General features: G+C 35.2%; 17 protein-coding genes and 2 long non-coding RNA genes across 26 annotated transcripts; 12 read left to right on the forward strand and 7 right to left on the reverse strand.

The window, feature by feature from the left end:
* The first annotated feature begins 1820 nt into the window (after positions 1-1820).
* Positions 1821-4839, forward strand: LOC110636978 (uncharacterized). Of its 2 annotated transcripts, XM_021786887.2 has the most exons (5): positions 1821-2266; positions 2947-3115; positions 3753-3785; positions 3937-4031; positions 4186-4415. In XM_021786887.2, exons 1-5 carry the CDS (start codon positions 1880-1882, stop codon positions 4411-4413), a joined length of 912 nt encoding a protein of 303 aa, XP_021642579.2. In that variant the 5' UTR covers positions 1821-1879; the 3' UTR covers positions 4414-4415. The 2 variants fall into 2 exon arrangements, with proteins under 2 accessions (XP_021642579.2, XP_021642580.2); XM_021786888.2 differs by lacking the exon at positions 3753-3785 and having other exon boundaries at positions 4186-4839.
* A 365-nt stretch (positions 4840-5204) lies between these two features.
* On the reverse strand, positions 5205-10216 carry LOC110636930 (protein TOC75-3, chloroplastic). The gene is made up of 7 exons (XM_021786827.2): positions 8572-10216; positions 7717-7938; positions 7516-7623; positions 7209-7400; positions 6860-7108; positions 5993-6247; positions 5205-5773 (listed from the first exon to the last, which is right to left on the reverse strand). Exons 1-7 carry the CDS (start codon positions 9787-9789, stop codon positions 5534-5536), a joined length of 2484 nt encoding a protein of 827 aa, XP_021642519.2. The 5' UTR covers positions 9790-10216; the 3' UTR covers positions 5205-5533.
* Positions 10217-15928: 5712 nt separating this feature from the next.
* LOC110636990 (pentatricopeptide repeat-containing protein At1g11290, chloroplastic-like) lies at positions 15929-18777 on the forward strand. Its single transcript, XM_021786907.2, has one exon. The coding sequence runs from the start codon at positions 15979-15981 to the stop codon at positions 17860-17862; it is 1884 nt and encodes a 627-aa protein (XP_021642599.2). The 5' UTR covers positions 15929-15978; the 3' UTR covers positions 17863-18777.
* Positions 18778-19493: 716 nt separating this feature from the next.
* Positions 19494-21905, forward strand: LOC110636980 (pectinesterase inhibitor 10). Of its 2 annotated transcripts, none has more exons than XM_021786892.2 (4): positions 19494-19802; positions 19999-20241; positions 20350-21174; positions 21482-21905. In XM_021786892.2, the coding sequence occupies exons 1-4, from the start codon at positions 19742-19744 to the stop codon at positions 21523-21525; spliced, it is 1173 nt and encodes a 390-aa protein (XP_021642584.2). In that variant the 5' UTR covers positions 19494-19741; the 3' UTR covers positions 21526-21905. The 2 variants fall into 2 exon arrangements, with proteins under 2 accessions (XP_021642584.2, XP_021642582.2); XM_021786890.2 differs by having other exon boundaries at positions 19495-19802; positions 20350-21186.
* Positions 21906-24198: 2293 nt separating this feature from the next.
* On the forward strand, positions 24199-26658 carry LOC110636985 (L-type lectin-domain containing receptor kinase I.8-like). Its single transcript, XM_021786895.2, has one exon. The coding sequence runs from the start codon at positions 24224-24226 to the stop codon at positions 26240-26242; it is 2019 nt and encodes a 672-aa protein (XP_021642587.2). The 5' UTR covers positions 24199-24223; the 3' UTR covers positions 26243-26658.
* A 999-nt stretch (positions 26659-27657) lies between these two features.
* LOC131183090 (L-type lectin-domain containing receptor kinase SIT2-like) lies at positions 27658-29814 on the forward strand. The gene has a single exon (XM_058153002.1). The coding sequence runs from the start codon at positions 27703-27705 to the stop codon at positions 29722-29724; it is 2022 nt and encodes a 673-aa protein (XP_058008985.1). The 5' UTR covers positions 27658-27702; the 3' UTR covers positions 29725-29814.
* A 242-nt stretch (positions 29815-30056) lies between these two features.
* LOC131183091 (uncharacterized) lies at positions 30057-32204 on the reverse strand. Its single transcript, XR_009151249.1, has 3 exons — positions 31635-32204; positions 30836-30893; positions 30057-30258 (listed from the first exon to the last, which is right to left on the reverse strand). It is a non-coding gene; the product is annotated as an uncharacterized LOC131183091 (long non-coding RNA).
* Positions 32205-41851: 9647 nt separating this feature from the next.
* Positions 41852-58450, reverse strand: LOC110636992 (uncharacterized). Of its 2 annotated transcripts, none has more exons than XR_002491456.2 (4): positions 58239-58450; positions 57698-57782; positions 57515-57558; positions 41852-42474 (listed from the first exon to the last, which is right to left on the reverse strand). It is a non-coding gene; the product is annotated as an uncharacterized LOC110636992 (long non-coding RNA). The 2 variants fall into 2 exon arrangements; XR_002491457.2 differs by lacking the exon at positions 41852-42474 and adding an exon at positions 53210-53906.
* On the forward strand, positions 54048-56440 carry LOC110636991 (L-type lectin-domain containing receptor kinase IV.2-like). The gene has a single exon (XM_021786908.2). The coding sequence runs from the start codon at positions 54127-54129 to the stop codon at positions 56257-56259; it is 2133 nt and encodes a 710-aa protein (XP_021642600.2). The 5' UTR covers positions 54048-54126; the 3' UTR covers positions 56260-56440.
* A 1336-nt stretch (positions 58451-59786) lies between the features above and the next one.
* Positions 59787-60209, forward strand: LOC110636965 (uncharacterized). Its single transcript, XM_021786872.1, has one exon. It carries the CDS (start codon positions 59787-59789, stop codon positions 60207-60209), a length of 423 nt encoding a protein of 140 aa, XP_021642564.1.
* Positions 60210-60944: 735 nt separating this feature from the next.
* On the reverse strand, positions 60945-67016 carry LOC110636972 (transcription initiation factor IIA large subunit). The gene is made up of 11 exons (XM_021786881.2): positions 66626-67016; positions 66223-66393; positions 65699-65905; positions 65455-65506; positions 65322-65380; positions 65005-65124; positions 62544-62696; positions 61992-62055; positions 61660-61823; positions 61441-61524; positions 60945-61358 (listed from the first exon to the last, which is right to left on the reverse strand). The coding sequence occupies exons 1-11, from the start codon at positions 66749-66751 to the stop codon at positions 61335-61337; spliced, it is 1224 nt and encodes a 407-aa protein (XP_021642573.1). The 5' UTR covers positions 66752-67016; the 3' UTR covers positions 60945-61334.
* Positions 67017-68913: 1897 nt separating this feature from the next.
* LOC110636924 (uncharacterized) lies at positions 68914-75150 on the forward strand. 3 transcript variants are annotated; one of them, XM_021786818.2, is made up of 14 exons: positions 68914-69202; positions 69325-69414; positions 69568-69690; positions 70034-70201; positions 70285-70371; positions 70509-70642; positions 71857-71907; positions 71998-72051; positions 72339-73193; positions 73290-73478; positions 73585-73638; positions 73732-73884; positions 74039-74230; positions 74338-75150. In XM_021786818.2, the coding sequence occupies exons 1-14, from the start codon at positions 69182-69184 to the stop codon at positions 74984-74986; spliced, it is 2820 nt and encodes a 939-aa protein (XP_021642510.2). In that variant the 5' UTR covers positions 68914-69181; the 3' UTR covers positions 74987-75150. The 3 variants fall into 3 exon arrangements, with proteins under 3 accessions (XP_021642510.2, XP_058008986.1, XP_058008987.1); XM_058153003.1 differs by having other exon boundaries at positions 71998-72021; XM_058153004.1 differs by lacking the exons at positions 68914-69202; positions 69325-69414; positions 69568-69690 and having other exon boundaries at positions 70163-70201; positions 70458-70642.
* A 4236-nt stretch (positions 75151-79386) lies between these two features.
* Positions 79387-82022, forward strand: LOC110636989 (protein PLASTID TRANSCRIPTIONALLY ACTIVE 16, chloroplastic). Of its 2 annotated transcripts, none has more exons than XM_021786904.2 (5): positions 79387-79923; positions 80368-80820; positions 80952-81020; positions 81171-81232; positions 81329-82022. In XM_021786904.2, the coding sequence occupies exons 1-5, from the start codon at positions 79489-79491 to the stop codon at positions 81858-81860; spliced, it is 1551 nt and encodes a 516-aa protein (XP_021642596.2). In that variant the 5' UTR covers positions 79387-79488; the 3' UTR covers positions 81861-82022. The 2 variants fall into 2 exon arrangements, with proteins under 2 accessions (XP_021642596.2, XP_021642597.2); XM_021786905.2 differs by having other exon boundaries at positions 79388-79923; positions 81174-81232.
* A 5912-nt stretch (positions 82023-87934) lies between these two features.
* LOC110636964 (transcriptional regulator TAC1-like) lies at positions 87935-89127 on the reverse strand. The gene is made up of 2 exons (XM_021786871.2): positions 89106-89127; positions 87935-89006 (listed from the first exon to the last, which is right to left on the reverse strand). Exons 1-2 carry the CDS (start codon positions 89125-89127, stop codon positions 88411-88413), a joined length of 618 nt encoding a protein of 205 aa, XP_021642563.2. The 3' UTR covers positions 87935-88410.
* A 7029-nt stretch (positions 89128-96156) lies between these two features.
* LOC110636963 (transcriptional regulator SUPERMAN) lies at positions 96157-96847 on the reverse strand. The gene has a single exon (XM_021786870.2). It carries the CDS (start codon positions 96703-96705, stop codon positions 96208-96210), a length of 498 nt encoding a protein of 165 aa, XP_021642562.2. The 5' UTR covers positions 96706-96847; the 3' UTR covers positions 96157-96207.
* A 1416-nt stretch (positions 96848-98263) lies between these two features.
* Positions 98264-100825, forward strand: LOC110636945 (tropinone reductase homolog At2g29260, chloroplastic). 2 transcript variants are annotated; one of them, XM_021786845.2, is made up of 5 exons: positions 98264-98653; positions 98757-98964; positions 99663-99879; positions 99971-100077; positions 100232-100825. In XM_021786845.2, exons 1-5 carry the CDS (start codon positions 98367-98369, stop codon positions 100418-100420), a joined length of 1008 nt encoding a protein of 335 aa, XP_021642537.2. In that variant the 5' UTR covers positions 98264-98366; the 3' UTR covers positions 100421-100825. The 2 variants fall into 2 exon arrangements, with proteins under 2 accessions (XP_021642537.2, XP_058008989.1); XM_058153006.1 differs by having other exon boundaries at positions 98359-98498.
* Positions 100826-102170: 1345 nt separating this feature from the next.
* Positions 102171-103998, reverse strand: LOC110636961 (mitogen-activated protein kinase kinase kinase 20-like). Its single transcript, XM_021786868.2, has one exon. It carries the CDS (start codon positions 103936-103938, stop codon positions 102847-102849), a length of 1092 nt encoding a protein of 363 aa, XP_021642560.2. The 5' UTR covers positions 103939-103998; the 3' UTR covers positions 102171-102846.
* Positions 103999-105601: 1603 nt separating this feature from the next.
* On the forward strand, positions 105602-108050 carry LOC110636946 (tropinone reductase homolog At5g06060). The gene is made up of 5 exons (XM_021786848.2): positions 105602-105749; positions 106163-106370; positions 106501-106717; positions 106817-106923; positions 107620-108050. The coding sequence occupies exons 1-5, from the start codon at positions 105661-105663 to the stop codon at positions 107842-107844; spliced, it is 846 nt and encodes a 281-aa protein (XP_021642540.2). The 5' UTR covers positions 105602-105660; the 3' UTR covers positions 107845-108050.
* Positions 108051-111136: 3086 nt separating this feature from the next.
* On the forward strand, positions 111137-113466 carry LOC110636987 (probable protein phosphatase 2C 24). Its single transcript, XM_021786902.2, has 4 exons — positions 111137-111954; positions 112050-112385; positions 112604-112709; positions 112790-113466. Exons 1-4 carry the CDS (start codon positions 111448-111450, stop codon positions 113143-113145), a joined length of 1305 nt encoding a protein of 434 aa, XP_021642594.2. The 5' UTR covers positions 111137-111447; the 3' UTR covers positions 113146-113466.
* Positions 113467-114475: the final 1009 nt, after the last annotated feature.

Below are 114475 nucleotides of genomic sequence, written 5' to 3' on the forward strand. Positions count from 1 at the left end.
GACGACGTTGGATCCTTTTATTTTTTTTTTTTAAATAGCCCAACAATATTTGTTCGATTGAAATAGGGAAGTCTTTCATTATTCCTTCGTTTTTGGTTGATCTCTGGTACTTTATTGCCATTATCAGAGGAACTGGGGAAAGGTAGAAGCAGTGCCGAGTTGCACTCCTCTTGTCCCCAAGTTCCAAATGGATTAGATTGTTTTCACCACCTTCAAAAGCTATAGGACAGAGACAACGCTAAGTACAAAGCCAAAACATACATATTTTGTCGGCAGATAGCGGGGGTAGTAACCAATTATCTACTTCCTGCAACAGGTTGGTCGTACCTTCTCTTGCTTTTTGACCAATTATTTTATGAAAGAAGGATTTTCGACAATTTATGTATATATACGTATATATTCCCTTTGAAAATGTACTAATTTTCGATGGCAAAAGAGGTGAATGTTAGAATTGGAATCAACATAGTTTCTGTTTGGTTTGAATTTGATCAAATTTAATTGTTAGAAATCTTTTCTAATTTGTATTTTGTTCTGAGATTGAACTATGTAATTTTGATTCAATTCAAAGACAGTTTTTATTAATTTGATTTTAATGGATTTCAACTTGAATTGATTCGATTTCGATATAATTTTCAATCGGCTATAGCCCTTTTGTTAGGGAAGAAATAATGCTCACCATCAATTCCCCTCAAATTAAGGTATTCCAGTTTACTAAATTAGGCTTAATATCCACCATTTGCATTTGTTTTACCAAAACAAATCCTTCCTTAACCAAACCATGCCGAGCATAACCTAAAACCCTGGCATTTTATGCCACCAAGTCTTTCGCTTCCATCTCATCAAACACTCGCCGCCTGCATCTAGAATAAATATCAATTAATGCACTAATGACAAAAACATCAGACTCAAATGAAGGTCTCAAAATCACAAAGAGTGATATCTTCCCTGCTTGTAAATCAAAACTTGGAAAAACAAACAGACTAGGCCCTAACCCTTCATTTTGCATTTCGGAGAAGACTGTTAAAGCTTCCTGATTAAACCCACGTCGAGAGTAGGCTCCAGTGAGCACAACCCATGAACCAAGGGTGGGTGTTTGGTTTGGAAATTTCGTCGAACAGTTTACGAGCTTGGGGGCAAAACGAGTTGAAGGAGCAGAGCAAGCCGGTTATGCGAATGCAGTTTTCTTCCTTGGTCTGAGGCTTGATCACGAGCGTATGCTTCAATGAGTTCAGAATATAAATCTGGAAATGATTGAGAAAGAACGGTATGTGATTGGGACTTTAAAGTGGGGTGTACGAAATATTGTGCAACCGGAAAGAAGCTGCTTCATTTCAATACAAACCAATCAGCGTCAGCTCTCAGCAACTGAAGTACCATCCAAGACCAAGTGGTGGCATAATTTTCCCAAATCCACTCATCCCCTTTATATATATATATATATATATATATATATATATATATATATATATATATATATATTTTATGATATTTAAATATAAAAATTATTTTATAGGTTAAATTAAGGACAATTGCTAATTTAAATTGCTAATTTAAAGTAATTTAATTATTTTTTTAATTTTAAAATATAAAAAGTATATTAATCTATTTAATAATTTTTATTATTTATAAAATAACATTTGAATCATCTTAAATTATTTTCATTTCTAAAACGTTTTATTTGTATTATTAACTTAATTTAAAAATTACAAAATAAGAATACTAATAATTATCCTAAATATTGAACCTTATATATATATATATATATATATATGAATAATTAAAAAAAAATAAAAATTTGATTAAATTGTATATGTATATGGAGAATTTTTTTCCCTTCAATTTAACCGCTAGTTCAATTGAAATAACATGTCCTAGCGAGATGAGTAATCCAGATGCAATACATGGTTGTTATGTCAAGAACATGTATGGATTTACTTCCCCTCCAATCCCGCACAGCCTTCCCTGTCTTCTTTACCCTTCCTCAAGATCTCTTCTTTGCTTGCAAAACCAGGTGTGCCCATCGATGCCTAGTTGTAGATATAACTATGGAGGTGATTTTTACCATATTTTGTTTGCTCCTCAAGCATTCACTCCAATATTCGGCAATTTCTGGAATAGCAGGAGAAATAGTCTCTTTCTTTTGAGAGCGAGTCGCAGAGAGTCTCCTTATGAAGTTCTAGGTGTGTCGCCTTCTGCATCTCCTGATGAAATCAAAAGGGCTTATAGGAAACTTGCCTTGAAGTATCATCCTGATGTTAATAAGGAGGTACGTAGTCCTTAAGTGTCGACTCCTATTTCTTTTATTGGAAGTTCAGTAAAATTTTGGTGCATTAAGCTCCAATTTGTATAGAATTTAATTGGGTTTATCTAGTTTGCTTAGTTTTGTCTGGTTTATTTTGGCTTAGTTATTGATTATATTGAATCTTGAGGATATTGGATCTGATTTATGTAAAGTTTCGTTCTTTCTTTGAATTACATTCCTTGCAAGAGTGGGGAAGTTGTTGGAGGTTCTTTTGTTTAAGGGAAAATCTCTAGTGTAGTGGTTTATCGAGCATTTAATGCAAAAGCCTTGTTAACCTGGGGTAAATTTAAGGATCTTTTAAGCACTTCCTTCATGATAAGAAGGATATTAAGACGAATTTGGAGGAAATCAATTCCACAATACCAGTCCTCGTTATAAAAGGAATTTTCGAAATCCTGGCCATGTTTTGCATTCATATGTCCACAGAAACTGCATTCATGACCTTTTTAATGCAGAATCTGAAATGGGTATGTTAATTTGGACTGAATTTGATCTATTCTCATGAAGCAATAACTGATCACTCTTCAGATATAGAGGCAAGTAACCATTTTTGTCCATAGGTCACTTTTATTAAAATTCTAAACCATTTCTAACGTTTGGCCTTTGTTATTCGTTCTCTCTCTTTCAAAAATTTTGGGAGACAGAAAAATGCTCAGGATAAATTTATGAGGATTAAGCATGCATACAATACATTGCTGAACTCTGAATCTTGGAGGAAGTATGATGCTGGAAATTCATCTGGTTTTTCATACTCTGGCACCGAAAGAAGTCAAAGCTGGAATGCCCAAAATGAAGAAGAGTTCTATGGATTTGGTAAACTAATAAACCTACAAAAACCTTTTATTCAACTTGTAAAGAACTTATTTGCTTACTGAGTTAAAAGCTCTTTTCCACTTGTTATTTATTTGCATTACTTTTTTTTGCCATTATTTTCACCCTTTGATGGTGTATTCTGGGATTATGTCAAACTTGACTCTTCCCGATCATTGAACTAAAAAGAAATGCTCGGATATATGTTTGGTCACCAACCTGAACCAAATTATGATCAAGGAGAACCTGAAATGTAATACTTGGTTAAAACTCATGGCCTTTTTTTTGCTCTTCTGCATATGGTTTTTTTGGCTAATCTCTTCAGTTTAATAGACCATGTCATTAGAACCTAATCTATCACTCTGTTGTTACGTATGTTAGATTTGTAACATAAAAATACTTCCCATATGAGGGTAGGCAGACACAGCTGACATGTCATGTTCTCAAATATCTGATAGCCTTATTTACATAGGTGAAATGTCCTAGAATTAGTAGTTTCTTTGCCATGTTCTTGCATTCTCTTAAAATTTCTTTCATGCATCCTTTGTGGGTAACTTATGGAAATTATTTTGTTTTCTTCTGAAGGCTTTATTAGGAGTTAGGTTCACTTGTTCTTATGTTTAACCGCTTTATGCTGCAGGTGATTTTTTGAGAGATGTTCAGATAGCAATAGGTAGTTTGTACTGTCTATGAGATAGGACAATGATCATACTTTTTTTCCTTTTCCTGTTTCAAGAAGTTGCTGGGCATCTTTTCATTCACCTTCACATTGCCAGTACATCCTAGTTCCTTATAGTTCTCTGAGTCTGCTATTGGTGTTACAGGGGACTTATTTAGAGATCTCCAAGAAGAATTTCAGAATTGGGAAGCCAGTACTTCATCACAAGGGAAACCAAAGAGCCTATGGGAGGAATTAGCGGTATGCCTGTGGTATCTTCTGTACTTGTAATCAGTAGCTTACCCATTTACTCACACTTGAGCTACATGGATTAGTCACTAGACATTTGTGTAAATAACAAGGGACTCTCAGAGGGAATGTAGCCTCACCTTCTGTGTATTTTCACTCTTTGCAGGAAATTGGAGAAGAATTTGTGGAATTTCTAGAGAAGGAGCTTAACATAACAGATACAGAGTTTGAAGCAAATGATTATGGACCTCAAAAGGACAGTTCATTTTCTGCTTCTGAGACGGAGAGAAAAGGAGGTGTTCAAAATGAAGGTAGCAAGGGTAGCGGCATTAAAGATAATATTGATGAAATTGAAGCTACTCTTGCAAAGCTTAAGAAGGAATTGGGATTGTAGCAAGGAAATGCGGCCCAGCATTGATCTCATAATGGAATTTGGAAGTTAGAGGAAAGGGCAAAGCATTAGCATACCATCGTAAAAAACATAATCAGAAATAGTTGATTGGAGTTGATACCAAAAAAAAATCTCATCGGTTGACCATCTTGGTACAGTTCTGGAAGCAGGCAACCTCATCGCTGTGTGAGGTGCTAAAAATGTTCATGTCATCGTGTTAAGTTTTGGGAGGAGTGGTGTTCATATTTTTCCAATATTTGGTCACGTAAGTCCTGAGATTGTTGAACTGAAGATGTGATTCAAAGGTAGGGCTGCAGGTATTCCTGAATTTGATGTACGAACGTTTTACTTTCAAACAAGAGCAGTGAACACGAGTTACGCATGTTGCAAATCCTTGAGAGTCGTCATTAATTTTATTTTTCTTTTTTACGTTGTTGATAGCCTGGGAAATTAACAACCCAACTAAAAATTCCAAACCAAATTTGAGGCTGTGGTATAGTTATTGAAATTAGTTCTGGCCTGAGCAGAACTGCAAAAGATCGTCACTTGATAACATAATTTTGCCATCAAATCATGCGACGGATAGGGTATACAAGTGGAAATTATCTTTTCTCTAAACGAGTCATGTCAGTTTTGAGCCTGCTAAGACTACTTCTCAGCTCGCCCCGGGCAGCCATTAGTGACCGAAAATGCTCAGTTCAGATAAATAATTCAAACATTCAACAAAAATGAAAATGTTCTTCAGCTTTCAAAGCCAAAGCAACTAAATAAACAAAACAAAAGTTTAAAAATACTTCGGAGAAAATTAAATCACTTTATTATAAAAATTTATTCAGTTTTGCACAACCAAATATAAACCAACATGCTCAGAAAGACAATCCCAAGGAATAACACGAAACAATTTAGACATCATAAACTTCTTACCCTCTCTCATCTCTTCTAGGACCAGATCTAAAAGAAAAACTATACCAACCAAAACCTACTGGAAAGAGCCGCTTATATTAAAACATACATCTAGTTCTATGGATCTCATAAAATTTCAGTCAATCAAGAATTCCGGTAGTTTCTTCCAAAAACCTAATGGCCAAAATGCACCTAGCAAATCTATGTAACTGACTGCCTTTCAATATCTTTCCCCAAACCGAAAGAACAATGATCCAGTACCAGTATTATGATCAACAGCATACTCTGCACGCACCAAACCCAGCTTGACACCAACACCATATGATGAACCATGACCCATTCTCCTGTAGACCTCTGTTGGGTTCCCCTTGACATCCTTAGAAGTTCCCAGATCATTTCCATGCTCTGCAAATGCATACAAGTGCGTATTTCTCACAGGTATCCGTATTTCAGCTCCAAGCTGCAGCCAACATTGAAAAAAAGAAAATCAAATGTTTGTCTGCAATTGGCATAATGGAGATGAAAAGCACCATAGTTTCCATGGATAAATAAGTAGTTCTTGTCATGGTTTTAAAGATCTCTCTATCTCCATGCAAACAACCACCGCCGCACCCCACCACAAAAAAAAAAAAGGATGCAAGACTATACCAGACACTAATTTGTCTCCGGTAATTCTTACCTCAATGATGTTTCTAGCTGCTCCCAATTCACCCATATTGTAGCCTCTCACAGAATAAGGTCCCCCAAGGGTAAAAGCATCATAACTTGGAAGATCTCCTACACAACCGCCATAATGACCATGCAGGACTAGTACGGGTGGTGGTGATTTACCAGCACCTTCCTCCACTTGCTTCAACTGTACAAATCGCGTGATGGTTAGTTGGTGACGGTTAAAGAACGGAAACTTGCTGCCAATTCCAAGGCCTTGGTCCACCTGCAAATAAATAAAATATTTGGGAGCTGAGATAGGTAAATATTATTGTACAGGATTGAAAACCCACAGCAAAAAAATCTGCAAATAATCACCAAATTATTACAGCACATAATATCTACTACACTTGGAGAAAGCAACTAAGACCTAAGTGCTTCATGTTTTTTGTCCAACATCAATACTTGATAGGGAAATATCAAACATATGAAAAAACAAATGCAGTTCAAGAAGCATAGGAAATGCATACAGCAGCAGCAGCTTACATTTTAAAAACACTATTCTCTCTCAAAAATATCAATGCTTGCAACCTAGAAATTTAATTTTTTTTTTAAAAAAAAAGGACGTAATCTGGCACTTGGATCCTGATTCTGAACATTAAGGCTCATGAAAGATTGATTTTTTTAAGAGAATAATTAAGACAACAGGCAAATGCTTCCTTGCCTAAGCATGATTGAACCTTTTACTTTCCTCACCTCACTATGTCAATCAAAAAGAGAAAAACTGATGCAAGAGGGGTATTCAACTCAGAAGATTATATGATCAACCATTCAACCTCACTAATTAGCATAAAACTAGCTCCAGAACAAACTTATAATTATCAGAACATGAGCTAACCTGAAACACATTCCTCTCACCAACTATAGCTCCATTTATGAATTTGGTGTTATCACGTGTGATATTTGCTTGTAGAAATGCCATTCGGTCAATGCCGGTACCACTGAGGGTTGTTGGAGGCCCATCTGCACTAATTCCACCACTTGGCAACACTCTTTGACCATGAGCAGAGATATGACTGCTTTCATCACGTGTTGTTATCTCTTCCATCACAATTCCATAAGTGAATTTACTCTGGCGGGTGAAATTCTGTTCCACACATATTAATAAGCATGCAATAAGAAAACACTCAATAGAATTCAAAGACTTCTCAAACAACAGTGGACATAGAAGAGGCAATGACAATCACCTCTGTAATGTTAGCTTTGAAGCCAGCACGATCAACCCATATAGGAGGGACTTCATCCACTCCCGGCCCACCAGTGAAGACTGGACTTAGTTTCCTGCTGTTAAAGCAGCTTGCACGGAGAGTACGGTTGCGTGGATTATATACACCATCCAAATATGGATGAACATACTCAAGCTTAAAAGCAAGATCATCCTGGTTATAAGATTAAACATGGAAATTTTCAAATGAAAAATTATTAAGGAAAAAATAATAAATCATCCCTAAGCATTATTGAGGAACAACAACATATAAATTTAGGTGAAATTACCTGAGGCAAGAAGAAATTGCTGGTGGTTATTGAACCAAGAATGGATCGATTCAGCCCTTTGATATTCCGATGTTCAAAAGAAACAGTTCCACCCGGCTGGAATGAAGCCTAAACAGGAATGGTATAACATTTAATTATGGTATTGAAGCTCCAAATATCTATTGATTAGCAAAGTCAAAACAAATAACTTGATATACATACCAATGTGGGACGCCCTCCACGTCCAGGAACAATACTCCACTCAGTGCTAACTTCAGCTGATTTTGGCTCTAGTTCTTTAAGTTTAATCTCAACAATTATTCCTCCCTCATTCTTCTCATCAGGCCTTGGATTCACCTCAATATTCGAAAATAAGGCCAATGAGTTTATGTTCCTGAGAGCTTGTTTCCCAGCTTCAATGTTAAAAACTTGACCTTTTCGAAGCTACATATCAACAATTAAAACACAATATTAAAACAGTCCATAAAGCTTTTGGAGCTGAGGATATAAATGAACAATTAACCACCATTGAGTTGCTAGAGCAGAACTACAAACTAACAACAAATGACTCCTTCAAGTTTGCGACTAAACACAAATATTAATTATTAATATCTATCGATTACAATAACAGTGCACTTACATCACATGCTATTACTGTGAAATTGAACATTTGAAAAAACAGCCAATCATCCATCAAATATTATGTTTTATGCATGCATGCGCTTTAGACTAAATAACGTTTGCTTTCTATTGTTAAAATGTATCCGCTTAATCATTGACAAAATCTTATAGAACTGAACTAATCATCACCACTTTCCTGTGGTTGAAATGTGTCCTTAGCTTTACTCGCTTATTGTTTTGTCATCTGGTTGTATTTACATCTTTTGCTGAACATGGAAATTATGCTAATTCAACCATCGAACCAAATCAGACATAACATAAAATTGAGACCTATATTCTACCTTAAACTCATGTCAGAACACAAAAACAGACAAACAGTCATCTAATATCTCATTAATCAGGCATACACACACACACACACACACACACACACACAAAAAAGCATTTTGAACTCACCTGTTTGGGCAATTCTCTCTTGACAACAGAAAGCTGTGTGTTCCCTTCGACAACATTCCCAAGCTTATCTAGGAACTGAATGACCAACTGGGTAATATCCCCTTCCACCACCTCACAGACCACCTCCTTGGTATTCAAATTCCCAAAATTCACAACCTGAGCACACGCATAACCTTCATCATGGTACCATTTCTGCACTCTATCCCTAATCTTCTGCAACAACCTTGCGCTAACCTTCCCCTGGTCTCTCAGCATCTGAAGCACCTCCGTCCGCACCGCCATCGGTAACAAACACGGCCTCGCCTTCTCTATCCTCCTCTTGTAATCCTTCTCCTGACTCCTGTAATACTCCAGCTTCTCTTTGTCGGTCATATCTGGATCCATTTCAATGGGTTTCGATTGCGTCATTAATCCTACATTGATGCACCTAAACTTATCAGCTGATTGCCAGGTGCTTTCTGCAAATGATATAGTTATGCCTAGGGTTCCGTCTGGATTAGTTTTTCCTTCAATGTCTACTTTCTCAAACATTCCGCAAGTCGCTAGCGTTTCGAGCTCCTTCTGGAGCTGTGCTTTGGTGTAAATTCCACCAGGTCGTAGAGAGACCATCTCAAAGAAGGAGTCTTCAGTGCCCACGGTAGCCCATCGCCGCCGATCGAAGAAGAGGATTTCTGAAATTTTGTACTTCTTGAAGCCACTCAGTTTATTTAGCTGAACCACAATGTTGGCTGGAAGACCATGTGAATCCCACTCCTGTGACTCTGACTGCGACTCGTCCGCAACTGCCGGCGCCGGAGAAAACAGTCTCTTCCAGAACTCTCCTCCCTCACCAAAACCATCTCCTCGTCCACCTCCACCTTCACCGCCACCTCCGAACCAATCGCCGCCATTATTACCGCCGAAGTTGCGAGGGCCGTAGTTAATAATTGGGGTGAGTCGGAGGAGGAGAGTGGCGACGGAAGCGCCAGCGCCAGCGCCAGCAAGGGTTAGAGGCTTTGACAAGGATTTAAGGATGGAATTGTGTGAATTGGAATTACGGGGTGTAGGGTTTTGAAAGGATGAAGGTAAGGAAGAAGAGGAGGAAAGATCGCATTTGAAGGAGAAAGCACGTGAGGGGGCGGTGGCACTAGCACATGACTTGCGGCGGGGGGATAAGGACGAAGAGGAGGAGAGTGGAGCGTTGGCTATGAGGTTGGTGGGTGCTGCCAAAGAGTACATGGCTCTATGGAGGGATAAGGAGGAGGAAGGATAAATGTAGACAATGAGAAATGGGGTTTAGCAGTCGACTGGTAAGGAGAAGAGTAGTTGGGTTTGGGGCAACTGAGATTTATGGACGCACCCAGGTTGAGCCTCGGTTGAACCCGTGGGTTGGGTTTGTCTGCTCCCGCATATGAGCCTTGGACAGAGGCGAGATTTTCAATGTTGTAATTAGGTCTAGAATCAAGTTATTTACTCGATCGACCGAATTTTAATAAATGAATTTGGATAATTTATAATTAAATTTGAATTACCTGTATTCAATAAATAATACACGTGAAGAATCATATATATATATATATCTCTCTCTAATAGTTTAGAGAGAGAATTTTCTCTCGGATGGGCTTACCTTTGGGACCTCGGTCTCGTTTTCTGCCGCGATCTTCGTTATCCAGTATAATATATTGGATATTTACTATTTAAATTTATTTATATAAATAATTAATTAAATATTTACATAATCTCTTCATTAAAAAAAATAGTTCACATTTTTTTTAGCGTCTTATAATAATAGTTTTTTTTTCTTTTTCAGAAATATATATATTTTTGAGTTTATAATTATACCACCATGTAATTAGACTTTAGAATAATTAATAACTTTTATTAAAAAAATACAGTAAATAATTCATTTATTATAATTTTTTATAACAATATAAAAAAAATAAAATTTATTATTAATTTTTCACTCATTTAATTTAATACTATTTTAAGCTCTTTATGAGACTAAATTGATGTTTTAGCCAATAATAACAACAATTCTCTATATTTATCTTATATTCAATGCAGTCCGAGCAATATTAAAATTTTACATGAAAGGAATTTTAATTAAATTATAATAACTAAAATTTTTAACTTATGTGTAAAAAGTAAAGTGAACTATTTTTTTGGACAAAGAGAGTACATAATTAATATTTATATTAAATATTTATATTCATGTGTCTTGTTAAAAGGTGTCTGCGTTCTATATTTATTTATGTAGTATGCTATTAATCAATTAAAAAAATAATTAATTAAATATAAAATATATTTCTATAATAATATTTATATTATATATATATATATTATATTTTAAACAAGTAAATTTAAATATTTTATAAAATTATTAAATTTTTAAAATATAAATTATTAATTAAAAATATTTTTATATAAATTATTAATTAAACTATATAAAATTAAAATAAACTAAATATTAGGATATAATAACGTGAATATTAATTAAATTCGATAATTTTCATAAATATTTTACCAATTATCATTCCTAATCACATCACCTTAAATTTTCAACTTCAACTGATGTTATTTTTAGTTTGAATATTTTATAATTTTGCTCTGAAATTTTTCTAAAAAATTACAAATTAATTTCTTTTTTAAATTTAAAATAATATTAGAGCTTAAATTCATTATATTAATAAAATATTCTCTTCATTTAAAATTAAACTCAATTTCATATTAACCAATACTTAATATAAATTAAATTGTAAAGTATTTTTTAATTCCTATATTAATCACCCACAAATTCACATTTTCTCTCTATCCCACGACTCGTAATTTCCCCTTTTGATGTTCTCGTGAGCTACTGCCTCATTATCATATTACTTTCTTTGTCCTATTTCAAGTAATATTTTAGAAATTTTTTTTTTCTCACTTTCATTGTTATTTTAAAAAATTAAGAAAGTATATTTTTTTTAATTTTTCTTTTTTATATTACGATTTCCAATGTTTTTATCTATTATTATCACCTTTTTGTATTCAAATTACGTTAAAGGAGTATTTTAGTTAATTATTAATTTTCTTTTTATAAAAATAAAATTATTTATTTTTTTTTAATTATTTTATAAAAATCTTAAAAAAATACTTGAAAAGGGATAAAGATAGTATTTATTAATTTTTTTAATTAGTTTTTTTTTTTGAAAATTTTAATTAGTTTTAATAATTATATAGGCGTCTCTTTTTCTATTTTTTACTAAAAAAAGAGGATTTAATAAAATATTGAATAAAATTAATAATATTGAATTCATGAGAGTATATTTTATATCCGTTTTATTATTCATATAAGAACAATTCTTTTAATATTTTTGACTATCATTTTTAATAATATATTTTTCAAAGATCCTAATAATTTGGTCATAGTTGAGGAGAGAGACTTTAACAAGATATTTTTCTTCTCATCAAAGTTTAACTACTGTAGTAAAGTTATTGTGTTTTGTTAGTAGGTCATTCCTAATTTTTAAATTACTTATTTTATAGATAAATATTAATATTTTATTTTATTAAAATTTTAAAAAAATATTTGAAATTTTTTAAATTTTAGAAATAGAGTTTGATTTTTTAAAATTAATAAATTTTATTAATTTTTACAAATTAATTTAAAGATCACGTGGTAAAACTAAAAATATATTTAGACTCTAGTAGTTTTAATGAGTTTTCTATAATTTTTTTGAAATTTTTAGGTATCATTTTTTGTCTCAAGACAGAGTAAAAATTTAATTTTGGGTATTCTGAATCGGACCAGCCGAATCGAACCGGACCGAATTGATCGAATCGGATTGGTGTTCTTCTTCTCTCTCCCTTGCGCGCTCGACCTCCTCCCTTCCCTCTCATTTTTCTCTCTCCTCCCTCCTCCCCTTGTCTGTCAACCACCACCCCAACCTTCCCCGGTCAGCGGCGCATCTCCAGGACACCTCCCTGTCACCGGCTGACGCTCTAGCTGGCCAGAAAATTAGGGCAAAGCTCCCCCTGCGTTCGCGCACGCTGTTTGACTTTCAAGGCCGATTCTGGCCGATTCGGCCACCAATTGAATCTGGTCTTATTTCAAAACCCATCTACACCTCGAGAGCTTTTCATAGATACTAAAAACACAAAAATCCATTGAGCAGTTTGTTCAATTTTTGTCCGAAAAGTTTTTAACCCATTTTGATTTTTGAGCTAGATTTTTTGCAAACCGTGAACTCCACAAAAAATTCGAGAGTACCGGAGTGCTCCCCTCTATGAGAGCCTCGTGGCAATACCCATTTCAAAATTTTCTGACACCGTTTTTTGGTGAGTTACAAGAAACTTTGCAATGTTTTTCCGAGCATTAAATGAGCTTAATAAATTTCATAAAAATTATATACTAACTCCCATGTTATGGGCTTCACGTAGGTATATTCGATTCACGAAAATTCGACTATCGATCGAATCTGCATTTTCAAGCCGAACAAATAGGTGGCCGAAGCTACTTCAGAACTAGGTCAAGATTATAGGCTACCCTATAGTTTTCAAACGTCCCAAATGCGTTTCCAGTATCATAATTGGCGTAGGTAAGCCCAAACCCTAAGTTTCTTTAATTATTTAGTTTCGGATTTATATTAAAAATTCATAAAATATTCGTTGGTAGTTAGAAAATTATAATTTTTTTTGTATTAGCTTAGTAATATTGCTAAGGGCCGCGGAACAAAATTTTAGAATTTTTAGAGCTCATTGAGTAGTTTTTGTAAAAGGGTTAGTTGTAGGGATTAAATTATAATTTTTCAAAATCATGATTTATTGACTACTTGAATGGGCCTAGGAGGGGTCATGTGATGTGATTGAGATATGGTTGTGTGACTTTGTGGATATAAAAGTGTATTTTTAAGTCATTTTGCAGGTTGGGTGGGTCCTAGTTATAGGAAGAACTCTGCCAGATTTTCGGTATAACTTAGGGTGTCTTTGATTCTTTTCAAGCTTGTATTGAGTCAATTATATTAAACAATTGTAATGTAATTATCAGGTGAGCCGAGACAACCTTCCTCCTCCACCCAGCCACCACAGTGATCTCGGTTTACGTTTATGAGCAAAATATTAATTTTAATTATAATTTCAATATTATTATATGTTCAGGCATGCCTATGCATCACGTATAAATATATATTTATGTAGTTAAATACTAGACACGTTTTATATTGCATCTTTAGTTAATAAAATGCTATGGATGTTGTTTTATGGTAATTTGGAGTAGTGCGCGTGTGGTGTGTGATATTAAATATGGACAGGACGGGTAGACGCGGCTGGAGCTTGACTCGTTGAGACCCCACTTATTTTATGGATAAGTCAGGGTAGGCACAGCTCGAGATGATCTTGCTAGCCCTCGCATTTAGTCAATGAAGAGAAAGTCCGGCTTGAGATGTACTCGTTGACATAGGTTAGATTGAGAGAGCTGTATAGGGAATTAGCTCTCATATACGTATTATTTGAATATTATATGGGTGTGTGAGTGCTCCAAATTACCTTTTTGTTGTTTATAATGTGATTTGTATGAAAATTATGAAGGTGTTACATTTCACTCTTTATGATGCATTAGCTTTAGATAACTACAGAAATTGTGCTTAAAATCGGTATTTTACTCTCTGAGTCAAACACTACTCTTGTTCACCTATTTTTCCAGGATACATGAAGTCATTTATTGAATTTAACCTGCTCTCTTCTTCACAAGTCTATTATCGGCATTTAATTGTATTTTGTCATTTTATTCTATTATAGAACTCTGCATGTATTATTATTATTAGTGATGTATTTATTTGGATCTGTTATGCATGTATTAACTGAAATTGTAAGCATCATATATGAGTATACATGGATGATTATTGGGTTGGATGAGGGAGCTGAGCTCCCATTTGATTTTATGACATGATGAATATGTGGAGGGTGAGCTGAGCTCCACAAATTGATATATATTGTACTTACAAGTTAGGTGGGTCAAAAACTTTCTGTTGGGTGGTCCCTATTATGGCCGGATTATGTCCGATTGATTTTTTGAAATTAGACTCAATATGAGCCTTAAGATTGAGTTAAAAATAGTTAAGCTTACTATGGGCCTCGAGAGCTTTAGGCTAGCTTAGGCCCATAGGTTAGGTCGTGACAGTCAATAGCTAAGAAAAATATAGATGGAAGAGAAAGCGGAAAAGATACAAAGAAGGGGAGGGAGAGAATATGAGAACTTATGTATTTTTTTACTTTAATTGAGTCATTTTTAAAAATCAATTGTAAATTTAATTATTGTCTAATTTACATAACATATTAAATGGTATTCATTCTAAAAATATATATATATATAAGATATATTTAAAAATAAAATAATCATTATTCCTATACACCAATCGTCATTAAAAATTTATTAAACAATTAATTTTTTTAATATTAGCTATTAATTATCACTAAGAAATGAATCAAATAAATTTATAAAGATCTAAAAAAATTCGTCAATTTAATTTAATGATTTTATTTTTAATAGAATTTTTATTTTAATTTGCATCTTTCAAATAAAGTTTGATTGAAATCGATAAAACTAAATTATCAAATTAAATAATAAATTGATCAAAATTTTCAATTTTTTTATTATTAATAGGCTTTTTTTTTCATAAATAAATTTAAAAAATTGAGATAAAACAATAAAGGGTTGTTTTATTCACCTTTTATATGTAACTGATAGCTAATAAATATCAAACAAATAAACTAAAGTGTTTAGCAATATAAAAAAAAAAGAATTGATAATTGATATGATACTTATTAATTATAGTTTGTATCATATCTATTTTTAGAACTATTTTATATTAGTTGATATCTAATTTATTTTTATTTTTTATTTAAATTATATTATCCTGTAAGTTGAAAATTAATATTATTAATGTTTTTTGCCTTTAATTTTTTTTTCATTTATAATCTTAACCTTAATTAGAGAATTATTGTTTTGATAAGATTTTTTTTTTTATTAATAATAGAAAATATAACTTAAAATTATAAAGTTTTCATTCTTTATCAAAAATAAAAATATTTTATTATTTTATAACTATATTTTTCAAATTATTTAATTATTTTTTTAAAAAGTAATTATTTTTTATTTTAATAATATAATATATTATTATATTATATATTTATTTTAAAAATTTATAATTTAATAATAAAAATAAATTATATAATATATACCCTTATTACTTATTAATAATAATAATTAAATAAAATTTTATTAAATATTTAATATAAATTAATTATCATAAATTATTAATTATTAATCAACAGTAATAATTATTAAGTCAGCCGCACTCAAAAGTTAAACAAAAAAATGTCTTAAATAATTATGTATTTAGACCGATTTGATGTGACGCGAAATTGCAGCAAACAAGTCATTGAAATGCAATGTCATTGTGTTTCTTTCCTTCTCAACTATGGTTCATCCTGCACGGACCTTCCAAGCCCGCCAAACAGCTGTTTTACCTCGCTCTCACGGCCCACAACCACCACTTTACCGGTGACGCAGAACCAGATTACTACTCTAATGGATACCAAAGCTTCACCGACTATGAGAAGCCTCCAAACCTGGTTGGTTTGGACCTCGTGGCTCAGCTGCAGTGGCATGGGTCTTATTCCAATCCTTATTATCTCAACAAAGTCGTCTCCTTTTGCGCCAAATCCGCTTATAAGGATTTTGGTATTCAAGTCCATTGTACGATTATCAAATTGAGTTTTACTTCAAACGTATATGTATCCAGTGCTGTTGTTGATATGTATGCCAAGTGTGGCGAAATTCATTCTGCTAAAAAAATGTTCGATGAAATGCCTCAACGAAATGAAGTTACTTGGAATTCGTTGATTTCTGGGTATCTGAATGTCGGTTTCCCACAAATCGCTGTTGAATTTTTTGTCGAGATGTTAGGAGTGATGAGAGTTGTGACACCATCTAGCGTTTTAGCTTGTCTTGTGGGTTGCTCGCAATTGGAGGCAAGGGAACTTGGGGTTCAGGTTCATGGGCTGAGTGTGAAAGCTGGGTTTGGTTACAATGTTGTTGTGGGGACGGTTTTAATTGATATGTACTCAAAGTGTGGCAATGTCAACGATTCTCAGCGGGTTTTTGATCATATGGCGGATAAGAATGTTGTTACTTGGACGTCTTTGGTTACTGCATATGCACAAAATGGATACCCGGATGAAGCTATCATGTTGGTCAGAGAAATGACGCGTTTGGGACTCAAATCAAATTATGTGACTTACAACAGCCTGCTAAGTTCATTTTCTGGTCCTAAACATCTGGACTATTGCAAGCAAGTTCACTGTTGTATAATTCGACATGGTTTCGAGTCGAATGTGTATATAGCAGCAACTCTTCTCACCGTGTACTCAAAGTGTAGCAACAATGTTGAGGATTTTAAGAAGTTACGGTCAGGTGTTACATCACAAGACCACATATCATGGAATGCAATCATTTCTGGTTTATCCAATTTAGGATATGGTAAGGATGCTCTCCATAGTTTCTTTGAAATGAGGCAGGCTGGCATTATTGTGGACTTCTACACATTTACAAGTGTGCTAGGAGCAATAGGGGGTATTTCAGTCCTTGAAGAGGGAAGGAAAATGCATACTCTTATTGTAAAGATGGGGTTTGATCAAAAATTGTGTATTCAAAATGGACTTGTTTCCATGTATGCAAGATGTGGTGCCCTCAATGATTCAAAGAGGGTGTTTTGGTTGATGGAGGACCGTGATGTGATCTCTTGGAATGCACTTCTAACAGGATGTGCTCACCATGGATATGGCGAGGAGACTCTAGAATTGTTTGAACAGCTGAGAAAAACCAAGATCAAACCTGATAGCACCACCTTTCTTGCTGTGTTATCTGCTTGCAGCCATGCTGGTTTTGTTGATCAGGGACTTGAGTATTTTGATTTGATGAGAAGTCATATCTCAATTGAATCTCATAGAGTAGAGCATTATGCTAGCGTTGTTGATATTTTTGGCCGGGCTGGGTGTCTAAATGAAGCTGAAGCTGTCATTAACAGCATGCCAATAGCTCCAGGGCCCTCGGTTTATAAAGCTCTGCTTAGTGCTTGTTTAGTTCATGGAAATAGAGAAATTGCTGCACGCACTGCAAAAATGCTTCTAGAGTTGTGGCCTAATGATCCTGCGACATACATATTACTATCAAATGTGTTGAAAACAGGAGGGTGTTGGAACAATGCGGCAGATGTACGGAAACTAATGTTTGATAGAGGAGTAAGGAAGAAGCCTGGTTATAGTTGGATTTAAAATAACGGATGAATGGTTACTTTTTGCAATATTAATCACTTAACAATGCAGCCTGTCACTGACATAGGGAGATGATCAGCCTGTCATTTTCAGAGGGTGGTTGAGATAATGTAGACCGACTTCCTTTGTTGCATATGGGTGGTTTTAGTGATTCAGGTGGCAAAGAACTGAGGAAATATTTTCTATAGGACTGGCTTTACATACTACTTGAGATCATCTCTTCACTAGATCATAGTTATGGACACTTGGATAGAGCAATGGATAATACCAATCTCTATATCAACTGTATATAACACCTAGTCATAATTGCTACCATCAGGTGGGATGTGGATAACTTTTTGTGGTTTCTTGTCCTTGTGGCAGATCTGTACTTCAGAGAGAGAGCACTCGATCAATCTGCTTGTTTATGTGTTGAAATATCATAGTGCCTGCATGTTGTCCTGTTAGTTTGCAGGTGTGTTGCGGCAGTTTGTAGAGAGCCTCTGTGCTTCCACCGTCGCTAAGGGAGAGGGAGAGGCGTCTGGTTGAAGCTTCTTGCTGGGACCCAAAATCGAAGGGGCTATCCGTAAGGCACGAACAGGATGCTAAAGAGAGCCACCGCTGCCACCTTCAACCACTTTCTGGGTTGATCTATGACGCCAAGCTGAGGTTCCTCGCATTGTTTTGATTTGAGTTCCTGTTGCGGGTTGGAGGTGTTGTTGGGTCGAGTCCTCTTACCCGGATCCTTCTGCTGCCCTAGGCTTCTCTGGGCTGGGCTTTCATTCAAGACTCTAGTGTTCTCTGTTTGTGTTAAGGGCTAAAGCCTTTTTGAGTTGAGGGCTTGGATCTTTTTTTTTTTTTTCAGCTGTTTTGTCTCGGCCTGGGGATTGTTGCTTGTAACTTGGAGCCTTATATATGCCTTAACTTTTGGTCTTAGGGCCTGTTAATGAATTCCAATTAGGCCTGTTAATGAATTCCAATTTGATCTTCGGCAAAATAATAATAATAATAATGATAATAATAATTGCTATGTCCAGTTTGTATTTGCTGGTGCAGGACTTGACTTTTGGTTGTCAAATGTCAGAATGGATCAAGTCGAGTCAAAAGTTCCAAGTCGTTATTGATTAAATCCTTGTGTAGGTTCTCGTATGCATGATAAATCAATGGGGTCAAGAAAATTAATATCATATTTGATATAGTGCTGTTGTAATGCTTTTGGTACATCTTATTCTGAGATCTAGCATCAGAATAGAATAGAAGAGTAACCATGATTTTCCAGGCTCCCTCGAAATATTTTGGGAAGTTCAAATTGTAGATTATGAGGTGTGCAATGATTGTTGGGAAGTAATGAGTTATACTGATCATCAAAGCAGTTCCCGCTGTCATTGACGTCATCTTGTGGTGGGCTGCCAAACCCTTAATTTAATTAGCCATATGACAAATTTTGCCATTTCTAGGATAGAATGAAGCCTAATTGAAAACGTGGTGGAGATTTTGATTGAACAAATTAAAAGTTAAGGGATTGCATAAGAGTCACAAGGCTAAGGACTAGGAATCCCTGTCCCAATGAGAGGGGAAATTACTTTCCCATGGCATGACGCTAAGGAAAAGGGAAACTGTTATACAAGCCTAGTCATTTGCTATTTCAGGAGGCAACATTTTGTGACTATGAATTAGCAATCAAATAACACTACATAGGTTTTATTGCCATGTGTGAAAATGGAACCCACAAGCCTTCTCATACGTTTATCAGAGACATGTGGCTCCTTTTCTCTGCCTGTACAAGAGCCCCCGGAAACTGATGCTTGAACATTACTGCTTCTTTTGAATTTCCCTCTCCATAGGCAGACAATTTGAGAGACATTAAGAAAGACATTTTCTTAGGGCTTAAGCAGAAGTTATGGCACATCCTCAACCAAGAATCGGAGCAATGTATCCACTTGATGGCATGGACAGGCCAGGTGAAGCTCCTAGAACTCTATTCTCTCCTACTGTTGAACTTCTTCTGCGAGATGATATATCTCATGACTAAAAAAATTTAAGCATGCTACATGAATGGCCTGTTGCAGTTTTTAAATTCAATTATTCTCAGGCAACAAATTTGAACCTAAATCCAAGAAGTATGGATTTTAAGTCTTGTGAGGTTTATACCTGCAGGAGGGGATCTAAGGTGGTCACCACGCGCTACGCAACCATTAGGGAAGGAACATAACATGGAGGATGATCATACACCACATAGAAAGTCTGTTCTTGCCAAAGTGAAGGAGAAGGCCCGGAAATGGCGACAAACTCTCAGTAAGAAGAAGCACAATGAGGATGCTAATGCTACACCATCGTGGGGTGTTAGCTTGGAGGATGAAGATGATGAAGATGAAGATCCTGAATATCTTGGAGCCCCAAGTAACAGGAGTTTAAAGATTTGCTCTTTGAATAAGCAGTTGTGCTAGAATAATAACAAAATGTGCTAGTATTTTGCTAATTTGCTTACTAGTTTCATTTCATTTTTAGTGTATGAATCAGAGATGGCACCTGTGGGGTACAAGGAGACAGCTAGACAGCATCCAAGAGTGATTCATGTGACACCTGAGAAGCATGTTTTAACAAGCAGTGTTAACAATAGCAATAACTCTGATCTAAAGTCTCCGAGTCCTGCTAAGGTTCCCAATACAACAACTGAAACTGTGGCAGAGAAGCTGGCACCCGCGTATGCCACAGTAACAGATACAACACATGCCATTGCTTCGAAGATTCAAAGTCTCACTCTTTCAAAGTCAGAAGCACCAGCACCAGCACCAGAACCAAACCCATCCTCAGAAGCCTCATTAGCACCAAACCTTACAGTGAGGACATTAAGCCCACCACCAGCAAGTCCTAAAGCAAAGGCATTAATCCCACAAGCCCCATTAGCACCAAACCTTACAGTGAGGACGTCAAGCCCACCACCAGCAAGTGCACCAGCACCAGCCGCAATTGCAACAAAACTAGCAAACCAAGTCCCAACAGAAATGGAAAAGGCTGCACCGACCTCAGCCCCTGCAGCAGTAGCAGCTCATAATCATCCTTTTACTAGCAAGCAAATATGGGATAAAAGAGAGCTAGTAAAAGAGTATATAATGCAGAAACTGGAGCCAGGGGAGGATGAGAGGGCTCTTTCTCAAGTGATATCTGAGGCAATTAGTCCAAGAAAAACTCCTGGTGATGCAAGTGTGGTGGAGAAGGTGAAAGAAGCAGTAACATCTTTGCTTCGGAAAGACGGGTCTCCCCAACGTGCAGTTTATCATTCAGCTCAGAACTCATCATCACATATTCCTATCTCAAACAATGCTCATGAAGGTAATTCCAGAAGTAAGTACAAGAAATAGCTATTTCGTTTCGTGAGCCAAACTCAGCATTATTATTATTATTATTATTATTATTATTATTATTATTATTATTATTATTATTATTATGTGAATGCTGAAGCAAAATAAGGGTAAGAATTGGCCTGATCCTTTCATACTCAGCATTAATTCTGTTTACGTTTTGATTGTTAATGTTGACATCGTAACATAATTAATTCTCCTACCAATTGAAATGTTTGTCCTGACCGGCTAAAGGGTCTTATATACTCTTTTCTCTAATGAGATGTGTTGCTTTGCAGTTGTTGAGGAAGAAAATCATGGAAGAATACTTCAGGCCAACTGAAAGAGGAAGTCATTGGCTAATAGAGAAGTTGTATGTACTGATAAAGAGTTTACCATGAGTACTTTCCATGTTCCAATAATAATCTGTTTCTTTCTGCAGCCCTACTAGCACTAGATTAAAAGATGTGCAAAAACAATCTGATGAATGTTACATTTTGTTTTGTTTTTGGTAAGTGCTTCAATCTCCCATTTTACAATTTGGATATGCACTTGTTCTGAACTCTGCATAATTATTATCTATTTCCAATAACGAAAAACTCTAAATTAACAATTTTTGCTCGGAAGTATCTGGCAAGTCCTGTAGAAGCTCTGGGTTGCTTCGGGTCATGTAATTGTTGATTGGGAACCTAGCAAAGATTTGCAGCCATACAACTCATAGGTGCGGGAGATCATCTTTTTAATTATGAATTTTCTTATTGACTTGGCCTGTAAAGCCCATAAGATATAATTTGTAATAAAAAATTATATAATCGCATTATAATATTGTAAAATCACTAGAGTTTAGGATTGTAATAATATGAAAGGTTGTACTTTTTGCTGATTAGTTATACTTTTCATCTGATTTGTTTACTGTTGATAATCCTCCTGCATAGGAAATGACCAGAGATGAGAGATGCAACACTGTTATCCAATGCTAAAAGCTTAAATCAAGTGTATACTATATAATACAACAGAGATAAAAGAATGCTGCAGAACTTTTAGTATACTGTTAAATTGAGTTTTTATTTGATTACAATCCACTTCTCAATTTATGAAATAAAGTTCCATTATCACTTTTTCATTCAACGATCAGTATGCAGTCTACTTCCTAAAAACAAAAGCAAAGTTAGAGGTTGGATCAAAGATCAAATTGGATCCTACAAATTCAGGGAATGTGAAGATTTAACTTGTACAGTGGTCTTGCTTTTACACAGCAGGTTATGAAGGTTGGAATGCTGAGATCCCATCTGCAAAGTATGTGACAGAGCCTGCAGCTATGGCAAATTGTGAGATCACTGTTGTAGTTGTTGATGAAATAGCTTAAATATATATGCATAATCCAATTGAAAGAGGAGTTCAATTCTGGAAAAGAAGTAATTTCTTTATCAACAATTAAGCAACTTGAGTTCTAATATGTTGTGCACCGCAGAAGCATGTAAACAGTAAAGAAATAAAGTAAATACACAAAATACAAATATTTACGTGGTTCGCCCTCTCAACATAGGGCTATATCTACGGGCATGCTATCTTCTACTATCATTAACAATAAATCATACTACCCAAGAGAAACCATACTACGTAACTGCTCATATAATTAGTCCCTCTCAGTTTCTTCTAGACATAACTCAATATATTTACTATTACAACACTACAATGGGCAAGAGCCCTCTCACCAATGGACAAGAATTCATTCCTCTTAAATTTATGTCTTTGCAATGGGCAAAAGCTTCTTATCAATGGGAAGAGCTAAATCCGCAGCAATTAGCAAGCCCCCTCTCTACAATGGGCGATAGCCTCACCCCATGAGTTGAAAGCCAAATAACCTTTTCCATCATTTTTCTATTTATTTATAGTGCTAATTCACTTAATTCTAATATGATTAAGAGACCCACTTAATTTAGGAATAATACTAAAATAAGAGTTTACTTTATATAGGAAATATTCCTCTATTCTATTCTATTGAGAAATATTTCTCCCATTCAAATTAGGAAAAGGTTTCTTCAAATCCTTTTGAGTCATAATTCTAACATAATACTTAGCTTCCATTGCCCTATCTTGGTTGCCACATTTTTAATCATTATCTGTTTTTGCAGCTTAACCTTTGGAAATACTCAAGTCAGGCATAATTTAAAAAAAAAAACACACGCACATCAGTGAAAACATTTCTTGATGATTACAGGTTTTAATGTAATTACTCGTCGAAATTGCTTGCCAAATTAGTGAGGCAGAGGAATTAGAGCAGCAGCATAACATGTTGAATCATTCTAACAGGTTCATTCAAAGAAGTTGACCAACTCGCTATTATTATATGTTATCAGTAATTGTTTTCTAAATTTAGTCAAGTCAACCAATTCCTAAAAGTCTCTCTTTTATTTATTTTTTGTTATTATTCTTAAACAATTGTTACCTCTTCTGTTATCTATATATATATTGGAAAAAATATATAACTATAGCATAAAAAAGTAATAGCTATGTTAAATTGAAAGCAATTGAACTGCAGAAGCGTACATTTCTGGAAATTGGATAAAAGAGAAAGCAAAAGAAAAAGTAATCAAACATAGAAGATCCAAAAATTACATTTTCATTCATCTATCGAGGTTCACCATTTTGTCATTAATTATCTAGAATGACATCTTCTTGTAATGCAGTCAACTTGCTGCCTAACAAATGTAATTGGTGTTCAAGTGGTCATATGCTATCCTTTTATAGTTTATGACCCCAGTTAGGGTTGATCAGGAGTGTTTGTCAACTTGATTAGATAAATTGAATATTAGTTGTAGTCCATTTGCTTAAACGGCAAGATTTAAGGAAAAAATTGATAAATATTACTTTTCAAAGTACTCTTTCCCATGACTTTCATCAACTTTGAAAAGTATTTAGTAGACCATGATAATTGGAAGAGAAATGTTGATATTTCAACTATTTAAGGATCTAAGAAGGAAAAACTCAGAGCACAGAGTTTTTGATTATTTGATCAGACTAACAGCTTGTGTCTCTCCATGTTGTCAGTGTCTAAATTGCTGCATATTCTGTTCTTTATTTCTGTTTTCTTGAAGCACTTGACCTCAGCAGACCAAGAAGTAAACAAATTCATGTACCAGGGCTTCAATGGAGCCAATCTGCATCTCAATGGGATTGCCAAAATCCACCGCAGTGGTCTGCTGGAGTTAACAAACATTTCATTCCATCAAATTGGCCGTGCTTTCTTTCCATTCCCTCTCAAGTTCAGTAAATCTTCATCTACCAATTCTCAGCCTTTCTCATTTTCTACCAATTTCGTTTTCGCCATTGTTCCTCAGTTGCCTAATCTTGGTGGTCATGGCTTTGCCTTCACCATCTCTCCATCTGTAGAGTTCACAGGGGCGTGGGCAACACAATATTTAGGACTTTTTAATTCTACAGGCAATGGCTTGCCTTCAAACCATGTTTTTGCTGTTGAGCTTGATACTATAATGACTCCTGAATTTAGTGACATCAATAACAACCATATTGGAATTGATGTAAATGGCTTGGTATCCAATGTGTCAGCTCCACTAGCCTACTTTTCAGACAAGAAAAGGGAAAATAAGAACTTAGAGCTCATAAGTGGAAATCCAATGCAGGTGTGGATTGATTATGATGATGTGGAGAAGCTTCTCAATGTAACAATAGCTCCTGTAACAAGCATGAAACCAGAAAGGCCTCTATTGTCAGTAACTATTGATCTTTCTCTAGTCCTCTTGGATTCTATGTATGTTGGTTTTTCTTCATCCACTGGATCAATGGCAAGCTACCATTATGTTCTTGGGTGGAGCTTCAACAGAAGTGGGCCATCTCAAAGTCTTGATGTATCAAAGCTTCCTCCACTTCCACATAAAAGAGAATCAAGTAAGAAACTACATTTAAGAATTATGATCCCATCAATAACAGCAAGTGTTGTGCTGATAGTAATCTCTGGAGCTGTTTATAGGAGGAAGAGACATGAAGAATTGCGCGAAGATTGGGAACAGGAATATGGTCCTCAAAGATTCTCTTACAAAGATCTCCATAGAGCAACCAAAGGATTCAAAGACAAAGAACTGCTGGGGTTTGGGGGTTTTGGAAGGGTTTATAGAGGAGTATTGCCTTCTTCCAATGCACAAGTTGCAATCAAGAAAGTCTCACATGATTCTCAACAAGGAATTAAGGAATTTGTTGCTGAGATTGTTAGCATGGGGAGGCTAAGGCATAGGAACCTGGTACAGCTCCTAGGCTATTGCCGGCGAAAGGGAGAGCTGCTTTTGGTATATGATTATCTGCCTAATGGAAGCCTAGACAAATTCCTATTTCACAATGACACACCAAACTTGAATTGGGTTCGTCGATATCAAATCCTGAGAGGTGTTGCATCTGCCCTTCTTTATCTTCATGAAGAGTGGGAACAAGTTGTTCTGCACAGAGATGTGAAAGCTAGTAACGTTATGTTAGATGCTGATCTTAATGGACGGTTAGGAGATTTTGGACTAGCTAAGTTCTATGATCATGGATCAATTCCTCAAACAACCTGGGTGGTTGGAACAGTGGGATACCTTGCACCAGAGGTTTCAAGAACAGGAAGGGTCACTACCAGCAGTGATGTTTTTGCCTTTGGGACATTAATGTTTGAAGTGGCTTGTGGAAGGAGGCCTATAGAGCCAGAAAGACCACCTCATGAGGTGATATTGTTAGACTGGATTCTAGAAAGCTGGAAAAGAGGGGCCATTCTTCAGACAAGCGATCCTAAATTGGAAGGTAAATATATGGCGGAGGAAATGGAATTGGTTTTGAAGTTAGGCCTGCTTTGTACTCACCCGATACCAGCAGCCAGGCCTGTCATGAGGCAAGTCATGCAGTATCTGGATCGAAATGCTAACTTGCCAGATATAGCACTTGATGGTCCTGGGATTGGTTCGTTCAAAATAAGCCATGAAGCAGCTAGAGATTGCAATTTGTCCTTCCCTGCATCTAATGATTATTCTGTGTTGTCTATCACTGACTCCATCCTCAGCTGCGGTCGTTGAATCTGAAAACTTCATGATACATGAGGTAAACTTTCCTTAAGCCAGAGACTGATCATGTTTGACCTATAGGTGCAAGCTTAAAATTGGTGCCACAAATTAGATGCAGTAAGGTTGAAGCAGAATCCTAAGGGTCATTTTGTATGCATTTATGCTGCTGGTTATGAGCTTCTACAAACTGTAACTGATACTGTTCTGTTCCGTAATTTTAGTCTTGGCAATTTCTATGGATTTAAATAGCCATAGAAGAACAAATAAAACCAAATGAACATTTTAATTCCTTTAAATTCTATTAATTAAACATCGATAAAACAACAACATTCCAAGCAGACTTCTGATTATCCTCCTGTATAGTAACTAACCAAAGATGGCTTTCACAATGGAGCATATACTACAAGAAAGATATTTAAGGTACACAATCGCACAATATAGAAAAAAGAGAAAAAAATTAACAAAAAAATTTATCGTCCACTGGCAAGATGGGAGAAAGTTGCACTAGGATGAAGAAGAGAAGAATTCTTAAACCCTAATCCTAGTGGCTTAGGGCCTGGCCGATACCACCTCTATTACCACTCTGACCTCACTTTTTGTACTGGGTCGCAAAATTTTCAGGTCAGGTCAGGTCACAACAACAAAACATAATGGAATGAATTTTTAGTTGCAATCCACTACGTTCACTAACGTTCTACCAACCGTGCTCTTATTTTATGAAATTAAGATGCAATACCACTGCATCATCCAACAATAAGTATACAATCTTCTCCCTCAGAACAACTCTAGAACGGCTGTATTAACCTTTGGTTTAGTACTAGTTTATCTATTACTCATCCTACAGGTTGGATCATATTGTGGAATCATTGTTGCAAATTGGGTGAACTCAAATGATTCCCAAAAGTCTCCTCATTGCTTCTTCTATTATCAAAAAATTATAGCTTGTAGAACGAGTAAAAGCTAATCTAAATTAAAAGCAATTAGACTTCAAAAGCATGCAAATCTTGAAAATGGATGATAATGAAAGCAACATCTGTTGATTATTTTGTAATCAAACACAGAACATCCAAAATTACCTTTATTATTCTGTCATTTATTTTAAAGAGGGTATCTTTCTTCTTGTAATAAAGTCAACTTCTGCTACCTATAGGACATAAATAGCGTCAAAATTTAATATTTATTTAAGTTTGGGACCCCAATTAGGATCATGCATGAACTTTGTAATTGACAATATAAATTGATTAGTTATAATCTATTTTTTTAAACAGCAAGATTAATTGACTATTATAATTTTTGTTTTCTAGATCATTCTTCCTTTTACCTTGCACGAGCTTTGAAAAGAATTTTGTTTCCCCTGACAATGGGAAGAGACAAGTAGATATTTTGGCCACAGGATTTTAACACCACAATAGAAGAAGATATCATAGTACAAAACTTTTATTAATTGAGCAAGCCAATAACTTCTCATCTCCATGTTTTCAATGTTTAACTTGCAGCATATTCTGCTCTATCTCTCTGTTTGCTCGGTATGCTTGACCTTTGCTCAAGTGGAAAACCAGTTCATCTACCATGGCTTCAGTGGAGCTAACCTGTATCTCAGTGGGGCTTCAAAAGTCCATCCCAATGGTCTGCTGGAGCTTACAAACATTTCAGACCACCAAATTGGCCGTACTTTCTTCCCATTCCCATTCAAATTCAATAAATCTTTGTCCAAAAATTTTCAGTCTCTCTCATTTTCTACCAACTTTGCGTTTGCCATTGTTCCTAAGTTGCCGGCTCTTGGTGGTCATGGCATTGCCTTCACTATCTCTTCATCTGTGGAGTTCCCAGGGGCATTGGCTACGCAATACTTTGGACTCTTCAATTCTACAAGCGGTAACTTGTCTTCAAACCATGTTTTTGCTGTTGAGCTTGATACTGTAAAGAATATTGATGTTAATGATATCGATAGCAACCATGTTGGAATTGATGTAAATGGTTTGATATCCAAAGAATCAATTCCAGTGGCCTACTATTCGGACAAGGAAAGGGAAAATAAGAGTTTAGAGCTCATAAGTGGAAATCCAATGCAGATGTGGATAGATTATGATGAAGAGGATAAGCTACTAAATGTAACAGTTGCTCCAATAACAAGCTTGAAACCAGAAAAGCCTCTATTGTCAACAACCATTGATCTTACTCTAGTACTCTTGGATTCTATGTATGTTGGGTTTTCTTCATCTACAGGAGTCACCACGAGCTACCATTACATTCTTGGGTGGAGCTTCAACAAAAGTGGTCCAGCTCAAAGTCTTGATATATCAAAGCTTCCTTCACTTCCACCTAGAAGAGAATCGAGTAAGAGAACAGATTTAAGAATTATCATCCCATCAATAACAGTAAGTGTTGTGCTGATAATAATATCTGGAATTGTTTATGTATTAAGGAGGAAGAAATTTGAAGAACTGCGTGAAGATTGGGAACAGGAATATTGTCCTCAAAGATTCTCTTACAGAGATCTCTATACAGCAACTAAAGGATTCAGGGAAAAAGAGCTGCTGGGGTTTGGAGGTTTTGGAGGGGTTTACAGAGGAATATTACCTTCTTCCAATACAGAAGTTGCAGTCAAGAAAGTCTCACATGATTCCAAGCAGGGCATGAAAGAATTTGTTGCTGAGATTGTTAGCATGGGGAGGCTAAGGCATAGGAACCTGGTACAGCTCCTAGGCTATTGCCGTCGGAAAGGAGAGCTGCTCTTGGTATATGATTATATGCCTAATGGAAGCCTTGACAAATTCCTATTTCGCAGTGACACACCAAACCTGAACTGGGTTCAGCGATATCAGATCCTGAGGGGAGTTGCATCGGCCCTTCTTTACCTCCATGAGGAGTGGGAGCAAGTGGTTTTGCACAGAGATGTGAAAGCTAGTAATGTTCTGTTAGATGCCGATCTCAACGGACGGTTAGGAGATTTTGGACTAGCCAGGTTTTATGATCATGGATCAATTCCTCAGACAACTTCTGTGGCTGGAACTGTGGGATACCTTGCACCAGAGGTTACAAGAACAGGAATGACCACAACTAGCAGTGATGTTTTTGCTTTTGGCACGCTTATGCTTGAAATGGCTTGTGGAAGGAAGCCTATAGCACCAGAAAGACCTCCTGAGGAGATGATTTTGGTAGACTGGGTTCTTGAATGCTGGAAAAGAGGGGTAATTCTTGAGACAAGTGATCCTAGACTGGAAGGTAAGTTTGAAGTAGAGAAAATGGAATTGGTTTTGAAGCTAGGCCTTCTTTGTGCTCACCCAACACCTGCAGCCAGGCCTACCTTGAGGCAAGTGATGCAGTATCTGGATAGAAATGCGACATTACCAGATATACCACTGGATGGTCCTGGTATTGGTCTGGTCACAGTTGGCCAGGAAGTAGCTGGAGACTGCAAACTGTCATTCCCTACATCTAATGAATATTCTGGTTTGTCTAGCACAGACTCAATCCTCAGCTACGGTCGTTGAATATGCCCTAATGAGGTAAACATTCCTTAAGCCAGAGACTGAATAAGTTAATTTGATCTGTCGCTGCAAGCTTGTAATTGGTGCTACCAATTTAATTGTCACGACCCAACCTATGGGCCGGACCGGCACTAGGACCTGAGCCGGCATAAAGCCCCCGAGGCCCGTAGTAAGCCTTACTATTCTCAAATCCATAACCAAGGCCCAAAAACTTAGGTCCAACATGTAAATACAATTAAATAAAATATTTTTATTCGGGTCAACCCAACCCGATAGCCATCGAAAACTGAAATAAGGGGAGCCTCGCTTAACCCTGTTACCTCATTTACAAACTGTTTAAATCTCATAAAATTTTTTTCTTTTCATTTATTAATATGAAAACTTGAATTCATACAGTCCCTGACAGGCTTAATGCTACTACTAGCACATGCGGAGTCCTAAATTACAAATTTAGAGAATAATAATACAATTAAATAATCGACGTTAAACCTGCGAGAAAGAAAACAGGTTGCTCTGTAAAATAACTCCTCCTGTGGCCTGGAAAAATATTGAACAGGAGTGAGCGTTCGACTCAGAGAGTAAAATATCAATTTTAACCATAATCTCTATAACTATCTAAAATTAATGCACCCTGTAGAGTGAAATGCAACATCAACAACATTTTCACATCATAACATCAAAAAGGTAATTTGGAGCACTCACACACCCTGTAGTATCAATCATAACATATGGGAGCTGATCCCCTATACAGCTCTCTTAAATCCAACCTGGTGCCAGCGAATTACTCAAGCTCGGACTTCCACTTAATAACCAAATCGAGGGTCCCAGCGAATTACTCAAGCCGTGACTACCCCTCGAAGGATCGGGTCCCAGCGAATTACTCAAGCCGTGACTACCCCGTCCTATCCATAGTCCACACCACGTCACACGCACGCCAACGCACGCTGCTTGCTCCAAATTACCACAACAACATCCATGGCACATCAACGCTATGAATGCAACATAAATCGTGCCTAGAGTTTAACTAAATAAATATATGCATATAAGTGATGCATGGGCATGCTTGAACATATAATAATATCGAAATTACAATTAAAATTAATATTCTACTCACAGACTTGACGACAATCACTGTGGCGGCTGGGCGGAGGAAGAAGGCTGTCCCGGCTCACCTGACAATTTTATTACAATCATTTAATAAATCTGACTCAATACAAACAAAGAAAAAGACCAATACGTCCTAAGTCGTGCCGAAAATCCGGCAGAGTCTCCCCTATACCTAGGACCTACCCAACCTGCAAAAAGGCTCAAATAGCACTTCTAAATTCTCAATTTCCACAACCACATCTCATCAATATCACGTAGCCCCTCCTGGGCCCTCCAAATCAGACAATACTCAAAATCTCAAAAATTACGTTTTAGTCCCTATAATTGACATTTTTAAAAAATCTACTCAAACAAGCTCTAAAAATTCTAAAATTTTGTCTCGCGGTCCTTAATAATATTATAAGGCTATTGCAAAATGAATTGTAATTTTCTAATCACCCATGAATATTTTATTCAAGAATTTTACTCGATTCCATGAGATTCCAACATCTAATATATTCTTAATTCAACCTAATTAAATATTTACATATTTAAACCTCCATCCTCAAGCTTCAATCAATTTTATAAAATTTAAATATCTTAATTTCAAATAATCTTATATGCCCACATGCTAAAAATCTAACTAAAATCCATCTATATTCTTCAAAAATATTCTACAATCACTCAAAAATTCAACAAACGCCATAGAATATCTCCAAATAATTTTACTTTCATCATATATTTTTCTTAGAATTTTTCTCCAATTTTTTCCTGTTTAAGAAACACTGTATTTATGCTCCACAGAGAAATAATAAAAATTGTCTTACCCGAAGTTTATCTGTGTCTTAAAAATTCCAAAAATTTATGAGGAAGCCTCTGGAAGTTGAATTATCTCCATAGCCCACCGGAGCCACCGCCGGCACCACCGCGCAAGGTGGCTGGCCGCCGGTCGCCGGCAACATTTTCCGAATCTGATCATACCCCCATGTTCCTATCCTCTTCCTTAGTCCATATGTGGTCTCGGATCGTCGATCCAACGGTCGGATTGTCGTAGATCTGACGAAAAAGCTTGAAAAACCCGAAACTTCTCTCCTCCATATCTCACTCATCCGACCTCCATTTGCTTCAAAATTGGTATCAAAAGAAAGCTCTCGGAACAAGCTTTCCAACGCCACCGGAATCGCCTCGATCGGACGTCGGATGAAGCCGGAATCGCGCCGGAAAGCCGTTGGCCACTGTGCGCGCGTTTTCTCTCTCTTCTCCCTCTCTTGCCGCCGTTTCTGGTGGTTATGGCCGTCGCCGGAGGGTTGCCGGCCGGTGGGGAGCTGCTTGGGACGCCGCCGGCCGGTCACCGGAGAAAGGAAGAAGAAGAAGAGAGGGAAGGAGAGGGAGAGAAGATAAATGGGGGGGGGGGGGAGTTCCTCCTCCCGTTTTTGAAATTTTTTTTTTTTTTTTTTTTTTTAAAAAAAACTGGCTGTGACAGTGGGAAACCCACTACCACACGCCAAAAATCCCATCAGCAATTTTTTTTTTTTTTTTTTTCAGGGTTGTTACATTCTTCCCCCCTTAAGAAAAATTCGTCCTCGAATTTTCGAAGAAACAAGAGATATGGAAAAGAAGATTATCGGAACAAGTGAAATCATTACTCCTCCAGCTATGCAGAGATTGGTAAAACATTTATTCTTCAAACTTTTGTAACTATTCATTGACCATTTTCTGACATTTTAAGTATTCGCTATACCTCACCGTTCTTGACTTGATGTCTCATAACTTTAATCAACTTTGGTGTTTACCTCACTTTTATTACGCCCCAACATGTGTCTTGGTGACTTCAGTCATCATTCCTTTGTTTTAATAATCTCTGTTTTCCCCAATGACATAACTTATGTTCCTTATTCCATGGTATCCTATGAGTAGCTTTCCTGTAGCACCTAATCTAGGCATCTTGTTCGAGATCTTTACTCTTCCTATGACTTCAGTGGTCAACACCTATAAATCTTCTCACTCCCATGCAACTTCGAATTCTTAATCTCTTTTGTGTCATTACTAAGGTACTTAGACCAACCTCTATCCATCTTATGTAACTAGTCAGGTAGAGTTCCCTCCAAGGGCTAAGTGTACCATTTATCAATATTAGAAAGCAAACTGGGTCTCCTCTTTTATATGACAAACGTGTTTATTTTCCTGACAACTCAATCCATGCGACTTTATCAATTCTCACTCCTTCTCTGGAATGGAAATATCTAGACTTCTTCCTTTAGCTTCTTAGTATGTGGCCTATTTCTGACACATTAGCACTCAGATCGAGGCTCTACTACTCCTTTAATCTATCATCTCATAATAAATCTCTTAGTGTGTTCCTAGCATACCTATTCCTCCTTATCCTCATCATTATAACTGGCTCTATCGAGCTCTTTTTCTGTCCTTTACATCTTATCCACTTCCCTTTTCCTTTTTTTTTTTTTGGTATTGTTGATATCCTTTCAACCTGCTGTACTTATTCCTTAATTTTAGTCCTATTTCACCCTTACACCTTTTTCCTTCAAGGATGTCCATCCCATCATCAACTTTAACTTTCATTTTATTTCTTAGTCTTATCTTGATTACTAGTTCTACTACTTCGAGAATTCTAACCTTACAATTTACTCCTACCGGCACATTCTTCACCCTTTGTAACACTTATAATTAACCATAGAAAATTCTTTTTGTATCCCCTTTCCCAACTTAACTATCAGAACATTATCATTCCCCACCAGCCTCAGTAGGAAATTGCTCATCCTGGATGGATAGGAGCCCTTGAAACTATAAGTTCCTTCTGAACTACACGGCTGTGGGAAATGTGTACCATGCCTTAATTCTAAACAAGATACTTTACATGTTCATTCTCCTTAATATAATCACATATACTGCCCATAGCTTTCCAAACTTCCATAGCTTTCCAAACTTCAGCCTCAACTTCTCCTATTAGCAACAATCTCATTCGCTGTAACTCATTCACTATTAGTATTCTCTCCAGCTCATAGTTTAAAACAGTTGCAAGTCTTAGTAGCTAACTCAATTTAACTCCTGTCATTACTCTGATCATCCTTTCATACTTAACACTAGGTATGTACTTACTGTCATTCTCATATCAATAAATTGTGTATGAATTGGTGCCTACCAAACTCTCAAATAACTAGGTCTCCTTGACTCAGTCTCTGTTCCTTATATAACCTTCTAGAACCAAAAGCACAAGCTAAACTTGAAAAGAAAGAAAAATATCCTCTTATATTCAACTACGCCGGATTGTCCATATAACAACATTTAACCTATGTTTCTTGGTCTTTCTCTTAAAATTTCATCATCTCCTAGCACAATTGTGCTCTACCTATAAGATGTCATCTGCATGAACTCTTTACCGAACCATTGTCCTTCCTGACATAATATTTTATAATTTATTAACTTTACTTATACTCGACCTCTGATTCATATCCATCATCGTTAAAATTGTGCCTTAACTTTTGTTGATTCTTGAAAGATTTCTCTTACTAATAGATTCTTCCAACACTAATTCTAATCTTATCTATGGTCATTAGTTTGATCCTTGAACTTTCTAGTGATTTATAACCACCCAGACTTGTCACTTCTCGTTCTACCCCTACTGTTGTCATGTCGTTATTGCTTCACTACAAAGTGATTCTATTGATCACACTAAAAATGTTTGCCTGACATTCATAATGAACCTCTAACTACCTTGTCACTATCTCAAAAGTCTAACTTAAAGCCTCTGTGTCATTATCTATCATTCTTTTTCTCTCATCATACCTTTTTGATCCCTTAGATTAACTTTTATTAAACTTACTACTTACTAACTTCTTCTTCTCTGCCTAATTAGATAGTCCACAATATCATCGCACACCTTCTAGCTTTTACTCATTATTATTGTATTCCATACCTCCATCACTGTTCTTACTAATGTGGTCCCATTTTGGGTTTTCCATCCTTGTCATTCTCCTTGCCAAGAATAACACTTAGCCTACCCTATATCTTAACTTTGTTCCTTTTGTTACGCGCCCTTTAGGTTGTCCTTTCATTTATTTCCTTTTTCTTATCCAAAATAGAACTTAACTATTCTATCCCTGGTTCCATTCTTCTTCCTTTAGCTTACATAATATCCTTACTACCTCGAGAACTGATTCTGCAGTAATTTTATTTATTTGTTGTTATCATTATCATTATTATTATTATTATTTTCTATATTTACTCAATTCGCCAATACTTAAGATTCCGAGCACCCAAACCTGCCATCCAATTTAAAGGATTTACATCCATCATGATCTTGATTATATATGATTCCTATAATGGAACTTGTATCCTCTCCAGGATACCCGAGCCAACTACTCTCTACCACACTCTACAGTCCCATCTGGGGCACTATTTTGTTGGTCCCCATTGTTAATAATAACTTTCGATCCCTTCTGAAAAGATAGGACTATACCCTAACTTGCTGCAACAAAGGTACTACATTTACCACGTTGCCCAAACCATGTCAAATTAATGACTCTCCTATCATATTATAGCTCTGTGAATCATCAATTCATAGTTTCGACCTTCCCTAGGTAGTAGGGTTGTACTTTATTCCATACTAATACACACAAGGTATACTATTCTCACTAAGCTCTAAGCAAAATGTTTGTCATACTGCAAAAATCATCCAAAATTCCATACCGAAGACTAGATGGTCTCACTCTATAGGTGTCACCTTTACTTTGCAACTAGTCCGAAACCTCTGGTCTGATGGCAACTCTTACTGTAACTCTAGCTCATGCTAGGGTAACTGAGTCACTGACTCTAGTTACCACCCAACTGTGACCTTTCGATATTCTAGCTCTAGACTCTTAACCAGGAGTTCCCAACTCCTCTGCAGATATAAAACTCTGTTCTGGTATTACTGTACCAAAACAGAGACTGCCTGCAACATCCTCATCATAAGCACTCTGGAAGTACGCGACTCTACACAATAATCTCATATCGGTCATGTCTGCGACTACAGAGCAGACATCGAGAACATTGTATAGTTACTACGATACGTCCTGACCGACTAGGTCTCCTAATTTCTTATCTCTCTTGAATCTTCTATTATCATAAACTTATTACATTTGGGTCACCCACGATGATTGCCCGGCGGTGGTATCCTCATCTTTATCTAGGGCAACTGTACTTTCAAGACTCACCTTTATGTACTCGTGCCTTGCACGAAATGGGCACACCATTTAAACCCATACAGACAGAAACATAGCATTTCTTGGAGTACGTATCCTCATGATAGACCTCAACATGTCTGCTAACTCTATTTCACATTTCTATGTACTCCACGAAAATCAAGACACTAACTGAGGTACTTTTATATTTCCCGAGGTATAACGCAGAATCTAGAAACAAAGAATTACAGAAAAGACAAAACAGAATCCTATACTCCGCATGTAACATCCTAACAAGACTCCTTTTACACTCCCAAGTATATTATTTCCCATGAATCTAGAGCCTAAGCTCTGATACCAACTTTGTCACGACCCAACCTATGGGCCGGACCGGCACTAGGACCTGGGCCGGCATAAAGCCCCCGAGGCCCGTAGTAAGCCTTACTATTCTCAAATCCATAACCAAGGCCCAAAAACTTAGGTCCAACATGTAAATACAATTAAATAAAATATTTTTATTCGGGTCAACCCAACCCGATAGCCATCGAAAACTGAAATAAGGGGAGCCTCGCTCAACCCTGTTACCTCATTTACAAACTGTTTAAATCTCATAAAATTTTTTTCTTTTCATTTATTAATATGAAAACTTGAATTCATACAGTCCCTGACAGGCTTAATGCTACTACTAGCACATGCGGAGTCCTAAATTACAAATTTAGAGAATAATAATACAATTAAATAATCGACGTTAAACCTGCGAGAAAGAAAACAGGTTGCTCTGTAAAATAACTCCTCCTGTGGCCTGGAAAAATATTGAACAGGAGTGAGCGTTCGACTCAGAGAGTAAAATATCAATTTTAACCATAATCTCTATAACTATCTAAAACTAATGCACCCTGTAGAGTGAAATGCAACATCAACAACATTTTCACATCATAACATCAAAAAGGTAATTTGGAGCACTCACACACCCTGTAGTATCAATCATAACATATGGGAGTGATCCCTATCTGACTCTCTTAAATCCAACTGGTGCGGTGAATTACTCAAGCTCGGACTTCCACTTAATAACCAAATCGAGGTCCCAATGAATTACTCAAGCCGTGACTACCCCTCGAAGGATCGGGTCCCAGCGAATTACTCAAGCCGTGACTGCCCCGTCCTATCCATAGTCCACACCACATCACACGCACGCCAACGCACGCACACTGCTCCAAATTACCACAACAACATCCATGGCACATCAACAGTTATGAATGCAACATAAATCGTGCCTAGAGTTTAACTAAATAAATATATGCATATAAGTGATGCATGGGCATGCTTGAACATATAATAATATCGAAATTATAATTAAAATTAATATTCTACTCACAGACTTGACGACAATCACTGTGGCGGCTGGGCGGAGGAAGAAGGCTATCCCGGCTCACCTGACAATTTTATTACAATCATTTAATAAATCTGACTCAATACAAACAAAGAAAAAGACCAATACGTCCTAAGTCGTGCCGAAAATCCGGCAGAGTCTCCCCTATACCTAGGACCTACCCAACCTGCAAAAAGGCTCAAATAGCACTTCTAAATTCTCAATTTCCACAACCACATCTCATCAATATCACATAGCCCCTCCTGGGCCCTCCAAATCAGACAATACTCAAAATCTCAAAAATTACGTTTTAGTCCCTATAATTGACATTTTTCAAAAATCTACTCAAACAAGCTCTAAAAATTCTAAAATTTTGTCTCGCGGTCCTTAATAATATTATAAGGCTATTGCAAAATGAATTGTAATTTTCTAATCACCCATGAATATTTTATTCAAGAATTTTACTCGATTCCATGAGATTCCAACATCTAACATATTCTTAATTCAACCTAATTAAATATTTACATATTTAAACCTCCATCCTCAAGCTTCAATCAATTTTATAAAATTTAAATATCTTAATTTCAAATAATCTTATATGCCCACATGCTAAAAATCTAACTAAAATCCATCTATATTCTTCAAAAATATTCTACAATCACTCAAAAATTCAACAAACACCATAGAATATCTCCAAATAATTTTACTTTCATCATATATTTTTCTTAGAATTTTTCTCCAATTTTTTCCTGTTTAAGAAACACTGTATTTATGCTCCACAGAGAAATAATAAAAATTGTCTTACCCGAAGTTTATCTGTGTCTCAAAAATTCCAAAAATTTATGAGGAGGCCTCTGGAAGTTGAATTATCTCCATAGCCCACCGGAGCCACCGCCGGCACCACCGCGCACGGTGGCCGGCCGCCGGTCGCCGGCAACATTTTCCGAATCTGATCATACCCCCATGTTCCTATCATCTTCCTTAGTCCATATGTGGTCTCGGATCGTCGATCCAACGGTCGGATCGTCGTAGATCTGACGAAAAAGCTTGAAAAACCCGAAACTTCTCTCCTCCATATCTCACTCATCCGACCTCCATTTGCTTCAAAATTGGTATCAAAAGAAAGCTCTCGGAACAAGCTTTCCAACGCCACCTGAATCGCCTCGATCGGACGTCGGATGAAGCCGGAATCGCGCCGGAAAGCCGCTGCCCACTGTGCGCGCGTTTTCTCTCTCTTCTCCCTCTCTTGCCGCCGTTTCTGGTGGTTCTGGCCGTCGCCGGAGGGTCGCCGGCCGGTGGGGAGCTGCTTGGGATGCCGCCGGCCGGTCACCGGAGAAAGGAAGAAGAAGAAGAGAGGGAAGGAGAGGGAGAGAAGAGAAATGGGGGGGGGGAAGTTCCTCCTCCCGTTTTTGAAATTTTTTTTTTTTTTTTTTTTAAAAAAAAAAAAAAAACTGGCTGTGACAGTGGGAAACCCACTACCACACGCCAAAAATCCCATCAGCAATTTTTTTTTTTTTTTTTCAGGGTTGTTACATTAATGCAGTGAAGAATGAAGGCAGAGTACTGAGGATCATGTTGTGCATATTTCTGCTACTGGTTTTGAGCTTTTCGTAACTGATATTGTATTGTAATTTAATCTTGACTGTGGATATGGTTTTTTTTTCCCCTCATAATTTGTGGGTGAATATAAAAGACAGTTTCCTAAAACAGTTGCAGAACACTTAATCGAAATATGGCAAATTCAATAAATGAAATTTGGTAAAAATATGACACAGTACATTCCCAACTCTTGATTTTGAAATCAATGTTTATGGTTTAGTCATACACTTGCTCTGCTGAGCAATGGATAAACTACCCACCAGCCATATTTTTTTTAACTGCTAATTTCTGCAGCTCTAGAAGCAACAACATGATGTAAAATTGCAGTAAATGATTGTTTTTTTTTTTTTTAATTTATTTCTTCAGATCAAGGCAGTGTGTAGAGCATTCAGAAATGTGAACTCCTAACATACTGCCATAGTTCATCAAATCTAAATTTGAATAAGCTACACAAAATAAGTAACTCTGTTCAAAAGATTTAGGAGACATTTGGTTTAGCTATTGAAATCGATTAATAGAAATCATTGACCACAATCAATAATTTGTTAAAAGATGAAATGAAAATTCCAAATTTTTAAATAAGTTGATAGATTTTTTGATTCAACACAATGTCAAAATCTAAGGAAATGTCAAATAATTTGAAATTTCTCAATCATAAAAATGAAGGAATAGCCTTCCATTCTGTTTTTCTCAGCTTTGGAATATGGAATTCTTTATTGTAAAAATTGAATGATACAGAAAACAATTTCTAAGATCTTTCTACTGAACATTGATTTGACACAAAATGAAAATTCCATATGCTGCTAATATGGGATGCCAAGAAACAACCTGGACATAAGCAAGGTTAGGAAGCCTGGATATCGTTGCTTTACATATTACCATGAACATGTACATGTACAATCTTTGAATATTCTTAGATTTTTAATGGGACAATACAAAGAAAAATCCACCATTAAAAATCAAGTGGTGACCACATGATCAATTTGAATCTAACTTAAAAATCAAATGAATAAAAATTAATTTTAAAAAAGAAAATTGAACTCAGCGAAGTTTAGGATCGTTCAGATACTATAGCTAGTCATTCATTAATTTTCGTATAAGTTGGCGAAAATTTCAAGACTTAAAGGATCAGTTGTTTTCTATTAGCATTGTCATTGTCACCTTGAAATTTAAGTTACCGTGAAAGCATAAGCATGCGGAAAATTAATCTGAACATTAACGCTATGCTTGACATTTATAAGCAAACTTGTCGCAAGTCCGCACGTTGCGTGGGACTTTTTTCTAATACATATAAAACATTTTATATAATTTTTTAAATAAATTAAAAATATACCTAAAATATATACAATTTAAATAAAAAAAATTTAGAGTGTTGCAAGGAAATTTAACTTATGGACCTCTTATATATATATATATATATATATATAAAATTGCAAATTCTTTAGTTAAAATGGTATTCAGTTGTTAAAGCTTATCTCTCTGCCAGGTTCAAGTTTTCAATCAACCATTGAGATTAAAGACTTTGGCAGCTTTGATAAGGTCACCAAATCGGTCATTAGACCGATTCTCGGATAAATTGATCGAACTAATTAATCTAATTGCTTCATTCTAAATAATAAAAAAGTATACATAGAAAATTATGGTAAAAATGCCAAACAATTAAAATAATTTAGAGATGTCATACTACAAATAATTTATATATTTATATAAATAAAATAAAATAATATCAAAATAAATTTCACCCAAAATATGACAAGTGGGGTTTTATTAGATTTTTTTTTATTTGTCCATTTTATTCTTATTTTCCTAACAATTTTATAACATTAATTGATAGAATACAGTGACATGTAAATGCTAATAGAGTTATAAGGCATTTAATAAAAGAAACTATAATAATTAATACTAAAAAAACTAAAGGTCATAATTATACGTTATATAAATTAAAATAGCTTTTTTATTGTCTACTATAATTATAAAATTATGTACTTAATTTTTTATAATAAAAAAATTTATAACAGTAATTATAATTTAATTAATATTAAAAAAAATAAAAGTTATAATAATAAATTTTATAAATCAATATCACACATCAAAAATTAAATTAGTCAAGCAAATAAAATAATAAATTGTATAAATTAATATCACACATCAAAAATTAAATTAATCAAGCAAATAAAAAAATAATGTCAAATCAAAATTTTTTCTCAAACCTACCAAATAATATTTTAGTAACAAGGATTAGAAAAAGATGAACATCTTGCACAAATATGCTAATATAATCTATATCTTATAAGAATTTATTTATATATTTTTTATTTATTTCTTCTTATTATTTTTTATATTCATTTTTAATTTATATTTATTATTTATATTTATTTTTTTATATTTTCATAATTTCTTTTACAAATTATTCTTAAAAAATTTTAAATAAATTAAATATAAATATATAAGAAAAGTTATATAATCATATCTTTCTTCAATTAAATAATATATCATAGTGATTTGCACAGATAAAAGCCTAGTTAAATTATATATTTTTGCAAGAATTGTAATGAGTATAATGAAAATAAAAATATTCAATCCATATAAAAGCACTTTTTTATATTGTTCATAAAATTAATGCTTAAATTTTAAAAGTTATTTTGTAACTACAATAAAATTAAATCAATTCATTCATTACATATAAATAAAAGATTATTCATTATAATAAAAATAAAAACATTTAAATGAAATATAATTCAAAAAAATTTCAATAATTTATATAAGCATTAACAATGATTATAAACTAGTTTTCAAAAAAAAAATATTATAAACTAAAAATGCTTTCACATCATCTCAAAAAGTGCCCCTGTGATAATTTATTAGCATTTCTTTTTCATAATTCGGCTTTATAATATTTGTATAAATAGATTTCCCTGTTTCATATCTTGCACAGTAATACATAGATTTTGTTTCAAACAATGCAATCATCAGAGAAAAATGTCAGAACTATGTATTCTTTTTAGAATTCACCATCTGAAAACGACCTCTGGCACAATAATTGGGTGGAAGAAAGCAAAAGAAATCAAATTTCTGCCAACCCTCCTTGTTGGAACAAGCTAGAGACTTGGAGACTTTGGCCTTGCTGGAAAGCACAAGAAACCAAAACAAGTAATGTTCTGTTAGAAGCAGATTTAAATGGACGGCTCGCAGACTTTGGCCTTGCTGGACCATACAATCATAGTTCCAATCCTCAAACCATTTCGAAGTGAGGTCCTTCAGGTAGATTGGGTCATTGAGTGCTGGAAAAGAGGGACTATCCTAATCCTTGATGACAGTGCTACTAGATTGGGAAACTGTGCCTGTTCTGTTCACAGCCAACAAGAAGGCCTAGCACGAGGCAAGTGAAGCAGTATTTTGATGGTGATACAAACTTTACCAGAAATACCAATAGAAGCATCTGATTTTGGTCCATACATAACCAGCAATAAAGCATCTGATTTTGTAATGTCATTTCCTTCCTGTGATGGGAGCCACACACTGAGGCAGTTGAATTAATAACATATCATGCAGTGAGTTGGTATGTCACGACCCAACCTATGGGTCGGATCGGCACTAGGACCTAGGCCAGCCTAAAGCCCCCGAGACCCGTAGTAAGCCTAACTATTCTTTAACCCAACTCTAAGGTCCATTTGGGCCCAATTTCAAGAATTCAACCAGACAGAGTTCGGCCATAAAATGGACCTTTCAATGGGGAGTTTTTGACTCATCCGACCTGTAAACATGACATATAATCAATTGGGGAGCTCAGCTCACCCTCCACATACTCATAACAACACAAAAATAAATAGGAGTTCAGCTCCCTCGTCCAGTCCAACAAACATGCATATAATAATAAGTTTACAGGCCCATCATGGTAATTATATTACAGATCCAAATCAAATGAATATTTCTAACACATGCGGAAATTCTAGGAGTTATCAAAATTACACAAACTTTGATAAACAACCTGCGAAGGAGAAAAGCAGGTTAACCACAACAATAATTCTCCTGTAGCTTGAAAAATAACGAACAGGAGTGAGCATTCGACTCAGAGAGTAAAATATCAATTTTAACCATAATCTCTATAACTATCTAAAGCTAATGCACCCTGTAGAGTGAAATGCAACATCGGCAATATTTTCACATCATAACAGCAAAAGGTAATTTGGAGCACTCACACACCCGATAATATCAAACAATACATATATGGGAGCTGATCCCCTATACAGCTCTCTCAATCCAACCTGTGCCAGCGAAGAACTCAGCTCAGACTTCCACTTAATAAACCAAATCGGGGTCCCAGCGAAGAACTCAAGCCGTGTTTACCCCGAAAGACCGGGTCCCAGCGAAGATCTCAAGCTGTGTCTACCCGTCCTGTCCATAGCCAACACCACACCACACGCACGCCAACGCACGCACACTGCTCTAAATTATCACAACAACATCCATGGCACTTTAACAATTATAAATGCAATATAAAAACGTGCCTAGTGTTTAACTACATAAATGCATATTTATAAGTGATACATGGGCATGCTTGAACATATAATAATATCGAAATTACAATTATAATTAATATTTTACTCACAGACTTAACAGCAGTCACTGTGGCGGCTGGGCGGAGGAAGAAGGCTATCCCGGCTCACCTGACAATTTTATTACAATTATTTAATAAATTTGACTCCATACAAACTAAGAAAAAGACCAAAGACGTCCTAAGTCGTGCCGAAAATCCGACAGAGTCTCCCCTATACCTAAGACCTACCTAACCTGCAAATGGGTTTAAAACACACTTCTATATCCAACCATACACCCACAACTCAATCATATCACACAGCCCCTCCTGAGCTCATCCAAACAGTCATCAATCACAATATGTAAAATTACAGTTTAGTCCTTATAATTGACCATTTTTGCAAAAACTACCCAAATAAACTCTAAAAATTCTAAAACTTTGCCCCGCGGTCCTTAGCAATATTACCAGGCTATTGCAAAAAGAATCATAATTTTCTGAGCTACCACGAATATTTTATAGATTTTTAATCACATTTAAGCACTAGAAAATTACGAAAAAGCAAGGTTCGAGTTTACCTATGCCGATTCTGATCTCTGGAACGCGCTCGGGGCGTCTGACAATGGTGGGGTAGCCAAAATTTCGATCCAATTTGGAGACTTTTTCGGTAGCCGGTCTGTCTAGCTGGAAATTCACAGACCCGGACAACTGTCGAATTCCTGTGAATTGAAGGTACCTACACAAAGCCCACAACACGGGGGTTAGTATATAATTTTTACGAAATTTTCTAAGCTTATTTAATGCTTGGAAAAATACTACGAAGTTCCGTGGGACCCACCAAAAAACAGTGTCGAAAAATTTTGAAATTTATATTGCCGCGAAGCTCTCGACGAGTGGAGCGCTATGGTACTCTCGGTTTTCTTGTGGGGTTCACGGTTTGCGAGAAATCTAGCCCAAAAGTCAAAATGGGCTAAAACTTCCCGGACAAAAATTGGACAAACCGCTCAATAGATTTTGGTGTTCTTGATGTTTATGAAAAATTCTCGAAGTGTAGATGGTGTTTGACACAAGACCCGGCCCAATTGGTGGCCAGATCGGCCGAATTTCGACGGGAAGTCAAAACGGCGCGCGCGCGTCGGGTGGTCTTCACGCGCGTTTTCCGGCCACCCAGAGCGTGGCGAGGGGAGGTGAGAGGAGAGAGAAAACGGGAGAGAGAGGAAGAGAGGAAGAGAGGAAAACACGCGCGGGAAGAAAAAGAAGAAGAAGAAGGAGCTGGCCGGTCGATCCGTCCTGCTCGATTCGCCTGCTCGATTCAGTAGAATTAAATTGAATTTTTTACTCTGCCTTGAGACCAAAAACGAGGTCCAAAAATTCAGAAAAAATTTCAGAAAACTCAAAAAAATCCATAGAATCCAAATATATTTTTAATTTTGCCACGTGGTCTTTAAATTAATTTTTAAAAATCATCAAAGTTTTATATTTTCGGAAAATCAAACCCAATTTCTAAAATCCGAAAAATTTCAAATAATTTCCTAAAATTTAAATAAAATTAAAACATTAATATTACTCACAAAATAATAAATTTAAAAATTTGGGGTGTTACATTCTTCCCCCCTTACAGAAAATTCGTCCTCGAATTTTTACACAAGGCAGAATAAGGTACTGAATTATACATTGAAGAGATAAGGGTACTTGCTACGCATGTCCCGCTTTGACTCCCAGGTGCACTCTTCTACTGACTGGCTACTCCAAAAAACCTTAACCATAGGGATCTGTTGAGATCTTAGTTGCCTCACTTGGTAGTCCACTATGGCTACAGGTTGCTCCTCAAACGTCAAGTTTTCTTTCAGCTCTACTACATTCGGCTGTAGCACATGAGAAGGATCAGATATGTATTTCCTGAGCATGGAGATGTGAAATACAGGATGAACATGAGAAAGGTTAGGTGGTAACTCCAACTGGTAGGCAACTGCTCCAACTCTAGCCGTAACCTCAAAAGATCCAATATACCGAGGTGCCAACTTGCCCTTCTTTCCAAATCTCATGACTCCCTTCATCGGAGAAACTTTTAGGAATACGTAGTCGCCTACTGCAAACTCTACATCTCTCCGCCTAGGATCTGCATAACTCTTCTGGCCACTGAAAGCTATTTTCAATCGTTCCCTGATTAAAGGAACTATCTTTGAAGTGTATTACACTAGGTCTACATCATGCACCTTCGCTTCTCCCATTTCCGTCCAACACAAAGGAGACCTACACTTTCTTCCATATAGTGTCTCATAGGGTGCCATCCCTATGCTGGAATGGTAACTGTTGTTGTAAGCAAACTCCACCAAAGGTAGCTGATCATCCCATTGACCTCCAAAATCCAAAACACTCATGCGAAGCATGTCTTCCAGTGTTTGGATTATCCTTTCGGACTGTCCGTCCGTCTAAGGGTGGAAAGCAGTACTAAAGTTCAACTGTGTGCCAAGTGCCTCCTGTAATTTCTTCCAAAACCGAGAAGTGAACTAGGGCCCTCTGTCAGATATTATGAAAGCCGGAACTCCATGCAATCTGACTATTTCTTGAATATAGAGTCGGACGTACTGTGCAACAGAATATGTGATCTTCACAAGCAAGAAATGAGCTGATTTAGTTAGGCGGTCTACAATTACCCATATCGAATCATATCCTCGGGTGGTACGAGGCAACCCAGTCACAAAATCCATAGTAATCATTTCCCACTTCCATTCTGGGATAGGGAGCTCTTGCAGCTTCCCTGACGGCCTCTGGTGTTCAAACTTCACATTCTGACAAGTCAAGCACTTGGACACGAAGTCTGCTATGTGTCTCTTCATGCCATTCCACCAATAGCTATCTTTCACATCATGGTACATCTTTGTGGAGCCTGGGTGGATATTGTACAGTGTATAGTGTGCCTCTCGCATGATTTCATTTATGAGATTGTCCACGTCGGGCAAACATATCCTGGAACCTTGCATAAGGGCGCTATCACTGGCAAATCCAAACTCACCACCTTCACCCTGTTGTACTCTTTCTATGATCTTCATCAATTGTTGGTCTCTGTGCTGAGAATCTCTTAACTCTGTCTCGCAGGTCTGGTCTCACTGAAAAATGAGCCAGCAATACCCCCTCATCTGAAAGATCTAGGATTAAACCTTGATCCATCAACTCATGTACTTCCTGAATCAACAGTCTCTTCTCCGCTGATATGTGCGCCAAGTGCCAGAAGATTTTCTGCTCAAAGCATCTGTTACTACATTGGCCTTCCCAGGGTGGTATTGGATGGTACAATCATAGTCCTTTAGAAGCTCCATCAATCTCCTTTGTCTTAAGTTTAAATCCCTCTGTTGGAAGATGTACTTCAAACTCTTGTGGTCGGTGTATATCTCGCACACTTCACCATACAGGTAGTGTCTCCAGATTTTTAGTGCAAAGACTACAGCCGCCATTTCCAAATCATGGGTGGGGTAGTTCTGCTCATGCCTCTTCAGCTGTCTTGAAGCATAAGCCACTACTTTTCCATTCTGCATCAAAACACGCCCTAAGCCAACTCTGGAGGCGTCACAGTACACGGTATATCCTTCACCACTCATCGATAGTGTCAACACAGGGGCGGTGGTTAGACACTCCTTAAGCGTCTGAAAACTCTTCTCACAATCATCTTCCAAATGAATGGAACATTCTTCTTAGTTAACTTAGTTAGGGGAGCCGCTATCCTGGAAAAATCCTGCACAAAACGCCTATAATAACTAGCTAGACCCAGAAAACTTCACACCTCAGTGACTGTTGTAGGCCTAAGCCAATCAGTTACAGCTTCAATTTTCTTGGGATCCACTTGAATACCTTCACTAGAACCACGTGTCCTAAGAATGAGATACTTTCTAGCCAAAATTCACATTTTGAAAATTTGGCATATAGCTGGTGCTCCCTCAAAGTCTGCAACACCATCCTCAAATACCACACGTGTTCTTCCTCGGTCCGAGAGTATACCAAAATATCATCTATGAATACGATGACAAAAAGGTCCAGGAATGGCCTGAACACTCTGTTCATCAAGTCCATGAAGGCTGCTGGTGCATTAGTGAGTCCAAAAGACATCACCAAGAACTCATAATGACCATATCTTGTCCTGAATGCTGTTTTGGACACATCCTCATTCCTGATTCTCAACTGATGGTAGCCTGATCGCAGGTCTATCTTGGAAAAGAATCTAGCTCCTTGGAGCTGATCAAACAGATCATCGATCCGAGGAAGTGGGTACTTGTTCTTCACAATCACCTTGTTCATCTGTCTATAGTCAATACATAACCTCAAGGACCCATCTTTCTTTCTCACAAATAGAACAGGAGCACCTCAGGGTGAAGTGCTCGAACGTATGAAACCCTTGTCCAAAAGCTTCTGTAGTTGTTCCTTTAGCTCTTTCAATTCTGCTGGTGCCATCCTGTAAGGCGGCATTGATATGGGGTTTGTACTCGGCACAATATCAATGCAGAACTCTATTTCCCTTCCTGGTGGCAACGCTGGAAGCTCCTCAGGGAAGACATCCATGAATTCTCTGACAACAGGAACATTTTCCATGTTGACACCTTCTACAGATGTATCTCTTACCAATGCCAAATACCCTTGACATCCACGCCTCAATATTTTTCTAGCACTAATTGCTGACACCAAATTATATGGAGCCACGCTCCTGTCACCATCAAAGCTAAACTCTTCCACACCAGGTATGTGGAAATACACCTTTTTGTTCCTGCAGTCTAAAGTAGCATAATGAGTTGCCAACCAATCCATTCCCAAGATTACATCGAAATCCATTACTGGTAGAGGAACCAAATCTACTGGGAGGATCTTTCCATCCACTACTACTGGGCTACCCAAAAAAACTATATCTACATCTATGTTGTCACTAAGCGGGGTAGCTACAGATAAAGGGCATTCTAAAGTTGTAGGATTTCTACTCAATCTCATGGCAAACACTGGGGAGACAAATGAGTGCATAGCACCTAGATCTATTAAAACACGAGCCTCATAAGAACAGACCAAAAGAATACCTGCCATAACTGCATTGGAAGCCTGAGCATCCTGATGGGTCAGGGTGAAAACCCGAGCTTGACCCCTACCCTGGGTGGCAGAACCCTGATACTGACTTCTACCTCTTGATCTGCCTTCAAATCCACGTCCCCCTTGTCCTCGGCCCTGTTGGCCACTGAACTGACTGCCTGCCATGCTGGAAGCACCAGGATACAACTGACGAGGAACATTTGCAACAGAACCCTGTAACCCCATCTGTGGCTCATTGAACACTGGGCATTCCCTAGCAAAGTGACCTGGTTGGCCACACTTGAAACATACTCCTGAACCCATCAGACAAGGTCCTGAATGTCCTCTTCCACACTGTGCACAAGGTGCTAAGAAGGATCTTGAACCAGACCCAGAACTGCTGTATCCCGAACTGTGACCACTGCTGGATCCGTACCCTGGTCTGAATCCTCGAGATTTGTGTCTAAAACCACTCCTCTTATTCCTGCTTCTTCCTCTGTAATTAGTTTGGCCACCACTATCCGTAGTACCAATGTGAGAAATACCTGAAGAACCCTCTGCTCTATTTTTCTTTGCCCTTCCGCTGTCATCCACAGCATAGCTAATCTAAATCTGTCTGGCTCAATTAACTACCACATCAAAAGACTGATCAGACATCATGGCCAGGTTTGCATACCTCCTGTCAAGCCCCTTTAGGAATCTCTTCACCTTCATAGTTTCTGTAGCTACTGCTGTAGGGGCATACCTGCTCAGTTCCAAAAATTCTATAGCATATTCATCTACAGACTTGTCATTCTGTCTTAAGGCCTCAAAGGCCCACTGCTTTTGATCTCTGAAACTTTCTAGTACAAATCTATTGATAAACAGTTCCACAAACTGGGTCTATGACAAATCTTTCATCCGAGGTAATATGTAGTCATTCATCCATTGTCTAGGCATAGGCCCCATGACATGCTGCACACACTCAATAAGTCTTCTGTCAGTCAACTGCAATTTTGTTCCTGCCTGTCTGCAGAAATCCAAAAATCGATAGGCATTATCTGACACATCATAAGTACCAAGCACCAACTTCTTGAAATTGATTATCTGTTTGTAAGGTTCCCCTCTTGGTGCGGTGGACTGCTGCTGCTGGGGAGGGTGGACCATATACTGTGTCATCATATCGATGGTTCTCTGCAAACCAGCTAGAGTAGCTGCCATTGGGTCCATGGGACCCTATGCCATAAAAGACTGTTCCTGAACTAGTGGTGGCTGCTCCTCTACTTGAGCAGCTCTAGGCCTCCTACCCTACCTTCTCGGGGCAGGCGCCTTATCTTCTGCCGACACCTCATCAGGCACATCTGGTTCTGGTGCAGTGGCAGCTCTCCTGCTTCTACGCATTTTTCTGAAATTCAGCAGCATTAGCCCACCAAATTTCAAAACTACATATTACACAGCACTATAAACTTATATTTACACACAATATATGAAGCAGAAACTAGAAGCAAAGATGACAATGTAAGACGAATGTGGATCCTATTTTCCGCATGTGACTCCTAATAGACTCTTCCCAACACTTTAGACAATTATTCCCTATGAATCTGGAGCCTAAGCTCTGATACCACAATTATCACGACCCAACCTATGGGCCGGACCGGCACTAGGACCTGGGCTAGCCTAAAGCCCCCGAGACCCGTAGTAAGCCTAACTATTCCTTAACCTAACTCTAAGGCCCATTTGGGCCCAATTTCAAGAATTCAACCGGACAGAGTTCGGCCATAAAATGGACCTTTCAACGGGGAGTTTTTGACTCACCCGACCTGTAAATATGATATATAATCAATTGGGGAGCTCAGCTCACCCTTCACATACTCATAACAACACAAAAATAAATAGGAGCTCAGCTCCCTCATCCAGTCCAATAAACATGCATATAATAATAAGTTTACAGGCCCATCATGATAATTATATTACAGACCCAAATCAAATGAATATTTCTAACACATGCGGAAATTCTAGGAGTTATCAGAGTTACACAAACTTTAATAAACAACCTGCGAAGGAGAAAAGTAGGTTAACCACAACAATAATCCTCCTGTAGCCTGAAAAATAATGAACATGAGTGAGCGTTCGACTCAGAGAGTAAAATATTAATTTTAACCATAATCTCTATAACTATCTAAAGCTAATGCACTCTATAGAGTGAAATGCAACATCGGCAATATTTTCACATTATAATAGCAAAAGGTAATTTTGAGTACTCACACACCCGATAATATCAAACAATACATATATGGGAGTTGATCCCCTATACAGCTCTCTTAATCCAACCTGTGCCAGCGAAGAACTCAGCTCGGACTTCCACTTAATAAACCAATTCGGGGTCCCAGCGAAGAACTCAAGCCGTGTTTACCCCAAAGGACCGGGTCCCAGTGAAGATCTCAAGCTGTGTCTACCCGTTCTGTCCATAGCCAACACCACACCACACGCACGCCAACGCACGCACACTGCTCTAAATTATCACAACAACATCCATAGCACTTTAACAATTATGAATGCAATATAAAAACGTGCCTAGTGTTTAACTACATAAATACATATTTATAAGTAATGCAAGGGAATGCTTGAACATATAATAATATCGAAATTACAATTAAAATTAATAGTTTACTCACAGACTTGACAGCAGTCACTGTGGAGGAAGAAGGCTGTCTCGGCTCACCTGACAATTTTATTACAATCATTTAATAAATTTGACTCCATACAAACTAAGAAAAAGACCAAAGACGTCCTAAGTCGTGCCGAAAATCCGGCAGAGTCTCCCCTATACTTAGGACCTACCCAACCTGCAAATGGATTTAAAACACACTTCTATATCCATCAACCATACACCCACAACTCAATCATATCACACAGCCCCTCATGGGCCCATCCAAACAGTCATCAATCACAATATGTAAAATTACAGTTTAGTCCTTATAATTGACCATTTTTGCAAAAACTACCCAAATAAACTCTAAAAATTCTAAAACTTTGCCCCGCTGTCCTTAGCAATATTACCAGGCTATTGCAAAAAGAATCATAATTTTCTGAGCTACCACGAATATTTTATGGATTTTTAATTCTATTTAAGCACTAGAAAATTACGAAAAAGCAAGGTTCGGGTTTACCTATGCCGATTCCGATCTCAGGAACGCGCTCGGGGCATCTAACAACAGTGGGGTAGCCAAAATCTCGATCCAATTCGGATACTTTTTTGGTAGCCGGTCTGTCTGGTCGGAAATTCACAGACTCGGACAACTGTCGAATTCCCACGAATTTAAGGTACCTACACGAAGCTCACAATACGGGGGTTAGTATATAATTTTTACGGAATTTTCTAAGCTCATTTAATGCTCGGAAAAACACTATGAAGTTCCGTTGGACTCACCGAAAACGGTGTCGAAAAATTTTGAAATTTATATTGCCGCGAAGCTCTCGATGAGTAGAGTGCTCTGGTACTCTCGGTTTTCTCGTGGGGTTCACGATTTGCGAGAAATCTAGCCCAAAAGTCAAAATGGGCTAAAACTTCCCGGAAAAAAATTGGACAAACCGCTTGATGGATTTTGGTGTTCTTGATGTCTATGGAGAGCTCTCAAAGTGTAGATGGTGTTTGACCCAAGACCCGGCCCAATTGGTAGCCGGATCGGCCGGGAAGTTGAAACTGCGCGCGCGAGTTTTCCAGTCGCTTAAAGCGTCGGCCGGCCGTGGGGAGACGGTGGGGCGGTGCGCCTGCGAGGGGAGGTGAGAGGAGAGAGAAAACGGGAGAGAGAGGAAGAGAGGAAAACGCGCGCGGGAAGAAAAAGAAGAAGAAGAAGGAGCTGGCCCAATTCGGTCAGTCCGATCCGGTCCAGTTTGATTCGGTCGGTTCGATTCAGGGTACTCGAAATTGAATTTTTACTCTGCCTTGGGACCAAAAACGAGGTCCAAAAATTCCGAAAAAATTCCAAAAAACTCAGAAAAATCCATAGAATCCAAATATATTTTTAGTTTTACCACGTGGTCTTTAAATTAATTTTTAAAAATCATCAAAGTTTTATATTTTCGGAAAATCAAACCCGATTTCTAAAATCCGAAAAATTTCAAATAATTTCCTAAAATTTAAATAAAATTAAAACATTAATATTACTAACAAAATAATAAATTTAAAAATTTGGGGTGTTACATGGTACACTATAAATCTACTTAAAAAATGCAGAAAGGTCTTGAAAATCTTCGTAATACTAGAAATACTATATTGGCTTAAAGTCTGCAAAAAGAGGTGAAATTTATGGGAGCAATTTTACTAGCATTTAGTAGGTAGCAAAAAGAAAAAAAAAATTAAAAAGGGCAATGTAATATTAATAGTTACAGTAAAAACAAAACACTGATTCTCAAGGATATGACTACAAATTAGTGTGTAAGTGTATATATAATCTGATTGTTTCGGTTTTCCTTGGTTATTTCTCAGATTTACTCATCAAAACTTCATAAAATAAGCTAAATGTTGGTTGCATGAATGATTTTGTGGATTTTAATAAAAGGATGGGTTTCAATGTAGTCTCAAGTTAGACCACCCATCTACTCAGGTTATATTGGGATAAAGCCATAATTGGTCAATTTTTGTTTATAAATTTGATGCATTGAATTTGTATTAAAAGAAAAAAAACATCCCTATAAGCAAAAAAATTAAACATGATTAAATTTTCTTTTCATTATTTCTAGTGGGGTCAATACAGAGAAAAATCCAAAAGTAGTAGTTGCACCTAGCCGTTTGACAAAACTATATAAAGCAATGTTTTAAATACGAATAATCAATAGAAAAGTGCGCGTGACATCACCTTCAATTTGGCCTTCCTGCTAGCATCCAGATGTTAGATTCATTCAGATATTAAACTTTCCCTTTTTTTCCCGTAAGTTACGTCAAAATTTCAAAACCGTAAGGATCAATTGTATTCTATAATATTAATAGCATTAGCATTTAGTACTGTCCTTGCTTGACTATCCGTCACCTTGAAATTTAAGGCACCGTGAAAGCAAAAGCAGGCAGAAAATTATGCAACACGAAAAACTCGAGTTAGGTGGAAGAAAGCAAAATAAATCAAATTCCAGCAACAACCCAAAACCAGTAAAAGCATTGAATCACTGCTGTAGCCTCCAATATGTGAATAAAATCCACGTTGGATCTTTTTTTTTATATACTTCTGATAAAGCAATCAGCAAACAGCCAACATTGGCAGCTGCTCCACCCCACAACATGCATAACTAAGTCAAAGCTTCTAATCCTAACGTTAAGGAATGGGGAAGAAATCTCATCGTTCCATATCCAACCTACCCAAGAAGCTGAGGCAGCAATACACTTGTACCAGATTACCTGGTGCGATCAGACAAAAAAAAGATTATCAGGTGTGAACAGAAGACCATTTCACACCCTTTTAGAAAATGACATGAATGAAGATAACAATAACAACAGCAGGAATTTAAAATCATGATTTTGAAAATAAATGTCATTTATTTCTAACTTGTGGCTTTTGGTATATCCTCCAACCATGGGATCGAGAACAATGACATTTAACCTTAAAATTTGAATAAGGATGAAGCAGTGTCTGCAAAGTAGGAAAATTAATGTCCATGAATTCAGAGAGAACTATGCAAACAGAAAACCTCTGCAAATCAAAACCAACCTTTTCCAACTTTTCTCAATGGCTGATGCTGTAAGATTGATCCTTCTTATATATTTCCATTTGTCCATCATTTCCTTCAACTTAGCTCAAGATGTAGACCAATTCGTCTATAATGGCTTCCTGGGAGCTAACCTCCATCTTGATGGAATTGCAGAAATCCATCCCAATGGGCTGTTGCAGCTAACCAATACTTCAAAGCAGAAAATGGGTCATGCCTTCTATCGGTTACCTCTGAAATTCAGTTCAAATTCAGCCAGTTCATCTGAATCTATGTCATTTTCCACTATCTTCGTGTTTGTCATGGTTCCTGAGATGCAAAATCTTAGTGGCCACGGCATAGCGTTCACTATCTCACCATCCTTGGACTTCAGCCTTGCTGTAGCAAGTCAGTATTTGGGACTCCTCAACACTTCAAACGATGGTCTTTCTACCAACCACATTTTAGCAGTTGAACTTGATACCATTCGTAGCCCCGACGTTCAAGACGCAAATGAAAACCATGTGGGAATTGATGTGAACAGCCTGAATTCTATTGAATCAGCTTCAGCAACTTATTTTTCCAATACAGAAGGGAAAAATAGGAGCTTGAATCTCGTTAGTGGAGATCCCATACAGGTTTGGATAGACTATAATGAAACAGAAACATTACTCAATGTGACTCTAGCTCCAATTAGTAGCCCAAAACCAAACCAACTGCTCTTGTCAACATCCATCAATCTTTCTGAAATTCTTCTGGAATCCATGTATGTTGGTTTTTCTGCAGCAACTGGAACACTTGCAAGTGACCACTATATTCTAGGATGGAGCTTCAACAAAGCTGGAAGAGCACAAAGCCTTGATATTTCAAAGCTTCCTTCACCTCCCCCACATAGGAAAGCAGAAAAGGAACCAAAAGTGATGATTGTAGTTATACTTGTAGCAGTAATGGTTGTAATTGTAACAATCACTGTAGGTACATATATTATAAGGCGGAAGAAATATGAAGAAATATGTGATGATTGGGAAAGGGAATATGGTCCTCAAAGATTCTCCTATAAGAATCTCTACAAAGCAACCAAAGGCTTTAAAGACAGAGAACTTCTTGGAGCAGGAGGCTTTGGAAAGGTTTATCGAGGAGTACTCCCTTCTTCCAATCTACAAGTTGCAGTGAAGAAAGTCTCACATGATTCGAAACAAGGGATTAAGGGATTTGTAGCTGAGATTGCCAGCGTAGGAAGGCTGAGGCACAGGAACCTGGTGCAACTCCTTGGCTACTGCAGGAGACGCGAAGAGCTCCTCTTGGTCTATGATTACATGCCTAATGGAAGCCTTGACAAGTTTCTATTTACCAATGAAAAGCCAGCCCTTAATTGGTCTCAAAGATTTCAAATCCTCAAAGGAGTGGCATCTGGCCTTCTTTACCTCCATGAGGAGTGGGAACAAGTTGTTCTGCATAGGGACATAAAAGCTAGTAATGTTCTATTAGATGGTGGTTTAAATGGACGACTTGGAGACTTTGGCCTTGCTAGACTGTACAATCATGATTCCAATCCTCAAACCACCCATGTGGTTGGGACTGTGGGTTATTTGGCTCCAGAACTTGCTAGATTTGGAAAGGCAACCACTAGCACTGATGTGTTTGCTTTTGGGGCTTTTCTGCTTGAGGTGGCTTGTGGTAGAAGGCCAATAGAGCTTCTAGGACTTCCTAAAGAGGTAATTTTGGTAGATTGGGTCATTGAGTGCTGGAAAAGAGGAGCTATTCTTGATGCCAGTGATCCTAGATTGGAAGGAAATTATGTGATAGAGGAAATGGAGCTGGTTTTGAAACTAGGACTTATCTGTTCACACTCTGTGCCAACAGTGAGACCGAGCATGAGGCAAGTGATGCAGTATTTGAATGGTGATGCTACTTTGCCAGACGTAACACTAGAAAGTGCTGCTATTGGTACATTCATAACATGTAATGAAGCCTCTGATTTTGTAATGTCATTTCCTTCCTCTGTTGGGAAGGGATCTGGGCGTTCCTTCTGTAGCATCGATTCAATCCTCACTGGAGGTCGTTGAATCACTGACATGTCACAAAATGGGCACATAGTTCCGATTACGTAAGTTTCTACGATAGACATGATAGTCTACTTAGCAGCGTGTTATTATGGAAGTTAATTCTGGTTTGGTGGGTGCCTATAGAACAGTCCTGAGGTTTGCCTTAAAATAAATTTTGATTCTTCTTGCTTCAAAATTGAAATTTCTGATCCTTTTGGTTGGTTAATAACTTCACACTTTAATCCTTGATTATAAAATTATCAAAATTTAATTAGACTTTAGTTACTAGCATTATAAATTAAACTACAATAGTCTCAAATTTTAAATTTTAATTGAACTTTAGTCCCTAAATTGTTATACTGCCTCCTTCCACAAAGGTAGTCAGTCCACTATTTCTTTTTATGATGTCCCAAAATGTATGCCCTTTTTCAAAAAGGGAAAAAAAATAGAATGGGTTTTCTATTTTACCCCTCATGAAATACATAGTAAAATGTAATATTAATCGTAACTTTGTATATTTTGAAGGCAAACAACTCTAAGGAAAGAGTAAGAAAGCAATTTTCTAGGAAATAATGGGGGTGTAAAAGGAAGAATGAAATGAAAAATTATGAGTTGACATAGTATTAATTATGTTTTCTTAAACTGTGCGAGAAAATGAAGGAAACAACCTTTTGGGATAGAGAGAGTATTATAAAACACTACAGTCCCTCAAAATCTTGCACTTTTCACTGATATTTGTATAGGAATAAAATTGCTAATTTTGAAACAATGAGGATCAGTGTATTTTAAGACAAACCTCAGTGGGGTCATCTGTAATTAACCCTTATATAAACAATTTTACAGGTGATAATAGTATTTGACGCAACAATTTAAATGTCAAAATTAATTATCAGGCAAAGGTCTCAACATTAGTGCATCAGGGGTGTTCGGATCCAATTCCAAGTCTTGCTCCACCTAAGAACCGAAAACAGAACCAAACCCTTGATTCTTTGATTTTTAGGAACCAGAGCACCTAATACATATAGCATGGCTGCTATAATAAGTTCTTGCCTCCTATGAATCCAAACAATTGGGTAAGAACATTCAGTGAGAAGCTCTGGAACTGTAAAATAAACCTAATAGCAAATTGATGTACCAAGAAAATCTGCAATTGGGCACACAAGGAGGGAACCAAGAACAGCTCCATAAAGAGAACCAGTAACCTACTTTCACGGCAATGTAATGTAACAAAAAGCTCATGCATTACACATAAACAGACAATAAGTTAAACAGTTACCATTATGAAAGGCTGAACTATGTTGTCCCACTGAGCTCAAGTGACTGATAAATTGGTAGATAAAGGAACACATTAGATTTAACGAAGAAAAAATTCCAGCATTGATGGTAAACTAAAATTATGTTCTGAAACGCAAATTTGTGTGGAAAAATATAAGACAAAAGCGTTAAAACATGGAAGCACCTGCAATGATATGGTAGCACCAGAAGTGGCATCAATGTCATACCCAAATAGCAATCCTCCCAATCCCAAAGCTGGGAAAAGAAACCTAAAATCCCATAAGCCAAATTACTTAGAGACAATTATATCACAACACATGCATAACACATTCGATGAAAACTTCACAAGCATAAACAACAATTTGTGTATAAAATATGGCACAAAAACAACTGTGTAACCCTACACTTTCAGAAGCAAGATAAAAAGAGAAGTACCTTCAAGATGCTTCCTGCTTTAACAAAATTCCCAATTGAAGGTCACATTTATCTATTAGATTCTCTTATGGACATATACCAACTGGCCCACAACAAAATGCAGACCTGCTACATATAATCACACACTCACCCACTACAATTTACTCAACATCTACTTATCAAACACCAATTCAACACAAAGAAGCAGACTTACCCATTAACAGTAAAGAAGCAGACTTACCCATTAACAGTAAATGCAAAAAAAAAAAAAAAAAACTCGTGGAATAAAATAAACAAGGATAGTAACTCACGGCAAAATCACAGAGGACCAAGCAAAAGGCTCCTGCTGTGTCACGTCAAGCACAAGCGATTCTGCCTCCTGTCCAGCATAAAACTCAATCTACCCAAGTAAACAAAATTTCAATCACCTTTCAAAAAAAGAGTCAGTTTTGGTTATAGCCAAATTGATTCCCAGCTTGCGACCAGAAATGAACGTTTATTTTGACGACATGGGTTTCTTGGTTCAATCACTCTATATATATATATATATATATATATATATATATATATATATATATATATATATATGTCAATCTCACTAATTTTGATAATAATAATAATAATAATAATCATAATAAATTATGATAAATTCGTTTTAACACCCATAATTTTAAATGCCTTATCACACTCTCGCATTACTTGAATCTATAAATTATAAATACAAACACAAAATATATTTACAGTATATATAAATATTTTAACACAATTATTCTTAAAAATTTAGAACACGATATAAATGTTAATAAAAAAGATTGTATTTATTATATTTTAGACATAATATATAATAAATTTTAAATATAAAATATGTAATTAATTAAAAATAAAATATATAATTATTTAAATATAAAATTTAAATAAAGGATTATTTTATTAAAAAAATAAAATCTCAGATATGTAATTATTTTAAATTACATAAAAGTTTAGTATATTTTAATCATTTAACTTATATTAACAGTAAATTAAATTAAATTTAGATGGAGGTACTATTCAATTAACAGAGTGAAATCTCATAAATCAACTTTTTTTAGCTTTAAAATAGAAAGACTGGTCTATAGTATTTTAGCATAATCTAAGGATTAATTTATAAATTATTTTTTATTAATTAAATTAATATAAAAAATAATGTTTAAATAAAATTAAAATATAACTAATTATTACATGAAGAACATGCAACAAATTGATTGGTTAGCAATAAAAGTATAAAAATTATAACCCTAAGAATAGCATTATTATGAAAATCCAATAACAAACTTATGTTGATTATACTTTTTGTATCGTTTGCCCAACTAATTTTGCTATTTCCAACTTGTTTTATGCATTAGTTCTTGACTAACCTCCACCTCTAATAAAGAAAGCCACTAAAGAAAAAAATGTGTCACAATTTTAAGGAGAAGAAGAGCTCAAATGAGCTTCTTTTAATCCTCTAATGAAGGAAAATCAAATCCAAAGGTTCAAACCAATATTTTTGGGGCTTTGACTCTCTATAGATGGAACTGCCACAGAAAGTTTTGGCCATCCAAAAATAAAGACCAGGTCTAGGTTTCATTTTGAGCATATGACAGTTATTAACTGTGCATTCATAGCCAATCCTTTCTTTGGGCCTCCTCTTTTAATTAAACATTCTCATTTATCTTCCTCTTGTCCCTGACTCTGACTCTGTGTGTGAGAGAGAATTAAGAATCTCTTTCATTTGATCTTTCATTTGAAATTGTATATGTGAGGCAGTTCTTGCAAGTTTCATATCACATTGAGAGATAGAAGAAAATTCTTGCAAGTTTAATTGCATATAAAGTTCAGGAATGGAGGAAAATGATGATAATATTTTCCAAAGACAAGCACAAGTTGTAGCTAAGACCAAAACCAAAGTAGGGAAGCCCCCCACAAGGCTACAAAAGAAAGCTCCAGCATCTCTTCAGGTTACAAATTGTGGCAACACAAATCACCTTGTGCCCTCCAAGGAGGCTTCTTCTCCTCTTACTCCAATCCCTCTTTTATCCCCGCTTATCTTATCACCACCACCATCGCCACAACAGGCAGAAGAATTCAGGTTCCCTATAGTAAGTGGTGAAATTGACAAGGGAAAGGAAGACAAAAAAGGTGCATGCTACGCGCCTGGAGGGTGGCAACATCCTGCAGCTGCGGCCACTGGTGGATACGTGGAGCCATCATCCTTGTTTACATTCTTCCAATCTAAATGTGTGCTTGTCAATCATGCAGAGTGAGGCTTCATACCTAATGCAGATGTTTCTTGTATTGTGTTTTCAACCTCAGTTTTGTCAATGATGTCTTTGATTCATCATTGGGATTCTTCTCTCGCACACAAAATTATACCTTTTATCTCATTCAGGATTACAATTTATCGGCATGGCAATTCCCCAAGGTGGTTGTCATTGTTTGGTTTGTATTTTGTATGGAAAATGAGAGTTGTATCCCTTTCATGAGATTAAATTCATAATTTCAATGCATTAACATTAATTTCTAATATATTTTAAATAGTATATATAGTTTCTCTGCATATGTATGCAAGCCCGGCAAATTTAGCAGAAAGATGCACAAAATAAAAATATTATAAGAGTATATAGATTAATTATAATCATTAGTTTTCTCAAATATCTCAAAGAAAAAATTTTACATATTGAAATTAGATTATTTAATAAGTTCACAGATTATATGGTGGAATAAATAAATGTAGAATGAATATAACAATTTTTTTTATTGTTTACAATCTCAAGTGCACTGTACAAAAAACAGTGCTCACAAGCACGAATTTTAGTATACTAGCATAGATTACTGGGTTTCAAATATACACACAAGGTATTCAACCCAAATTGTAGATTAGTTTATTAGCTTCTGTGCAGCAACCCTAAATAAACCGACATAATTCAGGTTTCACTAATTTTTACAGATAATATTATACTAGACCATGTTAGGAAAGCAAAATTTTGGGCTTCCAACAATACAGAAAATTCGCTAGTCAACTGACACAAAGTACCAGAATCACAAAGTTGTTTTCACAGCTCAAATTGGAGACAAATAGGCATAAAAAGAGAGAAAAAAATATATTGTAATTCCTAAATTTTATCCAAGTATATATCATAAATAAAATTACAAATTTCATTAGAGAAATGGTAAACTTCAAGAGACTCCTCGAGTTGCCATCCATTTGAAGGCTGAAAAAGCTCTTCCTTTATGTACAGTAGGCCACCCATCCAACCCAGTCTTTAGAAGACATTAAACCAAGCATCTACTCACTTCCCCGAACAACGATTAAAGAAAATTATGGAACACCACAGATTTTGCTCTTTTAAAGCAAGTGCTACTTGATGACAGACAATTCTCTAGCAAAATCAGAAGTCAAATTCTCCTGTTGCCTGGACAAATAAATATGATATTAGACAGAATTACAACATAGAGAGTCAAACCAATCCTTCATATATTCAATAAAAAACCCACCTTATTAAAGAGAATGTCCTTATTGTTTATGTGCATGATGCCATCCTTGAGCGTGCATTTCCACCTGCTCTTGGTACGAGTAACCTGTCCATGCAAATCACAAATCATGATAAGGTTATCATTATACACATATAACTATATTATCCACCCAAGCCACTGCTGCCACCACAGTCCCCCCAGCCCAAGGAAAAAAAAAAGGGGATATTTTACAAATAATACCTTGTCAAATTGGGCCAAAACCAAATGCTGTGTGTTCATATCCTCTCCTTGCTCCACATCATCCAGATCATCATCATCGTCATCATCTTCATTCAGTGGCTCATCATCATCATCATCTCCAGCATCATTTTGAGGGGCAACAGCAGGTGTGCTTGCTTGTAGGTCTGGGAGTTGCAAAGACAAAAAAACACGGCTTAGCTCTCTCTCTCTCTCTCTCTCTCTCTCTCTCTCTCTCACACACACACACACACACACACACACACACAAATACAGATGCTAAACTCACCATCAGAAAAAGAACATAACCTTCAATACATATTTCACTGACTTACCATTAGGAGCTGGTGTGTTCGCAATGTTGTAATCTTCATTGACAACTCCTTGATAATTGTACATCTTCAAGGAATCAATTTTTAAAAAGAGAAAAAAAAAATCACTAGGTTAGCAAAACACTACACAAGTCTTTTCACCAAATTTTTAGAAAATTAAGCAAAAAAATAACTGTATGCAGTGTATAAAAAATAAATTTCACATCATCCTTCAAAAGTAGCCTGCCACCTATCTAACTCTGTAACTCACCATATATAATAACATTCATTTCAGGTCACTTTTGCCATGGTAAATGATGAGGGCACCTAGAAAGGAGGGAGGGTGAACAGGTGTGGTAAAATCAAGAAATATTACCCTGCAATGGCAGGACCAATACTAGTTGCGTCTTCTTTTATGATGCAGAAAATATTGATGATTTGACAAACAGGTACAAGCAAGGATGCAAACAGCATTTCTACTTTGAGCATAAATTTCTTAAAAACAAGAATCAATATGTATAGGTTGCATCTTTGTATTTCAAGGGAATTCCAGCAAGGATAGTTGCTTTTACTTACATTGGGAGTTGACAGCACATCATCATAAGGATCGGGTATGGGCCCATCCAGTTGAGGGATCTTCAAATCCTGCCTTGCTGCAGGCGATAAGATCTCTATATTGGCATTGGTGATCATGTCACGTCTACCAAGGGAACCATACCCTTGGCTTGCCTGAAATTACAATTACATGATTCAAACAGATAAGCAAGTTTTGAGTTAAACATACCTTTAGAAGGGATAAAGAATTTAAACAAACTCTAAAACTAAATACTCAAATATTCATGCTGGTATAGATTTTTTATGTTGATTGATTGATTGACTGATTAAGAGAGAGAGAGAAAGCATTGCAAACACTACCATACAAAAGAAGATGCAAACTGTCCTAAGAGATGAAAAATTAAGACCACCAAAGATGGAACAAATTGAGTTGCAAGTTTGCTAATTGAGTTGCAAGTTTGCATCACAATATACTAATATTAGAAGCAACAATTACAACGAGTTAAACAATGAGGTCACTTAACTGACAATTATCATTGCTAAAACTAATTAGAACACCTCCAACCTGGATACATGGAACTGACAGTAGACATCTAAACTAATTTGCAACCATTTGATATGTCACGAGAATTTATCACCTACATCACCCAAAGTGAAATCCAATTCAAATTCTCACTCAGAGCATACTTATGCCATCTATTACAGCAAATACTGCTCCAATCATTCTTCAACAAGAAGTCAATATTATTATTTTCATTATTTGCAACCATTCAACAAAGATGTACTCTTGATAGAACTCTTCATAAATGACTCCTAACTCCTACGCCAACACCATAATTAAAAAAAAATAAAAAAAATAAAAAAATAAAAAGCAAAAGACTAGTCACATCTGTTAAGCAATATGTTAAAAAATATCCTAGATTTCCACAAAAGTTCATCAGGCACCTTGCACACATACTATGTCAACCCAGAAAAGACTAATAAATTATACCAGATGCCCAAATTCAAGGGGGGAAAAAACAACTCTAAAATCGAGCATCTGGCCGATTGGTACATTAACTTTCATTTCTTTATTTTCATAAAAGTTCAATATTTTTAATAATTCCTACCTTCCTTATGTCCTAGTGCCCTCAATCTGACAGTCCATTGTGCTTCAGAAAGTCAAAAAGCAGGATTTATAACATCAGATCATAAAACAAGTGTGTATATATCTACTTCTCGATAATTATCAATACAAATTCACTAGTCTAGGTACTGGGTTACCCTAATCAGGTTATGAACACATAAGAAAGAAAATACAGTAAATTCATTCATTGAGAGAATATTCACCACCTTTTTACCCATCTATGTGTCTCAATCGCCATTGAACGGCACTTTGAAAGCACATTAATCAGGCTGTGAATTGAAGATCATAGCCCCATTCGGATCATCACTATCCCAATTGATCACAACCATTAACATGATAACGCTATATAATTGTTGGCATGGATCCAACAGAAATCAAAATATTTTACCCGGTTAACCAAGAAATAATTTGTAAATAGCGATAGCGTTTCAAAAGTCAGGTAATTGCATGATCTACACATGGCACATGAATGAAGAAGTAAAGAAATAAGATATAATAAAATAGATATGATGAAATGAATTTAAGAAAAAAAAGGATCCAGAAGGAAACAAACAATCTCAAAAAGATATTTGGATGCTTTATGCTACAAAACTCAGCTGAATCAAAACATTCTTCCACTTGCCATGATAAACAATAAGGAAACACCCATAGTAAACTGTTTTTTTTTTTAAATGATATTCTTACTTCTTAGTAAACACCTAAAAACAGAACAAAGTATTGAACACAGCTGCCAATCAACAAAAGAAGAAAAGGACGCAAAGCTCAAAAGCCACTGGTTGGCAAAGTTATATGCATGTGCTCTTATTATCTTCTACCTCTGTCTTACCAAATGATACTGCACAAACTGTTCACACGCACTTCCCCCATATAAGGAGAGTATTTATTATTCTAAGACTCCCACAATAACTAAAATATATGAGCTCAAAGCTCACAAGGCACTGCAGAAGCAAGTGGTTGGCAAAATTCAATAAATTTCACACAAAGTGTTTGGTAGTTATTTTCTACTTCTGGCTAAGCTTCAAAATTCAAACCGGCTACCTGCACACGCATCCCATCTTAAAAGCAGAATGTTGCATAAGTCTGGTCTGATGGGAAAATGGGTAAAATAATAACAGTATAAATTCATTATGAAATTATTAATGGATTTAAATAAATAAGAAGGTGCCACTCAACTTGTAAAACCTCGTATGCATAAACACCGCAAAGCCTAAAAGCTTATAAAAAATTTTTAAATATGGCACAATAGAACGAAAATAAGAAAAGTATAAAAAATGGGGAAAAGCAGAAAGCTGATAGAGCTTCCTCATATAATATAGCATACATCCAAAATAAATAAGAAAGGAAATGCAGCTCAACCTGTAAAGCCTGAGAGGGAGTATCCCCAGCTCCATCCTGCTGGGGTATGAATCCACCATTGTTATATTTCGTACCAAAATCTTCGCGCTTGCGTTTTCCAGAAGACATCATGAAGAAATCCTGGAATGCTTTCAAATGTTAAAACTGATAATAGTATATTATCATCTTAGAATGAGAAAAAGAACCAGAGGAAACATTTTCAAAGGTCAAATTAATTTTAACATTTAGAATTTAGATCCACTTTCAAAGGAAACCAGAAAACTTTCTACAGTTTCACTATATACAAGCAACAAAACTACACATTCTTCAAAAGTTACCTTTGTCAGGGGTTGATGAGAGGCTCCTCTGTCTGCCTCATCCCGCCCTTCAACATATGCTACAATAGCATAACATTCATTAGTTAAGAACCATTAAATACAAAGCAACAAACTCATATACCATCAAACTTACCAACATTAACATCGAGAGGGGGCCTTTGATTCATCCAAGGAGAGGGAGGTTGCTGTTGAGAGACAACAGATAAAGAAGTCATCAGCCACATCCAAGACTAACTCGTAAAACTACAATTAGTTAAGCAAGCTTATGGTTGGCTAATCTAGTGGAACAAAGACTCCCATCCAAGAGAAACAGAAGGTGAAACATAGCTTTTATTTCAAAACCTTAAATTTAACTGGGATGGAAAGTCAGTGCTTACCATGTAAGGGCTAGGCCTCCCAGCTTTTGCCTCAGTACTGCCTCCAGTATCACTTACAGGGGTGGGATACTCACTAGTAGACCCAGTAGGAATGTTGTAAGTAGAGGAGTTGTCCACACTTCCAGGTAAAGGTGTCTGCACATTTCCTGGTAAAGGTGTTTGAGCACTTCCCGGTAGTGGTGTCTGAATGGGAGTTTGCAGTGGTGTCTACAATTCCAAAAACCCAAGGGTCGTAATAACTAGCAATGCACTTCAATAATCACATAAAACTAACATGTATTTTCTGGTAGAAAGCTCACTAGATAAAAAAAAGTTCTCAGTTATTTAAAAAAAAAAAAAAACAAATGTGCACGTTTGAGCTATTCAACTCAGAATTCACACAGGATGCAATGAATACCTCAATTATCAATACAGGGACGACAGATAAATAATCAGTAGAGGAAATAGTATCCGAGCTTAATCACCGCAGTAAACTTAATAGACAGATTTCACAATTGAAATCACATAGAGAGGCAAATACTCACAGGAGGGAAGAGCATCTCAGCAGTAGGAGTCTCATATTCCTCCGTTCCCTCGTACGGTACATTAAGGTCGTGTACTGGAGTAATAGGACCGCCAGGTGCCAGCTTAGAAGCAGATGACCTCTCTATTGGACCGGATATCACACCCGCTTGCATCATTTTCATCTCCCAAATCTAACCAAAATGGCCCAAAAGAAAAAGAAAGGTCAGCTCCCAAAATCAAGAACAAGTCTTGTATTGGAAAACCCTAGAACGCAATATCAGATCCAAAATTAAACACCAAATCCAGTAATCCCATTCAAGAAAAAGAAATCGCAAAAATCCCAACATAAAAACAAAATTGACAAACATAAGGAGTAACAGAAAATAACAAAGAGAGGGAAGGTAATGCCAAGATTACACATACTGCTTGGAGTTCATTGAGGACACTCTCGCCAGGCCCGCCGTTGTTGATGAACTCATCGCGGACTTTGGTGATGACGTCTTCAATAACGTGGATATAGACCGTGCTGGTGGTCGACGATGTCGCCATTTCGTCAGTTCTCTCCTCCGGGAAAACTCTTTCGATTGGACTAATTATTTCTTTTCCTTTAATTCTATCGGGAAAATTCGAACGGAAAATTAAAACCTCAGGGAAAAAGCTGAAGAAAGAGATTGATAGAGAAGGAAAGGCCAAAGGTTTGGGTGTGAGGGGTTGGGTCTGTGTACAGAAGGGAAGAGAACGGCGAGAAGGGAGATGAGAGAGAGAGAAGGGAGCGGACCAGAAAGAAGAATAAAGAGTGGAATATAAATAGGTTTGCATCCGATTATATGGAGTGGGTCCACGTGTCAAGATCTGTAGAGGTATAGATTTTTAATTTCCCCCCAAAGCAGGATGGAGAGACCATGGATTTGTGTACGGCGTTTGATTCTGATTAGAAGAAAGTCACGACTACGCTCACTCGCTACTTTCGCAACCGCCTATGATGTGTCCATTTGCGGGTTCCACTTCTCGTGGACCGTCTAGATTATCCCGAAAACTTTACCCTGGCAATCTTCTTCTGTTTTGCCCTAGAATTTGTTTTACACTTTTTCTTTTATTAATTAAAATACAATTAACAACGATCAAAATTTTAAAAAATATGTATATCAAGATTCTATAAAATAATAATAATAATAACAAGATTATCATTATCATGGGCTAAATATTTTTAAAGGAAGAAAATTTTATACTATCCGTTTTAATGTTCTGATAACTATTATTTATTGAAAATCTTAAAGTGTTTATTTCTTTAGCATTTGGATATCTTTTATTATCTGAAAATTTTAATAATTCTTAAATAATGTGTGAATCAAGGTGATTTTCAAAATTTCATATTAAGAGATTTATATTAGACTGAATAACATGACTTTTTTTTTTTTTTTTTTTACAGTGTTAAGCTGAATACTGTAATTGGACTAATAATTTTTTATGGGTCTGATTTTTGTCTTATTTTTATATGAGATTTTATCTTAGTCGCAAAGCAAATAGAAGGTTATTTGTGCATATAGAAATTGACGGATTTTATATTTTTAAGTATTTAATTTAATTAAATTTTGAAAAATAAATTTAAATAATAATATAATTAAATTTAAAATAAAATTTATATTTTATTAATAATATTTATATGAATTTAATATTTAAATTTTACATATTAAAAACTTGTTACTTATATCTATTTATATATATAATTAATTAAAAAAGATATACACTTTATAATAATATTTATCTTTTTAAATTCTATAGTTAGAAAAAAAATGTTTACATAAGTTAATGCCTATCAAATTTTTAAAACGTATGTAATAAATAAAACTATATTTTTATACAAAATATTTATTTATTATATTTTTAAATTAAGATTGAATAATTCTCAAGTAATTATAATTAAATTTATATAAGATACATATAATTTATAATAACTTTTAATCAAATTTAATATAAGTTTAAATATTAAAATTATTAATTAAATTAAAACATAGGTATATTAATTTTTGTCGGTGTCTATCAAGATTTTCAATAAATTTTTCAATTTATTTCTATAACAGATTCGTCTTTTTCTAACGTTCTAAAAATAACAGGGACATAATCAATATTTATTCAAAAAAATAGTCTCAAAAATCTTTGAAAAAAAAAAGAAATCTATTATTTCTTTCTCGATTTATCAGACCATTTATATATATATATATATATATATATATATATATATATATATATATATATATATATATATATATAATGGATATGTAACTATCACTTATATTGGTTAATTATTATAATGTAAAACTATCAATGATGAAAGTTATTGTACATAACATAATTACATTTTTAATCTTTTTATATTAACTTTTACTCTTTCATGGCCTTGTCTTTCTTGAAACTTAGAAATATACAGAATAAGAATATAAATTTATGAAGTATTTTTGTTCCTTTTTTTTTTTAATTTTATTGCCTTTAAAAATAAGAAAAATATTTTTGTTATTTCTTTATATTTTTCTACCATTAAATATAAAGAAAAAGAAATCTAATCTATAATTATTTTTATTTTAGTTCACAATTATCTTTATATTGTACATTTTATTATTAAATTAAACTTTATCATTTTTCATAACAAAACGTAAAGTGACAGCGTTTTAGGACAGCGGAATTCAGTATTTACGCTTTGCAGTGGTTAGGTCAAAATAGTCATAAGAGGATACCGCCAATCATCCTTGCATTAGTCACTAGAGCTACCAGAGATTTTACGCAGAGAGGGGGTGTTGAAGTATCGAGAGGCGCCATTGCCGTAACCGACCTTTCACCAATTTTCCCCTTTTCTCTCAGAATACCCAATACACAGCTTTAGCTCTTTCCACAAGTATACCTCTCAGTTGCTCTCGCAGTGAATCCCTTCTATCTTACGGATTTTGCCTTAATTCACGTCATCCTTCGTCAAAACCCTAAAAGATGTCGGGCGGGTTTTTTCGGGTGTGTCTCTTGTAGCATGAGCGTCCTTTTTGTTAGATCTAAACTCATACATGTAAGTTATGGACCTCGAATCCAATACGATTTCATGGTTATTGATGGTTGTTTAAATATTGTGTTTTTAGGGTACTTCTGCTGATCAAGACACTCGATTCTCGAACAAGCAAGCCAAGTTGTTGAAATCGCAGAAGTTCGCTCCCGAATTGGAACATCTGGTTAGTTTTTTCGTGGCTTATTTTAGTTCTTATATTGATTGTGTGTTATATCGGAGCAATTTATTTGAAACTGGAGTTGGGTAGTGTTCAGATTCTAGCAGAAATTCTTTTGTGTGTCTTCTGTTATTAGTGTTAATGATGTCCCTTTTTTAGGTGGATATGAGGAAAGTGAAGATGGATGTTATCAGACCATGGATTGCTAATAGGGTGACTGAGCTTCTTGGGTTTGAAGATGAAGTTCTTATCAACTTTATTTATGGCCTCCTTGATGCAAAGGTGTTGAACTTCAGCATTTAACTTTAGTCTTTTTGGTTTTAAGATAAGAACTGCATGTTTCCCTTTATTTGCTTGAACAGGAGGCCCTTTTTTTTTGGGTCTGTACTAATATAACTGTACGCATACTTGCCTTTAGGAATTGACTTAATTGGCATAGCAAACCCCACCACTCCCAGATTCCAACTGAGCTAAGGAATGATCCTATAGTCTCGTGGTCTATTGACAGGAATTTGCTTGGGTTTTTGCACTGTTTTAGTTCACGATATGGTTGGGTTTCTGCACTTTTTTAGTTAACAATATGGTCTAGTTGTTTGAGTGTTGTGTGTATTTAATTCTATTGCAGGAAGTGAATGGGAAGGAGGTTCAAATATCACTTACAGGATTTATGGAGAAAAACACTGGAAAGTTTATGAAAGAGCTTTGGACACTTCTTCTCAGTGCACAGAAGAATGATAGTGGTGTTCCTCAGCAATTCTTGGATGCCAAAGAAGAGGAAACACGGAAGAAGCAGGTTTGACATATTTTGAAGTCACGATGTAACTCTTAACAGAACCGGCAGTGCTCTTTTCTAACAACGATAAACATGTTTTGCAGGCAGAGGTGGATAGAATAACAAATGAAATTCAGAAGAAGAAAGAGAAGGAGGGTAAAGAATTTAAGTGGGAGCGATCAAAGAAGATGGTAATACTAAGTTATTCATGCCAGAGTTAGATCCCCTATGCTTGAGTTTTTGTTTTTAACTTAGTCTGTGTTTTCATGGCATTCAGCTAGCTTCTGCAATTATTTGGGTTCATGTCCTTTACCTCAAACTACTGTAGGACGGTGGGGCCGAAACTAAGGCCAATGTTGCTGCTGTGGAGTCAGCCTCAAAGCATATGGCAAAAGGTTTGAGTGGTGGTCCAGAGGATGAGAAAGAAACTGACAATGGAAATGGTGTTAGAGGGAGGAACAGGTTAGTTATTGTTTTTTGGATTTATTCCGGTACTGTTTACTATTCCTGTCATTCCTAATGGACTAATTCAAAGCAGAAAATACTTAATTAATTGGTTTGTGGACTGATATCTGCACAAAGGACCCTAATATGTGGTTTAGGAATGTGTTAATTATGTCATTATTCTATTTATTGAAAGCTCAGCTGAATAGCACATTTCATAAGAAATAATATGTTAATTAAAATGATTTTAAGTGAATGCTCTCTTTAATTATGTTTTGTGCAATAATTAATGTGTTCCAACTATGAGTTATGGCCATGTCGGATGTGTTATGTGCTTGCATATGTGTCTAGGACACAACAATACTGCAAATTTGCAGCTAGGAATACTGCTGCATGGCAATATAATTGGATGCTCTGCAGATCACAAGTATGTAATCACCTATCCTAACATGGAATTGGTTATATTGTTTTTTTGGTTGGGAATGTGAGCTTTATTTACACTAACAATAGCTTCAGTAGTACAATTTTGGCGTTTTATTGGTCAGTAGATCAGGATGTTCTCCCTTCTGTGAGAAATTCTCTATTTCTCTTTGCAGTTAAATTTGAGTAGTCTAATTTGAATTTGGTCTAGGCTTATGGTACTGTTTTAACAATTTAGTTGACAATTTCATGTGCCAGCTCTTCACTATACCCAGATTGGGCCAGCGTATACTTCTACACTCCACAGGACCCTCTGGAGCCTTGAGTTTGTTTCCCTGGATCACGCCTTTGATTGATATCCTTCATAAATAAGAGTGGTCTGAATATGTTCACCCATGCAATCCCTTTAGAAAATGGAAACAATTGATCTGCATGGCATAGGCAAACCAGCCTAGACAGAACTCAATCAATTGCATCACCTCTGAGAACAATAGTATACTATATCTTCCTGCATAAAACACTAATATAAAATACTGCCAAAATTTGTCATTCATGAAGTAATTAAAGTCAAAAAGGACATGCTGTTCCAGCTGCTACAAATTATTTTGCAGAACGAAATCCAAAATTAGTCTTGAAAAGTTTTTCTTGTCAATACACAATCATACGTTAGCCTTTACTTCTTGTGATATATGATTTTTTTTTTTAAAAAATTTTCAGTGATGTTATTTTTTTGGTAAGCACACAAGTGTCCATTGTTTCTGTAAGACATGGAATCATGGAAGTCTGTCAACTAATGATCCAAACTCCTGCAGGTCTTCTAAATCTCCCCATTCAGCTGATCGTTCATCTTCATCATCCCCTCGGTAATTATCCTTGCATTAATATAGGTCGTTTGTGCTTTTCTGCTTATGTCTGGACATGCTAGCTTACTATATTTTTGGTGTCTTCTGCAGAGGTTCACCTTCTCGAAACAGCAGGTCATTTTCAAATTCTGGGAGTTATTCTGGGTGTGTCATATGTGCTCCAATATTGATTTAGTTATTCAAATCCAAGAAGTTATTCTTGACATTCATTTCTGTAGGCTAGCAGTTTAATTTATTTACTTATTTTGATTGTAGTATTGGGTTGTGTGAACCTGCTTGTGAGCATGTAGAGAACTTTCTAAGTCTCACATTCAATGAGAGATTGCAGGAATAAGATGGATGTTTGTTAGTTATCTGTTTCTTTGCTAGTTATCTGTTTCTTTATTTATCCTTTAAATTGTAGCATCTTACACAGTTTATACATATCTCAGTGGCAGACACAAGACTAGGAGTCTGTCAAGATCACCAGAAGCACAAAGGCGATCTGTTTCTTCGGAAAGGGTCTACCGCTCACCAGTAAGAAAATCTGTTACACCTCGCCGGAGGTATTCATCTCGAGGCTCTCTTTCTCCTTCAAGGAACAGACCATTGTATTTTAGGCAAAGATCAAGATCATCTTCACGCCGCAGATCACCTTCTCCAATACGACGTAGATTGCACTCTCCATTTCGACGCAGATCGCCCTCAGCAATTCACCATAGATCTCCCTCGCCTATTCGGCGTCATAGATCTCCCTCACCCATTCAACGTCGTAGATTGCCCTCGCCCATTCGACGCCGTAGATCGCCCTCGCCCTTTCGCCGTAGATCACCCTCGCCCTTTCGCCGTAGATCACCCTCACCCATTCGACGCCGTAGATCGCCTTCACCCATTCGACGCCGTAGATCGCCTTCACCCCTTCGACGCAGAAGATCACCTTCGCCCCTTCGACGCAGAAGATCACCCTCACCTGTGCGGCGTAGATCACCCTTGCCCATGCAGATGCAGCATAGGTCACCCTCACCGGTGCAGCGTAGATCTCCCCCTATACGACGCAGATCACCCTCTCCCTTCCGCCGCAGGTATCAGAGATCCCCATCAACTCCCCATCACAGGTCTCCATCTCCAAGACATAGGTCACCTATTCCTGCCCATAGGAGATCACCAATGCCTTCTCGTCGGAGGTCTCCTTCGCCTTATGGATCAAGTTCTCCTTCTCCTGTCCAGTATAGGTCTTCTTCACCTGTAAGGAGATCTTCAAAGGAACATAGGAGGTCGCCTGCGCAATCTCTTGGGGAAAGAGTTAGGTATGTTCACAACCCTGGCAGATGCTGTATCTTGCCCAATTTTATTTGCATTTGGGACCTGTTACATTGACCATATTATGTGAATTTGTGTTGCAGTATGCGGGAAAAATCATCCCCCGTGTTGCGTAGACCCTTTAATTCTTTGAGGTCACCACAAAGAGATTCAAAGGATTGGAAGGATTCGCGTGTTAAATTGTCATCTTTGTCGCCTTCACCAGAGAAGTCTCCAGTTCGGCTGGAATCTTCACCAATTACAAGGACTAAGAATTCTAGTGAGGATAGAAGGTACATTTACTTTCAGGCGATACCTTAGCATCCTATAAGCTTATTATATTTTGATGATTTTTAATATTGAATACATATATTCACACATTTTTTACTGCTGCTGAAGGTCAATTAGTCCATATGAGAGCCCTGTGAGGCAAAGAAAAGGGATAAGAAATAGGTAAGATAAGAAAGAGATTAATAGTTCAGTCAATACTTTGACTGCTTTTAATATTTATTTATGCGTGTGAATGTGCTTTGGCTGCTATTACAGGTCTTCTAGTCCATCCCGGAGTCCTGTGAGGCAAAGAAGGGGCCATGTTACACATGATGACAGCTTAAGCCCTCCACATAAGCCAAGACAGCAGAAAACTTATCAAGAAATTCCTCAGTATAGAAAAGAGGATGAAGATACTGATCATGCTCGGTTAGATTTAAAATTATTAACAAATTCTTTTGATGACAGCTTAAGTTCTTTGGGTTCTTGTTTAGTGGGTTAATTGTTTTGATTAATTTTGAGCCTTCTGATTGGTATTTTTTTATTGGTTTTTGTTTTTTATTTTTCTTTTATGAGAGATCAGGGATTATAAATCCAGGTCTTCGCAGAAACGTTCTATGCATACATCTGTCATCAGTAAGCAGAAAGATTCTCCTGTCAAGGTCCATTCGAAGAATGATAATTCACCTGAAAGAATGGCAGGTCATCAGGTTAATGAATCTCTGAGCCATCTTGATATTGTGGAATCAAGGAAGAAAGACCAGGAAATAAAGAGGTAATTTTTTTTTTTTCGTCTAGGGTGGTATTTTTCCTGCTCACTTCAATCAATTAGTATGTTTACATGAACTGATAGATTTGATGTTTTCGACACATTCCTCACAGTGAGAAGGGTTCTCAGAAGGGGGCTTATTCTGAAACACCGGAGCGGCAGAAGTCTCCAACCTCATATGAGGAGCCTTCGCTGGGGAAGAGACAAATGTCTTATGCGGGAGAGGGTAAAAAATCTGATGAGAGAAACCATTCACATTCAAACAAGGTCAAGGACAGTGATAAGTGCCATAAGTCAGAAACTATGCAGATGTTGGTGGAAAAAGCTGATCACAGTAATGGAGGCGGTAGTGCGTTTGATTATGGTTCTGAGGAAAGTGACAAGCGCAGAACTGAGAACAAGGAAAAGCGAAAGCATAAAAGATCACATAGGGAAGAAGTGGCTTCAGATGATGATTACAGTTATGATTCTGAATATGAAGAAAGGAAAGAGGCTAAGAGGAGGAGGAAGGAAGAAAAGAAACTACGAAAGGAGGAAAAACGTCGGCGGCGTGAGGAGCGACGTCGTAGAAAGGAAGAACGGCGTGCAGAGAAGCTCAAGTTGAAGGGTTTAAATGATGTTAATTCTTCTGATGATGAACCTGCGGGGAGGAGGGATCCAAGTGACAGTGAAGATGCACATACTGAGCAGAAGAAACTTGAGATTGAATTGAGGAAGAAGGCTCTTGAATCACTTAAAGCAAAGAAGGGCATTAGTCACTAATTTATTGCTGTCGTGAACATTACTGTTTTATTCTAGTTAAGCTGTTTTTTATATATTTGCTAGGAACTTTGTTTTGAATGGGAGTTCTTTTATATTGGTAACTGTTTAATGTAGCCTGTTTGCTGCTGGCAGCTGAAATGGATAAATGAGGGTTTCCTGAGCTATTCTCTTAAGTGCAACTTTATGCAGATCTTGCTGCTATATTTTCTGGTAATAATTGTTTTCTTTTGTTTGGGAATCTTATTGTTGTTATTATTATGATTATTATTTTTGTCATTATGAAGACAGCAATTAACGGGGATATAGATATTGAAGCATCTCATTGCCTTGGTGGTGCTTGCTTTTTTAATTTGTCTATTACAGATTTTGGCATTTTATTAATGAAACATTCGTCTTATTAGCTTCTGTGAAACATGTGAGTTTCATTAATAAGAAAATGAGGTCTGGAAGATTAACCGAGGTTTGTTTACTAGTGCAAATAATAAACCTACAGGTGTTTTGTCAGTTTAGCTAGTATGAGGTTAATACTGAAGTTGACTTTCTGGTCCAATTGGTAGATGAAATTATTGTCAACTAGATGACTTGCTTGACCAGACAATGTGCAGATCTTCATTTTGATCATCAATTCAGGTGATTTTTTTTTCATTATTTACATCTTTACAATAATTCATTGTCTATTGGCGAACCCACTTGGTTTCTGGTGGCTGGTTTCTAACTGTATTTTTGGTTTAACTTCTACATGATTGGCAGCCTGAGAGTTGTTCCTGGGACTCCGGTTTCTAAAATTCTCCATGGTGCTATTGTTCTCGCGCTTGTCTTATCCTGATATCTCCCTAGAGTTCATTTGATGCATTCTTATGTATGTTTCAATGATTAGATCTCTACAAAAAATGTATGACCATTACTTTGCAATTTGAAGGTGTTGCACTTCTGAATGAGCTATTAGTTTTGACTGTTTCTGTCACGTTTAAATATTTGATTTAAGATCAGCAAATTAATCACATAGTTTATCGTCTCATCCTTTGTTTATTGATTGCTATATATATTGAAATTGCCATACATTTTATACTTTAGGTCAACACATGGGGTTGAGGCTCTATCCACTGCCTTGGGGTTAGCTTGTTGATCCTGTTGACTTAAATCTCCTTTTTATGCCAGCCATTAACCCGAGATGTTAGCACTAGCTTGCGTGATTGATAATGCAATTATGTAGTTCAGCGTCATACTTTTAGAAGGATAGTATTGATAGTTGATTGCTTTTGAGCCTTTCTGGGTTATGGTTCTTGGCATGTTATGACATGGGTTTTGTAAATGTGGTCCTAATGAAACACATTCATGTGTTGTTGATTGAGGTTCACATATTATAACTTATTCGTGTGCATTGGTTTGGTTTTGGAAATATGTATTGCTTACCATTTTGCCTTGGTTTTAGAACCATATTTAGTCTTTAGCAATGAAATTGTTTTCTGACCATGGTTCAGTTTCCCTTGAATTATAAAATGGTCAGGACCAGCTGGAAGCTGAGTACAGATTTTTGAGTTCTGATTTGTCTTTGGTTTTGGTTATCGCAATAACATTTTTGTTTCATATTGGTATTCGTTGGTAGACATTTTTTGTGCAATACTCTAGACTTCTGTGGACTAGGTTCAAACTCTAGAAGTGATAGGTTCCTGTTATTCAATTCTTTTTGGCTGTTTTGTTGATCTTTCAAGGCACTAGGTATGGCCATGAAGTATGTTGCAAAATCATCAAGGAAGAATGAACTTATCTTTTTTTTTTTTTTGGTGGGATCGTAGCTCTTTTGACCAGTAATTAATATTTACACGGAGATTCATCTTTCTATAGTAGTATCATTATTCTAGCAGTTAAATACTTCAGTATTCACTTTCCTTTCGCTACTGATCTCCTGATCCTGGTAGCATCTACTGGGGCAAGCTTTGCATTTTGACTTTTGTGAGGGTTGATTTTTAATTGGAATATGTTCGAGAATTTATGTTAGCTTACAAATAAGATTCAAAAAAATTAGAATCAGAGTTGGCAAGGCTATTAAAGCTTTTGAAGTTGAGGGATCAAAACCAATGCTATTTGATGGAATGGAATGCCTTGGCCTTATTTGCTTTAAAATGCTTTAGTTTCTAAGAAGTATATGTCCCTTCGAAGTAAGGAAGTTAGGCTATGCTTGGTATGATATAATGAAAGTTGTAATCGAGATTACATTGCATATTTGATTACGTTATTTGGTAACACAAAAAAATTTGATGTAATGAGATGGTAATTACATGATGTGATTTTATTATGCTTAAAGTAACGTAATAATCATTACATATAAAAATGAATGTAATCATGATTATTTATTTTAATTTTTTTCATTTATTATTGACCTTATCACTACTACCTTATTGTTACTATTACTATTATCATTATCCCACTTCGTCACCATTGCTACTGCGACCACCATTGTTGGCAGTACTGCTAGGTTTAACACACCACTGTTATCACTACTATCATCATTGCTATTATTATCATCACTATTTGATTATGACTATCATCACTTAGCCACTGTCACCTCTACCATCACCTGATCACTACTTTATCTTGTCATCACAATCATCTAACTATCGTTGTCGTCGTCGCTGCCTCAACCATTACTTGACTATCAATCGTTGCAATCACTACCACTTATTATTAATACTATAAATAAATTAAATATTAAAATTAAAATTAGCATTATATTATAATATTTATATTTTTATTTTGTAATTAAACATAGAAATGTAATGATAATTATATTGTATTACATAATTAATTATATTGTATTATATTATGTTTTTCCAAATGTAACTTGGTCGTGTTGGGTTTGGTATAATCAGAGTTGTAGTATAATTATGATTACATCATATATTCGATTATGTTATTTGATAATACGAAAAAATTTAATGTAATAAATTGGTAATTACATAATGTAATCAATTATATTTAAAGTAATATAATGATTATTATGTACAAAAATAATAAAATCATGATTACATGATTTGATTTTTTTTTATTTAGTGGGAACGCTATCGTCATCATTATTATTACAATCACTATCCCTATCTTATTACTACCACCTCCACCATCACTATCATCGTATTATCACCATTGCTATCATCATCACCATTACTTGACCATATCTGCTAATGTCTCTTCTTGTCACTGTCACTACTATCAACACTTAAATGCTGCTAACGTTACCATCACTATTATTACTATAACTTATTATTAATATTATAAATAAATTAAATATTAAAATAAAAATTATCATTACATTATATTATTTATATTTTTATTTTAAAATAAAAAAATTATAATGACAATTATGTTATATTATAATTTTGATTTCATTATATAATTGTTATATTACATTATACTACTCTATATCAATTGAACTCTAAACGTATTTGTGATACAAATTAACTTTCAATAAAGTAATTTGTTGTTAGATTATAAAAGAAAATAATATTTATAAAATGATTTTATGCAAGCTTAAATAGGAAGTGCAACCAGGTAGTTACTTCTAACCGTGGCATATGTCTAATATTTTTGAAGATTTGGCTTGCTTTGGGTTGTGTTTTGTAACATGGCCATATGAACATAATTTCAAGCGGCTTAATTCGTGTAGTGCTGCTCAGATTACAGCATATCTTGATTCATTGATAGTTTGATGAATGCGCCTCTGATTGGTCATGACATTAGCAGCCCAAAAAATTTAGGCCGTGGAAGCAAAATCTCATGAGATTTTCTGCATTCCATTGAATGCGACATTCTAATGCATTCTATTCTGGTTGCTGCCAAACGTACATGGGGAAATTTTAAAACTTAATCTGTTTGACCGTCTTCCATGAATGAACAATATAGGAATCTAATAATGCTACAACCAAAATTAGGGTTAATATATTTGGGATGGACGCTATAAATTCGAGTATGTTTTGTTGCCAATGCCATGACATTTTGAGTGACTGCCATCGGCGACGATGCTAGATCCAAATATTGTCTATGAATGATCACATCGTTGAAGTGAGACTGACATTTTGCGTTTAATCCTATCAATATCAGCGTGCTCAGGTAGAAATTAACAAATATCATTTGATTGATAATGCAAAGTATAGATACATCAATCAACATTTATCTAGCCACTGTTATTATAGTAACCAAAAGGTAAGTCTGAATTTCTCATGGGCCTCAGCTTTTTGTCTGATGCACGTCCAACAGGTACGTCATTTTCTTGAGCGTACAGTGCACTAAATTATGCCACCAAGGTGTCTGGTTTTCAACTTCCTCAAATAGATAATCTATGAATACGTGGCTATAGCCCATTTGCTAGTCGTCCCTTGCCTCCACTTATAGATAATATCCAAACCAAAATTGCTGAACTTGCCACTTGGATATGGTGAGATGCCAAGAAAATATCAGAACAACTTGGCGGTGAGAGTCATTACTTGGAAACTTCTCTTTTGCCTTTCATGGCTCCAACTCTCACCTCCAATTCATTTCTTCTCGCCTTCACACCCCATTCAAGACACACTCTCAAGATCCCAAGACTCGGTGTCTTTGCCAAAAGAGCCGGACCCTTCTCCCCATTTCAGCTTGGTAAACCTAGAGATGGCAGTGCATCAGAAGAAAGCCAAACTGGTGGTTCAGGCAATTCGAGTTCTTTTAGTTTCAACTTTGGCAAGGTACCTGATGTCAAGTCCTTGATACCTGTTGTGAGTGAGCCAGGTTCTGGTTTGTCTTTTCCAAGAAGGAAGGATCCGCGCACCGTGTTTGTGGCTGGTGCTACTGGGCAGGCAGGTATTCGAATTGCACAAACTTTGCTGCGTGAAGGTTTTAGTGTTAGGGCTGGGGTTCCTGTGCTGGAAGCTGCTCAGGAGTTGGCTCGTTTCGCAGTGGAGTATAAGGTTAGCTTCTTTAACAACTAATTACACTGCTTCAATCTGAATTTGATATGTCCCGGAAAAAAAAAGAACGCATTTCTGTTTTGTACGACGGGAAAGACTAGTAGATTTTGCTAGTTAAGATACAGACACATTAACCTCTGCCGGAGAAATATAGTTGTGAATTGTCATTTTCAGTACCTTTTGTTACTGCTGTGAGTGAATTGTATCTAATTGATTGAATTGAGAGGAAAAGGTAATATAAAATGTCAAAACAAGTGCATTCTATTCAATGTGGACAGATGATTATTATATATGTTGCTCGTTGAACTCACAACCAATGCGATAAAATCGACCTCTGGATGAACTCTGCTCTAAGTTCCAGTCGCAACGAGCATGCAATCTCTTAGAAAGTTACTATGTGTTATTTTATGTTTATATATTCCTGCTGCTACATTCATATCACAGATCATTTCAAAGGAAGAATCAAGACGCCTCAATGCTGTTCAATCCACTTTCAAAGATGCAGAATCAATTGCCAAAGCAATTGGTAATGCAAGCAAAGTTGTGGTCACAATTGGTCCTGCAGAGAATGGTCCTACCTCTGAAGTCTCCACATCTGATGCCTTGCAAGTAATCCAGGCTGCTCAGCTAGCAGGAGTTGGCCATGTCGCAATAATCTATGATTCAAACGCTGCAGGTTCTTCAACATATAATGTCCTGGATGGCTTCACATCATTCTTTAACAACTTGTTCTCTCAATCTCAGCCATTGTCCATACTTGAGTTCCTGCAGAAAGTAATTGAGACAGATGTTAGCTATACTTTCATAAAGACAAGTTTGACAGAAGATTTTTTGCCAGAGAGTTCTTATAATGTTGTTGTGTCAGCTGAAGGAAGCACTGGTTCAAACGACTACAAAGTAATGTAATGTATGCAATTATTTCTGTTTCATTAATTTAATTCTTTGTTTTTCTGGATGCATAATTTTTTTTATCTTTCCTTTTATTTGTGTTCCTTATCCTTCTTTATGCTATGAATTATCTTTACTAGGTAGCGAGGTCTCAGATAGCAGTCATAGTGGCTGATGTTTTCTCAAATACGGAAGTGGCAGAAAATAAGGTACATTTAATTATAATTGTTTTTATTCTACTGGGTTAACATGTTATAGCAGAACAGAACAACTTTTTCCATGGATACCCCAAAACCTTTGCTTTACTGGTTTCTAAATGACATGAAAAATTGTGGTTGGTTTATGCTTATATTCTAAAGCAGGTGGTGGAAGTTTTTACTAAACCATCAGCACCCTCAAGGACTGTGGAGGAGCTTTTCAGGTAAATTGTGGTTCTGATATCTCCTTATCATTAAATTTCAACTTCTTGCATTGCTTGAAATAAGAGCCTGCTAATCTTATATAAAATTGCATTTAGTGCCATTCCTGAAGATGGAAGAAGAAAAGTTTATGCAGAAACTCTTGCTAAGGCAAAAGCTGAGGAAGAAGCAAGGGTAGCTGCTGAGAAAGCTCGTGAGGTAGGCAACACAGCAAAGAAGCTTGAAGAAGAAGTGAAAAAGCTTTCAGAGAAAGAAGCTAAAGCTGCTAGTCTAGCTGAAGAAGCCCAGGAAAAGGCTGAGGCTGCTGGGACTTCAATGGAAAACCTCTTGAGCAGAGCAAAAGACATCGGAGCAGGATTTTCTTGGGAGAAACTTAGTTCCCAGATCGCAACTGCAGTTCAGACAACAAACGGAGAAAAAGCGAAAGCGCAGATTGCTTCTGTCAGGGGACAAGCCAAAGCTCGTTCCCTCCCTTACCAAAAAGCTGTTTTTAAAGGAGCAACCGCAAAATTTCCTGCCTTGAAACCAAGAGAGGAGCCAAAGGCCGAGGAGACAGAGTCAAAGAAAGAAGTAAAGAAACTATTTGGTGGACTGTTTCAGCAAGAAACTATATATGTTGATGACGAATGAGACAATACTTGGTTTTGTAACTGTATCTTGTATTTGGAGCTACACTGATGCAGATGTCATTTAAAGTTTGTAATGATGTTATGAGTATAAACAGAAAATGTGTACTGTTTCAAGGTTTTCCAATCACCTTCCCTATGCAAATAAATTTCTTTAATTTTCAAAGGCTTCAAGCACTTCTTGCTCTCCCATTAGCAGTCATCTCTGAGGTAATGAATTTGCAGGCCAATGCAATGACTTGTGAATATTGAGTACACAAGATGGCCAAAAAAAAAGGGAAGAGTAGGATAGAGTGAATTTCAAGAACAATCTGAATCATACTAGCGGTTGAAGATTCCACAAGGTGTGTATGATAAAGTGAGTTTAATTATCTAAAAAAAGAGTGAGTTTACTTTAGCATGCGAGTCATTCATCATTAGCAATATAATGTCCTATATTGAATAATTATATTAATTGGTTTAACTTATATTGCGGGGCTTATTTATTAGTCTTTTTCATTTTAATTAGGGAGGATTTTAGTAGGAATATCAATAAAATGGCGGTGGAAGGAGATTTTTTTTCATTTCCGTTGTGCCCCTATTTTTTCACGGTTCCATTTTATTAATTTATTAAGTTGCTTAAAATAGTAAGTTTTTATATCCATTCGAACTAGGACCGAGCAGAATTCAGTTCAAACAAAAAAATCAAATCGAACCGAGTCAATTCAATTCAATCGGTTCGATTTTAAAATTTAATCAGTTCGATTCGGTTCGGTTTTACATTATAAAAATTTCAGTTATTTCAGTTCGGTTCGATTTTAAAGAGAAAAAAATTAGTTAAACCGAATCGAACCAAATAGTAATTTATATATTCAAATCGAACCGAATTAATTTTTGAATTGATTTATTTTTATGGGAAATTTATGAATTATATTTAATTATATATATATTAATTGTTTAATTTCATTGATTAATGGTTATTAGGTTCAAACCAAAGTCAAAATTAGACCAAATTACTTGAAAATCAAGTCTAAATTAAAAAATCAATAAAAAATCAAAATCGATCAGTTTAAATTGAACCAAAATAGTGGTTCGATTCGATTTTTTACTTATTTCGATTTGGTTCGGTTTTTAAAATTTAAAATTCAATTTTTATAATTTAATGCGGTTTGGTTGGGTTTGGTTCAGTTCGAACCAAATGCTCACCCCTAATTCGAACAAGCTAGTTTAATGAGTGAAAAAAAAAATATTAGTTCTCAAAAAGATATTAATTTTTATTAATTAAAACTTGATTTTGTTAATAATAATAATAATAATAATAATGAATATATTAAATTATTATGGAAAAGCCTCTTTTAAAATTAAGTAAAGAAAATTTTAGCTTGAATGTAGAAGCTAAAACATTATTATAAAAAAAATAAATAAAAAAATATTTTTATAGTATTATTTATGGTATTTGTTTATGTGAATAATTAAGTGAGTTTAATTATAAAAAAAAAAAGAGTGAGTTTAATAGCTTTAATGATTTGCAAGAATTTTTTGTCATTTTTGTTTTGTCATATTCTCCCTTGACTTTATAAGAGTAATTGCAGGTAATAGGAAAATGGAATGAAAAGCTATGGTTATATTTATTATTATTATTATTATTATTTTTAAAGATAGATACGTGTAGTTTAGAAATAAGATATATCTCTTGATAAAATCATAGTAATTTTATCAAAATATGTTAACTCATATAAATCATATGTATATACTATTTACTATCGATATAGGAGTTCAAAAGATCAACTACACTAAAAAACTCATATAAATTGGATCACACTCACACATATTGACTCACTCTTTTTATTATTATTAAATACATAATAATTAATTATTTGTAATCAAAGAGAAATAGATAATAAAATTTTTAGAAGAAAAAGATAATATGATTAAAAAAATATTTATTTAAATTTAATTAATTATAAATTAAAATTTTAAAAATTTAAATATTATTTATTTTATGTTAAATATAATCATATGTATTGTAATTTTTAATTTATAATAAATTGAATTTAAATAATAATAAATGTTCAAACATCAATGCCACCAACGAAGAAAACAATGAAGTAGAGACAAAAAGCAATACCCATTATTATTTTATTAATAAGAAGAAGTAAAATAATAATAATAATAATGGGAAGAAAATTCTCCTGAAACATCTGCGATCTGAATTGGCCTTCACGCGTTTACGAGACTAATGACATGTTTGGAAAGATACTGATAATGAAGACGTAAGACAAGAAAGGAAGAGGCCAAATACATTAATTGGCACTTGATATTTACAAGAAAAATCAGTTGACCCCTTATTTTTTTCTATATCAACATTCAACATCTACCATTTTAAAATTTAAACCAACTCCCCTATTTCCAGCCACCGCTACCACTTGAACCACCTTCACATGGAGTCCCTTCCTCTCATTAATCTTTGACTTCTCTCTCGGTCCAAACTCCTCTCCTCCTTTCTCTGCTTCACCTCTTCCTTTTATCTCTACTATCTTCAAAATGACATTGATGTTAGCACTCCGAAAATCGATTGCTCTGTTTTCAACTAATCTGCTGGCAGTCGCAAATAGTCCTTTTCCCGCCTTTGATTGGCTACTTAATCAGATAACTAAGACTGAGAATAAGCAAATAGAGAGAGAGAGAGGGGTCAATTAGTGTAGATGGCAATGAGAAGAAAAGGGAAATGGAGACGGAGGAGGGAAAGATGTTGATGATGAATAAGAATGGAATTAAGATGGACTTGGTGGCAATACGGAGAATCCGTATGGAAAGGAGCTCAAGGGGCGAATGGTGGGAATGGATATAGAGGCAGAGTTGTCAGGGTTTTTGCGGGGAATAGAAAGAGAATGGGTAACTAGCAGGAAAAAGAAGATTGTGGATGCTAATGTGCTTGGGCTACACAAACTAGATTACAAGTATGGATTATCATTGTGTATAGCATGTGTTGATGAAGTTCAACTAACCAAAACAAGTATATTCAATCTGCGTGGTTTAAAGTCAAATGCTTAAACATAGTGGCGATGATGCTGCCTTCTTTTTGTGTGTTTTGGTTTCCTTCAAAGGGATGAACCCATGCCTTTCCACTTCCAAAGCTTCATTCCACCTCTCCTTAGAAATTTGAAGGTCCTATGTCAATGAGTTAATTGCTTATGTGTTTTTTTTTCATGTCATCTTTATTAAGAGCATTACTCGAGTATGAAAGTGTGATTTCATGCAATGTGCTAATTAGGATTTTAGGTGTTAAATTGTTACAAATTTTAAAAGATTAGAAGTTAAATGTTGACAAGGAAAGATAATGGGGCAACTGACTTTTCCTGTAAAGGTTAGGTACCAAATGATATATTTGGCTAAAGGAAGAAAAAGGTTTGCATACAAGAAGATATGTCTTAGGTCTATTTAATAATATAACTGTTCTAATAACTATTAGTTATTTTAATAGTTATTAACTGTTTTACTAACAATTAGATATTGGATGTTAATGATTAGCTATTTTTATGATGATTTAAAGTAAAAATATTTAATAAAAATAATTATTAGATTAGTTGTTAAATATAAAAATAGTAGTATTATTTTTTCACCATAGTTTAAAATACTCTTTTAACTTCTAAAAGTTAAAAAGGTAACTTTTTATGAATTATTATTTCAACTTCTAAATATAAATGCACATACACTTTCTCAACCTCTAAACCCTTATAAATATCGGGTGAAATTAAAATATTTACTCTAGATTAATGCCTTAAACTTCCATGCAAGAAGATTTATGTGATCATGCGATGTATGTATGTATGTATGTATGTATGTATTATTATTATTATTGAAGATACAGGCTTGCATACAAGAAGATTCATGCGATGGAAGATAAATGGCAAGAGAGGGAGAGAATAATAATTCATATGAATGGCTTAAACTTCTCATAGATGCAAACAAATTTTGTTTTCTTATCAAAATCAATATTATTAGTAGATTGGATGGCACTCATAAATGTCCTAGTTTCACCCAATACATATATATATATATCAAAATCAATATTATTAGTAGATTGGATGGCACTCATAAATGTCCTAGTTTCACCCGATACATATATATATATATATATATATATATATATATATATATATATATATATATATATATATATATCACAAAAAGTATTTAAAATGTGAAGAGACTTGAAAAATATAATTGGATAAATTTTAACAATTGTCCATAAATTTATATGGTTGTAACACTACAGTATTTTAACTTTAAAATGTAACATAAAACCTCCTAAACTTTCAAATTTTGCATAGTAAAATCCCTTTGACTTTCAATTATTGATTTTTCAGTTAGAAACTGATGTGAACAGCTTCCACTTAGTGTTTTAGCAATATTTCTTTCTTCTCTCTTATACAAAGTATAAAATTATTCTCTCTATACGTGAAAATTTATTCTATTTATAGAAAGGATAATGATTCAATTTACACATGAGTTGAGAGAGAAAAAGAGAAATACTGATTAAGCTCTATTCTGGAGCTGTCCAAGTTAGCGTAACTAAAAAATTAGTAATTAGAGGTTAGAGAGATTTTACTGTGCAAAATGTGAAAGTTAATGGAGTTTTATGTTACATTTTCAATTAAGGGACTATAATGTTACAACTAGATAAGTTCAGAGATGATTATTAAAATTTATCCAAATACAATTGTTTGGACATATAAAATAATTTTTTATTTTTAACATTAAAAAATAATAATTATTATTATATAAAATAAAATATATATATTTTTTAAATTATATATGTGTGCATATATTTCTGCTTTAATTTATTCCATTCCAAGAATCAAACAAGTATGAATTCATATTTTCAATAATACTATCATTATTATCACACATTATTTGTAAAATCTTTTCCAAAATCAAGAGTTCAAAATTAGTGACATTATTTCGCAGCAATTATCATTCGGTGATTAATTGCTCTCCCATTTGAAGACAGGAAAATCAACTACTACTTCTACACTACTTTTCCAGGTGCAATTGAAAAGTTCCTACCTATATTTTATTGAAGCTTACCATGCATATTCCATATGGACATTCAATTCCTTCTCTTAAGGATTCACTGCAAATACAAGTGCTGTCATTGCTAAGCACGCAAGCTATATCATGAAAAGAAATGGCCCATCTTCTGAAATTCGAAAAGTTATTTTAGTATTCAATATCTTCCTATCATTCAAGATCGCTTAATCATTCTCCTTTCCTATTAAACGTTGTTAATAATTAAGTTATCATGCATTAATCCAATTTAACTTCTATGTATATAGTCCAATTAATCAGTGTTTTTATATCCTCTAAGAATTTTCTCCTTCATAGTTAGAGCAATGAAATGGCAAGGGCTGCTAATAATAACAATAAAGAACGTACACTTAGCCACCAAGCAAATGCACCGCATATATAGTTAACCAATTTAAAGCTTTTGCATGAAAAATTGAAGAACTTGGCTTGAAAATAGAAAAAAAAAATACAACACAACTAGTTATAGATTTACACATGGCAACTTAAATCACATCAAGGAAGGATGCAGTTCTACATGTAAATTAAAATCTCTTTCCTCACTTTTTTAGAGTTATATCAATATTATAAAGTCATTTTGGTACCCTCAAGAGGGTTGATTCAATTGGTAAAGGAAGATTCATTCGGTTTGAAAGGTTTTAAAAGAGAACCCTGTCATTAACCTTTTAATGTTACAGTATATCTACATTTTCAGATGTGTGTTGGTGTAAGAGGCTCAAGCTTTGGCTCTGACATAAGTGTGGTGAAATTATTTCCAGATATGGATGAGTGTGAAAGGTGCTCCGACATAGGTACACCCTTTTTTTTTTTTTAAAAAAAAAAAGAAGGAAATTTTCCAAAATGTTCAATCCGGTGTTTTTGCTAAAAATTCCGCATATAAATAACTGTACAATGAAAAAATTGACAAATCAACCAATTTACTTATAGCCATCCCAAGGTACGGTTTCCAAATGTTTCCTTCTTCAAATGTGCATGTATGGCTAGCTAATAGCCTAGCAGTGAATAGAATGATAAACACAAGGAGTGAAGGGACAAAGCAAGCTTGGCTAGAAGATCATACACCATAGAAAATATATAGAGTTTGATGAGGAGTTCACAATAATCTAGGGTTAAGGTGTTTCAACAGCATCCCATTTATATACGAACCGTAATTTCAAACTTAGGAAAAGCATACAATTCGGCATAAACCTACAAAATAACAATTAACCTGGCTCGTCCAAAAAATGTTGTCCCCTGCTAAAAAGTAAATTCCGCCATTGAAACACAAGCAAACAATCAATTAAAACCATAAAAATAATCAAATTCCATACGTTGGAACAAGAAAGAACCATAGTAAAGAAACCCTTAAAATTAATTAAGGTTCTTCTGAATTTGCATATTCTATATATTATCTTTTTTTGGGTGAATATACATGCATGGTACATTCAAAATAATTAGGAAATGATGAAGAGCTAGGGCAGAACAATATAATTATAGAATATGCAAATTCAAAAGAATCTTTTTGTACCCGTTGCCGGCGATGGATCTTGAGGCTCAGGACCCAGTCTAAGTTCAAGGTCTAGCTCTGAACTTGGCAAGCCATGGCTTGATGACGACAAACCCTTTTCGGTGCTGCCATGAACTTGATCACTGGTAGGTTGTTGTTGATGAGGATGATCTTTACTAGATGTTTTATCAACAAACAGGGATAGTTGCTGGATTTCTCCAACATGGGTTTTGTTTCTTTTAGAGGCATCATCACTTTCTTTGTCAAGAAACCAAGCCCATCTGAAGGATCTTGCGTCTTGGCTAGATTTGGGTTCCATTAATGGGTGTGTTATGGTTGTGGGAATTGGGGAAAAGGAAGGAGCAAGAATCTTTGGGATGTCCAGAGATTGTTGAAGCTCATATGATGATGTGTGTTTAAGCTTGGCTTTGTCCTTACGATGAATATTCATATGACCTCCTAGGGCTTGTGCATTAGAGAAGCCTCTCTTGCAAAAGGTGCAATCATAGAATCTAACTTGGCTGGCACTTTGCTCTTCTGAGTTCACGTTGTCTGGATTTTCACGGTTGGGTTGTTCAGTCTCCATTACCAAGGAATCTCAGAGAGGGAGAGAGCCAGAGAGAGCACAGAGATAGAGAGAGGTCAACTGGCTGGTTCCAAGTGAATCTCTTTGTTTGTTGACGGGGATTATAATGCCATCAGAACTAATGTTATACATTTACCGCAAAAGGACAAAGATGACCATAGAAAAAATTGTTGATGATTCTGGCATAGACTCGTTTATCTTAATTTTCTGAAATTTTTATAGATTTTCTAGAAGATAAAAAGCATGGTAGTTGATTCCAATAAGCTGTTTAATTTTGAATTCGTGAAACCGTGTCTTACAGGCACCACAACTATGCTATAAGTTCGAATGATAATTAAAAAAAAAAAAAAAGATTTTTATCCAAATGTGCTGATGTATTCTAGATTACTTGATCTTATTATAAAATAAAACTACTTTATTTTGAAGAATAAGATAATTTAATAAAATTCTATAATTTATCTCATAAAATTTTTATATATTAATACTTTTATTGTAAAATTATTAAATTATGAAAATTTTATTAACTTAATAAAAAAATAAAATTTCTTTACTTTAAAAAATACATATAATGCTTTTTTTTAAATCCAATAAATAAATTATATATGTGTTAAATTTTATTAAAAAATTATAAGAACATATTACATATCCATCACAGGAAATATTAAAATAATTAAAATAGTATTAATATTACATATATTCATACACTTTATATATATATAAAAAAAAAACCTTCAATTTTTGAAAATAATCCTATGACGTAACCTATTCCTATAAATTTTTAATAAAATGTGACGCATATAATTTATTTATTATATTTTTTATATAAAAAAATTTCACTTTTCTGTTAAATTAATAAAATTTCTATAATTAATTATTTTAGGAAGAAAAAATATCAGTTTAATAAAATTTAATAAAATAAACTATAAAATTATATTAAATCATCTTATTTTTTTTAACAAAATAATTTTATTATAACTATAAAATAAACCAAATGTATTATATTTGAATTCCAATTAAATAGTAGCTAACTATTTGCATTGAATAAACCATTCTTTGGAATTGAGTGATATGCAATTTGAACCACCTGGTGATTACAGCACTATAAAGCCTACCTCACTAGTCACTATACATCACTGTTAAGTGTTGTGTTGATACATTTGGAAATGATTCATTAACTTGAACAAGTAAAATGTCAAAATTAATTTCTCAAATTTTCATTTTTTTATTAATAAAAACAAAATAATAGTATTTAAAAAAAAAAAAAAGAGTTGTGGCTGTGCTTGTGCTAAATTTATATGATTGATTAATTTGGTATATTTTCATTGTACAATATTAAGTCTAACTCTTATGATTAGTGTTGTTTTCTTCGCTGACCAAACAACAATCGAAAAAGGGAGTTTGAGAAATCTCCATTTCTACAGCTCCACTTTTTATTTTTGAATATTGACTGAATTCATTTGAACATTTATATATTATAACTTTTAAATGAAAATAATTCTTTACTTAATAGTTTAATGATTAAATACCTATTTCATAATGCAAAATTTTAAAAAATTTAATCTAATTTATTTAATTAATTTTCTAAATTAAATTTATCAAATTAATTATTATTTTTAATGAAATAACTATAAATCTGATACATTCAATTCGCCCTTTGAACGTTCCTTTAGCGGATGAAAATATTGGGCCGCCCAACCCAGTTAACACCGCAGAACCTCCAAGAAAGGTTAATGTTTTCTGGGCTGTGTTCCAGCTAACACCAGCCAGTCCTTGGTGCCTGCCTGGTTGCCATATGGATGCTTATAAAGCCTTCTATAGTAATATTTATATACTCTCGACCTCGTAACCATATTTTTAAGTAACCATTACAATGCAAAATGCTCGCAAAGTTTAAAATAATGATATCATGTTAAAATTTAAATTCGTAAAATAAAAAATTGCACAAAGTTAATAATAAAAAATATTTTTTAAATCAATAATGAAAAGATATTGAAATAATATATATAAATTTATTTAAATTTTGAAACAAAATAATTATATAATAATATACATAAATATTAGATAAAAAAAATTCAAAATGCTTAAAAAAAAATTGAGAGAGGATCGTCATTATAAATTTTTTATATAGAACTCTAGTGGCTTGGGTGCTCTGCCACTTACAATAATTAATGTTAATTGCAAAATCAACTGCAAAAACTTGAATTATGGGAAAATTTCAAAGCTGGGGAATTACGTTTGTTGATAATTTCTGTTATGCATTTCATTCATGCATCTAAAAATAAGTTAGCATGAAAACTTAAAGGGATAGGAAAAAGTATGCATTTAAAGTGTCTTGATTTTTGATCTAGGAATTTACACGAGGGAACCCGTGCTATAAAGTGCTTCTCGTGTAACCTACTGAACACAAAACAAACACGCACCAAATACTCTAAAAAGTTACACAGGGTGACCCGTGGAAGGATACACGACTCATGTAACATAGGAAGGAGAAAGGAATGGGAATTTTAAAGAAGCAGAAACTTACACGAGGTTCCCTGTGCAGTAGTAGACAACCCATGTAAGTTGAAAAACTTAAATAGAGAATGAGAAATAGGGGTAGAAAGTTACATGGATCACACCCAGTATAGTGTTAAACGACCCGTATAACTTGCCTAACTATACCTTTAAATATAAATTTTAAAATTTCTATTCTACATAAGTATTTGAGAAATAAAATTATAATAAAATTTCTTAAATTAAGACATCAACTATTATTTCCATTTTCATGAAAAGCAAAATGATACCGTTAATTACTACTCTAATTAATTTGAAATAACAGGTTGACCTCACAATTTTAGGCCCTCACTGCACTTCATTGGGTAAATTGTGTAGACAGGGCAAATTGTATAGACAGTATTTTAACTTAAGGATATGTAATAGTAAGATAATTAAAATTTAATTTGTAATATAAAATTCTATAATTACATAAATGTAACACCCCTATATTCATTAGGTCAGTACATTCTATGGTTCCGGTGACCAGTGTCTATCTGGACAGTTGGGATATGTAAAACCATATTTAAATCACTTAGACACGCCATGAACAAAAATTAATAGCAATTACATGAAGGTAAAGTAAAAATTAAGAAAACAAAGTATAATGGGTTAAATGAGCCATGGCCACAGCGATGTGTGACTGAAACGGGAAGTGACTGCGAGACCAGTCGTGCCCTATTTTCGAGTGGGACCTTATGGCACCTCAGACCTAAGAATTATTGCGAAGCTAAGGGTAATATGAAAATCACATAAAAGAATAAAAAACCAGTTTGAAAAATTGAATCAGGGTTCTGGAAGTAATATAGTGTTATTGGAAAAACGGATCAGACCGGTAAAGGGCAATTTGGTCAATTCGGTCAATTCATCCTTAGAAGTGACTTTTGGCCTAAATGTCTACTAAAATACAGGAAATTAAAATTATGAAAAATTAATTCAAAGTATAGAGGTGTGTGAAAGAAAAAGAAAAAGAAAAAGAAAATTTCAAACTAAAAAGCTTTATGACATCATCAAGCTTAGGTAAGCATTACTCAATTAATGATTTCAATTTCTAATTAATTAATTTTAGGGAAAATTATACATAAATAAGAATAAAAAAATAAAAAGGAAACAAATTGCTTCTTCTTCAACCCCTTTTAGCCGTCCCTCTTCTCTCTCTCTACCTTTCTCTCAAAACCTCCATTAAAGCTCATTTTGAGCTTGAAGAAACCCTAAATTTCAGCCATTAAATTCCTTAATTCCTCAAACTAAACTTTGCTTTTGAGTCTTGAAGAGAAGTTTGATGGAAGAAATAGATGGAAAAATTGAAGATTTAAAGAATTGGAAATTTCAAAACAAAAGGTTAGTGAAATCCTTCTCTTCCTCTCTTTCAATTCATAACTAGCCATTGAAATTGAATAAGATTTGGTGAAATTAAAATAAAAAATGCATGAAATGAACCCTTGGGAAATTCGATAGCCATGGGAATGTTGGGGTTTATGGTGTTTTAGTAGAATTACATGTGTAAGTATGCTTGAATGAGTGTGTAGGTATAAATTATACATTTTAACTTCATAAATTGAACCAATTGAGGAATTAGGGTTCTTGACCCTTAGGGTTTTGGGGAAAAATTTGAAGAATTTGAGTAATTGATGTCAATTGACCAAATTGATGTTAAAGTGATCAATTGGTGTGTTTGGGAGTGCATGTGAATGCATGGAATGGTCTTAGGGTTGAATGTGATGCTGCTTCTAATTTGGACAGCCTGACCATGGTCCACTCAAATGGCCATAATTGCAATTTTGTTGCTCCAATTAGCGTGAGGCTAATTGGAGATGAAAATTAAGACTCAAAGTAATAATTTTCATGTAGAAACCTAGTCCTAAAACTGAACTTAAGTTGATGAAAAATTGGGTTGAATTCGGATTAGGTACCCTGCCCCTGTATAGAACTGACTATATGAATAGTACTTGTTCAAATGGTCATAACTTGGTGTAGAAATGTCCAAATGACCTGATTTTTATATTAATGAAAAGCTTAGACATAGCACATGAAGAAAACAAACCCAAATTCTGACAATAATAAAGTCAAATTGCCAACTAAACTTAGGTCCTTAAATCTACCAGAACCAGAATTGTGCCCAGAATTTTGGATTTTACCAATTTAGCCAGCCATATTAGAAATAGCATAACTTGAGCTACAAAACTCCAAATGGAGTGATTCAAAAAGGAAATTAAAGCTAGGACATTAAGGAACAACTTTGATGAACGAAAGTTGGCCAAATTTCCACTATAGAAGGTCTAATGGAATAGTAGAATCAGATGACCAAAAACTGAAATTTTGGAATTTTTACTTAGGGAATTTGGAATTTCAATTGGCAATCAATGCCAATACAATTGTAATCCAAAATGTGGTATGTGGGTGTAATTAGAATTAACATAGCTATTAAGTATGAAAAAATCAATATTTTGACATGAATAGTGAAATTAATTGTACCCCCAATATGCCAAATACAAAGAACTTCATTTTAGGAGAAATTAAAAAGTATAATCAAGTATGCATGAATTTACTTGTTGGATTAATTAGGAGACATGGTATTGAAATACTGTAAATTATGTGTTTTAGTAGAAAAAGAGACTGGAAATGAGAAAAAGAAAAACGTGAGTCAAGGCAGAGAGGCGACTCACTAGAGGTTTGTACACGACTAATTTTATTTAATTGTTTGATTGTACAAATGAGTTGAGTAAATTATAATTGTCAATGTTTTACATGAAATTATCATTCCCCTTTGACTTGGATAAATTTAGTGTTGCCAACCCAATATGGGAAAAGTATTGAATGTGATTATTGAATTGAAAATGTGATTTTGTGACTAGAAAATCTTGAAAATTTTTTTTTTTTTTCAAAACCACAGTTAGCATAACAGTCTCATTCGGAACTCCCCAATGATAATGGCCATTTGGGGTTTGATAATTGATATTGATTATGTCACATATTAATAACAGTTAGTAGGATGACAAGGTATGAGTATTCATTAGCTAGCTAGCCCTTCCCTCATTAATAACAGTTAGTGAGGTGATTTGCTTTGTCGTTGTGTACAACAAAGCATTGATCGTGAAATTTTGTGTTATGGTCTGGACTGTGTGTTCTTGGCAACACTTTTATTTTATGAATTGTGAATCTTTAATGAAATGTGAATTTACATAAATGATTAATATTAGTTTGAAATAAATGATTCTTGGTGAGTCTGGAAATTTGAATCTACTTCATAAATTATAAAAATTTTGTTTTGTTGTAAATTGTTTGATTTATATTATAATTGATTTTAATTTAAAATTAGTTATGTGCCACTAAGTATTATTACTCAGCGATAGCGTGTTCTGCTGTCACAGATAAGAAAAAGGACAATGTAGCAGACTAAGCTACTTGGAGCTGAAACTGAAGTATTAGTTAGACTTTTTTCGGGTATATTAATCATACCCTTTGTAAATTTTTCTTTTGATGTAAATTAATTTTATGTATCCATATGTACACAATGAGCAGTTGTCTAAAAGTTATACTGTCATTTTAATTAATGTAAACTTTTGAAATATAAACTTGTTTATTCTACATATGTACATGTAGTATTTAAAGTTCTTTTAGAATTCTATAAACTTGTGAGTTGCTTGAACTTGTGAAATTATGGTGATTTGAGATTGAATTGGGTTGTGAATATGGAGTTTGGGATTTAAATATGTATTGGAAGTGTTTTTCACAGGTTTTTGAAGAACTTTTTTTCTCAAATTACAGTTGGCACTCTACTGAATTTTTTATAAAATTTGCGAAAAAACCCAAATTAAGCAATATTTATATTAGAGCCTAAATTTCAATTAAAGGTTTTTAATAATACTTCAGCATTACCCACCACCCTAAAATAAATGAAAATTGTTTTAAAATCCCTTATAGTATAGTTAATGGGTTATCGGTAGGTGAAGTTCGGTAATTCATTAGGTATACTACGGGATCATGTTATACTTTACGGAAGGGTAAGGTGCGACAATAAAACTCCTTATAACTTTTAATAGCTGGTTTTTAAGTTATTTATATTGGTATTTCATTTATCAAATTAAAAAATATATGCATTTTCATGGATTGTTAGCTTTAGGTAAACTAATTATAGATTATTGAAATGTCGATCTGTGTAATTTAGATAATTAAAACTGTGGGTAAAGAAAAAATAATTAAATTTTTCTTGATAAGTGTCAAATTAATGCATAAAAAATATAGTTTTGTAATTTAACAAGTGTCACATCAATAAAAATAACATAGAAATTAGCTACTAAAAGTCATAAGAGAATTTTATGTTAGTTAAATTAAAAATTAAAAAGTTTTATGTTATTTAAATTAAAAATTAGGAAATTTTATATTATAAATTAAAATTTAGACATTTTATTATTATATATCTTTGAGTTGAGATACCATCCATAAAATTTATCCGTACTTCATTTACCAATTTAATAGTAATAGATATTTTATCTAGTAATTAAAACAGATTATTGTTAATGTTCTTCATCATATTTTAGAATTTTTGATGAAATTTAGAGCATGCCCATAGAGGAAGGCAGAAAATCCAAGCTTAATATCTAAATATTGATGTAAAAATTTCAAAGGAAAAAAAAAAGATTTTTCTAATGTATATATGTGAAAAAACAAGGTAATTAACTAAATAAGGGAACACCCAAGTCTAAGCTCAAGATCTAAGTCTTGGGTTGCATCTTTACAAAGTCTCTTGACCTCTGGTTGAAGATGATCTTTCTTCATGGAACTTGATTTAGGAGTGAATATTTCATCACTTCTTTGCCTCTTACTACTAACATTCTCCTTCCTCCTCCCACCTGGATTGATCACTGAAATATCTCCAGTGGCCATCACCATCGGAGTTGAAACTCCGGCTGGCGACATGAAAACCCCAGTCTTAGGATTGTGAACGAAGTCAATTTTAGGAGGATTTTGATGTTGATGATGATGAAGAAAATCGTTTTGAAAATCTGCAGGATACTGCTTTAGCCTTGCTCTATCCCTCCTATGAACATTCATATGACCACCCAAAGCTTGAGCTGACCCGAATTCTCTCCCACAGAAATTGCAGAAATAAGATCTTGGAGGCCATACAGAGACAGAGTCTTCTTCTTTCCAATATTTTGCTGCCTCCATTTCCATAACTGCTAACAATAATATCAAGGATCAGGCCAAGACGGCCTCTCTCTCGCTCTCTCTCTCTTTGTAATTTTGGTATTATATATGCTATATATGCAAGAAAGATATGAGAAAGACTATGTCTTGGTTACAATTATTGAGATTATATACTGGCCTTCAATTCATACCTCATGAAACATTAGAAATTTATGTTCCACAGTTTGACTAACAAAGTTGTGTTGGAGTCATCTCTAGAACCGTAAAGTCTCAAATTTAAATACTAATTACAGTCAATTATATAAAAAAAAATGCCTTAATAGTTGGATTAATTTTGATTATTTGAAGAAATGTTGAATTAATATATAATATATGATCATGACTGCATATTTTTCTACTAATTAAAGGTTCTGATCAGTCAACAATTCAATTTTCTCCTCAAGAAAATTCCATTTGTGGGGGGCCAATTTTGGGCAATTCTTGACTATCGCTTCCCTTTTTTAGATTATATATGTATAATTTGATTAGATCAATGTGTTGAAGCATCTTCCTTCCATATGTGACATGCATGCAATAATTTTTATCACTTGATGTTGGACATTTAATCTATCTACCTCTCATTAAAAAAAGAATCTAATTAATTCCCATATATTTTTTAAACTAATTTGTAATCCTTATTTTTCAAGTGTTGTTCTTGGCTTTGAATTTTTTAGGAGGCCCTCTTCAACATTTATGGTAAGCACAAGCTAGGTAAATATATATATTTTTTATACACTAAAAAGAAAGGTAAACTAAATATATTAAAACACTGCACAAAATTTTTCAGACCTGAATTTGCATTATTTCATCTTTTTATTTATATAAAAAAAAAAACCAGGTGATGGATCTATGAAGAAATTAAGTATAGAGTAAACCCTTGGCTTAGAAGTATCCTCTTGTCCGGCTAAGGAGCTTGCTTGGAATTCCTTGGTCTTTCCTTCTATATTATACTCACCAAGTCGTTCCCCCCGTCCTCACGTCAAGCTAGTCAATCAAGGCGTTTCGTGTCCATTTCTTAAATCTTACCCTAATATTCAATGCGCCAGTTCTTTTATCTTTTTTCCCTAAATAATAATAATAATAATAATAATAATAATAATAATAATAATACTTCTTACTATTAAATTTCATCCAAGTTTACTTTGACTTATACATAATGCGAATGTGAGTTTATAAGTATTTGTTAAGATTTTTTTTAGTCAATAATTATTTGAGTGTAAATATTGGTATAATAACTCTTATATTTTTATGTGTATTATTTTTTTATTCGATAAAAAATATATATATATATAAATATTTATTATTGTATTTTTTATTTAATACTTTAAAATTTTTTTAAAAAAGAAATTACAAAAATTTAATTAAAATTTTAAAAATAAGATAACGCATTTTCAATTAATAATATTATTAATTTATAAAATTAATGTATAATATAAATATATATTATTAATTTAAATTTATAATTAAATATTAAAAATTATTTTTTTATAAAAAATTATCTTTATTTATAAATTATTTTCCGTCAAATAATCCAGCGTTAGCGATTCGAACTCCAATAGAAATCTCATTGGGTCACACACTAGCATGCTGCGAAGCACGAGTAACAGAGCTCTTTGGAACATTTTCCAATCTAATTGCACTGTCTGCAAATGTCTTGCACCATAGCTTTCACATCACCTTCACTCTTGCACTCTTCTTCTTCTTCCTCCTTGTCCTCTGAACTCTACACCATTTTCCACCTGAGTTGCTTTTTCAAGCCTGAGATTTCAAGACGCTTCCATGTAAGTCTCTCGAGCACAACTCTACGCAAATCTACTAGAAGATCCCTTATGACACAAAATTTATCACACAGTAGTACTAGCACTACCGCAATAGATAATAGATGGACCCTTCACACGAAAGCAGCTCTTGTTACTGGTGGTACTCGCGGAATCGGGTAGTTTTGCATTTACGTGTTCCATACCATGGATTTTTTTTCTTTTTAATTTCGGAATTTTGATCATAATGGGAATTTAGATGTGGGTATTCTTGTTTTTTAGGCGTGCGATTGTGGAGGAATTGGTGGGCCTTGGAGCCAGAGTGCACACATGTTGTAGGAATGAGATTGAGCTTAACAATTGCTTGGAAGAATGGCATGGACTAGGTTTTGGGATTAGTGGCTCACGGTGTGATGTTTCAGTCGCAGCCCAAAGAGAAGAGCTTATGGAGACTGTGTCTTCTGTGTTTGATGGCAAGCTGAACATCCTTGTAAGCTCCTTCATTCTCCATTTTTCTTATTTAGATGTCTGTATATCTTGTACATACAACTTGCCCAATGTGTAAATGTAGTTTTCTGTTTTGTACGCGTTATGTTTGTTCATTTGCCTATCAGAGAAATGGGCGTCTTGTGGCTGCATTTTGGCATATTTGAGCTTTTGTTGAACACTTCATTGTATAAGAAATAATTGCTAGGCAGAAATTTTAGAAGTCCTGGCGATCGAGGCCAGGGAGGCACTTGCAAGTATAAAGACTTGTATTTTGAAAGCAATTGATCAATTGAAAATAACAATAACAACTGAATATAATGTTGTCCGTTGTACTGTCTCAATTCTGACTACTACCGCAGTACACTACCATGGTTGGAAACTTGGAAGCTAAAATACCTAAAATTTGACCAAGACCACCAAAAACAAATTTTCATTTATAATCTCCTTTATAAAAATATATATGAGTTGTTGATCATGCCCTGATACATCTGAGTATGTAATTGTCACTCCTTGATATACCCAAAATTTAGTTGTGTGACTTTCATTATTGTGCATCACCATCTGTGTCAGAAACACTCATAATATCTGCACTTTCTTTCACTAATGTAATGTTGTATTCTTACCATTGCTTTTTTTTTTTTTTTTTTTTTTTGGACATGTTAAAACTAAAAGGCATGCCTTAATTTTTTGAATTTCTAGGTTAATAATGTTGGAACAAATATTCGAAAGCCAATGGTGGAGTTCACACCTAAAGAATTTTCTACTCTCATGGCAACCAATTTTGAGTCTGCTTTCCATCTAAGCCAACTTGCTTATCCACTCTTGAAATCTTCGGGTGAGGGAAGTGTTGTATTCACGTCCTCTGTCTCTGGTTTTGTCTCACTGAAATCTATGTCTGTTCATGGAGCAACTAAAGGTAATGAACATATCTGTTGTGGCTATCTGTATGTGTTATGGACGTTGAAGAGTTTATGTATGAGGTTGAATGCTTTTTGTTTCTTCCATAGGAGCAATCAACCAACTAACAAAAAATTTGGCTTGTGAGTGGGCAAAAGACAACATAAGAAGTAATGCTGTTGCACCTTGGTACATCAAAACCTCTATGGTGGAACAAGTAATTTTCTTTTCACCTTGGTAATATGGTGCTTATGTGTGCATTTGTACTTTTACCATATGCTTGTAATATGCTGATGGAATTTGCATGTGTAATACTCATTTAGAATAGTAATTGCTTTTGGTGATCTCACTATATGTCATCTTCATTCCAGATCCTCAGCAATGAGGCATATTTAGAAGAGGTATATTCTAGAACTCCTCTTCGGCGCCTTGGGGATGCAACAGAGGTTTCATCTGTGGTGGCATTCCTTTGTTTACCTGCATCATCTTACATCACTGGCCAGATTATTTGTGTTGATGGAGGAATGTCTGTGAATGGTTTCTTCCCAAGTCATGGTTAGAAGTGATTACTTTATTGATTACCACCCTTCCCATGAGAGATGAGCTTTGTGATTGGGTAAATATTAGCTTCTGAGTTCCTGTTGAGAACCCTGAGAGCCAAAGGAGATCTTACCAGTGACCTGCTATGGCAATCCTTCTCATTTTAATAACTACTTGGCTATAGTTTTTCCTTTGCCTTTACTGGGTCTTTCTCACTTGTATCAGTTCCTCTATCTCTTTCATGTGCAAGCCTTACATTCATGTGAAGCCTGATTTTACTTTCATTCCATGGGGTTTTCCTGTTGTATGATTGACAAATTTGCATTGTGAGCAATGTTTCTAATGAGGAAAGTAAGTTAATTGGATTTTGGTAGTATTAACTTTATTAATATGAACTCTCTCTCTCTCTTTCTCTTCCCTTGTCACACTTGTCTATTATGTAATTCTCTCTCCCTCCTTGTTGTTCCAAGCTCCACAAGTGACGGGCTTCTGTCCGTCCTTTTTTTCTTTTCCTTGCTGTTTTGGTCCCATGCTCCCATCGTTTTCCCTTTCCCATTGGTTGAATGGACATATTATCAAAAAGGTTGATCGTGAAAGGTATTGTCAAGAATTTTCTCGACAAATGAGTTGGTTTTCCTGATAAATGTTAATTTGTTCGATGAAAGTTGCTTCTTTTCCTTCATATGCATGTACACCAGCTATGAACAAACCTAACTTGGCAAACTGTAAACAGAATGAGGGGGTAATATTGTCCAAAACATAGCATATTTGGTACATCTACTTGGATTCAGTGGTACCATAATGGAAAACCAATGTATGATCCTTCTTCTGAGTACAAGGATGTGACCTATAACTTGGATCTCCAGGGCCAGACCCCACTATCTTCACAAGTTTTCAGTAGCCTTTCCTGCCAAACTTCTCTCGGGCAATATTTAGGTTTGTTTCTCTCATCTGCCTACGATACAATATTTAAAATTACCAAGGAGAAAGAGAAGGAGAATGGATCAGGGAAATTTCAGTGGCAGCAAGGACTCTACATGGTCTCTCCAAGGAATGACTGGTGGCACCAAAGGGCTTGGGTTAGTTCTTCCTTTCCCTCTTCAAGGGCTATTATTCTTCTTTTCTTTGTTTGTTTTCTTTTAAGAATACAGCCAGAGTTCTAAAATATAGCAATGAAACCTTCTATTTTGTTTCAGTAATTTTACAGAATAGAACACACTGTGAAAAATGTCTGACGTTAGAGAAATAAAAGGAGAGAGGGGAGAACAGCTGCAGCACTTCCAGCATATCATGCAAGTTATTTGCAAATTTTGATTGTTCTAAGACCAAAGTACAGGCATTGCTTTAACCTTGAGATCATAAAAAGAAGGAAAAGCTGGCCATGACAACAGATTCTGAGAAGCATACTGGAAAATTGGAAAGTGAGGTTTGGATAGATTGGGGTCTATATTAAAATAAATAACAATCCACGGGCTAAGCTGTCTCTCCGCAGAAATTCTAATTAAATCTGAACTTTGGTTTAGCTCTGACAAGTTATCAACTTCAAAAATAGAACTTGAAATCTACGCTGAGAAATAAACACAATTATTGATCTTGGCAATACGTTCTTCAATATATCCCATTCTGCAGTCCCAAACCGCTCCACTTTCACAGGCACGGCGGCTCTTCTGGCATTCAAGAAGACCATACTTTCATATCAGAATTTAACTCTTAACGAACTAGACTTGTCGAGTTGAATGACTCTATCAGTACAGCAGTGAATTTACAGGGACTTCTTATTATCATTATTGATTAAGTAAAATGAGTTTTATGTACATCGGATCAGAAAAATCAACTTACAAATCTTTAGTAAAGAATCAATTACACAGATTCGAAAAAGTAAAATATAAGCAGCAAGTCCCTAACTAAGCAGCCTCCACAACCAAAAGGCATTTGAGCATATTTCTTCAAACAACTTGAGCAGACTTCCACAGCCTAGCAGCTTAATCAAGCCAACTGAATTAGCATCATCACCAGTTAAAAAGCTTGCTCTATAACATGTTGAGTCCTCAGCCTTGTTGAGAATCACTTCGAACCATTACTGGACTACCAAAATTTCAAGAACAAAGAGGAACCCACTTCTGCCAGCGAACTCCAGATCAATTTCTTTGCTGCTGAAACCAGATTTTGATAAATTCCTGCAAACAATATCCATTAAATCTTTCCATTTTGTGGAATTGTGCTTGATGTCCCACTCACTAAACGGAATGGTTTCAGAAGAGATCAACCCATTGCTCAAATTTTGAGGGAGTTACTACAGGCTTGAACTACAAAAGCATATCAATGTGCACCAGTAGGAATGATGAAGAACACTTGACAGTGTTCCACCATATTTGAAGAATCCTGCGTTGGTGAAGCAAAACCGTCATTTTCAATCATGGTAGAGACTGGAGCTGATTCTGTGAATTCAAGGACACTGAAATTGCGAAACACCAGACTTCTCATCTACCGAAGAAGAGGAAGGACCCTCTTCAGATATAAAGCTCCAGTCTTCAGAATAGCTCGAAGCACAAAATTCATTTTCAACATCAGGCAATGTGACAATAGGGTCCATCCACCCTTCTTCCAAGATCTCCCCAAATTCGCTGCCTTTTGTGTTATCTAATCCTGACACAAAAGGATGATTTAATAGCATCTCAGCAGTGAATCTAAATGTAGGTTTCTTCGCCAGACACCCTTTCAAGAAATCCTTCCCATCCTTCGAAATCTCAGAAGGAATTTTAGGCAATTCATACCTATTGCCAATCTTTTTTAGAAGTTGTTCGGTGGACATATTAGGCTTCACATCCCAAACTGACTTCCCAGTGAACATCTCATAAACTATGCACCCAAGAGCCCAAATATCAGAGGGAGGCTCCTGAATATGATCAACCACAGTCTCTGGTGCCATATACGAAGTAGTCCCTCCCAAATAAGAGAACAACTTCCTCTTCTTGCTCTTTTCAATTTTCTTGGCCAACCCAAAATCCCCTATCTTTGGCACAAATTCATCACTCTTGGTGGACACAAGCAGCACGTTTGCAGGCTTCAAATCGCAATGCACATAACCAAGGCTATGAATATAAGCAATGCCTTGAAGAACAGACCTTGTGTATTTCTTCACATCCGACTCAGGCAACCCATGACCACCGGATTTCTTTATAAGATCAGCCAGGGTTCCTCCGGAAGCATATTCCAGCAAGAGATTGTAAACCATTTCGCCATCCTTGTTGGTTGTAATTTCTTCGCCATAACACTCGAGAATATATGGACAACCATAAAGATGGTTGAAGACCTCTTTCTCCTTCTGAAGCGAACTTGAAACGGAGACCTCCGCTGATTTCACCGCCATAACTGGGGGATATATTCTGTTTCTTGATTTGGGTTTCTTCACATTCGCCAAATAAACGGAGCCAAATCCTCCTTTTCCAATCAAACGCCCTCTCCACCAGGACACTCCATGATTATACAAGCTCTCTTCTCCTCCTTCAACTTGCTCAGCCAATGTTTTTCTTTTCATCGCTTCTACTATGTTTTTCTCTTCTGATCCAAGAAAACGAACATGAAAGGTTTAAGAATGCATCCAAATAAGAAGGGGTTTTGCTTTGCGCATTTATATGACTTCAAGCCCAAGTTTGTTTATCGGACGGGTTAATTGCATCAATGGTTCTTAAATTTAATAGTATTTTCATTTTGATATCTAAATTTTAATTTTTTTAAATAAAATCACTCAACTTAAATTTTATTTTAAAAAAGTCATTCAATAACAGTTTTTCACTCAATATCGAAATTTTTCCTTTAAAATCTTTTCTCACTTTGTAATTAACGATGAGATGAGATTTTGTGGTGTCATGAATTTTTTTTCTTGTCTTCTTAAGAAAGTTATGGCTAATCCGTAAATAAAGTCAGAGCCTATTGTAGAGGATCATTATCGCGATGAGGAGATTATTTCTTTTTAGATATAGACAAAATAATAATTTTATTTTTTTAAACTGATAAATCTGCTATTACAAATAAAAGTGACTTTTTCTTGAAATAAAATTTAAATTAAGTAACTTTATTTTAAAAAATTAAAATTTAAGGATAAAAATAAAAAGGTCCTAAATTTAAGAATAACCGGTGCAATTAACCCTTCTCCTAGCCGTCGTGTTAAGTCGGGAAACGAGTGATTTTAGCACAAGCGAGAATATTGTGCTCCATTATTTATTTATTTATTCTGATAAATATCCTTTTATATATATATATATATAAGTTTGAACATTTGCCTCATTATAAAAAATAATTATATATTATATAAATAAAATAGTATCAATTACAAGATAATATTCGAAACTCTCAGGTTATATTAAATTAAAAGGCTTTAATTAAAAATAGTATATAAGAAGAAAATGAGAAAAATATGGATTTATATGGGAAAAATGAAATTACATTTTAAAAATAAAAAAAAATTGAATTTTATTCAATTAAATAAGTTATTTAAAAATATATTTATTATTATAAATAATATAATTTTATAAAAATTCAATTTCTTCAATAAATTTTTTATTGAAAAAATTAAAATATTATCCTAACTGTCAATTAATAAGTTGAATTGAATTTTTATATATCAAATTATTCAAACGATGTGATAATATAATTTAATTTATTTAATGTTATTGTAAATTTTATTTAAAATTTACAATTATGAATTGTAAAAATTTTTTAGTATTTAATTACAAATGGGACAATGATTTTGAAACATTAGTGGCATCCATTGTGAAAAGTTTTGGCATTTGCATAATATAATTTTTGCCAAGTGAAAATATTAAATCAACTTCTGTTTAAGAAAGTAATTTTATTGGGATTGTCCATATTTAGTTGGGTTTTTAAAATACTATTATAAAAAAAAATAGAATTTTAGTTTATAATTAAAGATGAATATTATTTATTTTGAATAAAATACATTTCAGAATTTACGATTTATTTGTTCAAATAGATTTTATATATATATATATATATATTAAAATATTATTTTAAATGTGATTAAAAAAATAATTTTAAAAAATTATTTAATTAAGGCAAATGAAATTTGAATTTTACAATTTATAATGTTTTTACTAAAAAATAACTGATTAATTTCATAATTTTAATACGCGTGAGGACCAAAAAGTCAACCATGCAGTCTATAAAAACCACTGGAAGAGGAACAAGCAGCCGTAGCGCTGTAGGAAGCGAGAGAGAGAGAGAGAGAGAGAGAGAGAGAATGGAGGAGTTGGATAGCAGCAGAAGGGGTAGCAGGTGGTCTCTTCAAGGGATGACGGCTCTCGTTACTGGTGGAACCAAAGGAATAGGGTACCGTTTTCCTCTTCTCCTAATCTTTTTTTTTTGTTTTCTTTTATTCGTTCGTTCACTCTGTTTCTCTTTATTATAATGATTATATAAGCATCTAATGTCATAGTTCTTGAAGGGTTCGCGTGTAATTGTCTTGCCTGAGCTTTTATATGGGATTTTTTTGTAGAATTTTATGTATGAACTAGGCTAATTAACCGAAGCTAAATGAGTATCGTAATACAAATATATTTATTTTAAATTGAAGAATGAAATTTTAAAATTGGTGAATCAGAAATGTTTCTCATGAATTTTGCCATATAATGGATTGATATATGTACTAATTCACCCCAACAGTTTTTGTGTTGAAAGAGAGTTCAAGAAAGGGTATTTTCTGCTGCTTCTGCTGGTAATATTTTGCTATATTTGGGTTACAGTCATGCTATTGTGGAGGAATTGGCAGGATTAGGGGCAAAAGTGCACACATGCTCACGCAATGAATCCCACCTGAATGATTGCATCCATAAATGGGAAGCTAAGGGTTTTGAAGTCACAGGTACATTATGTGACGTATCCTCTAAAGCCAATAGAGAGGACCTAATGAACAAAGTCTCCACTTTGTTCAATAGGAAGCTTAACATCCTTGTGAGTCCCCTTTCTTTTGGCGTGGATTTTATTAGCTCATATTCATAATTTTTCATCATCTTTCTTTATCAGAGAAATTGTTCTATCTACTGTGGTTATAAATATTGAGGTTATGAATTTCTCGGTTCAGATAAACAATGTGGGAACGAACATTGGAAAGCCCACTTTGAAGTGCACAGCAGAGGATTTCTCATATTTGATGGGCACCAATTTTGAGTCTGCTTACCACCTGTGCCAACTTGCACATCCGCTTCTTAAAGCTTCAGGGGCAGGAAGTATTGTTTTTATCTCTTCAGTTAGTGGAGTAGTATCAGTAAATATTGGCTCCATCTATGGAGCTACCAAAGGTGCTTTTTCTTGGAAAATAATCTGTTTCTGTTGTGCCATTTTATTCTAAAAATTAAGATATGACTGACTGAGCTGAATTCTTCTCATCCTTTTTGCAGCTGCAATGAACCAGCTCACTAAGAATTTGGCATGTGAATGGGCAAAAGACAATATAAGGACTAATTGTGTTGCACCTTGGTTCATCAGAACTCCCTTTACTGAACCTGTAATATCCTTTCTTATGCTTTTGCTTTGTGTTAGAATGATCCTTGTTTAATTTCAAAGCCTTGGATTTTCATAGTCAATTATGCTTTATAAGTCCCCTTGCAAGGGAACTTGGGTATGGTATTAGCATTAGGAACTTACTACTGTTACTTGATTTCTTTAAGGCCACATTTGGTTTGCTTTGTAAATGGGAATAGAATGCAATTCTTGCAATCGTATTTCATTTTCTTGTTAGGTACACAGAATCCAACTTTTTATGGTACTTTTGTATTTGAGTAACTCATATTTAGATGAAAATGACATCTATTTTTAAGTATAATTTTTAAGATTACTATTAAATTATGTTTAGTTATTTTAAATTAAAAATGGAATAGGATTCTTGGTGTGTAGGTAACTCGGTATCATTTTCTGTTATCAGTACATTTCCAAGACAAACAAACATATCCTAACTGTATATATAGTACGTTCTTAGATAAGGAATAGCTAATATGCTTGGACTAGGAACTTAACCAACCCTTGTGTTTTCCATGGAGTTCAAATATTTTTCTGGATTGTGTGATATAAATTAGTCTGTGCCATTTCTTATGCTCCTTGTCTGTGTTATTGGGTTCTTATCACAAATATATAGCAGATCTTTTGTTTTGTCTGTCTTACTACAAGTAAATTAATCTCTTTTCTTTTCTCCTATCGCTTGTAGGATCTAAATTTTGAAATATTTTCCAAGCCTATCATCTCCCGAACTCCAATAGGACGGGTTGGAGAGCCAGAGGAGGTCTCGTCGTTAGTGGCATTTTTGTGTCTACCTGCAGCTTCTTATATAACAGGGCAGACAATTTGTGTTGATGGAGGAGTGACAGTGAATGGGTTGTTCTTCCCAGGAACAGAAAACAACACAACAACCCAAGTTCCAAACAATACTTGACATTCCAGTAGATTAAGTTCTGCTCATCAACACGCCTTTGGCAAGTTTATAGGACAATTTCACTCATTTCCTTCTTGTTCCAAGATTAAAACTTCTGAAATTCATACAGCTATAATAATTTCATATCAAACAAAGAAACTAAATGTTCAATTTGATGTTTGATATATTGATATTAATGAGACTGGTGCATCATCATTTGCATTTCATTTTTAGGGTCCCTCTGAATATATGTGCCCACCGTTCCAAGAGTAAAGCTTTCTTGTTGGTGGATCTGGGTAACTCTTGAAGTCTTAAACAAAAGGCCCAGCCACCTTTTAGAAGGGCCACCAAATGGACTAGCTTTTAATATGGTGAGAAGGGCAAAACTTAATCCACAATACCTCGATTTATCAACTGGAGAAGTCAGGTACCTTTGTTTTACATGCATAATTGCTATTACAAATCAGGTAAAATTGACAGTATGTACTTAATTTATATCCTGCGTAATAGTCTCTCCATTAATTATTTTTTAATAATAAAAAAATTATTTTACTTTAAAATTTAAATTAAGGCAAATTATAACAAAAATCGAAGAAACAACTGCTTCCAACAAACAGCAACTTATTCACCATGGTCGGGTAAACTAACAGTGGAAGTGTGGACACTATTTCTTCCATCTTTCCGTTCAATTTGATAACAAGCTCCTTTAGTTGGGAATGGCAACGAGTGAAACGGATAAAACCTATGCTATATTGTGAAGATATTTTGAATTATTAGTTTATCACATAATATTAACAGGTCTGGGGCTGTTTAAATTAAACTTCGACTGGAGATTTGCTTAGAAATTTGTGAAAGGGCTGCTAAGTCTAATCAAGAACGACTAAACCTATGCTGTTTTTAAAATAATTGGATGTTTAGTACAAAGGGAAGGGATTAGGGAACCTGCCAAAGTTACCAGCGGTGGTTTTGTCTATTGTGATACGCAACCCAAGGGCAACTGAAACAGATGACTTGTTGGACAGTGCTGGTCTTCGTTTGTGGCTCATTAAAACATATTCTATTGAGAATTGTCCATTACGTTTCTTTTTTTTTTTTTATTTAACTTTAATTTTCCAGTCTCCATCTGTACATTGCAATCAAAGTCATCAAATAAAGTTAGATGGTAGATTCGAATTTTGATAATTTGAAGATATTTTCAGTTAGGAAGTTTTTCTAGGTTTTTAATTTTCATTTATTATTTTTATTTATTAAATAGTATATATTTTGGAGTTGCATGCAGCTGGCATAAACAAATGGACTGGACTCGGGTCTCCGATCAGACTAAACCCACGATGAAACATAGGCCTTGCAACTCCGTCAACTGTTTTCTATCCGAAGCTCAACTCCTCAAATTCACGCAAAAACAAAACAATCCATCCATATGCAATCACCATCATCTACCCACCCACTCCGCCGCCACATATATTCAACAACCGCCTACCACCACCCTGATCTCTCCGCAGCCCCACAATCATCAACCACCACGTAACCCTCCTCTTCTCTCAACGTGTCTCTCTCTCTTTCCACCACGTATCCGCTTCCTCCATTCCCTTTCACCAAGCACTCTCTTTTCTCCAGCTCAACCTCCCACGTGTCCGCTGTTTGGCTGTTTCAGTTTTTAAAATGTTTCTGGTAAGTTGTCAATTTCAAAGAATCAACCAAAGGAAAGAAAGTTCACCGTCTAACCATATAACCTAACTTAACCAAACCACAGTTTCTGTTGTCATAAAAGTAAAGCAACCATGGTTAATTATCGTTTTGCCCTTCTGTGTCACGTGGCGCAAAGCTTTTGCCTCCTGTCAACTTCAATCACCGAATAGAGTACAACTGCTCGCCAGCTATGGTTAACACGTGGAGCCTTCTCCATGTGTCTTCGACCTTCCCTACAACATTTTTTTTGACGAGCGTACTGTTCTATCTGTCGCTGCGCACGTTGGCCACTGGTTTCCTTCCACGTAAGACGAGAATGTAGTTGTGTTGATTAGCCTACCTGAAATTAAGGGACCAAAACTATAATTCATAATATCTGTGGGGCTCTTTCATTATTCAGTGGATTTATTTATGTGAATGAAGGTGCCGTTCGCCTGCCACGTACTTTTCGCAGGTGTTCTTTTCGTTTGTATTTGTATTCGTTCTTTCCGCAGGTTCGAAATTTATACATGTGTACTTTTAATATTTTTAAATAATAATAATAATCAATTAGGTTGATGGTAATTGATTGCCATATTTCAACTATCTTTTATGAAAATGCATTGCTAGTGAGTTATATCCGTGAAACGTGTCGATCTAAAATAGGGTGGACCGTCGACACGTGGAGCTGAATTAAGAAGCCTCATCTCAGATATTCCATAGGCGTCACTTCTCCTATGGGAGGTCCTTCGCCCAAAACGTTAACGTCATCAACTTATATATTTGATTGGGCCACTGACCCCAACGCTATGTTTAGATAAATTTTGGGAGAGAAAAAAAAATAAAAGGAAGAATTATTTTTTTTTTCAATTGTGTAAAAAAATAAAAATTAATATAAAAAAATAAAAAGTAAATAGTATAAATTTAATTTTTTATTTTAATTTTTATTTTTTTAATATAAGAAAAAAATTAGAGAAAAATAATGAATAAATTTTAAGAGAAAGAAAAATAAAAGAAAAAAATATTTTTTATTTTTTTTATGTTTAAATATGTAAAAAATAAAAAAAATTAACATAAAAAATAAAGGATAAATAATGTAAATTTATTTTTTAAAAAAATTTTTTATTTTTTCTTTAATTTAAAAAAATTTTAAAAAAAATTAATTTTCTCTTCTTATTTTCTCTCCCTTATTCAAGTTAATTTTTTTCTCTCTTTTTCATTACTCAAACATGGTGCAAAGGAATCAGGTTAAGAATTTCAAAAAAAAAAAAAATTGTATACTCATTCTCGTATTCCTTGATTGCGAAACGTGTTCCTTTAGTTACAAAAATTGAAAATCAAATCCGTGTTTCCATTTTCCATCTCTTATAATTTTGACAATATAACTCGAAATTAAATAAAATTGAAAAGTTATTTTTATTTTTATTTTAATATAAACATATATGTTAATAAAAAAAAAATTAAATAGGGGTTTAAAACCAAGAAGAGGTGAGCTGGCAATCGTATAGGAGGGGACCACATGCGTGTGAGCAAAGTGAGCACCCTTTACTGGTCGTGGTGAATTTTAATTGGCACACGTAGTTTTTTCTCCCTCTAAACAGAACTTAAACGTGTACGGATATTGATGCCTGGGGTAACAGATCTAACGCTGACACGTGTTCGATTAGTGAATGGAGACGAGTACAATCTGCCCGTGACCGTGACGGGTTCCTCACTAAAGAAAAAATAATAACAATAATAATAATGAATGAGGCAGAAGCGGCCTCTCCCTCTCTTCAAGCTCTCGCTTAAGCGCCCGAGCTCTTCTCTTTCATTTCTTGATTCCAGTTTCAAAAATTTTTGAAAGAAAGGTAGATTTTTATCCTAATCTTAAATGAGAATCATTAAATAGATAACAAGTAAAAGAAGTCGTTCAAGATCTTAGGGGAAATAAAGGAGTTCGCTTTTTCTTTCTTAATGGCTGAGATATGCTGTGGAGTAGTAAGTGACAGTGAAGCGTCGATGCCTTGTGAAGGGAGTCCGAGAGCAGCTAGGCGGAGGAGAATGGAGATCAGACGGTTCAAATTCGTCACAGGTGTTGTCCCATCCTCGCCGGAGACGGCAGAAAGTAATAAACGGCGTAAAATTGAAGTTCACACGGCCTTATTGCCAGCTTCTCGCCACGAGAACTCAGTAGTGAAGAATCAAGACAAAAGAATCGTACTAAAGGTTGAAAATGGAAAATTGGAAACTACAGATATTATATTTTCAAGCAAGTCTCTGAATCTGGTTCTGAGTCCGACCTTTTCATCACCTCCCATTGATCCAGACTTGTATCCGAAATACGGCGTCGCTTCAGTCTGCGGAAGGAGAAGAGACATGGAAGATGCTGTGGCAATTTACCCTTCTTTCTGTTGCAAGGACCAAGATTCCACTACTGAATTACACTATTTTGGCGTCTACGACGGCCATGGTTGCTCTCACGTATGTCACTACCCGTGTTTAAGCCAAATTTCTACCTTTTCAAGCTCTAGGGATCATAACATTGAATCTGTCTCTCTGTTTCGTGGTGTTTTCAGGTGGCAGTCAGGTGCAGAGAGAGACTGCATGAGCTGGTGAAGGAAGAATTGCTAGAGAGCAAGGAAGCAACAGTAGTAGAGGCGGCGACGGCGAAATGGAAAAGCGCGATGGAGAGGAGCTTCTCGCGGATGGACAAAGAGGTGATCGCGTGGAATGAAGGTGTCGTTGGCGCTAGTTGCAGGTGTGAGATGCAAACCCCAGAATGCAACGCCGTTGGATCTACAGCTGTGGTTGCAGTCGTAACCCCTGACAAGATTATCGTGGCCAACTGTGGTGACTCTAGAGCTGTCTTGTGCCGCAATGGCAAGCCTATCCCCCTCTCTACTGATCACAAGGTTCGCACTCCTTTCTCAAAACCCTAAATGCTAAAGAATTCTTTTTAGTGATCAAAGATATTTGAACCCAGTGATTCGCATGTGTTTGAAGAGCAACGGGCTTTTGCCATTTCATTTGCTTTCCCTTCCGATTTTCTTACAACCAAACAAGAGTCCTTGCATTATGAATTTCAAAACTTCCTAATTAACTTGGGCTCTCTCGGGATGCGTGCTAACAGCCGGACCGTCCAGAAGAGTGGAACAGGATCCAAGCCGCCGGTGGACGTGTTATATACTGGGATGTTCCACGAGTGCTCGGAGTTCTGGCAATGTCGAGAGCGATAGGTATTTTAAGAAGTTTATGGGAAAAATTGCGCGATTTCTAGTATTGATTATCTCACATCTTGTGATAATGATCCGCATAGGTGATAACTATCTAAAACCGTACGTGAGCTGTGAGCCAGAGGTGACGATAACGGATCGGACAGCGGAGGATGATTGCTTGATACTGGCCAGCGACGGGCTTTGGGACGTGGTGTCCAACGACACAGCTTGTGGGGTGGCGCGTATGTGTTTGAGAGGGAAAGGTCAGGAGCAGCAGTCGTGTTCTTCGCCAGAGAATGAGGTGCTAGCGGGTAGTGTCGCCGCCACCGGTGGATGTGGGGAAATGCCGGACAAGGCATGCTCGGACGCGTCGATGCTGCTGACGAAGTTGGCTCTGGCCAGGCACACTACCGACAACGTGAGCGTTGTCGTGGTAGATTTAAGGAAAGACACGTAGCCGTCAACTTATCACTTTTTTTTTTAACTTTTTTTTTAAATGCTTTGAAGGTTTATTAGAAAAAAAGGGGAAAAAAAATCTTCTGAGTTTCACCTTAGGGGTGAGAAATGAGATAGTGAAAAAAGATGTGGATGGAAATGGAATTTTGGAGTAGAGGGAGGGAAAAAAAAAAGACCTAGTTCTCGATCTGTTAAATGAAATCAGCTTTTTCAACGAAAATGGTTCTATGTTGTAAAAAGTTGAGTATAATTTCTTGTTTTAATTCTTGTTATTACTTTTTTTTATTATTATTAATTTCCATTGTGAAGTTTTTTAGAGTAATTGTGTAATTTTTTTTTTTAATTATAGCAAGGTGATATTTTTTATATATTATATTAATTTTGTTTTTAATAGAATTAACAATATCTTGTTGAGGTTAGATTTAAAAATATAAAAGGAGGACAATATTACATATTTTTATAGTATGCTAAAAAGATTTAAAATTTAGTTCATAAAATATAAGGTTTAATTGGACTGATTTTCGACACTCTTTTTAAGGTTTGTTTACCTGCGTGAGAAATACTCGAGATATGTATTTAGTCTTTGAAAATTTTTAATCAAGATGATAAAAGCGAAACAATGTGAAAGGAATAAATGTTGGGCGAGAAAAGTAGCTATTTGGTGTATATATACATATGTATATATAATGTTCTTTAATTAAAAAAAAAAAATAATGATTTGTTTTTTATTTAGAATGTAAATGATGATTTAGATGGGCGTAACTTGAAAATGGACGTCATGATTATTTTCTGAAAATGGACCTGCCTCTAGTTTTGCCCTCTGAGGCATAGCTTTGATTTCTTAAAAATTTCGTTCCATTCAATTTTTAATAAAATGAATTAAGTTATATGTACAATTTTAAATGACCTGCTGTTGCACTCTTTATTCTTTTGCTCTTAATTTCTTGGCACGCCGAAAATTCCTGGAAATTAAAGGGGGTGCTTTATTCATGGAAATGTCGCTTTGCATGAATAAAGCTCCAAAGGTCCCTTTCCCAAGTTTCCAACTGCACAAATTCTATCAAATTTGACATCACAAAGCTACTAATCGATTTGTATCAATTTCAACTTTAGAGCTTTTTTTTCATTTTTTTATTTAAGCTATTATTACATCATAAACTGTTTAAATTTATAAGAAATAATAAATAAATAATAATAAAAATAATTATAATATTCATTCTTATATGATTACAAATTATATATATATATATGAAATGATTGTATTTTCAAAAATTAAAATTTTAATTCTCATATATAATGTATAATAATTAATAAAAAAAATAAATAATATG

The sequence above is a fragment of the Hevea brasiliensis genome, chromosome 9 (genome assembly GCF_030052815.1).
Source record: "Hevea brasiliensis isolate MT/VB/25A 57/8 chromosome 9, ASM3005281v1, whole genome shotgun sequence".
NCBI classification, from domain to species: Eukaryota; Viridiplantae; Streptophyta; class Magnoliopsida; order Malpighiales; family Euphorbiaceae; genus Hevea; species Hevea brasiliensis.

Excerpts from the sequence above, each read along its gene's own strand:
- LOC110636978 (XM_021786887.2), top strand. The coding sequence starts at position 1,880 with ATGAGTAATCCAGATGCAATACATGGTTGTTATGTCAAGAACATGTAT. Across the intron at positions 2,267-2,946 it reads ATCCTGATGTTAATAAGGAG|AAAAATGCTCAGGATAAATT; the intron begins GTACGTAGTCCT and ends TTTGGGAGACAG. Across the intron at positions 3,786-3,936 it reads AGATGTTCAGATAGCAATAG|GGGACTTATTTAGAGATCTC; the intron begins GTAGTTTGTACT and ends TTGGTGTTACAG.
- LOC110636930 (XM_021786827.2), bottom strand. The coding sequence starts at position 9,789 with ATGTACTCTTTGGCAGCACCCACCAACCTCATAGCCAACGCTCCACTC. Across the intron at positions 7,109-7,208 it reads TCAAAGCTAACATTACAGAG|AATTTCACCCGCCAGAGTAA; the intron begins GTGATTGTCATT and ends TGTGTGGAACAG. Across the intron at positions 5,774-5,992 it reads CAGCTAGAAACATCATTGAG|CTTGGAGCTGAAATACGGAT; the intron begins GTAAGAATTACC and ends TGTTGGCTGCAG.
- LOC110636990 (XM_021786907.2), top strand. The coding sequence starts at position 15,979 with ATGTCATTGTGTTTCTTTCCTTCTCAACTATGGTTCATCCTGCACGGA.
- LOC110636980 (XM_021786890.2), top strand. The coding sequence starts at position 19,742 with ATGGCACATCCTCAACCAAGAATCGGAGCAATGTATCCACTTGATGGC. Across the intron at positions 20,242-20,349 it reads TGAATATCTTGGAGCCCCAA|TGTATGAATCAGAGATGGCA; the intron begins GTAACAGGAGTT and ends TTTCATTTTTAG. Across the intron at positions 21,187-21,481 it reads TCATGAAGGTAATTCCAGAA|TTGTTGAGGAAGAAAATCAT; the intron begins GTAAGTACAAGA and ends GTTGCTTTGCAG.
- LOC110636985 (XM_021786895.2), top strand. The coding sequence starts at position 24,224 with ATGTTGTCAGTGTCTAAATTGCTGCATATTCTGTTCTTTATTTCTGTT.
- LOC131183090 (XM_058153002.1), top strand. The coding sequence starts at position 27,703 with ATGTTTTCAATGTTTAACTTGCAGCATATTCTGCTCTATCTCTCTGTT.
- LOC110636991 (XM_021786908.2), top strand. The coding sequence starts at position 54,127 with ATGAAGCAGTGTCTGCAAAGTAGGAAAATTAATGTCCATGAATTCAGA.
- LOC110636965 (XM_021786872.1), top strand. The coding sequence starts at position 59,787 with ATGGAGGAAAATGATGATAATATTTTCCAAAGACAAGCACAAGTTGTA.
- LOC110636972 (XM_021786881.2), bottom strand. The coding sequence starts at position 66,751 with ATGGCGACATCGTCGACCACCAGCACGGTCTATATCCACGTTATTGAA. Across the intron at positions 66,394-66,625 it reads TCCTCAATGAACTCCAAGCA|ATTTGGGAGATGAAAATGAT; the intron begins GTATGTGTAATC and ends CATTTTGGTTAG. Across the intron at positions 65,125-65,321 it reads CTCATCAACCCCTGACAAAG|GATTTCTTCATGATGTCTTC; the intron begins GTAACTTTTGAA and ends AAAGCATTCCAG.
- LOC110636924 (XM_021786818.2), top strand. The coding sequence starts at position 69,182 with ATGTCGGGCGGGTTTTTTCGG. Across the intron at positions 73,885-74,038 it reads GAAGATACTGATCATGCTCG|GGATTATAAATCCAGGTCTT; the intron begins GTTAGATTTAAA and ends ATGAGAGATCAG. Across the intron at positions 74,231-74,337 it reads AAAGACCAGGAAATAAAGAG|TGAGAAGGGTTCTCAGAAGG; the intron begins GTAATTTTTTTT and ends CATTCCTCACAG.
- LOC110636989 (XM_021786904.2), top strand. The coding sequence starts at position 79,489 with ATGGCTCCAACTCTCACCTCCAATTCATTTCTTCTCGCCTTCACACCC. Across the intron at positions 79,924-80,367 it reads GTTTCGCAGTGGAGTATAAG|ATCATTTCAAAGGAAGAATC; the intron begins GTTAGCTTCTTT and ends TTCATATCACAG. Across the intron at positions 80,821-80,951 it reads CTGGTTCAAACGACTACAAA|GTAGCGAGGTCTCAGATAGC; the intron begins GTAATGTAATGT and ends TATCTTTACTAG.
- LOC110636964 (XM_021786871.2), bottom strand. The coding sequence starts at position 89,127 with ATGTATAACATTAGTTCTGATG. Across the intron at positions 89,007-89,105 it reads GTATAACATTAGTTCTGATG|ATTCCTTGGTAATGGAGACT; the intron begins GCATTATAATCC and ends TCCCTCTCTGAG.
- LOC110636963 (XM_021786870.2), bottom strand. The coding sequence starts at position 96,705 with ATGGAAATGGAGGCAGCAAAATATTGGAAAGAAGAAGACTCTGTCTCT.
- LOC110636945 (XM_021786845.2), top strand. The coding sequence starts at position 98,367 with ATGTCTTGCACCATAGCTTTCACATCACCTTCACTCTTGCACTCTTCT. Across the intron at positions 98,654-98,756 it reads GGTGGTACTCGCGGAATCGG|GCGTGCGATTGTGGAGGAAT; the intron begins GTAGTTTTGCAT and ends CTTGTTTTTTAG. Across the intron at positions 99,880-99,970 it reads TGTTCATGGAGCAACTAAAG|GAGCAATCAACCAACTAACA; the intron begins GTAATGAACATA and ends TTTCTTCCATAG.
- LOC110636961 (XM_021786868.2), bottom strand. The coding sequence starts at position 103,938 with ATGAAAAGAAAAACATTGGCTGAGCAAGTTGAAGGAGGAGAAGAGAGC.
- LOC110636946 (XM_021786848.2), top strand. The coding sequence starts at position 105,661 with ATGGAGGAGTTGGATAGCAGCAGAAGGGGTAGCAGGTGGTCTCTTCAA. Across the intron at positions 105,750-106,162 it reads GGTGGAACCAAAGGAATAGG|TCATGCTATTGTGGAGGAAT; the intron begins GTACCGTTTTCC and ends TTTGGGTTACAG. Across the intron at positions 106,924-107,619 it reads GAACTCCCTTTACTGAACCT|GATCTAAATTTTGAAATATT; the intron begins GTAATATCCTTT and ends TATCGCTTGTAG.
- LOC110636987 (XM_021786902.2), top strand. The coding sequence starts at position 111,448 with ATGGCTGAGATATGCTGTGGAGTAGTAAGTGACAGTGAAGCGTCGATG. Across the intron at positions 111,955-112,049 it reads ACGGCCATGGTTGCTCTCAC|GTGGCAGTCAGGTGCAGAGA; the intron begins GTATGTCACTAC and ends TGGTGTTTTCAG. Across the intron at positions 112,386-112,603 it reads CCCTCTCTACTGATCACAAG|CCGGACCGTCCAGAAGAGTG; the intron begins GTTCGCACTCCT and ends GCGTGCTAACAG.